Source organism: Mytilus californianus, unplaced genomic scaffold (assembly GCF_021869535.1).
Source record: "Mytilus californianus isolate M0D057914Y unplaced genomic scaffold, xbMytCali1.0.p SCAF_75, whole genome shotgun sequence".
Classification (NCBI taxonomy): Eukaryota; Metazoa; Mollusca; class Bivalvia; order Mytilida; family Mytilidae; genus Mytilus; species Mytilus californianus.
The window spans coordinates 1-138,363 of NW_026262729.1; the positions used below are offsets into that span (position 1 = coordinate 1).

The window sequence follows — 138,363 nt, forward strand, 5'->3', positions numbered from 1 at the left end:
TAAATCTCTCATACTAGTATTATGTATATTTTCAGCAAAAAAGTTACTGTATGATACCATACGAGAGCTAGGACTTCCGGTACAAAAATTCGTTTTAGGTGCTAGAGCATCAGGAGATACTACTGTACACGTACGTGGAGTCCATCTACGGTACAAAGATTTAGGGGGTACTGGTACTCCATACAATCTACATCCGAACGAACGGAAACCAGTTAAACAACTGAAATGGTACATTGTACATAATTGCTTACATTTTAATTTTATCTGTATGACTCAAATATTTTAATTCTTAAATGTAATCATTTGATAATCAAAATACTTAAGGTATACAGTTTTACAGATTATATGTCTAAACCACAAGTTGCATTGCATATAGAATAAGTAGATGTGGTATGGTTGCCAATGACGCAACTATCCACCAGAGTACAAATAAAGTAGGTATAAGCACTTATAGGACACCGTACGACCCTCAACAATGATGAAAACCCATTCCGTATAGTCGGTTATTAAAGGCTTCTCGTAACATTGAAAACAAAAATTAAGAAAGGATTTAGATTTAAGACACTTTATTAGCCTCTAATACTATCAGTGTACCAGAGATTTTATGTGCACATGAAATACGATATTGCATTGATGAGAAATGGAAACATACTATACATATAGTACAAAGATAAAAAAAAACCAAAACATTTACATTAGAAGAATGCATTTGTAACTGGAAAAAAGCTCACGAATAAACGAGACTAAATATTCCTTTTTTTCATCCCTTGAGAGCTATCTGGCGATGTCTTCAGCTTACACATAATTTAATCTACATAATTTTTTTCTTCGCGTAATTCCGAAAAATATTCAAGACTTGAATATTATTCACTTCCACGAAATGTGAAAAATGAATGAAATTGCGACAATAAAAACCAGAAAATAATCATTTCCATTTTATATATGTTTGCATTTTGATACATATTTTGGATAACTTTAAAAACCTTTTTCTTGATATTTGATTTTTGTAATTTGTGCCATAATCCTCCTGTCAATGCATCTTCAAACGCCCCTCTCGAAATCAATAATAGCCCAACTTTTACCCACAGAAAACAAAATGAAATCAAAGTAAACTAAAAATATATTATCAATTATTGACTGTCCCTCTGGTATCTCTCGTCCCTCTTTTATTGGGATTTCGGTACGAGGTTAACATGATCAGCATGGTTGTTAAATCTATTACGTATAATCCTCTACAAAATAAAACTCATCAGTGACGCTCGAACCAAAAAAAGATAAAAGCCTAGGCCAAGTAAAGTACGTGTAAATGTTTTGCTAATACAAAAACAGAAGCTTATTCCTCTTGTATGTTGACCCCGGCTAAATTTTATATCGTTTTTCAAAGATTACATAGATTATAATAATAATGCAATCGCTTTGAATCCAATTAAGATACTATTAAATAATTTGTTCCACAAAAAGGGGTTACGAAGGAGGATGTTGTTTTGACTTAAATCATGTCTAAAAACCGCGGGTCAATAGGTTTATTAATTCACTTTAAAATGTACCAACGAATGTTGGTATGTGCAACATTCAAACAACGCAAGAACAGAAACCCTAAGGGAGCTACCATTTGATGGGGGGAGGGTAGCATTAAACATTGTGTCCTGCATTTTTTTTAGTTGTAATCTCGGTCCTGCCTTTTTATTTTTCACTTTATTCGGTCTTGCCTTTTTTATTGGTTTATCCTACCCCACCCCCCCCCCCCCCCCCCCCCAATAAAAAATCATATGGTAGCTCCCTAACTCATCCACGGTGTTTATTTCACATTAATTTTATCCCATGACATTGACATCACGTTTTATCATGCTCAACATTTGAATATAATAGTAGTTTTAACATAAAATTACAAGATACTGAACTAAATTTCATGCAATATATGCGCAATTCGGAAATAAGATGCACTTGATGCCATACAAGCTAACAAATACATTAACACCGTGAAGATAATTTAAGACTCTACGTTTTTTGTTAGCATCTCTGAAATGTCAACATAAAAATTATATCATGCTTAATTAAAATGCATTGACATCTGGGCAAGTGATTCTTAATCCCCCGTCATAAAAAATATTTCAATGATTACATTTTATTAGTATACAACTTTGAAGACGAAAAAGGTGGGTATTTGTTTAAACAAAAACTGTTGTCATCTAATTTCAGGGAAATGTTTAGGAATTATACCGACGTACTGACGACCCCTGTCCCTGAAGATGCTAAACAATTCTATATTAAAGATGTCGATGGACTAGAAATGTACAAGCAAAGGTAGTATCTAATGTTGTTTTTCTTCATATCAATTAATCAAAATTAATGAGTTTTTGATGGTGTATAATTACTAAAATTTATCATCGGTACAAGGACATCATTCGTAAATATAAATCAACATGCAGACATCTTATACGTTCAGGTATTTCACATCCAATATTTTATGGTAATATTCTATACAAAGCACAAAAATGTCGGCATTCACCTCACAGGCTACCAAACCTTTAAACAGACTTATTCGGAAAGGATATAGTTAACTTACGATACTGTTGTCAGGTCATTAAGGATTGCATATTTTGGTATTAATATTGATTCACTCATAGGGTCTTTGCATTGGAAAGAAACACATTTATTATAAAACCAATTGTTGGAATGATACGGGTTATGTTCTTCTCATATATTTTATGATGGTATGATACTAAACCCCTAACCGGAGGGATTGTACTTGATTTGCATATGATGAAGACATAATCATTCAATCAGTTTAATTGAGGTCTGGAGCGGGCATGTCAGTATCTGCTAGTAGTCCTTTGTTAATTTATGTATCATTGTCATTTTGCTTAGTTTCTTTTGTTACCTATTCTGACATCGGACTCGGACTTCTTTTAAACTGAGTTTTACTGTGCGTAATGCTATGTGTTTCTTTATTCTACATTGGCTAGAGGTATAGGGGGAGGGTTGAGATCTTTTTTTTTTTTTGGCCTGTCCCAAGTCAGGAGCCTCTGGCCTTTGTTAGTCTTGTATGTTTTTTTAATTTTAGTTCATTTATATGTTTTGGAGTTTAATGTGACGTCCATTTTCACTGAACTAGTACACAATTTTATTTAGGGGCCAGCTGAGGACCACCTCCGGGTGCGGGATTTTCTCGCTGCGTTGAAGACCCATTGGTGGCCTTCGGCTGTTTTCTGCTCTTTGGTCGGGTTGTTGTCTCTTTGACATATTCCCCATTTCCATTCTCAATTTTATAAAACAAAAAGTATGGAATAGAATAGTTCAAAAATGTTAAGGATTTCAGCTCTTTTCTGGATTGACCTTCACCAGGAACGGTAATAGATGAATGTGTTACAAATTGTATAGACACCGATCTGTTGTTGACAATAAAAGTCTCTTCAGTAAAGGTCGAGGTCAAAATATTTTAAAAATCCAAACCTTATCAAAACAAACGAAGAGATGATAAATCTAAAATGACAAAGAAAAGTATAGCCAAAGCCGGAAATGAATCAGAGCTTTGCATGAGCGATGTATAAAAAAATTGAAAGAAACATACACACATATGAAAGAACACCAATTAAAAGTAGATATAGGCACTATGTAAAATTACTTCGAAGCAAAAACAACAGAAAGTATCCAAAAGCACATACCAACCAACCTAATAGGTAATAAAACACACCTACCAAAAAAATGATAAACAAGAAAAACAAATTATATAAAAAGAACAACAATGATGGTAAACACCTTAACAAATTCAAACAAATTAAAACACAATTACAGAAAGAAATGCGAAATGCCTACTAGAAATATATTGAAAAAATAATATTCGACATTTAAATACAAGACCTGAAAATCAGAGGTTCAAGAAACAACCTAAAAAACTCTTTTCATAAAAGGCCAGACCAAAAAAACACTGGTATTGCACCTCTTAGAAGTGAAGGGTTGACTATATACAGATTGCTTTAAAAAGCAAATATATTAAACGAACTATTTAAATCAGCATTTACATCTGAGACTAATACAGTAATCCTTGACAAAGGTCCACTAACACACCCAACAACGGACAACATAGACATCAACAGAGAAGGCATCTATAAATTAATAAAAAAATTGTAAATCCTAAAAAAGGAACAGGATCAGATAACATAACTGGAATAGCGCTAAAAGAAATGATTAACACATGCACAGACATACTCACTCTAAATTTTCACAAAATCAATAAAAACAGGAAAAGTACCTCATGATTGGAATCACGCAAACGTAACACCTGTTTTTAAAAAAGAAGAAAAACATCATTCTGGGAACTATGGACCAATCTCATTAACACGTATTTCCTGCAAATTACTAGAGCACATACTTGCAAGCAACATCATGAAACACCTTGAATTAAACAACATACTTGCAACACGGTTTCAGGGCAAATAGATCTTTCGAATCCCAGATAATTTCACTAATTCACCAGCTGTAATCAAATAACGATAAAAACATACAAACCAATCTTATCATCATGGATTTCGCAAATGCCTTTGATAAAGTTCCATATAACCGATAATTATATAAACTTTTTGGCGTATCAGAACAAGCTACAAATTGGATAAAATCTTTTCTCTCAAATTGTACACAAACAGTTATACTAGAAAACCATTCCTCTGAAAAAATACCAGTTACATCAGGGGTCCCTCAGGGCACTGTATTAAGTCCAATACTTTTTTTAATATACATTAAAGACTTACCTGACTTTATACATCACAGTCAAATCAGGTCCTTGCTGACGACAGTATAATTTACCGAAGGATAAAATCAACATCAGATTGCCTAAAACTCCAAGAGGACCTAGAAGGTACAATCAAATGGGAACAAGACTGACTAATACAGTTCCATCCTGAAAAATGCAACATACTCCGAGTGACCTCAAAGAAAACACCTATTCATTTTTATTATAATATGCACGGTTACATTCTTGATTCATTTGAAAATGCAAAATACCTCGGAGTAACAATATCATCAAATTTAAATTGGAACAAACACATTCAGAACGTGACATCTAAAGCAAACAAGACCCTTGCATTCATCAGAAGAAATCTCAACACAAACTCAGGGACCATTAATGACCTAGCTTATCTAGCCCAAGCTAAAACTAGAATACTGCTGCACCGTCTGGGACCCTTACACAACACAGAACATTATCTACATAGAAAAAGTCCAAAGACGTTCAGCAAGATACGTATTTTCTAAATACCAATATACTAAAAGTGTTACAAACATGCTAAACACAGTTCAGTGGCCATCATTACAATAAAGAAGACTTAAAAGCTGATTAAACATATTCCATAGAATCACCAACAACAAAATTGTCATACCATATGATGACATTCTAATTAAAAGCAGAGCAAACACCAGGTCTTACCACGAACAAACATACTGACAAATTTGCAGCAAAGACAGTTAAAATTTTCTTTTTTCTGCCAAACTATAAAAGATTGGAATAAATTACCTGAACAAAGTTTGGAGTCATACTTGTAAAAAGACTATGCATTTATCATATATAAAGTTCCATGACTTCCACCTTTACTGACAGATGGAATCATCGACATTTGACTAATATTGCTAAAGACAAGACCAACAAAATTGTGTCCAAAAAGGCTATGTCATTGCAGAGAAAATAAAATATTAATGCCATTCTTATCCTCTGTTAATCCTCAGTTAGAATGGCAAATGTTTTGGCTAAAGGAAATGTATAGATTTATGGAATTTAAAAAAAAATATGGCCCAAATATATACAGTACGTCACTGTAAGGGGGAAAATAGCGGGCTGAAATAGCACCTCAATGACCGCCAAACACACGTGTGTGATAAATACTATTAATGCTCATTTCACTTTCTCTTTTCTTTTATAGTATCAATTCGTTGTACCATAAATTCCTTAGTTCAGAAGCACAGAATTATATCAGAGACACATCCTCTTTCCTAGATTTAGGCGTAAGTGCATCGGCAGAGGTTATGACATCTCCCCCGTCTCAAAAAGAAGATGAAGTTTCAACAGTGACAACAGGATTTAGTTCTATACCTGAAAAGCTACTTGAAACGTTCCTTCGGGCGAGTCGAAGGTGAGTCAAAAAATGAGGGAGATGATAGAAAAGACAATAGAAGAACCATTAGTAACTTATCACCGACGACACCATGGCCAAATATGAAAACGATGAAGAGACAACAGTCCGCAAATCACCAAACATAAAACTAAAGAATGAGTAGTTATACGAACACAACCAAAAACCTTGGGTGAACTATGGTGCCCCGGAAGGGAAAAAAGATCCTGCTTCACGCATGACACCTGTCCAAATCTTTTATGTAGAAGTTAAGCATAAGTCGCAGTTTTTTACATATTTACTGTATATATCCCACAAGTCTAATTGCGTCAAACTGATATTCTTTCTTAATTCGAGATATAATTCCTCACTGAAGCGTCTCCATATTAACTTTGTGTTAAGGTCTTTAGGAATTCACTAGTGATATTTCTTTATCGATTTTCTAATTAGTTGATTAACCTGATGATATACTATATATTTCCTTCACACATATATATTTATTCATTCAGCTGTAGATAAATTTTTAACATTGCGTTTGTAAAAAATACTAACTGTAAATTAAAAAAAAACCAACAACATAGCATGAATTCAGTACACAATAATGACTGAGAATGTTAAGTGATAACTGCCAGGCATCGACCAACCATAAAAAATGAGTGAATACGGAGATATAATTTTTAATCGAGATAAGAAGCAAAAAGACAAACAATAGCCAAACAAGGTGTTCACAGAAAACTGAACATTGCCCAAAAACGATTTCATTTGAAAGTTCAATGCAGAAATTAGATACTTATTTGTTATATATTTTAACAGGCACAATATCAAGCTAAATCACCATTTGAAAGCAATAAAAAAAATGAGAAATAGTAATTACAACTTGTACTTTGAACCCACGATTACCAGAAATGGACGAACTAGCATTATAAAGGTAAATAATTTTTCTAAACTTAGATATACTATATTAAATATTATTAAGATGAATATGGGATGGTAGTGAAAATTATATAACCAATAGTTATTATAGATAAACTCATGATAGATAGCAGGAATAAACTTTTGTACGCAAGACGCGATGACACTGTCATAGATCAAGTAAAGTTAGCATATGTGATACCATCACTTGAAAGCAAAGGTATATGGTGAAAAATAGTTCGAAAATCATTTCAAAAATATAGTCAAGTCTACAGAGATCACATGTTTTAAGCAAAACCGGTGTTATAAGACCCTTAATTTTAGGTAAGACAAACCTTTTTTCTCTACCTTAAGTGGTATCTTAACACTGATTTCACCGACTTGTCGTTTAGTTTTGTCTCAATCAAGTATTTATCCGTCTTTAGTGTTCTATGTTGTGTTTTGTGTACTGTTTGTCTTTTTGTCGTTTTTGTTTTGTTTTTGTTTTTTGACATGGCATTGTCAGTTTGTTTTTGATTATTAGTTTGAATATCCCTTTGGTATCTTTCACCCCTCTTTTATAAATATTAGATGACAGCTTCTATGTGCTTCTAAATTACTATTTAGAAATACTGAATTTACTTCTATTAAAAAACATATTTTTTTTTTTTTTTTAAAGTATGATTTTGCTGATTCTTAATCAAAATTGATCGTGAAAGATCAGGCAACGGATAATTTTGATCGTGAAAGACAAGGCATGAACAGACGTAACGATCAGTAAACAGCATTTCATTTAAACAATTGATAAATTGGTATTGGTTGAAGCGTTACTAATTGTTTGTAAATTAGTATTGTAAAAATTATTGACACTGACGAAGGCTATTTGTTAAGTCGATATAGTTGTCAATACGATTTTATAACATCATCTTCGTATATTACCATCATATATTAGTGCCGTTGTGCAAATCTTTAAACTTTTTAATTTTGGTTCATTTATATGTTTTGAAGTTTAGTGTGATGTCCATTTTCTCTGAACCAGTATACATTTTTGTATAGGGGCCAGCTAAAGCTCGCCTCCGGGTGAGGATTTTCTCGCTGTATTGAAGACCCATTGGTGGCCTTGGGCTGTTTTCTGCTATTTTGGTCGAGTTGTTGTCTCTTTGACACATTCCCCGTTTCCATTCTCAATTTTATACATATTTTATGTATAAATGTCTAAGAATGTAAATTTAACACGCTAATGAGTGTTACAAAAATAGTTGTTGTATTTTATATATTTCGCTTAACAAATTAGCATCATTAATATTGGATGCTGATAAGAAATTTTTGCAGCTTATCGTTCATGTCCTTTAAATATATTTTTTGCAGCTTATTGTACATTGCGATCAATTGATCAAAACAAATGATAGTGTTAGTTAAACAGTATGAAGTTCAAGAATTATTCCTTTGATTTTTGATAAAACTGTTTCATCTCTCTCAATCAGTCCATCAGGTTCAAGAGTACGTAGTTGATGCATCCAAAATTTCTCTTTCTTTCTCTCTCTGTTTTCTAGGTGTCCCAACTTTGGTTTGCCTCTATTATTTGAATGGTGAAATTTTCAAAAGTATATATCCTGTTCTTAAGAGGTGTTTCGTGATTGGGCAGTTTCTTCCTTTGTTATAAAATTACCGGTGATTATTAAGTCTGATGTTGAATTTAGTTTCTATTTCACCAACATATTGCAGCTTGCAAGTTCGATAAGTAAGAATATAAATATTATTTTCCGTTTAACAATTAGATGTTATATATCTGTTGTATCGCTGCTTTGTTACTGTGCTGGTGAAAGAGTTTTCAGTGTTGGCGACTTTACAACACTTACAATTGCTTCTTCTGTATTGTTTTCCCCACCCGATTTTAGAGGTCTCTTGTTTTTTTATTTAAGATGTAACAAGTATATCTTTGAGATTTTTGGGTCTGCGATACGCAATAACAGGAGGTGATGGAAAAATTTCTCTTATGAAAGAGTCATTTTCAATAAGACGCTAGTGCTTGCGGACAAGGGTAGATGAAATATTTGTCAGATCGGGATGGAAGATGACAACAAACGGATTTCTATTTGAGCGGGTCGTCTTGTCTTTGTATTCCATGAGGATCTATCAAGCCGTAACTGATATCCACACGGATGCCTGATACATAACGATTGCCATTGATTGATTTTACATACAATACTACAAAGTATATAATAAATATGCAAATATAATCAAATATATGTTTTGTTTTTAGAATAAACCTTTTATAAAGAAGTGTGCAAAAAAGGTTATCCTCGCAGTCAATAGATTATCACTTGAAAAGCTTAACTGGAAGGGTTTGTATCAACCTCATATCAGAGAATACATAACCAAAGCAGTAAAAGATGTCAGCGCTGGAAAATTTTTTCTCGCGTACAATTGTCCATGGTGGAGGAGATCCCCGGTTTACTCAGATTATGCTATATCAGATACCCCATTAAAGCAAACTTACGATTTCGGAACATCAAAAGCTAATCCTACAAAGTCTATACTTCTACCCATGTACAATGATGGTGATATACCATACTGGAACGAACTAATTGAAAGGGAACACGGTAATATAAATAGCAGTGATAATGTCTTCTCCGTTGGAAAAGAAATAGTCAAAGTTACAGAGAAATATTTGTCTGCCATATATCGACTGCCACTCACAGACATACCACCTCCAATAAATGGAATTATAAGTTATTGGCAGAATTATCCGTACGGTGGAGCGTGGCAACTATGGATGCCAGGTTATATATGGCCGGACGTTGAAAGACAGATGACAAAGCCGTCAAAAAAAGATGAGATATTTGTTGCTGTAAATGCATTCAGTTCTCGTTCATTGTCATATGACTCTAACTCAGCATTGCAAGTAGTGGAGCTCGTTATGCCATATTTTGGTTTAAAAAGTAAAGAGTAAAACGTTGTGGATTGTACCTTTATTTCTAAAGTCCGTGTGTGTCCTTTCCCTTTCACACCTTTGCATTTTGAAAATAAAACCTGTCTAATATAAGCGTGTCATTATGAAGGGGTTTCAACTGAAATTATACTTCAGAGGTAAATCAAATGCAGTAAATGAGCTAAAACTGTTTAAATTGCACCCAAAATTTTCTTCAGTACTAAAACTGATTAAATTGCACCCAAAATTTTCTTCAGTACTAAAACTGTTTAAATTGCACCCAAAATTTTCTTCGGTACTAAAACATATTAAATTGCACAGTACTAATTGTTAAACGATTTTAACACAAATGTGATCAAATTGCTATTTATTGTAGATTAATTGATTGTTGATAGCTTAACGTCCAGTAGGAAATATTTCATGCATAGGCAGGACTTTTTTTTTTAATTCAACAACAAATTGCACTTCTGCTGTTAACAATGTTCTTCACGAGTCTAGCATTCTAGTGAAGAGTTCCTGTTTATTAATACCAGAAATCCAGCTAGGGTTGTTTTCTGGTAAACATCATTATATTGAATTAATATTAGTTTTAATTACTGTAACAGCTAAATTATAACACAATGAACAAAATGAACAAATATAATTATATCAATAAGACTTATTTATGAAACAGTCTACTATATATCATCTAGTAATTATTTTACGTATTGTTTCCAGAACATTTTTATTTTTCTCCCGTGCATGTGTTATTTTTTTTTTTTAGTAGAATTAGATTTTGAAATGTTGAGTGTGTTTATAACAAAATGGCGGTTGAGATCATTTACTGATTAATCGTACATTCTTCATTGAAAATGTGTAAAACTTAATGATTCGGACGTCTTAAAAATCGTATCGCTAAATTAAATGAAAGAATTATCGAATCTTCTCATTTTGAAAATCTTTACTTCTTCGGAACTATACTAAACACGTTAAGTTGTGTTGGTTCAGATGAACATTCTTTGTAAAAAATCTTCTTTCTATTGTTATGATTCGTCTGAATTACTGCATTAAAAGTGTGAATTGAAAAAAAGATACATTATCTTATTGACCAGGTTTTGCGTTTTTGATAGTATATATAAGAATTTACTAAGAGGAGCAATGAAAAAACATACCGTTTTGTCAAAAAACAACACTATCATCAAAAGAAAAAAAACGTACACAAATTAAACATCAAGGTCGGAACCAGGAATTTTGAAAGGGGGGTGTTATTCCATAAAACGGATTATATTTTTTTTTTTAAACGATTTATGCTAAAAAATTATATAAATCGTGAAAAACATGACATAATTATTTTTTTTGGGCGCCACTGAACATGACACATAAAACCCAGCAAATACAACAGAACTAAATAAATCTAGAATTTAAAATCAGGATTTCCGTAAGACAAGGATGTCGTTGTGGCTACGACAAAAAAAAACACATTCACCGTTATATGTGACACAAATATTCTATAGCAATCAGCATGTAATGACATCCTTAAACTTTTCGAAGAGAAGATTATTTCAACTTTAGAATTTAAGACTGGCCATCTTTCTCCTTTCTTCCTTAGAACTTTTACTATAGCGAGCATGTAAAGGTAACGAATGAATAAACGCCTGATTTTGTTTTTTTGAAACTGAAATTCTAATATCAAATCGTTGATTGATGCATTTATATGTTTATTTTTGTTTAACAATATGTTGGTGATATTTTGAAGAAAAAGAAATGAAAATGAAAGAAGTTGAGGACAGCACACGTTCTTCACCAATAAAAAAGGTCTTTGCCAAATACATCCTGGTTTCTGTATATTTTTGTGGCATGATAACATTATTTATGGCTCACGCAAATAGGTCATAGTCTTAAGTCTACCTGAGTTCGGGTTACTATTGTTCAAATGAATAATAAACAATAAATTGTTCGGTAATCATTTATGATTGCATAATTCAAATCGGTAGTCATATTTTCCTGAAATATTAATTTTATATGCCCTTTCTATAATTATAAGAAGATATGGTATGATTGTCAATGAGACACCTCTCCACCAGAGACCAAAATGACATAGAAGTTAACAACTTTTAATAGGTCACCGTACGGCCTTCATCAATGAGCAAAACCCGTTACTGAAAGCCAGCTAGTATTACAATTTGTAGTTAAGATTTTTAGGTATAACTAGTGGGTGTGCATTGCAAGCCTGTCTTTCTTGAAATCTTGAAATTGTGAACGTCACTTACTTTCGGTCTTATAAATGGAAGACCGGTAAAGTTGAAGCTCATATTTTACAATTTTATCTTGACGAAAAGCATAAATATACATATTTCCTGTACTTATGCCCTTCCGCAGCTGTACTGACAAAGTGATATTTATAACAACTTATGACATAACAAAGTGATTTTAATAACAACTTATGACCTTCAGCAGCTGTACTGAAAAAGTGATATTTATAACAACTTATGACCTTCAGCAACTGTACTGAAAAAGTGATTTTATAACAACTTATGACCTTCAGCAGCTTTACTGAAAAAGTGATTTTAATAACAACTTATGACCTTCAGCAGCTGTACTGAAAATGTGATTTTTTATAACAACCTAAGACCTTCAGCAGCTGTACGGACAAATTTATTTTTATATCAACATTATATCCACTTCATTTGAACCTTTGTGATTAGTTGTCTCATTGGCAATAATACCACATCTCCTTTTTTTATGTATGAGATACACCTATGAGGGCGTGCGCCGGATTTGGTGTATCTAATTTACACCAAGATGTTATTGTCAATGCAGAATGATAGTTTCAATAATTTAGGAGGGGTCTTCCAGCGATTTGACCATATGTTATTGAAAACATGATAAATGCGGGATATCCAATTTCATTTAACGACATCTTGGTGTAAATTATGATACAGAATGTAGTGATATATAAAATGTCAAAGTCCTATAACAACATCGACATGAGCACATCATTAATCCTTCAGTCTCAGTCCAAGCTATTGCATTTTAATTGAAGTATTGGTAAATCTATTATGTTGGATAGGAAAATGTTGTAAAACATTTTCTGCCAGACATATTTAACACAATCAACAGAACTTTGTTATGAGGCAGGTTTAAAAGAATTAGTAGGGTGCCCAGTCAACAAATTTGATCGATTTGGGTTAACGGAATAACACACGTCTATATTTTATATCATTGGAAAGAGGAGAACAAGTCTCGTCGAAATATTGATGTCGTCGTTGTCTACAGTGGTCACGATTTTCTTAAATTTGGGTCGACGGTCAAATCTGAAATTTCAAGGAAAACCTAGAGGCACGTTTAGACAGCTGGCCACCCCTACATATTTGCGTTTATAACAAAATAAATTCGAATAATTCAAAGGATTATAACCATACACTACAAACCAGTAAAAGTCTGAAATGGCCTATATCTGTACTCGACTGTACTGATTTTTACTCGACCAGTCTGAATTGCTCTGACTTTTACTTGACATTACTCGACCCCAGTCTGAACCATACTCGACTGTACTGAATTGTACTTGACCCTTATCTTTGCCATTGAAAATAGTCTGAACTATTACTCGACCAGTCTGAAACAGTCTTAACCCATTCTCGACCTGTACTCGACCTATTTTCCCAGTCTAAACCATACTTAACCAAAGGTCTGAACAATACTCGACCAGTCTGAACCATACTGTACCAAATAACCTCTACTTTTTTTAACTGTTAAAATAAATTTCTTTTTAACTGACATATATAACAACAGCCAACAAAAGCAATGAATTGTTTAACCTTATATTAGAAATAAATCTATTATTATAATTTGGGATATTTTTTTTATATTATATATAATTTATATCAAAAACGGATTAAATTAAAGAAATTAATAAAATTGTTCTTCTGATTAGTGGTGAAGTATAAAGTAATACCTCTGCTTGGGAACAAACTCATTAATAAGATCACACCTGGTCAGAGGTACAATGTATTAAATTCTAAATAACATCTATTCAAAATTGCAACATCCTGTTTAATTTAAATAACAAGGCCTTTCGAATATACTAGATAAGTAATACACGAGTTTAAGAAAATAGGTCTTTCTTTTTACCTGTAAAACACACATGTACTGAGGTAATTAAACCATATTAAAGTGCTTTTTGTACGCCATGTCTTTAATTTGACAAAAAATACTTAAATTTAATTGAAATAAATTTTTACTGTTACTTTGGAACACATTTCCTTTTTTAAAAAGGTTATCAAGGATTGCTATGGAAATTCTATTATCATGATTATATTAAATTCTTGGTTTAACAAAACAAAACAAAGGTCTCATTTTTTTTAAATTTATTAAGTTGCTTTATATTTTACATATATATATAATATAAAAAAATATTCACTGCTTTATTAACTAAACTCAACTGACACCATAAATCTATACTGAAAATAGTCCAGTTACCATAAAATACTTCTGAAACATTCAAAAAATTTTGAATAACATTGAAAATATTAGTCACAATTCATTTTTGAGATTATTAGATCAGCTTGTTTTATTTATATTTTAAAGTTGATATATATAATTATGTAATTGTTGATGAATATTGTGTTGAAGTTATATTATGATTGATTATTGTGAAATTTTAATTTCAATACTATATTGAATACATTTTTAATTTCAAGTTGTTGGTCAAATTTCATTTTTTTTAAAAACATTTCCTAAATTGATAAAATTCAGTTGATATATAGATACAAAGAATAGGTCTAGGTTGGTTAAGACTTGGTCGAGTATGGTTCAGACTAGGTCGAGTATGGTTCAGACTAGGTCGAGCATGGTTCAGACTCATATAAAATGGTTAAGTACTGGTCGAGTACAAGTTCAGACTGTTAAGTATGGTTCAGACTACAGTCGAGTATTATCAAGTAAATTTCAGACCAATTCAGACTGGTCGAGTAAAAATCAGTACAGTCGAGTACAGATATAGGCCATTTCAGACTTTTACTGGTTTGTAGTGATAGTTTCTATATTTAGGACTAATTTGATATTTTTATTGCCAATTATGGTTCGAGATTGACATTTGTACTTATAGGGTGCACATTTACAATTTTCATTCAGCTGTTAAATAACAGTGACCTTGACCTTTTAAAAGTTCCAAAATCGAAATTTTTACATAAGATTCGATATAAGTGATCTTCAGAGATGTTTTTTAGATATTAACATTTATAAGTTGCCCTCCCAAAATGTCATTTTTTCCGTCTTTTAATAGAAGGTGTTCGTCATGATTTTCTAGGTAAATATCCAATTTTCTTTTGGTGAACGTGGAAGCACATCAAATAGTACTTAGTTCCAAAACTGATGAATATTAATGCAGAATTGGTTGAATTAGCAGGTCTGAGTATATATTTGCTTTACAGAAATAAAAAAAAAAGCAAACTGCAAACGGTGAAAAAGGGGGAGGGTTTCTGTTACAAGTTATGAAAACAAAATGAGAATTAGAAACAGCAGGCTTATCACTCCATCGTACACACTTATATCAAGTGTAATGTACATGACTTATCGAACATAAATTGGCCTACAATTGACATGAAGTTAAAGATTATCTACAAAAAGAAAGTTTTGTACAGCATCGATGTATTTTACAAACACTTGTAAACAACATCAATCTAATTAAAATATAGATCTCTGATTTCGTTATCCTCATTTGAGCTTATATATATAAGAGCACACGAGTTTATAAAGATCAGGATTTTAATAAGAGCGAAACAACATAGAAAAATTGCCGAAGCTAGAAGTAGCTATTACGTTTCATTGTCTACTGTTAAGTTGAAAGCCCACCGACTAGGTTTAGGTAAGAGAGCTAATTTCAGATGTTCTTTTTTTAAACCGCATTCGACGCAAGTAGCAGAATGCGAGGAATACATAATACAATCTGATAATGGTGGCGGCAACACCGTTAACTATTTGTATAGCTTTATATTGCAGAGGGCAGAGGAACTGAATGATTCATACTTTGTATATAGATCCATTGTGTTACGAAGTTTCCGTCATATAATCATTATCCTTGACCTCTTATTCATGGTTAAGTGACTGCTAAAAACATGTATAGCTTTTTTGGTCATGTGAAGGTCTAAATTATCATGAGTTCTAGGATAACTATATTTGGTTACTAATATATGGTATCCTTGCAAGGTCTACATGACCGTCAGACTGGCATGATTCACCTGACCTCGACCTAATTTCACGGATCAGTGAACAAGGTTAAGTTTCAGTGGTCAAGTCCGTACAGTCTCAGATAGTAGTGGGTTAAATATATTTGGTGTATGGAATGGTAACAAGGTGTACATGATTTTGTGGCAGAGTTCATCTGACCTTACCTCATTTACATGGAACATAGATAGTGTTAATTTTATGTAAAACTTGTTGTATAATATAAAAATTAGGAGATGTGGACGCAAGCAATTATAGGCAACCGTACGGCCTTCGACAATGTGAAAAACTCATACGGTATAATCGGCTATAAAAAGGCCAGTTATGAAAAAAATGAAAGAATTCATTTGAAAAAAAAACTAACGACCTGATTTATAACATAAGCTAGTTTTTACGATAATGATGTTTATGATTATACTTTTCTCAGACTATTGATGACGTCCTTTCATTAGTTTTCAGTAAGGGAACACCCATTTGATTTCGAAAACAGGGAGGGAATGAGGATTTTGAAAATGAATTACTTGGCCTGATATGAACTGAAATAATTGACTTTGCACAAGACAGGATGAGAATGATCACTTTTCAACATGAAATGCAGGATAGTTGAGGACATGAATGTGTACAAAAGTGAAAATAAATTTTCGCGCCGCCAGCCCCATCCCCTTTCTTCAGAATATAAAATGTTCTACCCTAACGGCGAGTACTATTATATCGGTACTTTGTGTTTTTGTCTTCATGTTAGTTGTTTTTGTGTTTCATGCCGATTTGATAAGTCAAGCCATTTCAAACTGTTTTTCAACAGATTTTTCTTTTGCTGTGTTGTTATACCATTGTACAGGTCAGGGGAGGGTTGAAGGATCACAAACATGTTTAACCCCTCCAAATTCTGTATGTGTCTGTCCAAAATAAGGAGCCTGCAATTCAATGGTTGTCGTTGGTTGATGTCTGTTGTACCTGTTTTTTTTTGTTGCACGAACGGTGGTATATTTTTGTTCCCACCGAGAGGGATTTAAGTCGAAAACATCATACAAGACTTTTGATGAGCCATATTCCGGGTGTGAAACAAAACCGACCGATTTGATTCTTATATTACAATTATAACAAAATATTTATTCAATAAAAAGTTTAAAGTTTTGAAAAACAGACACAAAACAGATTTTGCCGATCAAAGTGACACTCTACAAAGTTAGCTGGCTATTCACAACAAATAAATCAACCACACAACAAGCAAAAAAGAGAAATGTTTTGAGTGATCTCTGTCCTTGTTAATGACCTAATAGTGTAAGCAACAAAATTATTAATGACACGAGATAATCCGTGTTTAATCAATACCAAAATGTTGACTTAATATGTGTTTTTAATTGCTAATTTCTTCAAAACGATTTTTATTTCACGCATGCAATTTGGCACACACACGCACTGTGTCTTATTGCTTAGATCAGAGTAAAAATTATTGTGATGATACACGTAATAATTTTGCTTTCGATGAAAATAGGGTAAATATCGGGTAAAATTTTACTCTTACTAAAATGCTGAAATACTTATATCAAAATCACTTAAATACTTTCCGATTTCGTTATATGATATATTTAATATATAAACTGTATTATAGGTACTGTTTTAACTACCAACAAAGAACGCAATAATTTTATTTTTCATGTTAAAGATTCCCCGTACAAAAAGGTATCTGGTGGTACCCTATAAAAACACGAAATTTAGAAAATCGTGACCACGGGAACCTACGACGACAATCATGATTGTAAAATATAATAATTTTCCTATAATGTGCAAACAAATCAGCCGTGTGTTATCCGTTAACTTAAACTCGTTAACTAGAGGACTTTTTGGACATTGGGCACCCTACTAAATTGCTTAGTTCACAGTTTGCTCATAGGCTATACTTTAATTTTTATTGACATTTGGTTTTAAATTTGTAATTTTTTGCCGCGTGCGGTGGCGAGGAGAACGAGATCCATAGTTTATTATAATGGTATACCTTTTTAGCTCACCTGGCCGAAAGGCGTCTGTCGTCGTCCGTTAACTTTTACAAAAATCTGCTCCTCTGAAACTAAGTGGCCAAATTTAACATAACCTGACCACAATCATCATTAGGGTATCTAGTTTTAAAAATGTGCCCGATGTCCTCGCCTGTCATCCATAATGGCCGACATGGCTAAAAAGGAACATAGGGGTAAAATGCAAGTTTTGCATATTACTTCGAAAACCGCTATATATATAAATAGAGAGATTCTGACAGGGGCAAACACGTTCAGTATATTGAGCTCTACCTATTGTCCATTTACGTCAAAACTGTCAGACGACTTCTTATAGGAGTTATTGCCCTTAAATGACGAATGTTACAACTTTAAATTTGTTTAACCGTTTATCTAAAAAAATTATGATAGATACACAGGAACTTTAAAAAGCAAAAATGATCAGCAAGACAAGACTCTGATCTACAAATAAGTCAACATGAATAGACTCGTCAGACAACTGCTTATTAGAGTTATTGCCCTCTAATCACGATTTTTACCAATTTTTGCGTTATTGCTTAATATCTAAAAAACTATAATAGATAGATAGAACCATTAACAAGCAAAATTGATCAGGACGACAGGATCTACAAATAAGTCAACATAGCTGAATCTTCTGTCGACTACTTATTAAGAGTTATTGCCCTTTAATGACGATTTATACCATTTCTTTCCCCGTTTTTGCCTAATATCTTAAAACTATAGTAGATAGATAGAAACTTTAAAAAGCAAAAATGATCAAAAAGACAAGAGGTACAAATAAGTCAAGTCCTTATTGAAGTCATAACCCTTTGATGACGATTTTCCCCATTTTTACCTATTATCTTGAAAACTGTAATAGATAGATAGAAACTCAAATGATCAGCAAGACAAGATCTTCAAATAAGTCATAAAGACCTAAATCTTCAGTCGACTCTTTATTTGTGTTATTGCGCTTAAATGATAATTTTTAACATTGTTATGCAATTTTTGGCTTTTATCTTGAAAACTATAATAGATAGATAGAAATTTTGTAAAGGAAAAAAAATATCAGCAGGATAAGATCTACAAATATGTCAACATGCCTGAAATTTTCAGTTAACTCTTAACAGAGTTATTCTCCTTTAATGATGATTTTTACTAAAAACAGGCCATTGTTGAAGATGCAGGTGAGCGACACAGGCTCTTTAGTAGAGCCTCTAGTTTTTAATTACAGATTATAACTGTTAATCTGTATGTATCACTGCAATAAAATACCGATTTAAGCAATTAAATAATAATCCGTGAATCAAATTAGTTTTATTGTACTACATTGTATGTTTTTCTAATACTTTTTGTGTTTTTCTGTATAAAATCTATTTTAATGTACAATTATTGCTGAGATCAGAAATAACCTAAAAAGACAATGACCTTATTTTCAGTATATGCAACTCTTATACTTTGATGTGGAGCAGGATCTGCTTACCCTTTCAAAGCACATATGATCATGGGACATCACCGGTATTGATGGGGTCCGTGTTGCTCAGTCTTAATTTATTTATGTTGTGTTTTGTAGAATGGTGATTGTCTTTTGGTCGTTTTTCGTTTTTTTGTCATGGCGGTACTAGTATGTCTTTGACTTATGAATTTGAAATATCCGTCTGATATCTTCTACCTATCTTTGATACTATATTGAGGTGCTTATCCATTGTATCTATAACTTAAACTATTGTGTTGATGTCTTTTCAAGATTAAAGCCTTTTATTAATTAGAAGGTATTGTAAGTGAGTTTGAATAACCACGTTATCATGTTCAACGATGCATTAATAAATCTAAGTTCACAATTAATTGGTTAGAGAAATAGAAATATATCATAACACGTCTGTCTTTAAATTATCAGGCATCTGAATATTATCCGTAATTTACAAAATAAGAAATATTCGAACTTATTTCTTAGTACATGTATATGTGTAACAGCCACTATGTTCCATCAGTTACTTTGTTCCGGCGGAACTTTTCAACGTCTAGTTATTTCGTTCCGATGGAACTTTCCAACTAGTTGTTTTATTCCGAGTGCAGTCGAAAAGTTCCGGAAAAAAGTAGCTAGTTGAAAAGTCCCGGAACAATGTAGCAAACGGAATAAGTTGCATTATCATGCAAATTTAGTATTCATAGTACCATCAAGAGAGGGAAGAATACCCTCCTCCTCATGTGGGTACTTTTAAAAATATCAATTTCAGATTAATGTATAACAATAAATTAGAACTTATTCCGTTATGAAGGCAACATTCTGACCGAATTAAGTACCATAAAAATGAAGAGGGGGAAGAATGAGGATCAGTATATAAGACACTTTTGTTCCCCTTTGAAAAGGTTCAAAGATAATATGTTGCGCTTTTACTTTGCATCAATTCTCCAAATGGATCTTTGTGACTGGTTGATAAGTTCCGTTGGAACTTTTGGGCTAGTTTATTAGTTCCGGTTTTGACTTATTTGCCAAAGAGGAACTTTGTGGCTAGTTGATAAGTTCCTTTTGACTTTTGTAATTAGTATCTTGGTTTCCCTTTGAAATGTTCAAATATAATATGTTGCGCTTTTACTTTGCATCACTTCTCCAAATGGAACTTTGTGACTGGTTGATAAGTTCCGTTGGAACTTTTGGGCTAGTTTGTTAGTTCCGGTTTTGACTAATTTGGCAAAAAGGAACTTTCTAGTCAGTTGATATGTTCCGTTGGAACTTTTCAACTAGTCACTTTGTTCCGGTGGAACTTTTAAACCAGAGGAAGAACAAAGTAACTAGTTAATAAGTTCCTCCGGAACTTTTCGGCTAGTTAGTTCTTTCCGCCCGGAACTTTCCAACGTCGGAACAAAAGAGCATTTACATCTGTAATAAGTATGTTACCAAAATTTCTAGCAAGAAGCCTAATTCTATAGGGACATCATGATTTACTCGCATAGGGATTTGCAAATAAACTTTTGGAAAATATGTAGTAAAACAGATGAAATCTTACTATATCTATAAAACAAAAATGGACAAATTGAATGTAATCATATTCGTTTCAAATATGTGAAATAGCCAATAATAATCGGAAAATAATCGGAAAAACCCGCTATTATTACAAAAATATCCACAATAACATACAAAATAAAAAATAAACGGAAAAACTAAAGAATAGGGACAACAAATAGATTACAGGGATTCGAACCTAAACCGGTAAGTCTCTATCTTTAACTCATTGATCTTAACCATGCTAACCTCGCAGCTACCAACTTATACTATACGATTGTCTATTATGTATATATAAAGATACAAGCTCATTGTGGACCTTGTACAGATGTGTATCACATGTTCATTTATATATATAAAATAGACATATAAATTGCAACCCATTGGTAGCCGAGAGGTTTCGTTATGTGTTGATGTCAGTCACACATAACAGATTTCAAGGAGGGGTTCAAGTCCCAGTAAAGGCATATAAAATTACAAAAATTAAAGGTAAGTTTTTAAATTAATTCCATTAGTGAACAGAAATCAGTAAATGAGCCAATTCAAACTTAATGAAATTAGGCACACAACGGAAACAATTGAATATAATTTGATGAGTCTATTTCAGCGACAGATTTAGGAAGCGTTGATTCAAGAAAAAGAATCCACGGTAAATGAATAGGCTGACGTCACGACAATGGTTTAAGTTATATAGATACAATGGATAAGCGTGGATTCTTGAAAAAGAAACCATGAGCCCGGAGGGCGAATGGTTTGTTTTTCATGAATCTACGCTTATCCATTGCATCTATAACTTAAACTATTGTGTTAATTTCTTTTCAAAATCAAAGCCTTTTCTTAATTAGAAGGTATTGTAAGTGGGTTTAAATAACCATGTTATCGTGTCCAACGATGCATTGATAAATCTCAGAACAAAATACAAATATAGCACTTCTACCTTTTAAGATCTTTATATTATCAGGCATCTGAATATTATCTGTTTTTACAAAATAAGACATATTCGAACTTATTTCTAATAAAATTGAGAATGGAAATGGGGAATGTGTCAAAGAGACAACAACCCGACCAAAGAGCATATATAAAGTATATATAATAAGTATGTTACCGAAATTTCTAGCACTCTAGGCACATCACGATTTTCTTGCATAGGAATTTGCGAACAAACATTTGTAAAATAATGTAGTAGAACAGATGAAATCATACTATATTTATACAACAAAAATTGACAAAACGAATATAATCATTTTTGTTTCAAACATGTGAAATAGCCAATAATAATCCAAAAAATAAACGGTAAAACTCGCTATTATTACAAAAATATCAACTATAACATGCAAAATTAGAAACAAAACAGAATTGGGACAACAGAGATAATACAGGGATTCGAACCTAAACCGACAAATCCCTATCTTTTAAATAACTCATTGATTTTAAACATGCCAACCTCGCGGCTACCAACTTATACTACACGACTGCCCATTGTGTATATATAAAGGTACAACCCATGTGTGTCCGATGTTTATTTATATATATAAAATAAGACATCTAAGTTGTAACCCATTGGTAGCCGAGAGGTTTCGTCGATGTGTTGATGTCAGTCATTCATAACAGATTTCAAGGAAGGGTTCGATTCCCAGTGAAGGCATATACAAATTACAAAAAGTAAAGGTAAGTTTTTAAATTAATTCCATTAGTGAACAGAAATCAGTAAATTAGCCAATTCAAACTTAATGAAATTAGACACACAAAGGAAACAATTGAATATAATTTGGTGAGTCCATTTCAGCGGCAGATTTAGGAAGCGTTGATTCTAGAAAAAGAATCCACGGTAAATGAATAGGCTGACGTCACCACAATGGTTTAAGTTACCCGACTTAGCACATACTTACAACTTCTCGTCCAATCAAATTGCTTATATTTGCCTTCTAATTTTCATAGTACATACTTTTCCTGTGTACTAAGTAACTACGCATGAATGACCACAAGGGTAAGATTTCATTGTATCGTAATCAAGATATTTAATACAAAATTTGCCACTGGCTATTTTGAAATAAAATGCTGTGTTCCAAATTAAATTAAATAGTTTGTAATTAGTTTTCACGTTGATTTTTAAATATCCTGCTATTAAAATCTTTGGATCTAAAAAATGTTTTTGACAATTGCAAATTTTATCATTTAAATAAAGGGTAATACATATGGTTCTTTATACCTTGATTAGAGTACAACGATATCATAAAATTATGATAATGTATCATCCATGCAATTACTTTGTACACAGAAAAGTGTGTACTATGAAACCTTGTGAAGGAAAATTAAAGCAACTTGGTGATAATTTTTTAAACTTTCTTAAGGAAGGTGATCTATTTCGTAATGAATTGATTGATTTATTGATTATTGGTTGCTTAATGTCCAGTGGCAAATATTTCATACATGTTTAGGACGATGTCATGAATTGAAAAACTGTAATTATGTCTGAAGATAATGTGCCACCTATATATATATATATATAAACATATTCTGGTAAATCTTTTAGTTTTTACTTTGAAATAATAAAAAAAAAACCAACAAAAAACACAAAACCTATAATCTCTGATCTATTGGTAGTTGCTTTTTAATGCCTATCTGCTAGACTATATCTATGGGGACAAACTATCTATATGTTTCAAATTTATTATAGCTTTAGTTTTACTGTGAAATTAAAAAATGTTTTCAAAACATGTAAAGCTTCCACTGCAATTTAATTATTGCCTGCTTTTGGTCAATTTATTTGGTCATCTTACCATGTAAGAAGAACATGTTATATAGTAAAACACCGCTTTATATCAGTATACATACTTACACCGGCAGCTACCATCTTTTCATTCTGGAGTGAAGGGCCTTTTGAAATCACATATTTTACAATGATACTAGTGAGTAGATTTACAAAACTTCGTTAATGAGCTCCGTTTTACAAACACCTGTGATACAAGTAGTCAGCCAAAATAAACTATCAATAGACCAATTAAAAGATTACTTGAGTTGTAAATATGTGCTAAATTGGATAGTCTATGGAAAGTTATATACTATGAAATTAAGAGCTCGGGGCAAGCCCCTCGCTCTAAATTTCATAGTATATACCTTTCCATAGACTAACCTAGACTTATCCAGTCGTTATATTCCGACTCACTATCGACCGCGTACATTAACCTCGAGCGGATACTGACCTTAAGAGGGCAAATAATCATTCGAGTTAAGAAAGATAGGTTCATAGGACATATATTGAGCATTTACACTTCCAGCGCTAGTCCAACTGAGGTTCCAACTTTGTTTGGAAATTGTTTTTTTATATCCCCTTTTTATTAAGCTGCTCCTTAATGTTTTATTCATTTGATTTGGTTTTTTTTAGCTTTTGTATGATCTCAAGCGTTGCTGAAGGTTATTCAAGACAATCGTTGATAATGATGAAAGTTATTCAAGACAAGCCTAGCTGATGAAGGCTTTTGAAGACAAGCCTTGCTGATGAAGGTTATTCAAGACAAGCGTTGCTGATGGGTTTTTTAAGACAAGCCTTACTGATGTAGGTTTTTTAAGACAAGCCTTGCTGATGAAGGTTATTCAAGACAAGCCTTGCTGATGAAGGTTATTCAAGACAAGCCTTGGTGTTGAAGGTTATTCAAGACAATCCTTGCTGATGAAGGTTTTTCAAGACAAGCGTTGCTGATGAAGGTTATTCAAGACAAGCCTTGCTGATGAAGGTCATTCAAGAAAATCCTTGGTGTTGAAGGTTATTCAAGATAAGCCTTGCTGATGAAGGTTATTCAAGAAAAGCCTTAATGTTGAAGGTTATTCAAGACAAGCCTTGCTGATGAAGGTTATTCAAGACAAGCGTTGATGATGAAGGTTATTCAAGACAAGCCTTGCTGATGAAGGTTATTCAAGACAAGCGTTGTGCGACGGCTTATTGAAAGCGATATTACTTATTCATATTCAATTATCTCTGCAATCTATTCCCTGTCTCATAGATTTTACCATTTCCACGCACATAAATTGAGTCAATATTATGCAGAGATGCAGAGATGTTATACAAAACCTGTATTTTCATTTTTAACTTGAAAAAAAAGAATCAATAGATAATTTCAGTGTGATACATTCGATTATAAATAAGTATATAGATAACCCGACACAGCCCATTTTCCACCCTTGGAAAATTCGTTTCAGTTTCCGGCAATATGTGCTTAAAAAAGTATATGAAATTTTAAGTCTACTTATTTCAAGTGGTAAACGTTGTGTCTTTCAATATTTTTGTGGGAGTTACTTCCATCGCCGGCAGGCATCATTTCAAATTGCTATCTCTTATTTTAAAATGTGAATATAATAATACCAAACGATTCAGGTTTTTTCACGCTATATTTGATGTAAAATACGGAACAGAAGTATATATTGAAGTAAATGATTGCTTGTGTCTTGACGGCTATCGTTTGTCATTAACAATTCGATCTCGTATTCTCAATTGGAAAAATGTTATCCATCAGAGCATTATCCTTCGTAAACACTCGGTTTTGAGCCTTTCACACCAAGGCCCGTAACTCTGAATAGAGAACAAGATAGTGGGAAATCTTTAAGTTCTTGTTCTGGGGCGCCTGAACGACCACACGTGACAAATAACTCGTCATAATTCGGTCCACCAAAGCAGCAAGATGTTATTCTTTTAGCGGGAAAATCGATGGATTGCAATTGTCCCCCTGAAATAATAACAGACAAACAATCGTTGTACACAGAATTTAAAAAATATCCTATTACACACATGTATATCAACCAGATACTTATTCTTATATTTTAAAGTTCTGGAAGCAAATTCAAACTTTTTATGTCCCGTCTACATTAGAAAGATGGAGGGAGGCCTTGTGTTTTCCGGTTTGTATGCCGTCCGTAGGTTGTCTTTCCACCCAGTATGTTAAAGTCTTGGTTTAAATTAAGTTTTACCAGTGACGTTGTGGTCAAATCGACTCAAAAATATTTATTATTATGCGAGCTTATAATCAAATGCAAATATAAGCAATATACCTAATATTAAAAATACACGGTACCACGTGCTTGCTTTTTACCAATACTACTCCTAGAAGTGTATAGGAGGTAAAATAAATGTTTTTTTCATTCTCAATTTTATTAATTCACCCCAAATTGACATAAACAACACGGTTTCAGCATTGCCTTCTGATTAGGGTATTTAATATTGACTTTCTGGCAAAGGAATATTATCATTCTCGGGTACATTTTGGGCGATACTATTTTTAATTGACAGAGAAGAATAATGTCTTCATCCTAGGAAGCGTATGTACATTATAACTTACCCGTAACAGGATCAAATCTAACAACTTTAGCACCATTGAAACAAGCCACCCATATCTTGTCTTCTGTGTCAATAGTCATTCCGTCAGGAAAACCTAGAGTTCCTATGGCTTTGAAGTCTATGATAACTTTCTCATTATCTAAATAAATATATATAAATGTGCTCATTATACAATGTTCAATAAAAAATATTTAGACATTTCATAACAGCATAATGTGCATATAGGACATCATGCTCCCGCTCGCACTATCATATCAGTTTAAAGTTGATGTGACCACAACTTCATGGTAAACTTCCTTAATAAAATAATCTTGATATGGGACAGACGAACATACGGATGGCTACACAAACCGGAAAGCCCTACTATAATAAGAAATATTAAATGAAAGAGCTTGCTCTATTAGGTAACACTTAAGCCGTCAAATGTTTGATTTAACCCTTTTTATTTTAATTTGACCCTATTTTTTAAAAACGAAAAAATAGGGGATGAAATTTTTTTTTTTTATTCGAGAAAGAAAAATACATATATACTCCATTCATTTAAATAAAAAAGGGAAGGGGGGGGGGGGGTAAACGTCAATAAGACAGCTGTCAAACAAGCACAACATTTTACATGGAGATAAATAATTGACTTACTGAATGTCCCAGTCTCTATATCGTAGTCCATTCCATAAACTTTCCCAGGTATTGAGTCTATGTAATACATCCGTTTATTATCAGAAGACCATACCAGTCCATTAGATATGGCGATTTTGTCCATATGTTTCTTCACTGTACCGTCAGTATATAAACAATATAAAGAGCCATGTCCTGCCTTAGACATTTCTACTCCCATTGTCCCTGTTTAATAGAATAAATATTCCAAGGATTCAAATTAGATGCGCGTAGTGTTTTTATTTCACAAGGAAATCACGTTAATTCATTGCAACCAATGTACTAGTAATAAGATGTTTTATATACATCTCCTTGTGTATTGTGTATTTGTACATTGACTTTCCACAATTTGCTTCGATCATTATAAACAGAGTGGAAAAGTGAAATAAAACAATAAAAAAAACTACCAACTAACAAAAACAAAACGAAACGAAAAAAACACATTTAAAAAAGAAGGTTACCTATTTCCTTGGGCACAACATGTGTTTCAGTCATTAAAAAAGTATGTTATATAATTACCAATCTAGTTGCGCCCAACATGTTTTTTGTCATTAAAAGTATTTTACCAAACTGTTTGCGCACAACACTTGTTTCTGTCATTTAAAAAAGTATTTTACCAAACTCCTTGCGCACAACATGTTGCTACAATTTTAAAAAGATATGTTATAGAATGTTACCAAACACTTTGATCGCAACACGTGTTTATGCCATTAAAAAAAACACTTTACAAAACTTCTTGCGCACAAAATGTTTCTACAAATTAAAAAAAGTATGTTAGCAATCTTATTGCGCACAACATGTATTTTGCCATTAAAAAGTATATTGCCAAACTCCTTGTGCACAACACGAGTTTCTGCTATATAAAAAAAAAAGTATATACCAAACTTCTTTGCGCACAACACGTATATCAGCCATTTTTAAAAACGTATATATCAAACTCCTTGCGCACAAAATGTTTCTACAATTTAAAAAGGTATGTTACCAATCTTATTGCATACATGCATTTTGACATTAAAAGAGTATTTTACTAAACTCCTTGCGCACAACACGCGTTTCTGGCATTTAAAAAAGTTAGTTACCAAACTCCTTGCGCACAAACCGTGATTCTGCCATTTAAAAAGTATGTTACCAATATATGTATGCACAACAAGTGTTCTTGCAACAATCTTCGACAGGTAGCTCAAGTACAATAGTTTTAAAATATAAAAGTTATCAAGTAAGCCTAAATTTAAAGATTAAAAGTATAAAGAGATTAGTGTTTACCTTACTTTGAATACAAAGTATAACAGAGCATGTAGTTTTGTCAAATCAATTGTTTTCATGTAAGAAACACGATTTAAACAGAGAGAATATTTTGAAAAGTTTTAACTGCATTAAAGCCAAAATCGACAAACTTAATCATTACCAGCACATTTCCCAAGATCACACTAATATTTATCTATTTATTCTTACCAAACCATAAACGTCCCCTTGCATCACACTTCGCATCATTCACTTTTGTATTAACATTGTTATCAACTTCCGTGATCAAACTGACGTTCTTTGTATCCCAGTCTAATGATGATATTGTTTTTTCATAACCAATCACATGGCCACCCTTGGCACGTGGAATTATAAACCCTACATATTTTTCTGCAATGTTATAAAAAAAGTAAACAGAAATAAACATCTTTCTAAAAATTCCAATGATTGTTATTTGTTTGGTATTCTTAGACAATATATTACATTCATAAATATTGCTAAGTATGCAATAATGTAAAATATATTTAATCTTACATATTGTTGCTGTCTTGTTGACGTTATGTCACTAATTACATGTGTATTGGCATCTACAACTATTACTGCTATAATAATACAATAACTTATATGGCTTTTATAAATAAGGTACTAAACTCAAAACTACATATCGGTCACATTAAGAGAGAAAAGTTTTGAATATCACGGTACATCTAATTTTGGTATCTTAATCATATATAGTACAAATAACCCATATACTAGTATCATTCATATCATTACAATGCAAGTATGTGATACACAAATAGATATTACATTAATCAATTAAGATAAACATGTCCGACAATCTGGTATAATTTGTTTACCAAGACAATAAAAGAAGAAATGTTCTTACCAATTTCTTTTAACTTGGGTGCATAGCGGAGAGTGGGGTCAGCGGAATACGCTATAATTGTATGTTTACCTATTCCTTTAATATAAGACAAAGAATTTTCAAAATTTCAAAAAAAAGCAAAACCATAATGTGTTGACACTTGTCATTTGTTGAAGACCGCATGTTGACATCCAAATGTCGACCATCTTGGTTTTTGTGTTATACTGGTTTCCTGGTTCATTGACGTATATACACGGCGTCTCCTGTTATTCACTTACCTAACTGAATCGTCTGTACTTCTTTGGTTCTGTAATTCCACGAGAAAACTTTTTGACCTAAATTATCTACAAAATACAATGTTTGTGCTGCTTCGTCCCAATGGGGACCTTCTCCTAATTCTGTGAAGACGTTTTCCAGTAGAACTTCAACTGACATGTTTCGTCATAGATCTACCTGATAATTAAGTAAAAGTATTACACATGTTTCCGAGGAATGGTAAAAATATCACTTAGGAATTTATATCAACTGAAAAACACCTTTTTATCGGATTTCACAAGTTTTCGTTGGTTGCTGTCTGTTATATTTGTTTTTTCGTTTATTGTTTTGTTATACATCAGGTCGTTGGTCTTGTTTCACATGTTGTCATGTCGGGGCCTCTCAAATTCGTAGCTGACTTTACGGTATATGTTATAATAATAGCTGAGGGTCGTATGATGTTCTATAATTGCTTAAATTCACGTTATTATATTTCATTGATATGATTTGCGCTTTCAAAAGCAGTTTGGTGAATTTCGAAAACCAAATCGCCATTTGAGAATAAACTGTCAATTCCAATGTAACTCTAAAGCCAGCTTAAGGAAAGCCGACAAAGTGTCATATTGAATTCATTGTGCGTGATTTTAAGCTCCTTTACAGACCAAGAGGAGAACTTCGAACTATGGATGAATAAACATTGGTTGTTGTGCTAGTGTTCGAGGGTATTAAGGCAACAGTAGCTTACCAATGTTTAAATTTCATTAATCGAGATTGCGTGTGTTCTTAAAGAATAAGAAGACAATGCAAGGTAACAAATACAAATTAAGATAATCGCATAAACTCCAAAAGGAGCTAGACAGGTTAAGCGTCTCCTTTTATGCATGTATCACCGGCCCTGCGCATTCAAATTTTAGACATGGAAATGTCACAATCAATAACATGGCACAATCGGTTAAATTATAGATCAGACGACTCTACTGGTATCTACAGATCTAATGGGGCCTCGAAAACATGATGTCTATAATGTCGAGACATCGACACATTGTATCGGTCAACCAATTCCCGACTGTGACTGTAATCATTATGTAGTGACGATTTCAGTCGTTCTTCTTCATAAATCTGTTTTTGTGTAATTTTTCTACTTCGAATCTTGATTGAAATCAAATTTCTACTCGTATTACGTTTGCATACGGGAAATTTGAAATAATCTTATGACGTGTATTGCTTTCATCGTTTTTTTTTTTTTTGTTGCAAAGAGAATTGATGAGTCAAGCAGATTTTACAATGTGTCCTTATGTTGCGTTGTTACATTTACATCACTATCCCAGGGAAGAATTGAATGCCCATAGATGGTCATAGATTTGTTAAACCTGATTCCCAGTGGTTATCATTTGTCGCTGTCTACTTTATCTGTTTTTTGTTCATGGTTGTATTTTTGATCAGGCTATAGGTTTTGTTTCTGAATTTAAAATCACATTTTGTATTGCCTATACGGTATGGGTTTTGCTTATTGTTGAAGGCATAATCTGACCTGTAATTGTTCGAATCAGTTTAATATCAAAGAGACACAACTTGGAACCTTTACCGGTATAAATACAGTTAGAAAGCGGTCAAAAATAAATTCTCAGGAAGCCACAAAATGATGGGAGAGTAGTCAATTTTTAATATAAGCTCACACTCAAAGGAATTTAAGGTAGATAATAGTCGAAAACCGCCGTTTTATTATTATTTTTTTTTATCAAAAACTTCATGGTGCAAGTGGCACAGTTTTAAGCAGTGGTTACTTTTGCATTGTCTATTTTAACAATTTGCAACTTCAAACCAATACACATAAATAACTCTGACTGGATCCCTGCTCTCGTCGACAGATTTTATGTTTTCTTCTTAGTCATAATCATTGATTTTAAGATGTGTAAATGTAATGAATACACACATTATAAAATGTGAAAATCAGCAGAAAGCTCCGTTTCTGACTGAGACATATTTTTTGTTTAACTTAGTTCTACTGTCATAATTATAATTATTCAGAAATTAGTATTGACAATTCGTCAAATTTTACGTTAAACAGTTCAATTTGAAAGCATCATTTAGTCATCTTTACACATACTTTAACTTACCTTTTGAACTATTCTTGTTTTTAAATGACAGTGCCCTTCACAGGTAGCCTATCTGTAAATTTAATTGTTTAGAAAAAAACAAATCTTTATAATCGTGAAATATCACTTGAAGCGGAAACAAAAAAAAAATATGAATGTGAATGCAATTAACTGTTCAGTTCACATTGATGACTTATGTGTAATAACAGACATCACAGAATGCCTGAACACATAAAAATGTATTATTACAAGTTTTAGCTTTTCAAAAAGCTTACTTAACTTTTTTCAGCCCACCTTCCCGAGGGCCAGTATAAATCTCTTTTTTCAACTTCAATAACCTGTATCTACTGAGACATCATTCATTGCTAGTGTAAAATTTTTCATAATATCTCTTTTCAAAATTAAGGATTTCTGATTGTTCTGTAATTATCTCCCTTTCCTCAATCTTTAATTTATCTTTTTTCGTTTGTCTGCTCTTCTCTAATCCTAGTAAAAATGTAGTGTTCTTTTCCCCTTGTTTTATCCATTTTATCCTGAAACGTTTCTGTGCACCTTTCGCTATAAGACTGTACAGAGATTCTATCTTACATTCTATCAACTTGATTTCATTTTTTTTTCTACTTCACTTAATATTTTGTTATTATTTTTTTCCTGTAATGTTTGAAGGGTATTTTATAAATCCTGAATTTCATTTTTTTTTTTTTTATAGTTAAGCTCTTTTTTCTCCAAAAGTGTATTGTTAATTATCTTACCTCAATTTTTAACAAAACTCATAATTGTGATAAATTTTCAGTGTAATTACTTTTGAGTATAAAATTGTCAATTACATTTTTTATTTTATTTTCATAAGATTTATCAGTAAGTACACTATTGTTTTCTTTTAAAAAAAACCTTTACTTTTACCCTTTACTGTCACTGGACATGGCTGGTCTCATATCTGTAGACTTTATCGTATTTCTCAATTCTCAATATTATTAATATAAAGCTACATCTCTTTATTGAGTGGTGCCAAAACTGTGAAAAATATCTACGGCATATTCTTTACTTACTTTATTTTCTATTTATATAACGACATGGGTTTCTTGGATAAAAAGTGAATCAGTTTTTTGATACTTTAACCATGCATAAAGTCTTTTTCTTTTTTCTTTTTGACCTAGTCCTTGACAATTTAAGGAACACCACATGTGTAAAGCATTATTCATGAACTTTGTATTTTTTGTAGCTTAAAGCGAGTGAATTCAAATCTAAACTTACTCTACTGTATTGTATTTTTGTTTGAACATTTTATTATAATTTGATGTGTACAATCTACTTTGAATAATACACATGTAAAACAAACAGTAAATAATTGTTAGCCTTTGACTCTTAAGATTGTTGTACAATACTGAATACATTGACAAACATATACAAGAACAATAGCATGCATGGTTTAAAAAATATACATTTCGGTTCGGAAATGGTGTACATGTTTTTAATCATCTATTTAAGGATTTTCCCATATCTATTAATACGAGTCGCTTGCTCAAGTAAATTCTAATTCGCTAGATTTTACTAATTCTAATAATGCGCGTATGTTATCATATTTTTTTTAGCTCTATTTATTAGTGACGATTTTGTTTTTATTTTTGCAGGTACAATGTAGATGAGATATCAAGCTTAAATACAGCATGACGTACAAATTTATGTCTATAGAATACGATCGACCGTGTCGTATAGAGATGTTTCGAACGAAGTTGATAGTTGTCACACTTGTGTAATACCGTTTAATATGCTTTGGTGGTAGGATGAATTTACTTGATTTACATGAAGACTAAACTGTTTTAATTGATAAAGCGATATTGAATATTTTTTACTAGAATACAGTCATTTATGAGGATTGATATTGCCGGAATCTGACTAAGAATACTTCCCAGTATCTATACATGTACATGTATATCTGTGAGCATTTGTATTCTACTGCAAACTATTGAAGTCAAAAGCTATGTCGAAAGATTTTACAGTGCTGTGTTATATGTAAATATATATACAAATATACACAAGTCTAAATTGAAAACAACGTTCGAACCTATGATTGCGTTGGATAAAAACCGCAATTTTTATATGTGTGCATGTAAAACAAATTTCTTGGTAGAGGGGTCTAAATACAGCACAAACAACATTTTCCAAAAAGACCAAAAAAGTGAAAAGTATATTTTAACAAATCGCATTTGAGTAACAGGTCGAACAACTGATGTTCTTAAATCCTGCCGACTGCCATTGACGATTGCCAAATAAATTGAGCACGAGATGTAACATGGATCTTAATTATTAATTTAATACCAAACAGAAAACAATAAACTTGCGGAGAAGATGGTATACCGCAAACATGAGGTGCAAAAATTTGTACACCATATCCGGATTTCGACAATTAATGTCAGTGATGTTAGGGATCGAAACGGTATTTGGAAGGCCATATAATTTACCTCAATTTAGGATAGACTCTTGAATTTTAAAGAGTCGAAATAGGATGAACGGATCATATAAACCCGAAGGAAAATATAATACAAGCCCAAACGAAAAAATATAAACAAGTCTAAATTGAAAACAACGTTCAAACCATATAAATATTGACCGTAGTTAAATGTTGTTGAAATGTAGTTTGATTCATGGTATAGAGTTCTGATACAAAATTTATAGTATTCCGCTGCATAAGGTTGGATTTTTGAGATTCTGAGTCCAGTTAATCTGTGCAAAGAAGATACCGTTTTGCGAACTGTTTCTCAGACTATGATAATACATGTATAAAGAAATGTATTTTGCAAATTTGCGGAATATTATATATATCAGATATGTATAGTACAGAAGTATGTGCTTATTATTAAATGTTTTGTCTATTAAAGAAAATTATTCAATTATGTATGTATTTTTTGTTTGATCGCAAAGACCAATTATGTTTCGATTTTTATAAATCTTTGACATAATGTTATAAAAAATAACATTTAGGTTCATTTCTGTTTTACTCTTCTTTCTATTACTCCTTGAAAGTATAAAATCTAATATTCCATCCCAATCATCGCTACATGTATTTGTATTTTTACTTTTTTTTTTTAAATAATTTTTAAATAAAAAACATTATCTTCAAGTGATTATCTGCCTTGGGGAATATGCTTGGCATACATATATGTCTGAATTATAGTAAAACTTTATACAAACAGGTCATTGTAAAAATATAGAGATGATAAAAGAAAAGAAAAAGGAGTTAGCTACATTGTAATCGTTTATACATGTATTCTATTTTTTATCTTTGAGTTTTTGTTTTGCTGGTTTGATTCTCCATATCGAATAGGTCAGTTATGAATAGGTCAGTTGTGGGTGTTGTTGCTGACCTTTTTGCAATTTCTTTCCTGGAGTGGTTACACTAGCTTGTTTCTCAGCTAGGAATTGTTGCATTGAACTTTGTTTTTCATCTTTGTCTAATATCTATGAAATTTACATATACAGGCATTTGGAGAGAGTAAAAATTCTCAGATCGTCAGAATCTATAAACCCTCTATTTATATTAATGAAATTATATAAAAAAATACCGAACTCCAAGGCAAATTCAAAAAGGGTAAAGGGGAAGGGGGAGTCCATAAAAACTGATAAAATAAAACACAATCAATAAACGGAACAAGTGAAAAACAACTGCCATATTCCTGACTTGGTACAGGCATTATCCGCAGAAAATGGTGGGTTAAACCTGGTTTTATAACTAGCTAAACTTCCTACTTGTACGACATTTGTTTATAGTTCCGTTATATTGACAAAATTGGGTGAGTAATCCAAACAGGCATAATAGGTTAATGTGACAATAATAGGGATCTAGCAGTCAACACTGTGTAAACTTACAGCAAAGACATACGACACAGCTGACTCAAATCAAAGCGCGAAAGCGTTGTAAAGGCAGTTTATTACAGGTTGTGTGTATTTTTAGTCCAGTTATATCCTTATATTGCATAGTACAGTGTACTTATCAGAGGTGGCTTTCAGTATTTAAGATTTAGAGTTCTCTAATGATATTGAACAAGTTTTATGAATGTCATATTCTGAGCACTATATGAAGGCGAATGTTCTCACTTGTTTATGAACTAGTGCATTATGTCCAGTTTGTACCTTTTTTATCTATGTTTATAGTCAAATACTGTTTAAAATAGTTAGGCATTTTCTTTTTAGTAATAAGTAAATGTTATCAACTGTATTTTATTCAACTTTGCAAATGTGGTTTGTTACTGGTAAGTATGGACGATAGTTGTTTCATTGGCAATCATAACACATCTCCTTATTTATATAATGATCTAGCTAGATCTATATTCAACGAACTCAGGTACCAAAAAAATGGGAAACCTTTGACTTCTTTTTTTATATAAACTTTTGATTTGGTACCATAGAACTATGTAGAATAAATGTACATTGCAACATGTCAATTCTTTCAATGACAATACTTTTTTTAGAAACTATAACTACAAGCAAAATTATATTTCCAAGTATAAAGTAATTTATGAATGCAGAAAGGAGTTCTTAATTAAGAAATAAACTGATTCGCTGAACGCAGCTGGATACACCGGCAGAGGTCCAACCCTGAACAGTTGGGGCAAAAATGGACACAATATTCAATATTCTGATACAGGTCTGAATTTGGATTGTAATTAAATATTTGACATATTATAGTTTCTGAATAAATGTAGTCAAAGAACTTGAAATCGGTTATATGAATTGAATTTATATTCAATTAAAGATTTCTTGCTGTTGTGCAATACACTGTGCTGTTGCGCAATACTTAATAAATCTGTTGCCAGACTATAAACAAATAAAGTTCAATTTCTTCTCAATGTCATATTTGAAATTTTTGAAAATCAATAGGGAGATTACATCAATAGCTATAAATAATTCACCAAAGTTTCATGCGAACTGCATAAAACATTTTTGAGTTGTCCAAAAACTGGAAAATCACCCCTTTTTTAATGAATAATACCCCACAACTCAGAAATGTAAAATCTAAAATTTATAAAATTCTAAAGGGAGCTTACGGATTGATAATTTAGTCTTTAGATGCAAGATTTTTTTATCAGTTGTTAGTGGCTTTGAACTAGCTGTCAGTAACTGCGAGTACTCTCAGATCTGTACTTAGTGTCTTTTTGTTGTTTGGATGTACATGTACAACTACCCGGTTACGTCCACTTGTATTTGTATTTATCCATCTGATGAGTTAAGCCTCTTTCAACTGATTTTTATAGTACGTTCTTATATTGTACTGTTACACCACTGTCCCAGGTTAGGGGGAGGGTTGGGATCCCGCTAACATGTTTAACCCCGCCACGTTCTGTATGTACATGTATGTGCCTGTCCCAAGTCAGGAGCCTGTAATTCAGTGGTTGTCGTTTGTTTATGTGTTGCATATTTGTTATTCGTTCATTTTTTGTACATAAATTAGGCCGTTAGTTTTCTTGTTTGAATTGTTTTACATTGTCATTTCGGGGCCTTTTATAGCTGACTGTGCAGTATGGGCTTTGCTCATTGTTGAAGGCCGTACTGTGACCTATAGCTGTTAATTTCTGTGTCATTCGGTCTCTTGTGGAGAGTTGTCTCATTGGCAAATAATACCACATCTTCTTTTTTATATTTACATCAACAGATATAAACAATTCACTAAAGTCAAGGTGAGACAACAAAACTTAGTTGTAAGATCTCTGAAATTTTTTACACGGTACGAGTTTTTCTCATTGATGGAGATTGTACAGTGACAGTAACACCTGTAACTACTTAAACCCATTTCTTATGCACTTTGGTTCGATAAACTCACTGAATATCATACCACATCTCCTTATTTTTATATGCATTACAATTTACATGTGCATGTACATTTGTAATTGTAAATATATATATCAGAACAAAATTCATTGCGTCACTTTTATTTATGCATCCTTTGGCACAATACAAGTTCTAAAATTACACAACATAAATCAACTAAATGTTATTTCTGAAAAAATGCTAAATTTTCAGATGAAAGTTTTGTTTCAGTTCCATTCATTGGATTTATTAGAATTTTGTATGTTTTGCCAAGTCCAATAATTCGCTCTATGTGCATGTGTTAATTAGAGACTTTTCTATCCCGTATAAGAGTTTTGGAACTAATTCTGTTACTTTTTTTGAAAAAAGTTAGCAAACAAATCTTGCACATTTAAACCTTTGTCTGCCATCACACTGTCACCTGGATCACATAATTAACTATTCTACATCTTTCAACTATTTCACAGTCACTGGTACAACCAACATTTGCATTAGAGACATAGTTGACTAAACCACCAGGTGTCGAACATACAAGTATTTTCAGTGTTTCTGTTTTTATATGATGAAAAGGTTGCCTGAGCTCTAGGAGCTTTAGGTTTTATCACGGGATATTCTGTGCTGTCAATAATAATCCAAGTTGTAGGAAACTTTAATTTGAAGTTAGATGGTGAAAAATACCTGACTAAACCACTAGATGGCCAAGTGTTAGCCTCACACCACTGTTTAGACATAAAAACAATCCATGTATACACAATATTCTTAACACTAGATTCAATCTAGAATCTAGACAGTTCAAAGTTGGTTGTATAATGCCTCAATTTCATCAAAGTCATAAAAAAACTGATTTTCAACTGACACCCTATCAATTTGAAAATATATGTCTCTCAAACAATGTGCTGCTGGACCAAGTGTGGTCAAAACAAATAAAAATTTAGTATAAAACTCTAAACCGGTATAAAAATGCATGGCTGTGTCACATGTCTTCATTTCAAAATTCTCTGCTGAAAACATAGGCATTGATGGTGTTTGCGTAATTCCATCTGTGAAGCTCAACATTAGCTCGGCAGTTGGTGGTGGACAGTCATAAATCCTTTCTGCAGTATGAATGACTTCTTTACAATCAAAACTTTCCTCTAGATTTCCACTACAATATTAATCAAGTTTAGTTCTTTTGTTTTCACAGGAAACTGCCCTGATTTTTCTTTTTGCGGACGATTCAGTCTCTTGCTTGGTCCAGGAAAATAGGCTAGGAATGGCAGTAGACTTAAGTCTCTGTATGGTGGGTTTGTGCCCTGAAAAAGGTTATAAAACATTAGTTTTTTGATAATTAAATGAACTTCCATTAGCAATGTATACTTTGTACTACCTGGCAAAATATTAACTAGATTTATTCATTACAATCTGGATAAAACTATGTTTGTCTGATTCAATGTATATTATGTAAATCCAAAGGACAAATAATGAGAGACTTGTGCAACAAACGTACATTGTTTGTACCTAAATAACTATAATATAGATGAGAGCATTTCATTGTTTTGTTCCTGTTAACATTGTCATTGATATTTTTTAAGAAAGTCTATGAGGCATAGCTTATGCGTTCCTGTCATTACTACATTAGCATAATTACTGCTAAAATAATTCTCAGTATGATATACCTCTTGTAAGAAATCATTATAATTGTAGCAATCACCAAAAAATCTCAAACAGATCACATTGAATCGTAATCCAAAAAATTCTGACGTCTTGAATTAACCACCCCCTTTTATTCTAAAACGATAATTGCGGTTGTAAACAGTCTTTGGTTTATTCGCATTGCGATTACATATATAACTATATATTTCAAAAAGAAAATAGGGTCTTACCATGAATAGTTTCCTGCACGTAGTCTTTTTCAGTAAAATGTGCCTTGCAAACAACAGCTGATTGAGATGGACTCCACGATTTCATCGTGTTCTCGTCCAATCTGCGTATGGGCCATGGCGTTGATCCAACTTTTCCTTCTTTTTAAGTCATTTGGAAATGCATGTCCTCCTCTTAAATGACATCCAGGTACACAACAACAAGTACTTGGCATCGTTAATTAAAAATGTAACTGAGTGCAGGAACCGGAAGTTGAGGAACAGGGTCGGCTACCACGGCGCCACCTATTCAGGAACGATAATTTGCTACTTTATATAACTGCGAAATAACAATAACGTTAGACGGGTTCACGTGCATAAACAGAAATGCGCTTTAAATTGTATAATATAATTCATGTTCAGTCGACCTTTAATTATTCTATCAACGACTGAAATGATTTATAAACATCTAGATTGCAGATAACACTCGAAATTAACCCGACCTCTTTCCACACGGAATTCAAATAATTCTAGTTTGCCAATCGGTTGACTGCTTATAATGCAAAATACAAATATATAAAAAGTTTTTAAAACTAACAAAACACAATTATCGTTTCTCTATTTCCCAATGTAAATGAAATGAAGCAAAAAGCATTTTATATCACAATAAGGATAGGAGAGAATTCAACATTTCCGGATCTACTTGGAGCCTAATGACCCCCCACGTAGAAAAGTTGGATATCGCGGAAGGAAGGATTAACCCTGCAACCAGAAAGGCATTAAAGCACTGCCTTTAAAAACCAGTGTCTTGCCTACTTTTGCTGTTGTCTATGTTTTCAGTGTGATAGGGGAATGCACATACTAGATACAGTTAATGAAATGGTTTATGAATCTAATAAATGTTTTAAAAACTTCAACTGCAGACTGTATGTAATTTTAACTGGAAGAAAAACTAAGTCAATTTATAAGTAATATACGGAAAAAAAGGAAATAATTTTTTACAACATTTCATTCTAGATACTAGCTTTTGATCATAAACAAGCTTCTGTCCAAAGATGGTACAAATCAAGGATAGTTTAAGAAAGTTATTAAAATTTCAAAAACTTTAACCACAGAGTGAATATTTGTGGACGCCGCCGACGACGACGACGGCGGCGGAATGCAGGATTGCTATGTCTCGCTTTTGCGACAAAAGTCGCAGGCTCGACAAAAAGTTATTGTTACATTGGATACTAATTGCCGGAATGCAGGGTTGGGTAAGGAACTGATTAATTACGAATGTAACAATAATATTCGTGTGTACGGTTACGTTGTATTATTGTTACGCTAAATTTATCAAACTCTAACCTTCTATAGTTTTGTTGCTTAATTCTTTAATAAGTAATTGATAATAATAGTAATAATAATAATAATAATGATTTTATTATTATTATTATTATTATTATTATTATTATTATTATTATTCAACAAAAAGTGATATCATAGAAATGAACTGTATGCAGCAAAAAAAGTCAACACAAAATCTTTCAATTTGTTAAGGGTAAATCATCAATAGATTCCTTATACAAGTGATTTCCATTAAAAAGCGATCTGTTTTTTTAAGCAATTAAAACGTGTTTGCCTATAGTTGTTAAAAAATCAAAGTACTTGCTGTTCAAACTTTAATAAAAACAGACAAGATTTTGAGAATATATGAAAAGTACGGCAATATGTAAATAACAGCAGATGATCACTCTTATTGACAACCTTTCTTATCTGTTATGTTTATTTGTAGTCTTTTTCACTTCATATATAATTGTATAAATGAAAATCAGATCAACATCTAAATATTGATCAACCAAGATAATTTTAATTTCAAACATTATATATTAAAATGTTTAGTTGCTTGAACACTGGCTGAGGGAGCAACAAACATACAATATTACAATAGTAACAGTATTCAGAAACTAATTTTGATGCAAGTTATATATCTCATTCCATTCACCTTATACTTCATATATTATCTTTTAATATTCCTATTAGATTTAGTTAAACTTTTCGCACATGTATTCATCCATCATTATTATATTATGACCATTGTCGATTATCAGTCGTGTAGAAGCTATCAGATGTGATATGATTTGAGTTATTTCTCTAAGAATGTAAATTGTCTATATAAAAAAAAACAAATGCGATGTGGTATGATTGCCAATGAAAAAACTTCAAATGACAAAGATGAAAGCAATCATTGGTCACCATACGACCTTTAACAATGGGGAAAACCCATACCGTGTAGTCAACTATAAATTTTTACACATTCATGTGTTTGACCTTTGTATAAGGGGGCTTGTATATAGGCTTAAGCTAGCTGTCCAATCCATTTCAATTATTTTCTGGTTAAAATATGTTCAAATTAAAAAAGACTTATCACTGGAACTCGAACTCTTTTTGCAATTATTGCAAAGTGAAATGCTGGAGTGTTAAGCACATAAGTATGGCATAATAATGAACAGGAGAACATTACAAAACAAAATTGAGTAAATTAAAGGTGTACCGAAGAAAATAAAAACCCTGTTGATGTAGCCGAATTCATATATACTTTCAACGTATGAGCCTGGTGTTAGAATGTTTATATCATAACAAGGTACCCTCTTGAAATAAATGCAAAAGATAAAGGTTTTTATATATTCTTTGTCAGAGAATCTTGATCGTATTTTGAGATTGCAACAAACGCTTGCTAACATCAAAATTACAAAATGTTTATCTAAATAATTCATTTTAAAGACGAAAGATCATTTTGTCTATTTGATTTGATCGTTTTAGTATTGTATGAAAAAAAATTTGCGCATCTCTACTTCCATCTAAAACAAAATTTTCAAAATCAAGCCCTTTCCATTGAAAATTGTTCTTACCATATCTATTTTCATGTTAAATTAATAAAATTTTCTGACACAAAAATCATTTTTAATTTGTGTATAATTGCAACACAATTAGTATTCCTATGTATAATTATGATAATAATTTGACATTATGGTTTCATGTTCATGGTCCTTCTCTTAACGAAATCACAACCAAATTGTACTGCAGACGAACTTGCAAATGTCAAAATGTACAAAACACTACTTTTCACATTACATAATAAATTTCGCAAAGGTTTGCGTTATAACGCAAACATAGAAATATAACAAAAACTCTCATAAACGGAAGCTGCACCAGTCTATTCTATATTACTTTTGCTAAAGGGTACTATAATTGTATTGCGGTAACTTATTCGAAGTGTTTTGAAAAATCAGAATACTAATATGAATTTTACTTGCAGATCAGGTGCTGCTTTTTTATGATCATGGAATTTATTGTGAAAGATTCTTCAACGTTTTCGGTCTTTATACATCCTTGGCTTTCAAATATTTGGCTTTGAGCGTTCCTGATGAAGGTAAATCCGGAAAAGCGCTTCGAACGCATTAAATTTATAACGTGTTGTTTTCATTCATTTTTTATGCATCGCTTATGTGTGTTCTCTTATTTCTTATCAAAGTATCCACAAGGAAGCAGCTGTTTATTCGATCGTCATTTTTTTATCTTTTTGTAGACATAACGTGCGTCTGCATATGCACAAAATTATAAGCCTGTTATCTTTTGTATCATATGCCTGTACCAAGTCAGGAATATGACAGTTAATTTGATGTGTTTGAGCTTTTGAATTTGCTATTTGATAATGGACTTTCCGTTTTGAATTTTCCTTGGAGTTTGGTATTTTTGTTATTTTACTCATTGTGACTTTTTCTAATATTATGAAAAAGATCTAAGTTTTGGTTAATCTATTAAGTTTCTAAATTGTTGTAGAACAGTCTGCTTTGTAATTTTTGTAAAAACGGTTATTGTTTAGAAGTTGATTTTATCAGATACTGATCATAGTGTTGAATCATTCTGACAGACATATTTATTTTTTCCTATACTTGTCTTTATATTTCAATACAGCATGCGAATTTATATCCGTCCAAACATTTTGAATAAGCAGTTTGTTAAGAGTTGACAGTATTGCTAAGTTTTGTTTACCAACATATATTTTGAAGTTAAACATTCAACAGAACTCTATTGAAGTAAATGTATTGCTATGTCTTTACCACGATTGTTTGTCCCGAACACTTATTCGATTCAATTTTCTCAACTTGAAGCATAGTTTACGCAAAATACAATACACCTGAGAACTATCCTTCGAAAATATTCGGTTTTGAACCTTTCAAACCAAGGCCCGTAACTCTAAATAGAGAACCAGATAGTGGTAAATCTTTAAGTTCTTGTTCTGTTGCTCCTGATCGGCCACACGTTACAAATAACTCATCATAATTCGGTCCACCAAAGCAGCATGATGTTATTCTTTTAGCAGGAAAGTCGATGCATTGCAATTGTTTACCTGAAATAATAACAGGCACAACTCTTTATGACTGGAATAATCTGAATACATTCTATTTTATTTTTTCTTATGCGAAACAAAAAATGTTTTCTGTGTAATATTTTGTGGGAGAATATTAATAAAAATACCGAACTCCAAGGCAGGTTGCTCGTTTTATTTCTTTTGACCATGGTATTGTCGATCATTTCTTTACTTGTGGTTGCTTGTCGCCTATGTATCGTCTATTCGTTTTTAAACTGTGGTTGCCATATATGAATAATTGTCAGGACAACAAAACACATTTATTGCACAGATTTGTCTTACTAAAGTTATTCACTTATGGTGAAACTTTTTTTTCAAGTATCCTCTTTTATATAGATTTATATAGCCAAATTGCACATTCATCACTCTGGGTATAGGATGTATCATAGGCCTGAACAAATATTTTAAATAGTGGAATTTTCAGATCTTAAAGGCCAAACTCCTTTGACTTTGTGTACATGTACACAATTGTGTTTCATTATCTAAAATAGGTATACTGTTTTCAAAATTTTCTGGAAGTCAAAATGTAAATGTGCTACGAAATGGAAAGATGACAATCGAAAAGTTTTAATCATCATGTTTGTCATATATCTAGCGTTAAGTCGTACATCTGTGGAGATCGAGATATGAAGGAGACCTTCTAGTTTCGTTAGTATCCTTAATCTCAAGTTCACTGGGATATATGAGATGCAAGCACGCACTGCAATGCGGATTGTTGAATGAAAGGACATCATCAATATTATTAAAGTGAAATTAAAGAGCTTTGTAAGATGATTTTCCATATTGTCTTTGAGTAGACTTATGACTGCTGCTTCATATGGGTACAACCAAGTCGACCAGTAGTGGTGCATGATAAGTACTCATGGGAATTCTGACTGTCTGTCGGAATATAAATCCACAAAACTAAACACATATGGTTTGGTGCTTGAAATAAATACAACCACATTGCACAATTTTATATTTACCAGTGTCAGGGTCAAATCTAACGACTTTAGCACCATCATAGCAAGCCACCCATATCTTGTCTTCGGTGTCAATAGTCATTCCATCTGGTAAACCTAACGTTCCTAGTGCTTCAAAATCTACTATGACTTTTTCATTGGCTATATGAAACAAAGAAATTTGTGCAATTAACAACTAAAAAGCAAGGACAAGTTAACGTGTTAACATTGACAAGCTAAACAATATTTGTATGAGATGACGAAAAATTCCAACTATGCATAAATGTAAAGAAATATTTTCCGGCCTTTTGGAATAAAACGACATTTAAACGAGCTTCAGACCAGTGATTCTGGACCATTAAATCCCTCAAATCAAAACGTGATACCTGTCGTATTTAAGTCTTCAGTAAAAAAGGAAGGAAAAATTGTATTTTAGACGATGAAGTGGTAGACCTTTGAATCTATATTCATTCAAGTTCAGAAAAACCTTAGAAAACTTGAAATGAATTCCATCTACTCAAGTTCATTTTGAAATTTTATGTTTATACTTTTGATTATTTAATATGAGTAAAAATTGTGTGGCGTAAAGATAAAATAAAGGCGGACGATAACCAGGAGTCAATCAAGACTGGTTGAAGACATCATTGTACAAAAACAATACAACGAGATGATAAACAACAGTCTACAAAACACAACATAAAAAACAAAAAACTATAGACCAAGCAACACGCATCAAGCGAAGGGATCTCAGGTGCTCCGAACTTCAACTTTACCTATTTGAAACCTTGGTATAATAGTTTGATTTAAGAAGAAACCATCTATCAAGGAAGTCATGATAGGAAAGGCAAGTTTTGAAATATTATGTCCACTGGGATATACGATGCCGATTTAGTTATATCTGTGGTATCCTTTATTTTAACTTTGAAAACTAAATAAGGTGACAGTTGTTGATCTCGTATTTTGATAAGGAAGAGACCAATCAAGGTAACAAACGAAGTTGGGGTGGGGTCTCTTTTCCCCTAAAGGGGCGAGTCCAGTATGTCGACAGGGGAAACGTCTCCTGATATTCATGCATCAACCGCGGTGCACAATTGCAAAACAACCCTGCATTTTTCTATAAAAAAACAATAAATCAACAACTTACTAAAGGTTCCTGTTTCTACATCGTAGTCCATTCCATAAACCTTTCCAGGTATTGAGTCTATATAATACATCCTTTTATTATCAGAGGACCATGTCAATCCATTAGATATGGTGACTTTCTCCATATGTTTCTTCACCGTTCCGTCAGTATATAAACAATATAAAGATCCTTGCTCTTTCTCGGGCATTTCTGGTAGTCTATCAGCCCCCATTGTTCCTATTTGATATCAATAATAGACACTTTTCATTATATAGATTCCCATTTCTTTACATCTTTCAATTCATTCATTTGGTTCTGTACGTTTCTGATAAAGGTAACTCATAACATGAACAGCAAATACATGAATATTTAAATGTAAGTAAATTTTCCTCACAGTTCGACAGTACAGACAATAGGCAAGCAATTCAAATATTTTAAAAATCTATCTCTCATGATCAAATATATCTAACTAAGATATCATTAAATAACTGTGAACAAGGGAATTTTCTTGCCACCAGAATAAGATGCAAATCGATCTGTTAAGGCAATACTATACAAAATCACAAAAATGAAGAATTTGTGAATTAAAATAATGAGATGTATTATGATTGTCAACGAGACAATTATCATATATTGTTGACGTTATCAACGTGATGCTTAAATCCACATACGGTCATCGTCACTAACAATGAATTCGTATATATAGGTATGACAGTCACTATACAGTATCACCCTTGGTCCTGCATCCTGTCCATATTTATATTTGTGCAGTGTACAAGGCTATGATTTTTTCAGACTGTCTTTACACTAAATTCATTAAATGTGTTAACAACTAAGGATGCATAAATTCTTGAAAACATGTGGAGCTATATGGCCAAAAGGTGTCTTCATAAGAATAGCCAAATCCACTACAATCAACTTTGTCTGAGGGAGAAATAAACTACATTACTGACGAAGTTCCTGACTACAGGTTACAGTTAATAAATGTTTGATACATGTATATGTTTTATGGACATCTTTAAAATATTCTATTGCACAATGACTATCATGAGCATGATCTAAATGAATTTGAGGTCAAGCAAAATGCAAATGTGAAAGTGCATATTATGTTCTATATACAAATTATGCATTCTTGCAAAACCATATTACACGTAATGATAATCATCAAAACAAACAAGACAATTTTTAACCACAAAAATTTCATTATAGACCAACTAAAGCATTTATTTTTGTAACGTTTCCCATGTCCTCTATAAGTTCATTTCCTTACCAAACCATAAACGTCCCCTGGCATCACATTTCCCATCGTTCATCCTTGTATCAACGGTTTTATCAACCTCCATAATCACACTGACTTTTTTTGAGTTCCAATCTATGACTGATATCGTTTTTCCATAACCAATTACATGGCCACCTTTTGCACGTGGAATTATAAATCCCAGAACTTTTTCTGTAAAGAAATTAGAGATAAAAAGTAAGAAGTCACTTATATAAACAAAACCATAAAAACCTTATCATTTTTCATTCTTTTTTAAAAACTTTTTTACATGTCTGTTCATTCAAAGCAGATTAAGTATCACGAAATGAGATATTCTCGTCTACACATGGAAATAAAATAATGTTTATGCTTGTACACTCAATCCATTTCGTGTTACCGTCCCACTATTCCTTCATTTAAAAACGGAAAGTGAAAGAACAATAATAGAACAATGAAATGAGCGCAAGACTAGGAAAATCCCGAACACCTAAAGGTAAGGTTTTTTTTTAATTTCGAATTAGCTCGATAGAGACTGGATATCTCATCCCTTGTTGTTTAATGCTTAACTAAGTTTTAAAAATATTTGGAACTAATACTTGTATATTGTTTTTGTTTCATTAGAAATTGAAGTTGAATTGTGTTTGTTTTCATATGTTGAGATTGATTCTTACTATACATCTCAATTTAATTGTACATTCTTGATATATTAATCGTACCTAGACTGTTTTATATAACGAATAATTTAGAACCACCTGACACTAAATATGTACCATTGCTCATTGTATAATTTTCTGTGTATCTACCGTTACTTCAGTTATGTATAAGCCCTCCGCTTGTAATTTCCACTATTTTGTACAATGTAGAATGATATCTAATATATCGAATGAGTTTATCTATATCTTTTATTAATATACACATACCCTAAATATTTTGGAATTCAATATTTTTAGTTCTTTTTTTGTGTGTACTTTGTTTATATACTGTAGCAATATATTTTTACATAATATTACTTAGTATTGCTATATACCAGAGAGTGTAATTAAAAATGAATATAGTTAACAAGCTACATCAAGAATAAATGAAACATTTTTACTACGTATCGTGTATATCAAGAAAAAAGAAATGCCACAAACATTACACAGAAAGTTACATTGCGATCAACTTGAATCTAACTTAACAGGAAGTGAATGTACAAGAAAAAATCATCTAAGAGACTAGTATTTTTCCCAGCAAAATTCATGCATACTTACCAAACTGAATCATCTGTACTTCTTTAGTTCTGTAATTCCAAGAGAAAACTTTTTTCCCTAAATTATCTATGAAAAATAGTGTTTGTGTAGCTTCATCCCAATGGGGACCTTCCCCTGTGCCAGTGAAGACATTCTCCAGTAAAACCTCTACAGACATTTTTGGAATAATATTAAATCTAAAATTAAAGTAAATGCTACAATACTGTATAACATGACACAACTGTAAAATGACTCATATTCATTGCTTAGTATATACAGTTCCCACCTGTTTTAACTTATTCCAATGATTGGCATATCTCAATAACTATGCTACATTATATATTTATTTTGTACACTGTCATATATCTCATTGTAAGTACCGATTCTGTGATACTTCGCAAACGGTGATGTCACGATCGAATAAAAGAGGACGGAATTGTGACTACGAGAGATTGAACAAGTACGTTGTCATCTTTGACACAGGTATTCTAAACTATCATCTTAATTCATGTTGGGGTCAGTAAATGACCTCTTCAATTTTACATTTTTAAAATTTGATTTGATAGCTGCTTTGAAAGAACAATAAAAATTATGATAAGAAACACAAACCGCGGAACATCATTTCAACTGCGAGATGTTAAACTCCATATTCAGGCGCTGATGGAATGATGTTACATAGAAATGGAAAGTTCACAATGTGAAAACTGAAATCATCTATTTTGTCGTAAAGTTCAGTTCTCAACTGAACCTCACAGTCAATTTCAAGATACCATAGGTCAAGATATGAAACCGACTTAACTCCTTTGTTTTATGTTCAATCTGATAGATTCAATCAACAAAGTCACCAAACTTTATTTGAATCCTATAGTGCAAGAATACCATCTATAAATCGAAACTCGAAGCTAATGATCAATAGCCACTTCTTTTTTTCTATTTTTCAATCATTCTTTATAAATGTTTTTAACATGTGTTTAAAATGGAAGCTTATAACAGAGTATTAACGTTTATACTGCGCCAAATATAGTTAAAAAGTTATATTTCATATCACGTCACTTTTCTTCACAATTGGGGTTGAAAAATGCGATCTATTGTTGTCTAAATATTTTCCTAACTATAACTGTAGCTATTTAAGGTTTAGTTTAAAAAAAAACACATTCGTTTTGCAATGCCGTCTCATAAAATGTAAATATACAATATTAGGTCAATGTCAGAAAATATCAACTTTTTGTATCCTGTACGAAAGAGGTTTCTAAGTCTTAAACAAAAAAGTTGATATTTTCAGACGTTGAAATTTTGCTAAAAAAGGACGAAGTACCCAGGTCTGGAAAAATGAGAAAAAATCCTCAAATAATTCCACCAAGACAGGTGCACAACATATGTGCAATTTTACTGTGAAGTATTAGGGATTTGGGTTAAAAACTATAGGAGTTGATTACATGAATTGTGTACCCTCATAGATTTTGTGGGGGGAAAAAAAACGTTCCAAGGTCTAAAAAAATGAGAATAAAATTATTTAACCATTACAGAGAGAACTTTTAATTTATGGACTAAGACCGTGTTCACATTTAGCTTAACTGGGTGTGGTATTGGTCTCATCATCACGTAAAATAAACTCTACTACGTTCCCATTGATAAAAAAAATGTTGGAATTTTGTCAAAATCAGGATTTGGTTACATGCCGTCGTTAGTCAATGCAAGAAACCGATTTAATAGTTCAAAACTCAAACTATTGTTTTATTATTAAATAAAGGCGGGATTCAGCTGGCCCCTAAACAATAATGTTTACTAGTTCAGTGAAATGGACGCCACACATAACTCTGAAACATTCAAATGTACCAAAGTTAAAACTCTTACAAATTAACAAAGGCTTAAGGTTGCTTACTTTGGATTGGCGCAAAATTGCGGCAAAGTTAAACATGTTTTGTGAGATCTCAACCCTCCCCTATACATCTATCCAATGCGGAATAAACAAACACACAGCATTACGCACAGTAAAACTCGGTTTAAAAGAAGTTCGATTCCAATGTAAGAATAGGCAACAACAAAACTACGCAAAATGACAGTGATTACCATAGATTAACGAAGGACTAAAATTTACGATAAAAGAGATGATTTTTCATTTCCTATTGTTAAGTATCCTTTATTAGATGGTGGCGTTCTCTTGGTAATAAGCTTCTCGTAAGAGATATAGATATCAAGATCCAGAAAAGGTCATTTGTCATTGTTAGTATTAGCTTATTTAAAGAAAGTTCAACAGGATAAATCTCTTTAGTGTACATAGTGTTCTATTATAAATGATTCCCATGTCCCAAAATATAAGATTTGGATTGAAAAGCATCTCCAAACGAGGTGATAAAGGGACAAAAGACAAAATGTGTTAACAAATTCCTTTACCGCAGATTGTGAAACGTCCCGTCATTCCTTATATTTCTAATCTATATTCTACAAATTTAGGTTATCACCACCTTTATGTCTTGACAATTAGATTTTACAGTATGACTTCGTTTACGTTGCCTTTTCTCTAGATAAGAATAATTTAAGGTTTGGCTAGCCAAAAACCAGGTTCAACCCACCATTTTTTCTTAAAATGTCCTGTACCAAGTCAGGAATAAAGCAGTTGTTATCAAATAGTTCGTTTCTATTTATGTTGGCGTTTGTTTTTGTTGCACTCCTGTTGTTCATTTGTTTTCCTCTTATAGTTGATGTGTTTCCCTCGGTTTTAGTTTGTAACCCGGATTTGTCTTCTCTCAATCGATTTATGACTTTTGAACACCGGTATACTACTGTTGTCTTTATTTAAAAGTGACAAAATACCAATGATGGCCCTTAAGTTCATTTTACCACTGGACCAAGATGTTAAATCACGAACTGACATTTAGTTCTGGTTTCCACCTTTAACTTTCTACCACCTTACAGGTTATTTCCTAATTCATATCGGTTCTGAATATATCATTTACAGCTTAGTGTTCTATTATTTATGATTCCCATGTCCCAATATATAAGATTTAGATTGAAAAGCATCCCCAAACCTCGTTACTTCGATAAAATATCAAAATGCTGCAAGCGCCACATTAACTAATAACAGACCTTGATCTCTTATCAATACCATTGAGAGCCAAAATATCATCGAAAATATCTAAAAGTTTTATCAAATGTTTGTATCAGAAGTTGTTTCGACGTTTCTTTATTGATTTTAGACATAAATTGTGATTCGTACCAGTACAAATGAAAACATAAATAGTTCAATTAAAATCAATGTATTGCATATTTTGATCTCTAATCTACTCGTGTAAACAATTCTCATGTAGATGGGATTAAACCCTGAACAGATGAGAACAACTTTAATATGAGAACAGTGCTCCTTACATTAAACCGCTGAACAGATGAAAACAACTTTAATATGAAAACACTGCTCCTTACATTAAACCGCTGAACAGATGAGAACAACTTTAATATGAAAACACTGCTCCTTACATTAAACCGCTGAACAGATGAGAACAAATTTAATATGAGAACAGTGCTCCTTACATTAAACCGCTGAACAGATGAGAACAAATTTTGATATGAGAACAGTGCTCATTACATTAAACCGCTGAACAGATGAGAACAAATTTTGATATGAGAACAGTGCTCCTTACATTAAACCGCTGAACAGATGAGAACAACTTTTGATTTGAGAACAGTGCTCATTACATTGAACTATAATTGTAAACATGTTTACAGAGCGAAAACATACTTGGTAGCTCTCATCATGATGCAGTCAATGTGGCAATATTGACGAGAGCTAAGCTAGTGATGAAAAAGACATGTAGCCACATAACTGTTTAAAGCAGAAATATGCCACGGTGAAACTGAAGAATTGTGTATTTGGTCCAACCTTAGAAAAAAAATGTCGTGTACTTCAAAGTGATACATAATCGAGGAATATTAAATCCAGTACAGAGTATATATGTTCATGTAGTCTCTTATTCTTAACTGGAACTCTGATATTACAATCAATAGTTGTCCCGGGTGTTAACTTTTCTAGTTTCTAGTTTACTTTATTCACACATTGTAACGTGTAGACAGTTGCAAAGATTAATACTTTTAAACAGTAAAATAAAAGGTCAGAAGAATACTGAAAGACAGAGAGTAAACCACTAAAGCAATTTAAAAATCGTATTAATTTATTTATGCCAAATCAAGAATAATCATCGATTATTTATAATAAAGCGGTGTGGATTTATTAAATATATTTACCTGGTTTTACCCTCAGTTACAATATTCTTGTATTAAAACTAACCATGACCTCACTGGTTATCTGAAAATAAATAATTGGGAATGTTTACAATTGACAAACAAATGATAAAAACAATTTTATCAGAGATTCTGAAATTTTTACTTCACATTTTATACACTAACTGAATTGTATGAATTAGCTGAGACAATAAAATGAAATAATGCTTAACGGAATTTTGTTTGTCATTAGCAACATTAATTATTGCGAGTGCTTCTAGGGACTGCTTACCCTTCCGGAACACGTGAGAGATACTTCGGTTTTGATGAGGGTTTGTGTTGCCAAACCTTTAGTTTTTTGTTTGGTGTTTTGTGGAGCGTTGTTTATAATTTCTACTTCCTTCTATTGGCTATGATGTTGTCTGTTTTTCTAATTTCCTTCTATTGGCCATGATGTTGTCGGTTTTTCTACTTCCTCCTATTGGCTATGATGTTGTCGGATTTTCTACTTCCTTCTATTGGCTTTGATGTTGTCTGTTTTTCTACTTCCTTCTATTGGCCATGATGTTGTCGGTTTTTCTACTTCCTTCTATTGCCATGATGTTGTCGGGTTTTCTACTTCCTTCTATTGGCAATGTTGTTGTCTGTTCAGTTTTCTACTTCTTTCTATTGGCCATGATGTTGTCTGTTTTTCTACTTCCTTCTATTGGCCATTATATAGTCTGTTTTTCTACTTCCTTCTATTGGCCATGATGTTGTCTGTTTTTCTACTTCTTTCTTTTGACCATGCTGTTGTTGTCTGTTTTTCTACTTCCTTCTATTGGCCATGATGTTGTCTGTTTTTCTACTTCCTTCTATTGGCCATGATGTTGTCTGTTTTTCTACTTCTTTCTATTGGCCATGATGTTGTCTGTTTTTCTACTTCCTTCTATTGGCCATTATATAGTCTGTTTTTCTACTTCCTTCTATTGGCCATGATGTTGTCTGTTTTTCTACTTCTTTCTATTGACCATGCTGTTGTTGTCTGTTTTTCTACTTCTTTCTATTGGCTATGATGTTGTCTGTTTTTCTACTTCCTTCTATTGGCCATGATGTTGTCTGTTTTTCTACTTCCTTCTATTGGCCATGATGTTGTCTGTTTTTCTACTTCCTTCTATTGGCCATGATGTTGTCTGTTTTTCTACTTCTTTCTATTGACCATGCTGTTGTTGTCTGTTTTTCTACTTCTTTCTATTGGCTATGATGTTGTCTGTTTTTCTACTTCCTTCTATTGGCCATGATGTTGTCTGTTTTTCTACTTCTTTCTATTGACCATGCTGTTGTTGTCTGTTTTACTACTTCCTTCTATTGGCCATTATATAGTCTGTTTTTCTACTTCCTTCTATTGGCCATGATGTTGTCTGTTTTTCTACTTCTTTCTATTGACCATGCTGTTGTTGTCTGTTTTTCTACTTCTTTCTATTGGCTATGATGTTGTCTGTTTTTCTACTTCCTTCTATTGGCCATGATGTTGTCTGTTTTTCTACTTCCTTCTATTGGCCATGATGTTGTCTGTTTTTCTACTTCCTTCTATTGGCCATGATGTTGTCTGTTTTTCTACTTCCTTCTATTGGCTATGATGTTGTCTGTTTTTCTACTTCTTTCTATTGGCCATGATGTTGTCTGTTTTTCTACTTCTTTCTATTGACCATGCTGTTGTTGTCTGTTTTTCTACTTCTTTCTATTGGCTATGATGTTGTCTGTTTTTCTACTTCCTTCTATTGGCCATGATGTTGTCTGTTTTTCTACTTCCTTCTATTGGCCATGATGTTGTCTGTTTTTCTACTTCCTTCTATTGGCCATGATGTTGTCTGTTTTTCTACTTCCTTCTATTGGCCATTATATAGTCTGTTTTTCTACTTCCTTCTATTGGCCATGATGTTGTCTGTTTTTCTACTTCTTTCTATTGACCATGCTGTTGTTGTCTGCTTTTCTACTTCCTTCTATTGGCCATTATATAGTCTGTTTTTCTACTTCCTTCTATTGGCCATGATGTTGTCTGTTTTTCTACTTCTTTCTATTGACCATGCTGTTGTTGTCTGTTTTTCTACTTCTTTCTATTGGCTATGATGTTGTCTGTTTTTCTACTTCCTTCTATTGGCCATGATGCTGTCTGTTTTTCTACTTCCTTCTATTGGCCATGATGTTGTCTGTTTTTCTACTTCCTTCTATTGGCTATGATGTTGTCTGTTTTTCTACTTCTTTCTATTGGCCATGATGTTGTCTGTTTTTCTACTTCTTTCTATTGACCATGCTGTTGTTGTCTGTTTTTCTACTTCTTTCTATTGGCCATGATGTTGTCTGTTTTTCTACTTCCTTCTATTGGCCATGATGTTGTCTGTTTTTCTACTTCTTTCTATTGACCATGCTGTTGTTGTCTGTTTTTCTACTTCCTTCTATTGGCCATTATACAGTCTGTTTTTCTACTTCCTTCTATTGGCCATGATGTTGTCTGTTTTTCTACTTCTTTCTATTGACCCTGCTGTTGTTGTCTGTTTTTCTACTTCTTTCTATTGGCTATGATGTTGTCTGTTTTTCTACTTCCTTCTATTGGCCATGATGTTGTCTGTTTTTCTACTTCCTTCTATTGGCCATGATGTTGTCTGTTTTTCTACTTCCTTCTATTGGCTATGATGTTGTCTGTTTTTCTACTTCTTTCTATTGGCCATGATGTTGTCTGTTTTTCTACTTCTTTCTATTGACCATGCTGTTGTTGTCTGTTTTTCTACTTCTTTCTATTGGCCATGATGTTGTCTGTTTTTCTACTTCCTTCTATTGGCCATGATGTTGTCTGTTTTTCTACTTCTTTCTATTGACCATGCTGTTGTTGTCTGTTTTTCTACTTCTTTCTATTGGCCATGATGTTGTCTGTTTTTCTACTTCTTTCTATTGACCATGCTGTTGTTGTCTGTTTTTCTACTTCTTTCTATTGGCTATGATGTTGTCTGTTTTTCTACTTCCTTCTATTGGCCATGATGTTGTCTGTTTTTCTACTTCCTTCTATTGGCCATGATGTTGTCTGTTTTTCTACTTCCTTCTATTGCCATGATGTTGTCTGTTTTTCTACTTCCTTCTATTGGCCATGCTGTTGTTGTCTGTTTTTCTACTTCCTTCTATTGGCCATGATGTTGTCTGTTTTTCTACTTCCTTCTATTGGCCATGATGTTGTCTGTTTTTCTACTTCTTTCTATTGGCCATGATGTTGTCTGTTTTTCTACTTCTTTCTATTGGCCATGATGTTGTCTGTTTTTCTACTTCTTTCTATTGGCCATGATGTTGTCTGTTTTTCTACTTCCTTCTATTGGCTATGATGTTGTCTGTTTTTCTACTTCCTTCTATTGGCCATGATGTTGTCTGTTTTTCTACTTCCTTCTATTGGCCATGATGTTGTCGGGTTTTCTACTTCCTTCTATTGCCATGATGTTGTCTGTTTTTCTACTTCCTTCTATTGGCCATGTTGTTGTCTGTTCAGTTTTTTACTTCCTTCTATTGGCCATGTTGTTGTCTGTTTTTCTACTTCCTTCTATTGGCCATGATGTTGTCTGTTTTTCTACTTCTTTCTATTGGCCATGCTGTTGTCTGTTTTTCTACTTCTTTCTATTGGCCATGCTTTTGTCTGTTTTTCTACTTCCTTCTATTGGCCATGTTGTTGTCTGTTTTTCTACTTCCTTCTATTGGCCATGATGTTGTCTGTTTTTCTACTTCTTTCTATTGGCCATGCTGTTGTCTGTTTTTCTACTTCCTTCTATTGGCCATGATGTTGTCTGTTTTTCTACTTCCTTCTATTGGCCATGATGTTGTCTGTTTTTCTACTTCTTTCTTTTGGCCATGATGTTGTCTGTTTTTCTACTTCCTTCTATTGGCCATGATGTTGTCTGTTTTTCTACTTCTTTCTATTGACCATGCTGTTGTCTGTTTTTCTACTTCTTTCTATTGGCCATGATGTTGTCTGTTTTTCTACTTCTTTCTATTGACCATGCTGTTGTCTGTTTTTCTACTTCTTTCTATTGACCATGCTGTTGTCTGTTTTTCTACTTCCTTCTATTGCCATGATGTTGTCTGTTTTTTTACTTCCTTCTATTGGCCATGATGTTGTCTGTTTTTCTACTTCCTTCTATTGGCCATGATGTTGTCGGTTTTTCTACTTCCTTCTGTTGGCCATGATGTTGTCTGTTTTTCTTCGATTTGTGGTTTTTAATTGCCCTTTTGCTATCCTGTTTCTTTTATATGGTTTACTTTTATAAATTTTGACTTGGATGGAGAGTTGTCTCATTGGCACTCATACCACATCTTCTTATATCTATATATTATGTTATTATCATTTATCCATATCTGAAATGAATAATATTTTTTCTTAACATATGACGTAAGGTATAATAGTAGCTTTTGCTTGCAAAGATTCTTCTGAAGCAATTCAAACATATATCAAGTTTTAGCTTCCAAGAAAGCTTACATTATTCTGAACATCGAAAGCTTTTGTTTTGTGGTCAACAGCCTAATCATCTCCGAACAGGATAGTCAACAGATAGTACGTCCAAAACGGGCACATTCAATTAAACATAATTTGATTGGTCCGTGACTAACTCTATTCAATAAAGAATTTAATGATTTGCTACTATAAATAAATTTGTCATCGTGATTATAGGTCGAGTTATCTCGCCTACCACCATCTTGATAGTTCGCAATTATATTATTTCTGTAGAAACAAATTATAATTACTATTAAAAAAAAATAGATGGAATATATATAATATACGCCACAAACAAAACAAAACAATCCAGGGAAAGCATTAAATTGTTTATATTGGCAATTACTAACATAATAGATATTGTAATATCGAACAACTATTAATTAACGTTTTAATAATAGTTTCTATTTTATAGAAAACAATCTTTTTAACTTATGCAAACATAACACCAAAATGACAAAAATGTTGTTAAGATACAAATCATTCATAAAAATGGAGCACATAAAACATGTAAAAGGAAAGCCCCTCACACTGACATAGACTTTCTACTGACCAACAATAACTTAAATCCCAAGTAGTAAATAGGCAAAGCATTTAACTTTTCAAAACGTCTTTATTTGCTTAAAATAGCGAGGATTTTATAAATATAAAAATCCTTGATAAAAGATATAGACGAAAATACCAAAGGGACATTCAAACTCATGAGTCGAAAACAAACTGACAACGCCATGGCAAAATAAAAAGAGATAAAGATCAAAAGACAAATAACAGTATACAAAACACAGCATAGAAAACTAAAGAATGAGCAACACAAACCCCACAAAAAAACCGGGGGTGATTTCAGGTACTACTGAAGGGTAAGCAGACCCTGCTCCACATGTTGCTCCCGTCGTGTTGATCATGTAATTATACTCGGATAAAGTTATGAATAACATATTTTTAAAATATTTCTTTTAAGATCAAAATTATAAAAACTAGAATGTCTTCTCTAATACTTGCAATTAATAGATACAGCTAAAAAAAATTATTGGATCGATTCTATATGTTCATAGAAGGTATGCATATCCAGCGTCCTCCTATTTCATGATCAACACGGACTTCTTTTACAGATGTTATAATTCAATAATTCAATAATTCGGCAAACGAAAAAAAAAAAAAGCTATATAAAAATTACAACGTCGTTACTTAGATAATGCCGTATCTTGTCTACTGAATCTTGGTTTGAACACAGTGAATGTTTAGTGTATATTGACATTACGATGGGGTGCATATTCCCGTGAATTTCATCTAAGTTTCATCTATCTTTCTTTTGGAATTTTATTTTCACTCAATGCACAATGGTTCCCTTTTATGTTTTATAATTTTGTCATTTCTGTAACGACTCTATCCTATCAATACTGTGTAGACATATTTTCTAAGTACAGTTTTTAACATAATTGAGCAAATGAATTCAATTCAATTCAATGTTTTATTAAAGTTTCATCTCTCAAACAAGTAGTATATATATTTGTTTAGGGGCCAGCTGAAGGACGCCTCCGGGTGCGGGAATTTCTCGCTGCATTGAAGACCTGTTGGTGACCTTCTGCTGTTGTCTGTTCTATGGTCGGGTTGTTGTCTCTTTGACACATTCCCCATTTCCATTCTCAATTTTACAATCAATATTTATACATTATAAAACAATACTAAATAAAATGAGAGCCATTCTATACAGAATTATAAGAGACCATTAAAATGCATAGATATAATACACTAAACAATATGAAATAAAATATTATTTACAATGAATGAGGTTCATTATTTGAACATTAAAGAGATCAATGAGTCATCCAAATAACACACAGAAGCTACAAAAATCACCAGAAAATAGTAACAAGACGAAAAGATATTGTCAGTGCAAAGAAATCAAATAAGATTCATCGTTTGTAAGATTTCAAAAAGTAAGTAAAAACATATTTACATCAATTGATACCTGCTAAACATGTTCTTTCTATCTAAGTATAGTGCTTAAACTATCAAAACAAAATAAATTAAGTGCCTTTAGTGGTAAGAGATTCATACGTAAATGGAAGATATTTTGGATTTTTATGAAATTATGCCTGCAACTAGAGCTCGAGGAACTAGTATATAGGAAAATTAATATTCATTATATATTTTTGTTCTATTTTTCGAGATAAATCCGTTTGAAAAATTGGGAAAAATGGTATATAAATCTATAGGTTCCCCGTAAAAATACAGAAAGAGTTGAATAATTACACTTAAAACTAAGATTTCTGGAAAACATTTTATACGATTTTTTTAATAATGATATGTTTTCGCTATCAACAGTTTTTTTTCTGTTATAACTATCAATATTTGTGTTGTATTGATACAACATTCATAGATGTATCCTTTTTGTTTGTGGTGCATATATATGACTGTATCTATGGAAGTAATAGTGGCATATAAATCATAAAAAAAAAATCCTATTTGTCGTATGCTGTTTAATAAAGTCAGGTGATATATTTGGAACCTCCCCTCCCCCTAAAAAAAAATCATGCCCCCGAAGCTCGACCACCTTATTAAAAAAAACACAAGCGTGACCCGGGTAAAATGTAGTCATACGTGGACTTGTTTGGCGGTTCGAGATGTATAGATACACAGCCACGTCCGATTCGGTTTGGACGTTAAATCCGATGCCTTTTGTAGGGGAGTGCTATACGCTCTCTGCACATTAAAGAGCACTTGCGAAACCTCTCTAAGTGACCAGTGGATGACTTGTTGCAATGATAGCATATGTCAGCACTGAGGTTTCGAGTTCGAACCCCGCACTGCACGTTGTAGAAAGCGACAATCAATTCAATTAATTTCAGTTAAAAGACAATATATTATTTAAATGCAATGTACCTTAACACATTTAATTCTTACGTTTAATTAAATTACAGTTGATGATATTATGTTACGAGAAATAATTCAAAACTGATCAATTTTAGGTGAAAAAAGAATAATATTGTTTCTAGGTTCGAACGCATTCTATACTAATATTAATTAACGTACAAATACATGTCTGAATAAAAATCGATAAATTTGACGGAGACATTTAAATCAAGTTGAATGAAATTGATAAAAAACCACATTAAAAATCATATATTCAGCAAAATGTGTGTCAGGAGAAACGAGATATAAATCAGTAGTTCAATTAATTATTCAAACTACTAGTAATCAAAAAGTGTGAAGAATGCTGATGTGAGTACGAAATTTTGAAAAATATATTCTCTTGTATATGTAAGTGTGCTTTTTTAATATTTGAAGCATTCGTTCTCTCTTTGAATTTAAAGTTATTATCGATCTTTCTGTTGAAAATGCAAAGAGCAGTGTTCATCCCTATTTGCTGGTACCCAAAATCTCCTTGTGTTAATACACCTTATAGCTTTTTGTCTGTCATTACTGTACATCACAAAGGTTCCCGTAAAATTTTGACGTCCTAATAGAAAATGTGTGACGCCAAAAAGGAAAAGTGATTATTGCATATCCAGAAATCAACGCCACTTTGCTTATTTGAATATTATACTAAAGAAATCGGATACGGGTCACGGAATTATATTGAAATGATAGGGAATTTAGAAAAAATGTCTGTTTTAACTTTGATTTAAGTGAAAGACAGGTTGCCGGGGCAGAAAATAAATATACACAACAATATACACCATTTAAACGAAATGTAATGACTGGCGTTGAAAAAATCAAGGTTCCTGAGCTATTTTAAAAATCGAAGCGAGAGGCTTTTAACATTGCAGTATAAAATACAGGCTAAAATGGCTGAAACGTCAAATTTGCAAACTTCGTGTTGAAAATTGGCTAACAAGGTCATTAGAAATACAGGTTGCCGGGGTGAAACTTGAAACTTGAATGTCCAAAGAATAAGCAAGTCCAAACCTTGTATGTGTAGTCGTTGAACTCTAGGTTCCCACGTAAAGTTAAAATGCCTCTATTTCAAGAAGAATAAACTCACGAAAACACGAAAAATTCACTAAATTCGCGTTCATTGTTTTGATTTTGACCGCCTGACAACTTTACGGAAATATCAGAGTGATTATAAACAAGGACTCTGTGACGGGCAACTTATAATACCCGTGTTTTAAAGATTTTAATGATATCAAGCCAGTCCAGTTCAAACTATTATCACGTGGTACAATTCTCATTTACATATTATGAATATTAATTAGCAAAAGTACTACTAATTTCTGGCTATGGTATGACGTCAGTAGTTCAAGTGTCGCAGATTCTCGGGTCAAAATAGCGATAAGGTCTATTGTGTTTACTAGTGGATTTTCTATATAAAGTACGCAATACACATAAATACATTATTATATTTGCTTTGTCCAACAATAAATAGTAGAATTTATAGGAAAGATTAACCAGTTATGCAAGTAACTTGTCAAATTAAACAATATGCATATATGTAAGACTATATCGCAGGATATCGTCGAAGATAGAGGCTGTCAATAGTGCCATCAGGTGTCACGGCATTTCTATAGCCATTAGTTCAAAGACTTTTCAGTATTTAAGATGAAGAACACCGATAAGACTACTTACCTTATGATTGATTGATTGTCGTTTGCTCAACGTCCAGTGGCAACTATTTGATGTATGTTCAGGAAGAAAAAAATAACAATACATTCAATAGATAAGTCCTGTAATAGTGGCCGACCAGGCGGGTTGAAGGATTTAAAAATTGGACTGCCGCAGGAAAGTGAGGGTTCGAATAGAAATCTAGTCTTGCAACAGACCACTTTCGGACCCCTCAAACAGTTGTTGCAAGGGTTCTTAACGTGCAAAGAGCTTGACACTCTCTGTACACGAGGCATCTGATTTCACATCCCCATTCTGACTGGACGTGGCAGTGTATTTATACATCCAACCAAACGGACTGCCATCTGTTGGCTAGGGTTTTACTGCTGGTCAGAAGAAGACCAAAAAGTATCCATATTTGTATTCCCCAGTCATCCTTGGGTGTTCTAACCAAATATCATGGTTATTTTCAGTATATCTTAGAAACGTTGCCTCATATAAATCTTCTGTTTTATTGGTATAAACTTTCTTATAGCTCTTAATAGCTCTAGCTGTTTCTATTATTTGTTTCCGTGCATTTAAGTATGAGATTGATACACCCACGATACATTCGTTACAGTACATGTATCAAAAACTTAATCTTTTTAACTTGTTAGTTGCTATGCATATGTGTATGCCGTCTGTTTAAGCACGAATTATTCTTGATTTTCTGAAATCATGCCATACATTACATAAAATCATATAATAGACACTATTTTCTCACACAGTACACTAATTCTTAAGATAATAAATATACGTGTATCTTGTACGTGTAAATAAACACATTGTTATAAATGCCTGTTGTGTGCATATTGTGCAAACAACGAGATAGCATCTGTTGTTAATTCACCCTCCATTCCCCCTATATCAATTACCCACGCTATAGATAGAACTGTGTTTCTGACAGTCGCTCAATTGACGAAGTAATTAAATGAAAACAGGAATTAATTCATTAACTTTCTGAAGTGTGAATCTAGTTAATTTACTTAAGCATGACTGCTGATTTTGAATTCAAAGACACGGAGAAGACACCAATGGCGCCAACTGTTTCCATAGAGCAGATCACCATAGTTCGACCGATAAAGGTAAGAATTATCTCGTTTAGTTTTATTAAGCAGGAATAGTTTAGTTTTATTAAGCAGGAATAAGATGTTGTTTTAACAGAGATAGAAAAAAAATATTTTGCTAAGTTCTTTTCCATCTACATACTGGCACATCTTTTGTAATGTCAGTGACCACCTGTTAAACGCTGATTTCTTTTCTTATTTCAAAACATATCGAGAATGAAACAGTTGGTATTAATGGCAGATCTTCGATAGTCACTGTTAAATTATTAACATTTCTATTCTCAGAAAGATTTAGGGAACGACCATTTAAATTCAAGGGGTTATGGTTTTTTCCTAAACAATATTCTGATCCCCAATTTGATGAAAAAAATATTGTGGTCAAGCAGATGACAAAAAAAATTATTCTGAATCCAGATTTTCCCCATACCTTATAGTGTTAAATTTTTTAAAAAGTAATTTGATTAATAGCGTCGAAAAACTAAAAAAAAAATCTAACTCAGACAAAATACCATAACCCCCCTTGAAGTAAAATAGTTGCTCTCTTAGAAATCAAAAAATTTGTATAGATACTTGTCTGTTGTTGCAGACACTGTATGTTGACCTCTGGGTGTCTTTTGGGTTTGTGTCGTTAAGTCAATGACTTATTTGGCATATTCCGCCCATTTATTTATACAAAAAGAGAAAGAATTACCAAATTGTGATTTTAAGTTATGGATTTACTCCTTGTATCTTCAGATCTTCAGTCTTCTTGTTCTGGTAACATTTTTCAAACATCCCTGTAAGAAATTTGGTCTGTTATTTTACAGTTTTGCCGACTTTTTAACGTGAATTGCTGAATATCATATTGTATGTATTTTTTACATTCTCCTTTGTGTTAAAAATAGGAAAAAATATTGCATGTGCTTCAAAACAAATATGAAACGAGAAGATAATGTAACAGTTACGGAATAACACGTGTATATATTTGCCCATCATTAGGTAATCTTTATCATCACTTTAATAAATTTCATACAACGATCAACACATGAAAGTATCATCTAAGTGTGCTTGTGTTTGATTTGGATATATTCCAGAGTCTGCAGGAGTAATTAACTACAAAGTAATTCCTGTCATTTATTATTATAATTCATTGTCGGTTTATCCATAAATTTTTCTGTATTTTGATAAGTATATTGTTATTTTTTTATGTAAATAATATGGAAGACCGTTAACGCATGCATGGTTTTAGCCAGAAATTCCCAAAATACAAAACATATGGCAGAGATACATGTAAATGGTTATTTAAGACGATTTAGATATGTGAGGGTACCGTATCACAGACACTCTTAATATTGTTTTTCATATATACCTTCATATAACAAAGGTATAGAAGAGAGAAAAATTCAGAGAAAAGTGCCTGTGTACCCTATGTGGAACAGAAAATCTTCGGGTCTTTGGCATGATATGCGATTTCGTGTGTGTTTGTGCGTTTTGTTTATCATATTTATATATGTTTATTTTAAAATCTTAAATCTGTGTGTTCTGCTATGTTTTAGGATTTATATTCCTTTTATTTACCTTGTCTGTTTTTCGCTTAGTTCTGTTCGTTCTTTCAATTTTCGTATGCTTTAACTTATCTTCTAATGTAAAGGTCAGTATCTCCTCTACTTTGTATGTTGAGGTTTATTTTGGTCATTCGAAAAATGTCTTTAACTGCTGACATTAATAAATCCATCAATGAAAGTTACCGCAATGAAAATGTACCAATGTACAGAAAATGAACATCAGTCTCTTCCACAATTTAAGGAGAGATATATAACAACGGCGGTATAAAAAGATAATACTCTACGCGTGGAATTGAAAGGCCCATGTCGTTTCTTCATTATTGATGGTCAGCTACTGAAAACCAGGTTTTGATATTTAACCATCAACATGATAAAATTGAGCTTTAATTCCTTAACTAAACGGTCTACACAACTGAAACACAAACGCTAAAGTTGGTCGGATTTTTAACAAGGACAAAAAAGATCCTTTAAAACTTCCTTAGAGTAATTATGATTTGTTGAAAGTTAGGTTTCTATAAATTTCATTTTATATTTGAGGTACTAAGTATGCTTAATTGGTTGCCCTGAGTTTATTTATGAACTGTCATCAAATTGGATCTTCAGTCTAATCTTCATCAGATGTTTGGCCGAAAGATTTGTAATACAGAGGTTTCTTTAAACTGTGTTTTATATTTCAGGTAGTTGTTTTTTTGTGTGCAGTCGTGGATTTACTTATAAACTGTCTGTAAACTTGAAATTCAGTCTAATTTCAATTAGTTATTTCGCCGAAGGATTTTTACAACTGAGGTTTCTATAAACTTTGATTTACATTTCAGGTAGTTGCCCTTTTATGTGCAGTCATGGGTTTATTTATGAACTGTCTGTCAGTAGGATCTACGTCCTGGTTTCAAACAGATTTTGGAAGAGACGGGTTGTGGCAGACATGTGTATTTATTGAGGAAGATGCAATAGAGTGTCGGACTGTTAAAACCTCAGGTATTTTCGTCGAGATTAAAGAAATTTTTAGCCATTTTTACAAGTTTTAACATCCAATATATTGTGTAGTAAGAATAACTTGTTGTCAATGGAGAAATACAGATTGTATTGTAGAAAGTATTAATATGTTTCATAAAGGTTATTTCTCTTATTTCAATATATCCAAAGTGTTGGCGCTTTGTTATCTATTGCTTGTCGGTTTCACAGACAGACATGAGTATAAATCTTGATAGTCATATTCAAAAGGAATCCAACAGGTTATTTTTTTTACAACGGCATTGACTATATTTACTATATATGTTACTTTTCGCTAAGTCTCTGGTATACGTTTTAATGAAAGCGTTGTACTGCTAGATGAATTTTGTGTGAAAGGGGTGGTTTTCCTAAGAGAATCGCATCATATTGAAATCGATAAACTATATGACCGACATAGTTTCATATATAAAAGATTTGTTTGTAAGTAAGTATGTTTATACATAACCGTTAGACTTGGGGAGACTGCAATCAACATAGCAGAACAACTGTTGTAAAGTATTAACCAAAACTATCAACAGTTTCAATACCAGACGGATAACAATCTCAATACTCCTGATACTTGTACCTGAAGTGCAAACTAAAATGCTTATATACTGCTTTGATAAATAATTGAAATTTCAGATAAAATGTGCTAATAAAAATTCCAACATGTTCCTTTTGTACTACCAAGTCTAGAGCCAGCTTTTTAAGAGCTGCATCTATACAAAATTGTATTTAAATTTGTTTGATACAATATAATATGACCTTCTTAAATTTGTATTGAATACATTTTTTTTCAAATAAGTGGGATTTTTTTTTATAGTTTTTTTTTAGAATTCCAAGCCTGTTGTGTTGACTTTTTCTTGAAATGTAACGTCTGGTATCAATAAAGATTGCGACTTAAATCAACAAAATATAAAATAAAACAACTCAGCACAAAGTACTTAAATGAAACAAAATTTTAACAAAAAAATCATAGTCATTTTTTTTTCAATTACAGCGCACAACAACTTCTTGAAATGAAAATAAAATTGATCTAAATTAAATACTAACAAAGAAGAGACAATGCTAACAGAACAAAAAAATTAAAGTAGAAGAAAATAGTTCACAAAATTATTTCAACAATACAATTTTTTAAGGTAATTTAATACATATTTATCCAAATATTATTGCCACTTTGACGCTTTTCAATTTTTTTCTTTAACTCTGGATATATTTTGCAATATATTTTTCAGATTGGTTAGAAGCTTCGCGTGTTTTATTTGTGATTGGGATGGTGATATGCTTCCTGTCTATATTTTTAACATCTTTTGGACTAACTACAGATTTATTTCATCGAAAAGAGAAATATTACATCGCTGGTATGACATTTATGGTACTTGCAGGTAGGCTTTATGTTACAATCACTCGGTATGACATGTATGGTTCTTGCAGGTAGGCTTTATGTTACAATTACTCGGAATGATATGTATGGTTCTTGCAGGTAGGCTTTATGTTACAATTAATCAGTATGACATGTATGGTTCTTACAGGTAGGCGTAATGTGACAATTACTCGGTATGACATGTATGGTTCTTACAGGTAGGCTTTATGATACAATTACTCGGGATGACATGTATGGTTCTTGCAGGTAGGCGGTATGTTACAATTACTCGGTATGACATGTATGGTTCTTACAGGTAGGCTTTATGTTACAATTACTCGGTATGACGTGTATGGTTCTTACGGGATGCGTTATGTTACAATTACTCGGTATGACATGTATGGTTCTTGCAGGTAGGCTTTATGTTGCAATTACTCGGTATGACATGTATGGTTCTTACAGGTAGGCTTTATGTTACAATTACTCGGTATGACGTGTATGGTTCTTACGGGATGCGTTATTTATCAATTACTCGGTATGACATGTATGGTTCTTGCAGGTAGGCTTTATGTTACAATTACTCGGTATGACATGTATGGTTCTTACAGGTAGGCTTTATGTTACAATTACTCTGTATGACGTGTATGGTTCTTACGGGATGCGTTATTTATCAATTACTCGGTATGACATGTATGGTTCTTGCAGGTAGGCTTTATGTTACAATTACTCGGTATGACATGTATGGTTCTTACAGGTAGGCGTTATGTGACAATTACTCGGTATGACATGTATGGTTCTTACAGGTAGGCTTTATGATACAATTACTCGGAATGATATGTATGGTTCTTGCAGGTAGGCGTTATGTTACAATTATTCGGTATGACATGTATGGTTCTTACAGTTAGGCTTTATGTTACAATTACCCGGTATGACATGTATGGTTCTTGCAGGTAGGCTTAATGTTACAATTACTCGGTATGACATGGATGTTACTTGCAGGTAGGCTTTATGTTACAATTACTCGGTATGACATGGATGTTACTTGCAGGTAGGCTTTATGCTACAATTATTCGGTATGACATGTATGGTTCTTACAGGTAGGCTTTATGTTACAATTACTCGGTATGACATGTATGGTTCTTACAGGTAGGCTTTATGTTACAATTACTCGGAATGACATGTATGGTTCTTGCAGGTAGGCTTTATGTTATGATTACTCAGTATGACATGTATGGTTCTAACTGGTAGGCTTTATGTTACAATTACTTGGTATGACATGTATGGTTCTAACTGGTAGGCTTTATGTTACAATTACTTGGTATGACATGTATGGTTCTAACTGGTAGGCTTTATGTGACAATTACTCCGTATGGCATGTATGGTTCTTGCAGGAATTCATTATGTTACAATTAAACGATGAAATGCACGAAGTATCATTTGTAAAAAATGTTCTTTGACTCTTCCATTTTATAATAATTATGCTGTTATTGTGAAATCATTAAGTATAGAGTTTCTCTTGGTTTTTGGACTCCCCCAGATGTCAATACATGTCTTTTTCAATTGTCTTGTAAGAAACAGTTTATTGGCGACAGACTTTTTTGTAGTCTCTGTTGTATTTTTATCACAGCTATTCTAGACTCGGGACTATTTAGAGTTAGTTACATGGTGTAGACACTTGACAACAATTGACGAACGTATCTTGACCTCTAGATTTTTTTTTTCGTGTTGTTGGGTTTCTGTCTCATTGACGCATTTCATCATCTCTTTTTATTTATATGGTAGACGCCATTTTATTTCTATAAACATGATACATGGCTATTATCGAGGAAGTTATGTCGGATTCGTTTGAGCCTACTTTAAATTTTTAACGCACATTGTATACTGACTTGAGAAATTTAACTCGATATAGAATAATATTAACCAAAGAAATTGACAACGAAAACTTTAAAGAAATCGAAACTTACCATTTAAAATTGTTTATACTTGAAAGAAAGCTTAGCCTAGTAACATGATATTATGCAGATTTAAATTTTATTTCAGCTATATCAGAAATGATTTGTTTAATTATACATCCAGTCAAATATAACGAGGAATTGGAAAAGGCAGGTATACACCTTTCCTGGGGTATGGGCTGGTCATATGGACTAGGATGGATAGCTGCTATATTAATGACTGTTGGTGCTGTTATCCTGTACATCGACAAAAATGCAGATGAATTGATTTATCGTGAGAAAACATCTTATAATGATTCAATAGAAGAAGCGTACGACCCTTGAATCCTCTGATAGACTGGTTAAAGTTATTGATACTGGTAATTGTTATGATCTCTGCTTTATCATGTCTTAATAATTGCAATATATTTACTGTAGATATACCTTCGAAAAATTGTAAAGCATTTTAGATCAGCATACGAACAATCTGATTTTATTTAGTGTTACAATTCCTGCACTTAAATACTTACAAATGTTCTGTGTAAATTTTAAACATATGAAAGTTGTTGAAAAACACGAATTTACGTTCGAAACAAACTCTATGAAACTACGATATGTTTAAAAGATAAAACTCTATTTTGTGCAAAGAGTATTGTCTATTGAACGGATGATTTGTATACTTGAAATGCTGTGTTCAATTATCTTTATGTGTAAGAGGAAATACTTCTGATTTTCAACCTCTTTGTAAAAATCGTTTTGAAAGTTAAGCATTTTAATTTGTGATACTGCACATGTACATGTTGCTAACTGATGATGTATTACGTATGCATTTGAGTGTCTGCAAGTTTTTTTTCACGAAATATGTTTTCGATAAACGTTTTACTTTAAACAGTATTTATTATTGAAAAACAATAAAGTAGTACAATTTTACACAGCAGTCAAATATGCATGGGTTTCGGAAACAAGTTTGGAAAAACTTTTATAAATCCGTCTCCCGAAACGTTTTACACAAATGGCTATTTGGTTCTGAAGAAAAAAAAGACATATCACAACGACCTTTTTATTATACGACCGCAAAAATTGAAAATTTTTTGGTCGTATATTGGTATGACGTTGGCGTCGTCGTCGTCGTCGTCGTCGTCGTCGTCGTCGTCCGGCGTCGTCCGAAGACACATTGGTTTTCGCACTCTAACTTTAGTTTAAGTGAATGGATCTCTATGAAATTTTACCATAAGGTTCAATACCACAAAAGGAAGGTTGGCATTGATTTTGGGGGTTATGGTACCAACAGTTAAGGAATTAGGGGCCAAAAAGGGGCCAAAAATAAGCATTTTTGTAACTTCCAGACATAACTTGTGTGTTAGTATATGGATCTCTCTGACATTGTACCACAAGGTTCCATATCACACAGGGAATGCTGGGATTAATTTTGGGGGTAATTGCCTCAAAATATTAGGAATAGGGGCCAAAAAAGGGACAACTTTCTAGTTTCCAGACAATAACTTGTGTTCAAGTGTATGGATCTCTCTGAAATTGTACTGCAAGGTACCATACCACAAAGGGAAAGCTGGGATTGAGTTTGGGGGTGATGAATCATAAGGGGGTTCAAAAAATTTGGGGGGGGATTTTTTTTTTTTTCCTTTTTTTTTTCTTTTAAAATTTTCCATTTTAAGTTGGTTATTTCTGTTTTATATTTAAAAGCAAATAATAACGATATGGTAGGAGATACACACCAAACAGGATGTGTAAATTATTATAAAATAAGTATTGTGCAATAGCAAGAAATTTTCAATTGCACAGTATTGCACAATAGCAAGAAATCTTCAATTGCACAGTATTGCGCAATAGCAAGAAATCTTCAATTGCACAGTATTGTGCAATAGCAAGAAATATCCAATAGCACAATATTGCGCAATAGCAAGAAATTGTCAATTGTACAGTATTGCGCAATAGCAAGAAATATTCAATTGCACAGTATTGTACAAAAGAAGATACTTCGTATAAATTGCTTATTTCTTGACCAATTTCAATGGGGTTTTATTCTTGAATTCTTGGGGTTCTTTAATATGCTGATTCTAACCGTGTATTAAGTTTTTGGATTTTGGGCCCCGTTTTTAAATTGGTCCACATTGAGGTCCAAAGGGTCCAAAATTAAACTTTGTTTGATTTCATCAAAAATTGAATTATTGGGGTTCTTTGATATGCCGAATCTAATTGTGTATTTAGATTCTTAATTTTTGGTTCTGTTTTCAAATTGGTCTACATTAAGGTCCAAAGGGTCCAAAATTAAACTTAGTTTGATTTTAACAAAAATTGAATTCTTAGGATTCTTTGATATGCTGAATCTAAACATGTATTTAGATTTTTGATTATGGGCCCAGTTTTCAAGTTGGTCCAAATCGGGGTCCAAAATTAAACTTTGTTTGATTTCAAAAAAAATTGAATATATGGGGTTCTTTGATATGCTGAATCTAACCATGTATTTAGATTTTTGATTTTTGGGCCCCATTATCATCTTAGTCCACATTGAGGTCAAAAGGGTCCAAAATTAAACTTTGTTTGATTTCATCAAAAATTGAATTCTTGGGGTTCTTTGATATGCTGAATCTAACCATGTATTTAGATTTTGGATATTGGACCATAATAGTTGAATGTCCAATTTAAAATTTTTAAGTTCTTAGACCACATTCATTCTGTGTCAGAAACCTATGCTGTGTCAAATATTTAATCACACTCCAAATTCAGAGCTGTATCAAGCTTGAATGTTGTGTCCATACTTGCCCCAACTGTTCAGGGTTCGACCTCTGCGGTCGTATCAAGCTGCGCCCTGCGGAGCATTTTATTTGTATTGTTTTACAGTCTTTCATTTTTTTAAGAAATATATTAATGTTATCGCGGTTACTGTGAATTAATTTAATTACCGTGGATACAAATTACAGTTGATTGAAATCGTCATTGGTAGTAATTTTTGTCAACGTATATGTGTTCTGTCTGACAGAATTACTTCTGGAAACTTTGTTATATGTTATAAACAATGTTTTAATGTCTGTTCCTATGGAAATAATACTCTGTACCCTTTATTCCGTTAGGAACAAATACTGCTATATTTTTTCCTGGCGAGAACATTTCTACCATTTAGAACTTTTATTAAGGAACTTCTATTCCATGACAACTTTTATTAAGGAACTTTTATTCCATGACAACTTTTATTAAGGAACTTCTATTCTATGACAACTTTTATTATTATTCATTCCTATTCACAATAGCAGAGATAATTTAAAAATATATTTTTTTCTTTGCAATCTTTTATAAGTGCAATTCGAAGCGTATCTCTGGAATTATCTCTTGTTCGTGTGAAGAAAACGTCAATAAGACAGCAACCCATCTTGAACGCAAATAATAAAAACTGAAGAAGAACAACGCATGAATAAAATATATGGGGAGGTTTTTTATTAAGTGGACATCATAGCAACATTCATGTCATAAAGTTTCTAACCGAATTAAATCATGTATCAATAAAGCATAGCACAGCGATTCTGGCTTACGTGAACCATTTGAATCTCGTTACAGTTATATGTGATATGTTGATTTTCTTGTCGGTTGAAATATGTCATTCCATTAGTATGCATTATTTGTCTTAATTTGAGTGAATCCTTGTATTTTCCGACGTTCCATCCAATCTACACCTTACAATTGAGGAGTTTGAGTATATCTGTAATACGATTATTGTTCCTTTAATGCATTTGTTTGTTTTGTCGATTTTTTATCCATTTGTTACATTTATATTTTTATATAAACACATTTGTATATAATGTTGTTGAAATATACAAAATAATAAATTCCTACCAAATTATTTGTTCAATTTTAATTATTTTTTATGGAGGATCATACACGCACGACGATGCAAATTATGTAGAATTTAATTCTTAAAAAATCCATAAACACAAGAGAAAAAACAGAAACTGTATCATTGATTGATTGATTGATTGATTGATTGATATTTAACGCCACTTTCAGAACTATTTTGCTATTTCGTGGCGGTCAGTTTTTATTGGCGGAGGAAGTCGTAGTAACTGTAGAGAACCACCGACCTTCGGTAAAAAACTGACAATCCTATTCAATCAAGATTAGAGTCTAGCTCACCTGCCACGTGCGGGATTCGAACTCACAACCTCAGTGTTGATAGGCTAGTGATACAGTAGTTCGACTACTTTTATTTTAGCCACACGGCCACCGAGGCCCCTCAGAAACTGTATCAGAAACAGAGAATATACTTTGATACGTGTGAACTGAATCTATGAAAAGAATAAAAGAATCATATTCTACTCTTATGCTAATCAGATTATAAAAAACGGATTCTAGGAGATTCTACATGGAGAATACAAAATTGGTAGATATGGTATTATTGTCAATGAGATTTTTTGTTTTGTTTGCCGTATATTTTTTTTGGCCTTATGACATCAGTCTGTATAAATATGAGAACTAACGATGAATAATTGTACTTCATCACAAATCATCGCAAACCAGATAAATGAAATGTTGTAAAAGGTTTGAAAGGAATGAACAATACACTAATGTTGACAGTGATACATTTTGCTTTCTAATTCAGCCAGGTTGAAGTATAACGAGTGTACCCATAAGTTGAAAAACATGCGGCAATATGCCACAAAATATGAGACATGTATAATGAATATTTCATCCAAATAATCATACGGGGTGTTAAAAACATTAGGGGGAGGGTTGAGCGCTCATACACATGTTTAACTGGGCATATTATTTAGGTACATGTCTCAAGTCAGGAGCCTGTAGTACATTGGTTGTCGTTGGTGTTTGATTTCCGTAAATTGTTTTGTTATAAATTAGTCCATTAGTTTTCTCATTCGAATTGTTTTTCACATTTTTCATGTCGGGGGTCGGAGTCTATTATAGCCGACTATACGGTATAAGTGTTTACATTTTTGAAAGCCGTATGGTGGTCTATAATTGCTTACTACCACTTCATTTTAACTCTGGTGGATAGTTGTCTCATTGGCAATCATACCAAATCTTCTCATTTTTATATTAAGTAATGACAGCAATTGTCAGAGAGATCCATATTCTTGTAAGTAAGAGTGTAGCTCTAGTCAAACAAAAAGTCCGAACAAGAATCACAGACAAAAACTACATGGAAGATTAAAATCGTTTTTTTTTTTAATCTAGGCATGTGCACTGAATGTTGCGATTTTTTACGTCATGGGATATTTGACAAAGACAAAAAAAAACATTTTGTAACATCAATATTACTGGAAACGAGATAAAATTTAACTCGGCTTTATTGAAGTGAATTATAGCACAAAATATATCAAGTGTATAAGAAAAACCAAAAGCAAAGAAATGAAATTTCAAGATATTAATAATTAGGATATAGAACATGCCGTCGACTTTTGTCCTGCGATTGTTACTTCGTAATAAGAAACCGCTCCTTGAAAACTGCTGCATAAAAGCAAGCACCTCTTGTCCTTTTCATAGAATACCCCCGTTGGGCAATCAAGTCCATCGGTTTTACTTAATAATACCTTACTCTGTTTTCCATCTGGTGATATCGCAACGACGTTGTTAGACCAACGACCGGTAACGTAGATGTGTCCCTCTTCGTCATACGTGATAGCTCGAGGGTTACGTAGATTTTCATCTTTAAATTTCCAAAGCGGTTTCCCGTCACGATCACAGCAATGAATAGTATGCGTATTCCATTCGGAATAAACAATTTGATCGTTACATACTGCAACGTACCACACATTCGAAACACTCAGCGATAAAGATACTTCAACGTTTCCTTCAAGATCTATGAATTTTATGCCGTCTCGATGAGAAACTACCACTAGTTTCCCATCAGAAAAATCAATTCCATAACACTGACTTTCGACATCAAACCGTTGAATAGTCAATCCACTTGCCACATCGATGATAAGTATGGCATGTTCCAAAGGCACAGTCACGGCAACTCTTTGTCTTCCGAGTACAGTCAAATCCCAAGGCTGATTCGGAAGTGGTATGTCACGATTATGACCACCATCTTCATGGCAGACGATTAAACGCTTGTCGCTACAATCAACGAAAATAAATTTACCGTTTGGTAACACTGTGCAACTGGTTATATAATTATCGCGTTTTCCTTTTTTGATCGAAATGCTTCTCTTTAGTGTCAGAAGACATGTTGGTTTACGGACACCAAACACTGTTACCGTAGCACCCTCGTTTTGATTTCTGCTATTGTTGCTCTGACGGCTTCTAGCAGATATGATTCTTACTGGATTCTTTTTTACTATTATGTCCCCAAACGACTTTACTTCATTATACAAGGATGAAAAAGCTGGATTGAATTTAAGTTCCATATCGCGTTGTTTTAATCGTTCATCCTCATACAAATTGTGTAGCGATTTTTCCTCTTTTTCAAGTTTTGCTTCCATTTCGCACGTGGCTAGAAATGTCTTTGAATCTGATCCGAAATTCTTTATATTGCTAACATACTTGTTTATATGTTTTATACTCTTTTCAATTGTTACAAATTCTAACATGACGTCATCTAATTCGCCAATCTGTTTTTCTTCGGCTATGGTTAAGTTTACAAGAGTGTCATGTTCAATTTTATCCAGAAATTGATTGATAGTTTTTCTTGCGTTTACTATCTCTTTCTGGATTTTTTGTCTTTGTTGTTCAATATTTTTTATATTCTCTTTACGATTATCACGAATTGAATGTATATCGGAAGCCAGTTGTTTGCTTCTTTTTTCTAATTCGGTTAACATTCTTGGTGTTTTTAGTTGCGTTAAGTTTTCATCGATAAAAAGTGTATTGTTACACTTAGAGTGTTTAGATGCAAGACAGCCAGTGCAACACGCACAATTATGAATAACGCAGTAATGATCAAATTTCTTTCCATGAAGACCACAAAATTCCTTCATATTTGTAACAAAATTGAGTAACTTATGGTATTCTTCTATCGGAAGCACCTCGTGTTTCTTTGTACTGCCTACAGATCTATGATGAACTTTACAATCGGAACATAACCCTTGTTTACAAAGAGTACACCAAAGTTCAGCTGGCTGTTCCCGCATTGGACAGTACCCGCAGTTTGTAGCAACGAGTGTACGAGGCGTTTTTCTTCCTCTTCTTGATGTCATTGTCAGAGCGGTACTGTGAAATTTAATAGAAACAATGTACTTTTTAAACAAGAACTTCAGTGTAAATAACTAAAAATCATTCTACCAATTAAACAAAGAAATTCAATACGCACCTTTTCATTAAGAATATTTAATGGAATTAAATATCTGTACAATATATATTTAATTTCTTTCTTTTTCATTAATATTTAGAAAAAAATCCATGTTGAATTAATATTTCTTTAATAAATTTTTTTTTTAATTGAAATAAAGTTTTATGAAACATTTTACACAAAACAAATTTTTACACAAAACAAATTCTTACCTTCATGAAACTTTGTGTAGACTAGAATATATTTTGTTCATTGTTTCTTTAGCAAAAGAATCATTCATGGTTCGGTAACGTATTTTGTGATATGCTATTTCTTACGGAACGTCAGCCTTACGAATTTAAACCTATTAGTTTTAAGGTTTCATTCATTAACACAAAAAAATGAATGTCATATGTACTAATTTTGTTAGTTATTCAATGCACATTGCTCGTTTCGAATTTCAGATAGGAAAAGAATATCATTATTTAATTGGCTTAAACATTTAATATTGTTTTTACCTTATGGGTTTTTCTGGATTCGTAATAAGTAATGAAAACGACAACCCTTTACATATCTGATTCAATCTAGTATTAACTGTCCTGATAATGTTTGGGTTAGGAAATGGCAGGACATAGGTACAAACTTTTGAAATACTTCATATATTTTGTCATCCCGTGGCCTTTTGTAGTATATATACTATACGGTATTGGTTTTGTTTATTGTTGAAGGTCGCACGGTGATATGTAGTGGTTCACATCCTTGTCCTTTGGTCTTTGATACATGTTTTGTTGTGTAATTTACAATAATCATGCCTCATCTCCTTATTTGTACAAAGTGACGTCGTAAATTCCATAAAATAAAATATGTGTTTTGGCTGTTATTTCTGAAGAAGTATACCGATGAGCTAGACCAAACTGATGTGTCATTTTTATAATAACACACAATAGGCTTATTAGTTTTTACACCATTTTGGAATACATATTGTACATAGTGATAAAAGTTACTGCTCCTGCATGTAATCTCAGGGGAAAATGTCATATGCATTTTGATTTCTTTAGATGAAAATATGTGTGAAATAATTAGTTTACAGGAAAGTATTTAAATATTCATAAAAAAAAAGTAATAAGGTTTTCAAATAAGCTTACAGCACAAAATTTTTATGTATGTATATTTCGAATTGGTTTTTGAAATGTTGCTTGTACGAACAAACCGTCTGTCCTTCCACAGCAAATTGAAATAAGGAACAGAAAAAAAATACTATAGAGACTTGCAACATAGTATGCAGGTGCTATCTAAATTAGTCGTATCATCTGCTTCAATGTAAATGTCATATGACGTTTTTGTTAAATTCTGAAAGTTTGCATGAGGGAAATAGACCTTTCACAAGCCGCTTTTTAAATTAAGCAAGAATCCAATTAACTGTTGTCACCAATTTTGTTCATGATGATCTATTGAATTTAAACACAGATACAAATATTTGAAATAACAGTTCAATATAATTACTCTAAAGCAATACTCTGCCTTCTTCAAACGAAATACAACACAAATGCATTGTGTCATTATACTTTATCAGTGTTATTGCTTTTGTAGGAAAAGCATGATGGTAGAAATTGGCTTTACCGCAAAAAAGGATGTGACACTACTGAGTTTCGGTTTTTTTTTTTATGAGTATTTAAAAACTTTCCTTTAAACTAATTATTTCACACATGTTTTCATCTAAAGAAATCAAAATGCACATCGCATGTCTCCCTGTAGATTACATGCCAGGAGCAGGAACTTTTATTACTATACACGATATATATTCCAAAATGGGGTAAAAACTAATAAGCCTATTTTGTGTTGTTATAAAAATGGCACATCAGTTTGGTCTAGCTCAGCGGTATACTTCTTCAGAAAAACAGCCAAAACACAAATTTTATTTTATGGAATTTACGACGTCACTTTGTACAAATAAGGAGATGAGGCATGATTATTGTAAATTACACAACAAAACATGTACCAAAGACCAAAGGACAAGGATGTGAACCACTACATATCACCGTGCGACCTTCAACAATAAACAAAACCAATGCCGTATAGTATATATACTACAAAAGGCCACGGGATGACAACATATATGAAGTATTTCAAAAGTGAAAACAAATAGCCTGATTTAAACAATAACATTGAATAAAAACAATTGAATAAAAGACAATTACATCATATATACAGCAAACAAACGATATCCACTAGACAATGGTTATTTGCTTGGGACATGTACAAAAAGAAAACGACGAGAATATGATGAAACTTCTACTTTATGCAAATATAAACCATTTGTAGCATGACTGTTTAAGATTTGCCAATAAGTTTAATCATTATTCAAAAACAACTGTACATTTTAAAAACGAGTGGGTTATATTTTGAATATAGAAAAGTTGTCCAAGGTTTGCATCTCTGAAAACAACTAATCAGGTTATTCACAGTTAAAATCGTATTTACCAATGGATAGTTACCCAGGGTGCTAAAATCTTCTTTTGTTTAAAAGTCTTGGTAACTTTTCAGTTCATATATATATTCAAATAAGCTAATAACATATAACACATATAATTAAGTTATTTTATTCCTTTACTTCAAAGTGACCAACTAAATGTATATGCATTTGCCCAAAAATTATCCTTTTGGAGAACTGTTCGGTGATGAAGAAATAGGATCTCCTCTTGTTCGAACATCTCTAAACGGACATTTAAATTTCGGTCCAAGATCTATCCTAAATCCAGCGGCAAGTGCAGCCAGAGTTCTACCAGGAGCATCTTCCTCATCTTTTGGGACTTCAGATGGATCAGCCCCTTGTATTGATCCCCTAGCAAATGCCGATAATTGTTTACCATCTTTCTGTCTTGACTTTGGGATGGGGACGGGGAAATTTTCCTGTACTTCCCTTGAAATACATATATCTTGAGGACTACAGTAGAGTTCTGTTGTGTTAAGACAAACGGGACAGTCTGGTGCCGGGGCAAAATGAATCATATTAGCAACTGATTCAGAATAACCTTGCACATTTCTGAATTGTGGAATAAATCCATACCGCGGTTCAAATTTCATCAAATTTTGAGGTCTGTGTTCAATCTTTCCCTTGATAGGGTAATCCCATGCAGGATCTTGCTGGTACAATGATATCATTTGCTCTCGAAATCGCTCCCACAACATATCAATAAATGAATGATACACAAAGTAGATCGGATCATATGCTGCTATATTCATCCGCGAGAAAGTACCATCCACCCAGACATGCACGCCTAGCGCGTGACCTTCAAGACTATATCGTGGATCATCAAGAGGCTCAGTTATTTCAGAATGGTTAGTTTTAGACATAATTAATTCTATTGATTGTTTTGATAAAAGTGTTCCATCGGCCCCAACATTCCGGAAAATAAGCGAACCACTAGGTGTCCTGAAATCTTTAAAAGGGCCAGTTGTTAGTTCGCCGAATCCATTTCCGAAGTATTTCGGACTCCAAACGTTAGATCTAGTAGGATCACGCATATGGAAATCAAGTGAACAGTCCCAGTAGGGAACAGGAACTCCAATTGCGGCTTCAAATCTGAAATATATAATTTCAAAAATAAGATATCAAAGGCGTAGATCTTTAAAATAAATTCGCGGAAAACCGTTTATGGCAATATTTGACGAGTACAGTGAAAATTTATGATTCATTGTAATTTTCTATAACATTGATTGCTACGGATTTTATTTTTTCATTTTTAAAGATTGACTCCATGGCGAGAACGATTTGAAAAACATATATTGATATTTTACAAAAAAAAAAGTATAATGATTTGATCTCTTGATTTCGAAAATAACATATTTCATGAATGAATCAAATAAATGTAATCAGATGTTCACAGATCATTAAATTCCACCAATTACTAACTAATGAGTATACATAAAATGACATTTTTTTCTAAAATATGTCAAATATAACCGTAGTTTCTTGTCACGTCATCCTTGACAATACAAAATACTCTTCTGCACTGAATTGATGTATTAATTTATTCGTTTAGATACAAAATGAATATAAGTTTTAAAAGATTAAACATTTTTACTCTGTGTATTTTTGTTTTATATTTGATGAGTATTTTTTACAATATATTCTATGCTCCTGCCTACGCCTTTGTAAGAACCAAATCCCTGTAAACTTTAACATATATTTAAGTTGTGTAGTTTAGAGCTTGTCATACGGTTCTGGGCCTTTTTTGTTGTTGAGATATATAGATCTGTTTTTGACTATTATAATAATTTATGCTGTATCATAGAGATTATCCACACACCTTCCAACTCATATCCTAAAAACAACAAACAAAACAGAAATAACAACAAGAACATCAACGAATATTAAGAATAACCGAAGTCACAGCGTAGTTATTTGTTTATTACATGTAACTACTTTCATGTGACCCAGAGTTTTTTTTTATATGTAAAACGAAACAAGATTTATTGCAATATGCAAGGCATTTATAGAACTAAATCAAACCATTAAACAATTATATTTTTACACGAAATATGTTAAGAGGGATATAAAAAAGTCATAAAGATCAGTATTTTGTTTAGGCTTTGACGTTTATGTAAAAGTTTAGGCGGCATTTTACCATGGATGAAAAAACATTCAAGTCAAACCATCTAAATCATCTGTTTATCTTCAATTGAATCAGGAATTTTAGATTTTTGACAGAATAAAATGTGAAAATTCAATCAGAAAACTTTCTCGTTTAATTTTATTCACAAATTCTCTAAATCAAAGTCTAATATATCAAAAGAACTTTGTCAAATGAACAATCACACTGAACTCTCAAAACCATATACAACTTGTGTAAATACAAGCATGAAGGTCTACAATAGCTAAAGGAAATCTAGAAACTTTAACCAGATACGTTTATATCTTAGGCACGTGGTATGAGGTCTTATAAAGATTTCTGTTGTTAACTCCTCTGCATCTCGTAACTTTATAAATTTCATTGTACTAAACAATCCGTATCATCTGTTGATACCAATAAATTGTACAATGTTTAAGTTAGGTAAGAGTCCAAAATTTTGGTCAAAAATGAATTCAAGTTTGTAAACAGTTTTTTTTTTTTTTACGATAAGCTTCCCTCTAAATATTTATTGGTTACTTTTGTAATATTCGTTAACTTTGCTCTCTCATGGACAAATATTCCACATATCATTAAAGCAATAACTAAAGACACATGCTCTCACATTTTAGATTGATTTTTCATTTCTTTGTTAAGAAACCTTTTTCTATAATCAACACCCTACACATTAATTAAATTGTCGGTCAATTTTATTCCTAGGGAAAAACCAAGATGTGTAACTTACAAGAGTAGATAAATGCGTTGCCATGCTAAATAAGCTGGGCCACCATAAACAGATTCTAGAGCTTTTCCTGAATGAAGCGATGCTAAAACGGCATAGTCACTAATTCCATTCCTGACACTCTGAAAAGATACAAATATCAACAAATGGAAATGTACTAAGAGGAATGAGTACTAGTAAAACGTGGTTTATATCATACGAATACAGTATTACATTCTTATTAATAATTATATGACACGGAAAAGGAAGTATTTATAACAATGTATGTCTCATAACAGGAACGAGTTGTATGGAATTTTAACTTGTGCATTGTTTTTCTTTTTAACTTGTGCATTGTTTTTCATTTTAACTTGTGCATTGTTTTTCTTTTAAACTTGTGCAATATTTTCCTTGCATTCTGCTGCACTTTTTAAATGATTCATTTTCGGTAAGAAAAGAATAAACATTAAGGAAAATGTTTCGAAACATGATCAAAATATGTTTTCAATACTTAACTGATGCGATCGACTATATATCAGTCTACATGTAAATTTAACATGCGTTCATATTTTCTAGACAGCTAATTCTTTTATGATGACTTAGTTTTCAGTTACGAAGTTACATTGATATATTTTTTAATATGTTGCACACGACAGTCAACACGACGAATAAATCATTACAAATGAAATCCTTATTTGCAGTTGTCGGTGCTTTTAAAAATAAGGAGATGTGGTACTAGTATGATTGCCAAAGAGACAACTATCCACCAAAGTTCAGATAAAGTGAATGTAAGCAATTATAGGCAACCGTACGGCCTTCAACAATGAGAAAAACACATACCGTATAGTCGGCTATAAAAGTCCCTGACATGAAAAATATGAAACAATACAATTGAGAAAACTATCTGCCTAATTTATACCAAAACAATTTACGAAAAACAAATATGACAGACACGAACCAAAGGCAACCACTGAACTACAGGCTCCTGAATCGGGACAGTCACATTAATAATGTGGCGGGGTTAAACATGTATGTGAGCGCTCAACCCTTTATGTCCGCTTTGTCATAAAGCTCATCAGGTATTCAGGTTTTATAAAATCGTTTCTATATAAGGTAAATACAGATAAGCGCTTTGGACGTACCAAATTTACAAAGTGTTCCTTATCATTGAATAAAAAGGGAGTATACTTATATCGATACTGATTTTATAAGTAAATTAGTCAAAGAAAGGCGAAAGATATCAAAGGGACATTCAAACTCAAAATCGAAAAAAAACTGACAACGCCATGGCAAAAAAAAAGAAAAAGACCAAAAGACAAACAACAGTACACAAAACACAACAAAAAAATAGAAGACTGAGCAAAATGAACTCCACCAAAATCCGGTGGTGATCTCAGGAGCTCCGGAAAGGTAAGCAGATCCTGCTCCACATGTGGCACCCGTCAGGCTGCTCATGTAAGTACAAAACCAGTGATAAGTCTTATTCGCTAGGTGATATTCGGTCACGAATTGTCAGGTCAAACGAAGAAACTAATGAAACTGTGTATAACAAAGGATTACAAAAGATAACAGGCTCCGTGTTGAAGACCATACTTTGACTTATAATGGTTTACTTTTATAAATTTTGACTTGGATGGAGAGTTGTCTCATTGGCACTCATACCACATCTTCTTATATCTATATATGTACTTACAGTAAAATGAGCCAGTCGTTTAGACAGGATAACAGGTATATGTACTTACAGTAAAATGAGCAAGTCGTTTAGACAAGATAACAGGTATATATGTACTTCGTACATTTTTTGTACATAAAATTAGGCCGTTAGTTTTCTCGTTTGAATTGTTTTACATTGTCATTTCAGGGCCTTTTATAGCTGACTGTGTGGTATGAGCTTTGCTCATTGTTGAAGGCCGTACGGTAACCTATAGTTGTTAATTTCTGAGTCATTTGGTCTCTTGTGGAGAGTTGTCTCATTGGCAATCATACCACATCTTCTTTTTTATATTTACAGTAAAATGAGCAAGTCGTTTAGACAAGATAACAGGTATATGTACTTACAGTAAAATGAGCAAGTCGTTTAGACAACATAACAGGTATATGTACTTACAGTAAAATTAGCAAGTCGTTTTGTTCTGTTGGCAAATCTTTCCCATACCATTTTATAATTAGGCGTCCTTACTTCGTGTCGGAGTTTATCTGGTGTTACTGTTGTTACATTGGGTTGTTGTATTGTTTGTCTTTTACTTCGGTGAGTTCGATAGCTGCTTTCTCCAATTCGTTTTCTGAGTAACGAATTTAAGTAATTGACTGTACTTTTATCTGATCTTAAGGGTGACTTTGTGCCACGTAAAAATGTTTTAATACAACTGCTTTGCATTTTTCGAGAATGTTGTTCCCCAATGATTCCTGCATTTGACCAGAGGTCTAAACAGTCTAAAATGTCACCTGATAATGCATTTGAACAATACAGATTCACCATGAATAAAGTCAAAGTCAGCAACATATAAAATGTTTGTTTCATCTGAAAGTAAATATAGGTAAAAGTACAACTTGAAATATAAATTAAACTTGAAGGAAAAACTTGATAAATTTGTACTGATATAAAGCCAGCATCACATTGTTAAGGATTACTTTTTACAATAGCAAAATTTTAAAACTTTGTATATATTAGGATTGGGACACGTACTCGAAATGATCTTTCCTGAAAATAGGCAATACATTGGTAAGACTAAACAATCATAGGTAAGACTAACACAATCTGTCGTATTATCCAACAGGTTGTTTTATTATAGATGTGGTATGATTGCCAATAAGACAACTCTTCATCAAATGACGTATAAGTAAGCAACTATAGGTTACCGTACGACCTTTAACAATGAGCAAAACCCATACTGTACACTAAGCATAGTTTATTTTTAACGAAACTTCAACATCCTCCGAATTCATCAAGTCAGTTTTGATATAACTTAGGTTATACTGATATATTGGTTTTCATCTTGCGCAGAACAATTAATCTTTTACTTGCTTTTTTCAAAGTTTTACCTTTTCAGCAGAAATATTCATTGACATGATATGTCTAATTTATTTTGGTATCCCTTACCCCAAAGTTTGACTGGGTTTTGACAATAGACCTGTTATAAACAGGATTTTCCGTCTTACTGTAAGATCCACACCAAAGGAAGAGTCCGCTTAATTGTGTGAGCTATAAAAATAAGCAGACAAGTGATTACCAAGCTCTATACAGTTTAAGAAACCTTTTGATAACTCTTTGAAAGGTTCGTTTGTGATTTGTAAGGCCAATATTTACCCCTACCAACCTAGCCCCCTCTTTGCAATTGTAGTCCAAATATCTAGCCCATTGACCCTCTTTGGAGAACCCATGTAATGGATTTTTCAAGATCTTCGTCTGAGGGATGCTTCAAACATTTCCCGCTGGACTTAAAAGTAAACAACAACAAATCTATCGTGCCTACTTTACTGTTAAGTGTTGAACCGTCACTGTTAATGATCTGTCAAAAAGTAGCTGTGTTGGACTTATTTACTTAATATAGACTGTGTTTACCTATGAGTAACCCTTTTAACATACATAGATACATTGTTCACAATTGACGCTTTGACAGATCATATTTATAATTGCTTTTACACGTTCATATATCTTACTTTACAAGCCGATATGAAGAGAGATATTTTCGAGAATGCTACTGATTCAGACTTGGAGTACAGAATTATATAATAAAGGCTTACCTTAAATAAATTCAGGAACCATAGTTTGCTATCAAATCCGTTAATAGATACATCTTTTCCTCATATATCTGTCACGGATTGGTTTGTATGAAATGATTTAATGGTATTTATTAATAACAATTATACATTTGTATATTAATTTGACAGTTTGTGAATTTAATTATCTTACAATTGGATGATATGTTATTGATGTGCCAAGTCATCTGCGGGACTCAATATCTTCCCTCGGTTTTAAGTTTTATTATTACAGTCGCCCAGGTACCATCGGGTGACAGTATTCATGGGACGAGTTTACCTCCCAAAATGTCATAACATATGACGGGCATCTTTTATGAGCAACTTTTTGAACTGATTATGATGAAAGTGACAAGCGCAGTAAATAAAAGTTAACAAAAACTTATATTTGAACTTAATTAAGCAAACAAATAAAAGTATTGTAATTAAATTTGCAATTCAAATCAATATAATTACAAATATGTTAAATGTTTAGATAAATCATTACAATTATCTTTTATTTTATTTTTTTTTAAAAAGGTGCACATGCACCTGCTTTCAACCGTAAATACTTAATTTTTTCCCAAATACAATGCTAATGCTTAAGAGTAGACAGGCACGGTTATATTACCATTATAGAAAGTAAGTATTGTAGCATACTTTTGGTACACAAAATGGTGATTTTCTTCTTCTTCCTTTTTTTTGGGATAATCGACTTTATGAGCAATAAAGTTTTGTTTATTTTTTTTTCTTCTGAAGATTCCATTACTTTTAATGTGTTCACTATTTATGCTACCGCCACTTGCATGATTGATCATGTCACATTAGTCAAAACACTTGCATATTGATGTACATGTGAAAGGTCAGGAATATGTTTTGTCTATAGCTATATTCACAATTATTGTAGGTATGTTCAGATCCCATGTGATACTATGCAGATTTGTTTGGCAACTTTCAAGTAGCGCGGAATCTCGCGGCGCAAGACAATACGATAAACCCAGAGAAATCTGAATCTCGATATAGTATAGTGGTAATTAATTTTGGCGATCAATTCAGATGTTAGAAAATCTAATTCGAGCATAAAATATTGTATTTGTTTCCACTCTTTTCCAAGTTTGAAGAAGTTTTTTGGCATTTTAAGCACATACTTAAATGAGACACAAACCTAATGCTGCGTTCACACGTAATTCGAATTCGATTCGCATTAACTAATTCGAATTAGTTTAATTCGCATTCGAATTATTTTAATTCGCATTCAAAACGTTTAACGTCCAAACATAAATTCTAATTCGAATTGCAATGCGCGTCAAATTCGCTTTACTGTCATAACGACGTTAACTTTTAATTCGTATTAACAAAAACGCATTTCAAATGCGAATTGGACAATGCGATTAAGCCAATTCGAATCTCTTTGACACATTCCCCGTATCATTCTCAATTTTATTAGAAAATAGATTATGTCCCCTTTGTAATATAGAGGTGGAAAATGAATTCCATTTTGCAATAATATGTACACAACTCAATAACTCTAGAATGAAGATGTTTAATGAAATTTCTCATATTGTTTCTAGTTTTATTTCAATGAGTAATGGGGAAAATTTGATTTTATTTTCTCTTGTGAAGAATATAACATTTTGATAATTATTGTTAATAGCATAAGTGAGATGTATAATTACAGAAACAATATAGCAATTGTGTATGAACCGTTGATTTACATGCATACCTTTTTTTCTTTGATATAACCTTATCTATGAATGAATAATATAGAGTTAAGCAGCATTTCCTCTAAATAAAATAATCTTAAGCTAATTTAAAGGGGAGGCATGTCGTCTAACATTTTAATATTTTTTGTAAATGCTACATATTTGTATTGTTTATTGTTTATTTGTGTTTGTATTTAGTAGCAATCCGATTGTTTGGATTTTAAAAAATAAAATATCTTATCTTATCATCTTAGAAGAAGAAACAAAACGAGCATTTTTCTGTGCGTACTTTGCAAATCTTAATATCTGTGCAATTAATCAATGAGAGTTAAGAATACCCATCTGCATTCCTAAATTTTTTAAAGACACAGTAAATGGGACACGGAAATGTCATTTTCTTTTCCTTAATAGATTAGGATTTTGATTGCAAGTTTGGTTATTGATTTAGAAGAAGGGTGTGTGATTTAGAAGATGTAAGATTTGCCACTTCAGTAAAAGAAAACCAAGAAATAACATGAATACTTCTAAATATAAATATGTATAAAAAAATTAATTTAATTAATGCAGGGAATTACAATTGTTGTGGCGGAATTCAAACTTGTAAAAAGTATTTTTACAACGATGTCATTCAATCTCTTGACAATTATTCGATTAAAAGTACATAATTATCTAATTATGCGTTTGCACTTTAATATGCATTAGAAAAGCAACACATTTCCGTACATAGAAAAAGGTTTCTCAGTACAGTTGTCTGTGATAATGTTATGAACAGATTTCTATAGGGAGCAGGCATGTTATTAAACATACGTGCACTATTAAATGATAAGAAGACAAACTTACACTTTACTCACTTCACTGATAATTAAGGACGTTAATGGTCTAAGTTTTGGATCGCTATTCAAGAATTATTTAAGCGCGGCATTAAATCATCCTTCGAAGTATCAAGCACTGCAAGTTTTTTTTAGGCATATAAATATATTTCTGTTGCAAGGCTAATTTTTTTATCATATATATCCAATTTTGCGATATACTAAACGCTTTATTTTTTTCCCAATTTTGACATATTCGCGAACGATATTTACCTTTATTTTACGAAAAATAATTAAACAGATCGCAAAAACAAATTGATATATCCTTGTCGTTCCTATAGGAATCAAAACTTAATATTTTGGAGTAAAGTTTCAGAATCAGTCCTCACGGCTGTTATAAAGTTATAAAAATATAACCTGCAAGGTTAACTGGGGAAAAGAAATATGGTCACTACAGGTCTTCTTCCGACCGGCAGTAAAATCCTTGCCAAAGTGGGGCGTCAGTTTGGTTGTACGGGATGTACAAGTACGCAGCCATGTTCGGTCAGAATGGGGACGTTAAATCCGATGCCTCGTGTAGAGGGAGTGCCACGCTCTATGCACGTTAAGAACCCTTGCAACAACTCTTAGGTGGTCTGTTGCAAGGCTAAATTTCTGTCCCTATCCAATTTACCCTCCTTTTTCAGTGGCAGTTTAAATTTCCTCGACCTTCATCCCAAACGGCCTCTATTACAGGACCTGCCTATTGTATTCATTGTAAATTTGTACTCGTCCCGAACATGCATGAAATATTTGCCACTGGACGTTAAGCAACCAACAATCAATCAATCAATTAACATATAAGGGTTAGATTCGCTGTGATACATAATTGTGACGGATGAAATAGACGACATAAATGAATATACAAAAACGTGTAAGAAATAAGGGTGGTAAATGCTGAAAAGGTATATATCATCTGCTGAGTGGGATGACACGAGCCGGGGTGCTCTTTTACCAAACCCAGCTTTTTAAAAAAAATTCCACTTATCTTCTTCCTTTTTTCAGATCCAACTTTTTAACCTCACATTCCCACTTATTTTACCCTCTATATACCACAAACCAAACGCTTGTCACCCTCCCCCTTTCCCTCAGCTCCTTTATCTGCTGACCACAGCTAGGAAAATGTTTTCTTTCCTTTTTATGAAGGGAATGAAATCGTCCCGATCAAAATTAAGTTCAGACGAAATATATTTATATGCTATGTGAAGTAAACGAGGATAGATACCACTCGACTTGCTATTTTATATAGTTTAGTTGATTAGGATTTCTAGGCGCTAGACACACTGCAGGCGAAGTTGACTGCCTTGATGTCTTAAAAGCATAATTTTGCTCGAATCTCGATGAGGGAAGTACATAAATTTACTACCGCAAATTGTCAAATTTAACAGTTCTAAGTGGGATACCGCAGCGAGATCGAGAAGAGAAAACTTTTAAATTAACCAACTACAACCTGGTGTTTACAATGAAAAAGACGGAAATAAATATTAACAAGACCAAATAACACTTTACTTATAAGAGGATTAATGATCTTAGTCTGTGCAATAATTCAAGAATTATTTAAGCGGGACGTAAAGTCATTATTCCAAAATGCACTGCAAGTTTTCTGATTTTTTTTGTTGCAAAAATAACATCTTTAAAGGTCATAATTCGAATATTTCAACTTTTCTTTATAGATATGCATGGAAATGCTGATCAAAAACATATAAACAGGGTGCATATGTACTACAGTGTTAGTTAATTTCTAAATGGTATCATAGTCTAGTTGATATTGACTGCGTGGAAGAGTACTGCATTGGAAATACCTTAAATTCTAAATATTCAAATTATGAACGATAAACGAACATATTAATATAAGTACATTACTTTGCTATCAGCCATCTTTAGTCTAATTTGTGCCGATTTATATTAGTGATTTTTTAACTTTTTGTGTTTGTTTTTTCTCGTTTGACACATTAGCTACGATTTTATATCGCCTTTATTCTACGAAAATAAATAAACCGATCGCACCATTTAATGTACCAACGCTTTCACTATATCTTAATTCTGTTTTGATTCGAGCGCCACTAATGAGTTCCAGCTAGACGAAACGCGCGTCTGGCGTAAAAATCATGAAACTTAGTATCGTTGATGATTATTTAGTGAGATTTACCCCACTTCTTATTTTTTCATATGTAAATTTACCTTTTTCGTTATGTTGCAAAACATTAAATGGAACCCTTTGCCTTTTGTGAAAGCTTTCTTTTTTTCGTCAAAACTTATGATATAGAGTTTTTTTTATTTAGCGGCGTTTTGCATTTGCGCCGATCTGCATTTCACTCGCGCCGATTTTTTCTTTCACTTGTGCCGATTATTTCTTTCATTTGCGCCAATTGTTTTACAGGTAAATTACAGGTGAAAACTATTTTTATTTATCATTATAAACCTCTTCCGCTAGCCAGTTATATATATGTTATGAATTATCAATTAAAACATGCATATAACTGTTGCCCCTGCCCACAATTGGGAGGTGGAAGTCGGATTTCGAGCAAAACTAGTCAATTTAAGGTTAAAAGCATTCTGTTTACATCCACTTAAATAACTGAGTACAGCAATAAAATATCAAATGATATAAAAATCTATTTACAGTCTTTAGAATATCAAAGGACAATAAAACCTCTTTACGCGATGAAAAAAGCACAGCACTAAAATGCAAAAAGGAGCAAATGGAACTTGAATTTATAAAATCGGCGCAAATGTCATACGCCCCTATTTAGTTGGATAATATTAGTTTCTTGTAAAATCCATGCAATTATTATAAGTCAGCTTTTTCGTTGCCAACCATACTGGCGACTGACACTAGGAAGGGAATTTTGTAATCATCCATTAGACGACAAATGCCACATGTATAGCAGGGTTTGGTCCCCTTTCGGAGTACTTGAGATCATCCCCGGTTTTTGGTGGGGTTCGTGATGTTCAGCCTTTGGTTTTCTATGTTGTGTTTTGTATACTGTTGTTTGTCTTTTGATCGTTTTTCGTTTCTTGCCAAAGTGTTGTCAGTTTGTCTTCGACTTATGAGTTTAAATGTGTCCCTTTTGGTATCTTTCGCCTCGCTTTTAGAAGGTTCGTTAGAACAAACTGTTGTCAGATAATTGTGGTTTGTCTATATGAATAGCTGTTCTAGTTCAAAACTCATTCTTTTTTTTCACCAATATAAGATTCTTTACAATTTGAACTATTAAGATAATGTATGGCGTTATTTTTTTACAAAACTTGATTTGTTTTACTTTTTACTATTCAATAACCAATGATAGGTTTACATGTTGTAATGTAATGTAATATTATATAATTTAATTGTGAATTTCTCTTTCCTGAGTGTTCTTGCGTTTATTTGTACTGTATACATGTCATGTAATGTTGTCATTTTAGCGGTATTTTTAACATTGCCATATAAGCGGGAGGTTTGGCTAGCCATAAAACCAGGTTCAACCCACCATCTTTTCTTGAAATGTCCTGTATCAAGTCAGGAATATGGCAGTTGTTATCAAATAGTCCGTTTCTATGTATGTTGGCGTTTGTTTTTGTAGCAGTTCAGTGTTTCTGTTGTTCCGTTGTTTTTCTCTTATAGTTGATGCGTTTCCTTCAGTTTTGGTTTGTGACCCGGATTTATTTCGCTTAATCGATTTATGACTATTGAACAGCGGTATACTACTGTTGCCTTTTTATATATATACTTATAGCGGATCTTTAAAATGCTTCTGGAGACAATTTAATGTCAAATTTCGAAGACGCTAAATTCTGTTTGTATTTTCGCGGCTCTTTCATACTGTCCATAATACAGAATATGTAAAACTTGTCTTTATGATGATGGTTTCCTGGAAATACACAAAAAAAAATCAAAGGCTTAGGATGGGTCGTAATAACCAATTCCAAAGCTTGCAGTTAGTATGAATAAGTCTGAAACCGTCTATGGAGACTGCAGGTGAGATGGGTGAACGAAAACTGAACGAGATATCTACAACTGACCCGTGTTTGATAGCAGTGAAGCTATTTCGTCTAAACCGTTTCCATTTATTCCTATTTCTTGGCAGATCCGTAGAATATTATCCAATGTTTTGTGTTGACAAAGTAAAAGTATTTCGCGTGTTGTTTTCACAGGATTATTTCTGTTTTGCTGTAGAATTTTGTTGTATTCCACAACATCCAGTCCTAGCTCAAGCGCCAAATACAAACTCCTTGTCAACAACCTAACAGCCAACTGATTCAGCAAAAGAGGGGATAAAGTAACCTCCCGTAACCTGTCAATCTTATCTGAAAAAGAAAAAAAACTGTAAAAAATACTGCAAGATAAAATTTCAATGAATGATAAATATGAATATATATATAGTAAAGCTAAAGATTACAATGAAGTATTTTTTTACATAGGCAACAATGGTAGCCTTTTTGGGTTAATTCTGCGTTTTCACTATTAAACATCCATTGAATAAACTGTAAAATTCTGAACTTTGAACATTTTTGGGTGTGAATAAAACTGCAAAACACATATGGTGCCGTAGCTTTTTTGATAGAAAAATTGTATTTTTTAAGGGTAATCTATGGTTCCGCAATTTTCGAAATAGTATGAATGAAGAACACAGTCATTTTGCTTAATTTTGCACGTCACAAATAGTTTCCTCTAAGTTTTTCGATATCTTTACACCAATAGCCAACATTCATTTCTCACTATTTCAATTTTCTTTTCTCAGCAGAAAAAGACAGCAGAAAAGAAATTTACTTCTAACTATTATCTTGGATGTAAATAAATAGGTGGCGCCCGTCATCTTTATTTACTTCCTTTTAACCTAAAGGATCCTTTTATTATAGTAATTGGTGTTCAGGAAAGGCATCGTAAATTTGCAGATATAGCATTGATTGATTGATTGATTGATTGGTGTTTAACGCCACTTTCAACACTATTGTTCTATTTCATGGCGGTCAGTTTTTATTGAATCTATATAGCATTGATAGGGTAAATATCCGACTGAGAATAATTTTATGTAATAAGTGGTGTTAATCCTGTAAAATTAATGTGTACTATTATGTCTGATGGAAAATGTCGGTCGTAAAATTTTCGTACACTAAGGCGATCTTTTAATTGAAGCATCGTTGATTTTTTTTATCAGATTTTCATCTGCTATATAGTTGCTGTTGTAATTTTTCCACTTTAAAGATATGAGTTACTACAATTACACACCCCTGTTCCTGCTTCAACTGATAACGAAGTGTAAGGAAAAAATCTTCAATCACTTTGACAAGCGTTAAAACGTTTATTATCATACTACCATGTGGGATACGATTTAGTGCCAAGTATAAATGAAAACATGAAATATTTTCACTAAATGCATTTGCTGTAAAGAAAACAACAAGCTGGTGTCTGTGGGTGATATATTATTTACACGAGATGATTCTTTGAACCAGTATCCACTTTACCTTTACGTTTAATGTATAATTTCATATAAATTCAGTAAGAGAAAACAAAAATACCGAACTCCAAAGTAAATCCAAAAAGGGAAGTCCATAAAACTTGACAAAATCAAATGTTAGACTATATCAACCAACGGAACGAAATAAATACTTCTGTAATATCCTGACTTGGTACAGGCATTTCCGAGGGAAATGGTGGGTTCAACCTGGTTTTAAAGCCAGCTTAACCTCTCACTTGTATTATAGTTGTTTACGGTGCCATTATATTGATAAAAGCAACCATAACAGATATAATTGATTAATGTGACAATAATTGGATCCAGCAGTCAAAACTTTGGAAACATACATGCACCTGTCCTAAGTCAGAAATCTGATGTTCAGTAGTTGTCGTTTGTTGATGTGGTTCATAAGTGTTTCTCGTTTCTCGTTTTTTTATATAGATTAGACCGTTGGTTTTCCCGTTTGAATGGTTTTACACTATAGTAATTTGTGGGGCCCTTTATGACTTGCTGTTCGATGTGAGCCAAGGCTCCGTGTTGAAGACCGTACTTTGACCTATAATGGTTTACTTTTATAAATTTTGACTTGGATGGAGAGTTGTCTCATTGGCACTCATACCACATCTTCTTATATCTATGTAAAATTCTTAAAAGTACAGAAATACATATGGAAAAATCCTCAATATTTGGCCTCAGTACGCTATAATGTACATCTAGCAGTAACAAGAACAACAATACATGTGAATGCTTATAACCGACTTTATGTTAACAGGGATTAAGTTCAAAAGTTGAGAACATCATGCGGATGATCCCGTTAGTAATTTTTCTAAAACGCTCATCGGTTTAAATGGAAAGGTGATTGATTGCCTTGTGAACAGGTAAGACGGCTTTGAAGAATTAGCTCTACTCTCCATGTTCTATTTCAGTGGGTGACCATGTTGGTCAGTCGAACCCACTTAGTTTTAAATACAATTTTTCCCCAATTTTCACAAAACATATTATGCACAACTAATGTGAAGTACAACTATACAAAATGTTGTTCAAATTATACTCATACATTGAGATTTTGCATTCACAAAAAGTATTTTTCAAAATGTTTGATTGTTTAACAAAAACATAAGTTTTCACCAAAAGTACTTATTATATTTTCACATATAATATGTAAATTGTTAAAAAGAATATAAGCAAAAAATGCTAGTCTAACTCTTCCTAACTTGAGTTTCCAATAATCTTTCTGGTTTGATTGGCCCTTCAACGATTTCATTGGGTTTTGAATTTTCAAAGATTTTGGGCTTGAGCAAAATGAATTTTGTGCAGTAAAATTAGTAAGTTAATGTTACATAGTAAAAGAGGAATTCTACATTATTTATCGCGATTGAATATCATTTTCATCATTATTGTTCCAGACAAAAACCTTCAGATACTAAAACTGTACAAAACGCGAAACAATGTATGTTTAAAATTAAGAAAAAGTTTTTACCGCAAATGTTTCCAATAGTCACAAAAAAAATCTCATTTACATGTGGAGCACAACCGCATAAAATATGTTCCAGTCCGATTCATTTGTTTGGAAAAAAAATAGTTCTCAAAATCTGTGTGTTATTTTACAAACTTTTTCTTAAACAGATTTTTCAATTTTTACATGAAAATATGAAGATCAACATATTTTGCGCAACAACTGTCCAACTTTTCTTCTGGAAATTGCATTCTCAGAAATTATGAACTGACAGACGTACGCACAAAGTGAGGTATACGACCCTCGAGTAGGTCTCTTATTAACTTGATTCGTTTTTCTTACAGAAATCATTTTTACTTGAAGTTGTTGCAGCAAATACCAAATTTTAGTGCTTTGAATATTGAATTGAACATCGACCTCACGCAATTGAGACAAGCGCCAGTGGGGACCACCGGTGCGTTAATATATACCATTAAATAGCAAACGAATTAATTTTCATCAGTTTCTGTAATAAATTTTAAATCAATCATTATGTTTACATCTATTTTATGATTGGTCTTGGGTCGAAGATTAAGCAGTTTCACTCTATTAGTTAACATTAAACACCAATCTAACAGGTGTATAAAAGGTGTTTTAAGTCCATAATAATATACATACACATTATCTCATATAAATGTTTTGTAATTTCAAATAACCTCATTGGTTAAAAACGGACCAATGAAATAGTGGATTGAAAGAATTATAGTAGTAGTATATCAAATTTCATTCTAATCACAGGAAAAATAATCAAACGATGTTATAAATCAACACGTTTTAAGTTTTATTCAATGAATATGTCATTTGTATATCTGACTGAATTAGATTTAATTTGTTCGTAATATTGTGTGTATAATTAATTGTGGTATCCAATAAATGTACAGATTGATTGATAAATCGTCCAAAAACAAAACAGAAAATTCACACAAAATATGTAACAAACGTGCTTAAAAGTGATTGCATGTAAATATAAAGAAAACCAAAACGAAACTTTGTCGGCTTTTCACAATGAAAACTAATTAATTGTGTTCTCTTGCCTAGACTTCAAATTATAAATTTAAGTTACAAAGTGTAATAATTATACAAGTTGTCTATCAAACGTCATGTGTTCGAGTCTATCAGTCATTAAAATTTATCTTTGCTTTTCGTCTTCCTATTTATATGATTTTAGGCAAAACTGCAAAAAATTCAAATACTCTCCGGTTTTGGTAACTCTTGAATATTCATTATTTTTATTCGTGTGTACAAAAGAAATAATCTGGAAAGGATTCAAGATTATAATAATTTTTCAAAATTTCATCCATTTGTTTTTGAATCTTTTGATATATTCAATAAGAAATATGATTCACTTTATTCATCCTAATGTTCTTGCTTCATGCACATCGTTTTTTAAACATCCAATTGCGAGATTACTTTTGTTCAACGCTGAATACCACCCTAAATTGTTTTACGTGTATATACATAGAACCAATAATCATGATAATACGCATATTGATAAGTTCTTTCAAACTTACTGTTTTATGCGATCACGGACCTTACTACATAATTCGTATAAATTCTTTGTTAGAAATATAATTAAATTTTACCTGACTTACATATCCCATGGTCACTGTTAGTATCTCTGTGTATCTGAAAGACAAATGAACAAAATGAAAGTAAATATTATAATTTCTTATTTAAAAGTTAACAAAATCGATGTTTTGAAAATGGAAAATTTGTGCAACCAGAATGCTATTTGTATCAACATTTATTTTTTGACTAGCTACCAGAAATTGTAATAAATTTTGAACCAATTTTGAAATACATTAACTTTGATCATGAAAATTTCTAAATTTTGCACATGAAACAGTAAATAATGCATGTGTTGTTACCTGGAAAACACGTCTTAACATAAAATTAATTAATTATTTTTTTTATGTTTTTATAGTTTCAAATGACTTGAAACAAGCAACTGGATTTTATTTGATAGAAATGCATTGAATTATTTGATCTATAGATTAAATGATTGTTGGTGTTCACTTGAACAACATGAAAGGTATCACTAGTGGAACATGATCTGTTTACCCTTAAGAAGCGGTTGAGCTCAACTTGGTGGGGTTCGTGTTGTTGAGTCTTTAGTATTCTGTGAAGTGTTTTGTTGACTGCATGTTATTTGTCATTTTTTCTTCTCTTTGGCCGTGGTATATTTTGTTTGATTGTTCCCTTGGTATCTTCTACGTCTTTTTTTACACCCTTGCAGCACATATTATATCGAGGCGAGGATCAAGAAATCAATAATGAAAAATGAAACTGAACTGAAAGGAAGGAAATGGAACCCGAAATGGTAACGAACTTTGACTGCAAAGGGAAGTATGTAAGAGTTAGATAGGGTCCAACAAATTTAGTCCTAAAAAGGCCCATAAGAGCCTGTTTGTTATGAATGATGTTTCGTGTTAGGAACCTGAAACTCTCCAATTACTAACTAACGATTTTATTTGGATTATTCTTAGTTTTAGTTTTTAGTTTGTTTGATTTATACGGTGTATTTTGTTTGATTGTTGTTTAAGAACTCGTTAAAAATTCCCCTACCTTGCATTAAATTGGTTTTTATTCTTTACAATTGATCAGGTGTTTTATGAAGTGAAGAATTCGTACAGAATCCTCCTTTTTTTTCATGAAGTTCATATCTGTTCCTTACAATTGATACATTTTTGCAGGAAATCGTTAAAGAGTTTCACTACCTTGCATAACATTTCATTTTTTCGTAATAATTGATCAATCTTTTAGGAAGAATTCGTAATGGAGTTTCCTCATCATCATTATATATATATATGTTCTTTAATAATGACCAATCTTTTTGGAAGAATTCGTTTAGGAGTTTCCTTACCGAACACAGAATGTGTTTTTGTTCATCACAATTGATCAGTTTTTTTTTGGTTTTACTTACCATGCACAGAATGTGTTTTTGTGCACCACAATTGATCAGTTTTTTTTGGTTTTACTTACCATGCACAGAATGTGTTTTTGTTCACCACAATTGATCAGTTTTTTCTGCAGATCCTTCATTGTTAATTGTTTTGCCGTATTTCTCCAACCGATTAAGGTTAATAGTAACTGAGTATCTATATTTGAACTGGTATGCACTATAACCTCTGCTGTCAGTGAATTCAAAATTCTTCGTCTAGAACTAGGTGACATTCTTCTTATCATTCTGCTGAGATCTGAATCGGTGGCAGTTTCTGTCAAAGACTGAGCATTCAAGCCTACGGCGAAAAACAAAAGAAAACATTTATTCGTTCCATTATTCATTCGATGATAAGGTTTGATAAATTATCTTTACAAATGTTAAGGTAATAGTGGTATAATAGAGTTATTGGTAGCGCATCCTTCCGCATCTACTAATATGGACATTTTTAAATCCATGCATTATTAGAATTATAAACCATTGACTCGATTTTAGAACAGCTAAACAATTTCTTTTGTCATGATGACTTTGTGCATGTTCTTCTGTCGATATTTTTATTAGAATAATTTTTGGTCATTTCTATTGTAAACATTTAATGTAGTTCTCTATATATAGATATGTATTTAAAAATTAAAAGACATTCCATTCCGGAGTCTGTCGCAAACAATTAATACACATTTTACATTCCTCGGTACATATTGCCATTGTGCTTCTTATTTTATTTTTATTAGACCTATTTTAAAGGTTTTCTATAGCAAACATTCATTTAACAATATTTTGAACACTGACTTCTATTAGGACAGCTATATACAAGTAAGGAGATGTGGTATGATTGCCAATGAGACAACTATTCACCAAAGTTCAAATGAAGTGGATGTAAGCAATTTTGGGCAACTGTACGGCCTTTAACAATGAGAAAACCCCTAACCATCCCCATCAACATCTCCTCCTTAATCTCGCACATGGTCTTTTAATGGCCTAAATATTATTACATCGTCAAAAGAAAGACCAATAGGTGATAATCTAGGCAACATTTTACAAATCTACAACAAAACCTGACTACGTTTAAACCTAAAGATGAGAATATATGTTTTGAAATGCAACATGGCTTTCCCAACAATGCAAAATTAAACATACCTTCACATGAAGTGTTGCACTTGTCTACATCTATCATTGAACATGTCTGTTGAATATACAACATGAACTGTATTGAGTCATTATATATTGTCTATGTTCGTAGATCCGTGTATACCATACTTTTGCAGTATTAAAATTAAACTATTGATTTTTTACTTGAGAGGGACTGCTGCTTACAAGAAAGTTATTGAATACAGATTTCTCAAAAATAGAGTAAGTCATCTCTTCGAAAGTTTGTCGGACTTAATCATAAATTGATTCACCGTTATAGAATATCTCATATAATCACAGCTGTGTTCCCCTCACTGAATGCAACGTATCAAAGGATTGTAACTTACCATGAGCAACGTGACGGGTGACAATAGTGAAACAGAAACAGTTTACCAGTTGCTTTTGGTTGAGTTAGTTTTGCTTAATATTTTCTATGTAATGTTTATGACTGTTCGTTTGTTTGTCTTTTCGACTTATGAGTTTGAATGTCTCTTTGGTATCTTTCGACTCTCTTTTAAGACTCCATCAGATGAGCATTTAAGTTTAAAATTCATATTTTTACGTGATGTGTTATTGCCCAAATATTTGATATTTTGACTCGGATTTACTTGAAACACGATTTTTTTTTTAATTTAATTTATAAATTTGCTTCAAGTTATTTTTAATATGGCAAGATTGTGAACTACAATTGACATACATGATTTCAAAATACAAAGATGAATAGTAATGGTTGTGCTTTTTTGTTATTTTACTTTTTATTTTTATATAGCATATTTTTGGTAAAGCTTACAAGATTTCCCATGTGTTTTATATTCATTTTGAAAGATGACGATATGATTTGAAGAATCAATATAAAGAAATTTAACAAAGAAAAGAATAAAGAAACAGCTAACGTTGGGAATATTTAACAAGTTACTAGTACCTGGCGTGTAAGGTTCCATACACTGAGTATTTCTTGTGGATCCACAAACGTCCCATGTATTCTACATGTATACGAATCGATTTGCTCCAGTTTTGTCGAGGCAACAAAACAGGGAGGTGTGAGATTACAAGTTTCAAATTCCACGCACAGTTCTTCTTTTTTCAATTGATTCTTATTTGTAAATACGTTTATTATTTGTTTTAATGTGTATACCGTTAGTTCGTGAATGCTACTGCAGATTTCAGCTTTTGAAGAACTTTGAGTTGGTTTATCAGAAGTATTTCTAGTTACGTGTAAAATTATCATGTCGGCATCATTGATAATACTTAAGCAATATAATGTGTCTATGGTAAATGCAACGAAATTCTTAAATACAATCGGCTTGCCATGAATTCGTTTGAAAGGAAATACATCAAACAGTGCACACGATAACTGTTTGAAAATTAACGAAATTTGAATGCAATTTCTTAGTCTATATGCAACGCATGCACTTTGATCAAATTTTCTAAACTGCAACGCAAGTCCATCGGGTGCCATCTCTTTCATATATGATGATAGAAACAATTCGGTGTGATGCGAACTTGACTGCAGTCTACATGAGTTGGTTGATGCTAAATAGAGTAAACATGTTATATGAAATAGCGAATCATTTGCTGAGATGTAACACTTGGTGATACTTTTATCGACATAACCTTCACTCACAATCTTCAGTTTATCATGAAGAGGCGCACATTCGTATTTATCATTACCTAACATTATTGACACATGATTGAAAAATATAACTAATTGATAAAGAATAGAAACGTCTACACAAATGTTGTTTAGAGTGTCATCTGATGGTAGACTAAGTATATTTCCGTTTCGAGTTTGATATTTTAAGAATTTTTCTACATCTAGCTTTGTTGGCACTGTAATATGCTTGGCTTGATTGACGCAGAGTTCTACTGCATCTCTATGGTTGATGATCCCAGCACTACTCTTCCTGGTTGAAATAATAACATCTTGTAAGGAAAGCCATGTTGCTGGCACAGGTGCCCTCGCCTCAATAGTTTTGCATGCTATAGAGGAAATATGTTGAGTGAGTTTGACAATTTTATCAGTATATAAATCCTCAAATGTGAACTCTAGCTCATTGTCAATAATAACGTAATCACACATGTCTGTGTTATCTACAATGTCTGTAATCGTCTTCAGCAATCCAGAACCATCTTTAGTTGCCTCCTAAATACGATACATGAAATCAATTTTCAATTGTTTTTAATTTTGGGTTACGTAATGTAATTCTAAACTGAATTTATATCATATAAGAATTAAAGAAGATTGTGGGCACCACAACGACACAAATAATCATTAAACATCGATAAGTAAACATAAAGTCAGTGTGCATATAATAGATTGTGGTGTGAAGTCTCCGAAAAAAGAAATTCAGAGCTTAAATGAAAGAAATGTATGAATAAAGCATTGTAGAAATATAGTATACCAATATCAGTTCAATGGTAAGTCCAGAAAATAAGAGTAAGCATTTGAATCGAGCTTTTATGTACCGTTCCTTGCAAAAATGAAAATAAATACTAATCATGAGAAGGAATTAGTAAAATAAAATGTTATCTCCTTTACAATACGTTTCTTATTTTTTAACTTGTTTTTTGTCGAAAACCATTTAGAAACAAATGCAGAGTGAGTATATCAAATAAGATAATTTTACTGCAACCAAAGACCTATGAAATTGTTATTCTCCTATAGATCTTTTTGTGTACAGGCTGTTCTTTCAACATAAACATCGTTGTAAACTTGACACAAATAAACCAATTAACTCTTTCTTACCTTTAATGTTAAAATTGCAAAATTGTACTTTCAGCCAAATGTCAAATGAAATGATTCAGCCGAAGCTGTATAACAGAATAAATATACGCCAACATACACATTCCCTCGATTGTGTAACATCTATCTCACTACATATATACAACTCGAAACTATACCTCTTCATTCGATCCGCAATTCAGAACAACAAAAACCATTTTAGAAAACATGTCGTCAGTTAAATCTTCATTCCGTCCAGTAATTGTATCCATCAAGTATTTTATATAATCTGTAATTTGAAAAAAGGTATTTCTTAATACCTAAAAAAATTAATACTTTTTTTTTTCATTCCTTATTAGCAGACGCTTCCACTCTTAAAGTCTATTTTTTCTTGTATAGATTGAATAAGAAAATGAAAACAACACTTTATTAATTTTATGAGTCCAAAGCGCTTTTCTGGATTTACCTTCATCAGGAACGCTCAAAGCCGAATATTTGAAAGCCAAGGATGTACAAGAACCGAAACAGTCGAAGGGCTATATTACTAAAAAAGGAACAAAAAAATAGCCAAATTCATCTAAGGTCAACTTTGTCAGAGGGAGTTGAAACCATAGTTTCTAATAATTTCGAAATTTATTAACGGACAATTTTAGAAATGTTTGTTGTAAATCATGTCAGTACCGAAGTACCGAAGTGCTGGCTACTGGGCTAATGATACCCTCGAGGAATGATAGTCCACCAGTAGAGCCAGTGCTGTAAAAAATGAAAACAACAAGTTTTAAATTTTATGCTTCCGAGGCTTTTCTAGATTTACCTTCATCAGGAACGCTCACAGCCGAATATTTGAAAGCCAAGGATGTACAAGAACCGAAACAGTTGAAGAGCTATATTACCAAAAAGAACCTAAACAAAATAGCCAAATCCATCTAAGGTCAACTTTGCCTAAGGGAGTTGAAACCTTAGTTTCTAATAATTTCGAAATTTATTAACGGGCAATTTTAGAAAGGATTGTTATATATCATGTCAGTACCGAAATACTGACTACTGAGCTGATGATACCCTCGGGGACTGATAGTCCACCAGCAGAGGTATCGACCCAGTGCTGTAAAAAATGAAAACAACACGTTATGAATAATAACCGTACACTATCTGTATGTTAAAAATTAATCCTAATTCTAGCATTATCGTACTCTTCTATCCCGTTTCGTGTCTTGTGCAATTTAAATCTGACATCGCATATTGCAACGCTTAAAACTATTCAAACATTTTTTTTCCTATAAATGTTATTTTAAAATTGAAAATAAGGCACATAAATATGAGGGAGAATCTGCATTATCCATAACCCCCTCTCTCAATTAATTGATGGTGGTAATGAACGTTTTATGTCATAGCATAGCATTTAGAGAATCAGACAAGCAAAATTACAATCTTTACAAAGCATGTGGAGATTTTTGTAGGTTTTTTTATGTTTATATTTGTCTACAAAAGACTCATCAGTGACGCTCGAATCAAAAAAGTAAAAAGAAAAAGGCCAAACAAAGTACGGAAAAACTCTGTGAATTAAAAGCCACAGTTGATTGGAGATGATTTGAAATGCGATTAGATACAAAAATCCACATGTTCAACTTATAGTCTCCAATCATTTATACTAGAGACAGTGTAGATGTTAGTTAACTACTCCATATATGGAACAAAAAAGCAAAAGAAAGGCCCTGTTATGCCAAAACAATCTAATTTATAAAGATATACAATATTTTGTTAAAATTTACAAACTAGATTTTGAAAATAACCCTAAAGTTTCATTAGAATCTATAATTCTCTATCATGAAGTATTTTCTGTGCAACACTCACCTCTATTTGTCACAGGAGTGTTGATTTCAGACAAAACAGAACAAAATCTATCGATATCGATATCTAAATCTAGAACAACAATATATATTGCACTTGACGTAAACAAAAACTTATGGGCTGCTGCGAATTCAAATTTTGTTGATAGTGAGCACAGAGAAATTGATGCTAGATTACTATTATCTGTATTCATTGTTCGCTTTACATGTTCGAATGTTTCATAAACCTGCTTTCTGTTTTTCACTAATGCCACTTTAGGATCTAGATTTACGGTTTCTGACATTTCTCCATGTATTATCGTATCCATTTTCTGTTGTATTGTTTGTGCCGCTTTTGCAAATTTTTTCTTAGTATTTGATACGAACTGCTTAAATTTTACTTGAGCGCCATCACTAGGAACACGTTCAGCTGCATCGAAAGAATTGACGCTATCACCTGATGGCATGGAGATATCCATATTACCCAGTGACACGACGCTCCTTTCAGATTTAAGGGAATATAAACTAGTTGATGTTGTAGACCTTTGCAACAGTAAATTACTACTACTACTGTTATGCAGACCATTTAAATGAGGACTAAGACTGAATGGTTTTAGCTGCAGTTCTGGAGCATAGACAGTGTTACTTCTAAACAGATAAGACTGTTTATTTGCTTTGAGGCATTTCTCGTTCTCTGCTTCTGTTTTGAAATCATGTGTGTTGACATAGTGTCGGACGACCTCTCCCATCTGTCTGTGAACTAATTCCGCATCTGAAACTGAGAATAGTATTGTGAATCATTATAAAAATAATTATTTATTTCAAAGTAGTGACTATTAAATTGTTTATTTCATTTTGTATTTTATAACATGTCCCTTGTTTCTATATATTATTTATATAAACCTTTAATATCAAGTTTACACAATATTACTGAATTCGGTTTTATACGTCTTTACTATTTTTTTTTAACTTACACTTTAATTTTGATTTGAGTTTTTAATTGTGCACAACAAGGCATAAAATAAACGTTTTTATCCTTACGGACACCACATGTGATCACATACCACTAGACAGTTGTCTGATGCTACTACCCCGTTCAACATAAGCACAGAAAAAAATAAGGCGAATTCTATGCATGGATATTTTTTCTTTAACTTTGTACTCATGTAAGAACTGAATTTCCGGGTAAAACATGTGTATTCAAAAACAGTAGTTTACCAATGTTCCAATCTGGTAAATCGACTAAAAAGTGATAAATCAAGGTAACAAATAAAAAGCGGGGGTATCACATGAACTCCAAAAGAGTGAGACCGGTGTATTGACAGTGTAAGCATCTCCTGTTATGCATGCATTACCCGACATGCGAATTCAAACTCAGTCAAAATGTCACATAAACTTGTGCAAAAATGGTCAGTCATATCAAGTGATATAGAAATTAATTTTAAATACTTTTTTCGTGTGTTATCCATTCTCCACTTTCAATATTCATTTCACACATTCCATTATAGATATTTATTCCGTTTTCAATGTCTACATCTTTATCAGAGTAAGTTGACTGACGAATGAGAGCACGCATAACAACCATAGCAGAACGGTCATTTAATCCAATCACCCGTACGCTTACATCAGATGGACGGTATTCGCTTTTTTCGAGGCAGATTCGAAATTCTTCTGGTGTTAAAGTAAACATTTTCTCTGTAGATAAAATAATAAGTATACACAAAATGAAGTTTGTTTTATAGTTTACTTATTTATACATGTATATATAGTGTCAGATTTCAAACATTTTATCTTTATTCTTTTGTTGCTCTTTTTTTTGGGGGGGGGGGGGGGGGGGGGGGAGGGGGGTTCCATTAGATTTGACGTTTCAACGACAACTCAAACTACTTAACCTGCTTATATGAAATTATGTCGCCCTACACTCTTATATCGATTTCTGTTCGTGTATGACCTTTCCATGGCTATGATATCATTACAGGTTACAAGAGCGCAATTATTTGTTTACATTTTACCGGCAAGTTTTTTTACCCCAAGATGGTACTCAGAATAGAATCCTATACGGCTTCTGATTGGATGATGCAGGATTGGAATTACATTTAATCGAAAGCCTATCCAATTAGGTTTAAAAATTGCAGAAAATCATATTCACATTTTACGAAGTATAGAAAATATCCTCCATTTCTGCACGATCCTATATATTTTTTTGGTTGTAATGCAACACTGGCATTTCTAGTAACAGGAACTGCAATTCGTTTTTCCTAAGTTTGTATAGTCTTCGAGAAAAAAAATACGGAACACCAGTGGTACCCTATGGAAAATGCATTACGAATAATTGCGCTCTTGTAACCTACACATGCATTTCATATTAAGGAAGCAAAAAATGAAAGTTAAACACAGAGGAAATGTCCAAAAGTTATTCCATACATCTAGAAAGTCAAAGACAATTTTATTTTTTTTCAATTCTGAAACATATATATTTCAAGCAAAGGATCGCGGAAAATATGCATTGTTACTTTGTACAACAATATTTTACATGCACATATGTGTCGTGGTCAATTTCGTCGAAGAGTTGATGGTCAATACTTAAATCAGTTGAATAATGTTTCATTTTGATAAATGTTGACATTTTATACGATATATGGGATGGATAAGTTTATCAAAATATTCAGTTACCATAATGCAAGCTTTGGTGTAAAATAAACTGCATATGTCAGTAGAATGATTTCATGAGACTTGTTAGCTTTAGCATGGATGTAAAGCTATACATATCTATAAGTTATTAGTTAGAATATCAACTAGAGCACACGCAATTTTATTAAGAGATTGTATTTATGATCACTCATTTTATGTCTGGTATATTTTACATGTTATATGAAGATATGTGAATATTAATGATGTGAACATTAAACAAACTTTTAGATTTAATAACTAGTGGATAAGGATAGAGAAATATTATAGCTGGTTCCCTATTTTGATGGGCTAATGTCATATGAGTATGGATTTTACGATCCCGGACCCATAATCCGAACTTGCACAATAGCTATTACACATAATATAACATAAAGATCAATCACTATACAAACACTACCATGCTAACGATTATTACTGTTACGATATAATTCATTATTCTTTTTGAAGTCATTTAATATCTTGCAACCATAGGATCATCAAATCCATCCCCTACTTTTCATTTTTGCGAATCTTCTTGGTTTTTTTAATGTCTATATTTGTTTACGAATATCCTGTCATTTTTGCACTCAAGATGTACTTAAGAGGTTAAATCTTACATACCATTTACTTGTTTTGTAGCTGAATATGATGTAAAAACAAGTAAACAATTATAATGTCGAAACCGCACAATTAGATATGTGGTTTGGTCTTTGTTTACGAAATAACTATTTACACAAGCCATTCTCATTTACAAACATAGGAAGATATGTTATGTCTTCTTATGTTAAACATTCACAATATAATCCTGTATTAAAGAAATTTGCCTGGATGAGTAGGTATTCTTCATGTTACTTTGGTTCTTAGAGTTTCAAAAATTTGTGAATGAATGCATGAAACTGCTGTAGGCATCAAAATTTTGAACACGCTTATATTGATTGCGGGGGAAATACAGTTTTTATTCTTTCGGCTACCTAGAAAAAAGACACTCCAAATGATAAAGACACCGAACAATACACATTTGACTTAATATTGCAATAGTATATTTTAAGCTGTTGCACAACAAAGTGCTAATGACAAGACCTCGAAATAAGGTAAATCAGTTTTGTAGTTTTTGCAGTTTTTTGTATCAAATGTAAGAAGTTTAACGCTTACAGCAAACATGTAGGACAGAAGTAGAAGATACTGATATTTGACAGACTATCAACAGGTGCGAGACGATATTTGTTAAAATATGTATATATATATACTGAAAAACCTTCATGTATTCAATATTTGTACATATATATATTTTAAAAAACCATCGTCTCGAACCTGAGACTAGTGAGAATATCGTCTTGGGAATATCTAATGGTGGCTAATGATTTTGTAACACTTTTATATTTCGAATTCAATTGGCAACTTGACCTTATGATACCTTCTGCTCAAAAGAATAAAAGGAACAAGCCGCTTTCATATCAAAACAAAACAAAGCTTTGCAGTTTGCAATGTGAGTCTCTATGTGTTTAATTATGTTAAAGAATTTTGTTTTTTTATTTCACACAAAAGTTATGAGGTCATGAACAAACGAAACAAAACATATACAAACCTTGCTTCCGTAGGGCCTGTATGATAAAAAAAACTCGGGCTTTACCAAATGAATACATGCATACACATAATTGATTCATTTTAGATGGTAGTCTTGTTTTTCCTATTATACCTGTGCAAAAACCATTCATAACAATTTCACAAATATAATTATCATTTTTCGCACTCTTCTTATACTTTCACAATGTTAAAATCAAATAAAATCACATCCCTTTTTGTTTATATCACTACTTACATCATGTTGTAATTTTAGCAGAATACTATAGCTGTTATTTAAAAGAATGCAATAGTCATATATGTTACCTTTATCCCATCAGCATCGCTCAGTAGTTCAACAATTCTTTCCAACTGTCTGCATTTTTCTTCTTTTTTCAGTTTTTTCGTTTTGCATAATGATTCAATAGCTACATCCAAGGCTGTCTTTTTAAACTGTATTCATAAAATTCATTAAATAAAAATATATTAAAAAAAGATATATACCTTTTTCCCATATGTCAAATTTCCTTCATCATGTATACTCAATGCAAAATAGTATCAGAGCAAAATACACATAACTTATTCGGACAAAGTGCATTTTAGCCTTATTAGATCGGTAAAGGGATTCAATTAGCAATTCTTATTAAAGAAGGTGATTGGTAATGTTACAATTGGGACAACTATCTACCCGAGACCAAATGACGTAGATGTTAGCAACAACAGGTCATCGTACGACCATCAGCAAAGAGCAAAACCCATATCGCACAACAATAGATAATAGGCATCGACTTGTACAAAACTACTTACGAAACTGTGACACTAGGTATGAATGATCTTATCGATTTGATGTTTTATTGAAACTAATAATGATCAATTATTACTTGGTTATAGGAATATATATGTCACAGATAAACACGGTTGAAGCCACATTCTTTCTTTGTTTATGATTTATCTACAAATGCGACTTATAGCCAAATCTTTACTTTCTATCATAAGCAACACGACAGATGCAACAAGTGAGGCAGGAACTGCATACCCTTCTGTTGCATCTGCCTTCGCGAAAAGATTTTTTTTTTTTTTTTTTTTTATTTCATTTTTGATATTTTCTATTTTTCTATCCGTTATTGTAGGAAAAAACTATATGCAGTTTCATTTTAAGATACTGTATTTGTGAATAAGTCTTTTAAAATTGTCATGAACTGATAAATGATAAATGGTAATGTTCATAGCAATGCACTATTGTAAGATGTTTTAATACCGATTTGACTTATCGTCTATGATAATTCGTTTGCAGTTGAAAATATCTGTCCTTCTTGGACTGATGATTTTATTGCCCCTTGGTAATTCATCACTTTTTTATCATCATTCTAGAAAGATGCTTAATAATTTGATATCAGTCTCCATCATTTTCATCTGACAGAAATATTATAAATTATACTTACATTGTGAAAGTTGTACACAAATATGATTATTTTAATCTTGACTGTTTATCGGATTAAACATACTGAGTAAACTTTATTGTGTGATTTTAAAAGACAGAGTTGTATCTTTTGCATAATTTTCATATTGGATGTTTCTACCCAATTATTTTTGAAATAAAGGATGCCAAAGATAATGCTTGGTATGTTTCTTGTCGTGGCTTACACCTGTATATAGGCAGTGAGGATCGGTTTGACAACTTTAATTTTCATATATCAATACAAGTATTCCTACAGCACCTAAATATGGAGTTTTGTGAATCTGTCAATTGATACCATATTTCAGCGATTGTGTGCTTCATATCAGGATTCTTTGAAAAGGTGATTGGTACTTAAAAGAAGCTACTGTGACACTACTTATGAATGAGGTTATTAATTTGACGTTTTATTGAAATTAATAATGTTCAATAATTTCTTGGTTATCGGAATATATATGTCACAGATAGACACGGATATATTCCTTTTGTTGAAGCCACCATTCTTTCTTTGTTAATGATTTATCTACAAATGCGACTTATAGCCAAATCTTTACTTTCTATCATAAGCAACACGACAGATGCAACAAGTGAGGCAGGAACTGCATACCCTTCTGTTGCATCTGCCTTCGCGAAAAGAAATTTTAATGGAGATCAGTTGCTTTTACTTTCGTTTTTTTTCGTTTTTTATTTTTTTATTTTTCTATCCGTTATTGTAGGAAGAAACTATATGCATTTTCATTTTAAGATAATGTATTCGTGAATAAGACTTATAAAATTTTCATGAACTAATAATTGATAAATTGTAATGTTCATTAGATAACCAAGGAAGCAACGCACAATTATGAGATGCTTTAATACCGATTTGACTTATCCTCTATGATAATTTGTTTGCAGTCGAAAATGTCTGTCCTTTTTGGACTGATGATTGTATTGCCTTTTGGTAATTCGTCACTTTTTTATCATTATTCTAGAAAGATGTTTAATAATTTAATAGCAGTTTCCATTAACTTTATCTGACAGAAATATAATGAATTAGACTTGCATTGTGAAAGTTGTACACAAATATAATTAATTTAATCTTATTTGTTTGTCGACTTAAACATACTGGGTTAACTTCATTGTGTGATTTTAGAAGGCAGAGTTGTATCTTTTGCATAAAGTTACCGATTCGTCATTGACAGATAGCTTTCGTACTCGTTTAGTTTTTCAGTTAGAACAAAAAGAGGGAGGGGCGCAAAGGGGCAATCAAAAACAATGTCGTAAAAAGCAGGGCCAAAATGAAAAACATTGCATAAAAATCTAGATTGTGCAACACAAAACAGGTGCTCCGGAAGGGAAGCAGTTCCTGTTCCACTCGTGGAAACCGTTGTGTTACTCGTGGAAACAAATAAAAATTGGATGGTAAGTTGCATTCGGTGATTTCACAATTTAGTAAAGGAGGATGTGAACAAGACTACATATGTTGTTCTTTGGCCATACACATATTAAACGCCGTTTATTTCACTTAACATTATAAAACATACCAAACAAATGTACATACCTTACTGTGTACAGTATAGTCGCCACCAACCATAACAAGTCTACGTACACAGTCATAGTGACCATATTTACTAGTTATGTATATTGGTGTTTCATCATTCTATGAAAAATATACACTAGAAATATAGATTCTCCGTTTCAGAAATATAATGCATTATGTGTTATATTTTTGGTGTACTCTGCGATCACATTTTGTATTTTTTTTAACAATGTGTTTAAATTGAACATTGGATCGTTATATCATTGATGCGTCAAACAAATAAGGATCATATCAGTATTTTTATAAAATGTAATTAGTTAAATTTCAATAATTGAATACGTTTGATTCGAAATAGAAGTATGATAGCATCATATTTTAAATAAGAAAATAAGATGTTAAGTTTGTAAAAAATCAAATTTCACGTTGAAGTAATGATTGAACAAGAAGTTAAATATTATTTTCATTAAAAAAAAAGTTTTAAAAAGTTGTCCACCGTTTCTAAGAAAGGATTACTCACTTTATTTCTGTGATTTACGTCTGCTCCAAGTTCTATCAAACGACACATGATATCAAAGCAACCTTTGTAGGAAGCATGAATTAATGCTGTCTCGCCATCCTGTAACATCAAGGTATTGTAAAACATTATCGTGGTTTTGTCAATACAATTGTTAGATGACTACCGTTGTACAGTATCAAATGACCATTCCTTTTTTCAATATATTTATTTATGTTACATTTGGAAAACACAGATTTCAGAAATTCTGTAAATTAACTAAAATGTAGTATTTAACTGTCTATACAAATTCAATATTCAATTCTGTTCTGTCTGTTTCAGTTGTGGTAGCATGCTAATGGATTTGACCAAACTTCTAACTATATATTCATGATATACCAGATAGAAAATTTAAAACTTACTTTGTAGTGGTGGGATTCAATCGTATGATCCAATACTGTGTATTATCACAATACAAATCAAGATTCATTTATTTATCTCTAATTTTAATTAAAACTTTTATTAATTCGAATACGTGTATAATTTTCACTGATATATAAGAAATAATGACAAAATAGTGGTGATATTTTTAACAACTGCATTTTATACTAAATGCTAATGAATTCAGTAACATTAATGATAATTGACTAAATTCCTTTTAAATATAAAGACGGAATGTGAAGAACACGTAAGAATTAAACTTTTATAGTTTTACATCCTTGTTTTCATTCTCCGTTGCAAAGACTTGCAATTCTCCAGTTTTCAAGAATGCAGTGCATTTCTTAATGAAGTATATAATTAATTCAAAATCGTCAGTAGATTGTTCTATGTTAAACCAAATAAGATGGAAAATTAAAATATTTGAGTTTCTTTTTGTTCAGTGCCTTCTGGATGGACGAACATCTAACTGTACGTGTTATACATTTGGGTTCTGCCAATTTTTTAAGGACGTACGGTGAAGTACATGTATAGTTGCTTCAATCCACGTCATCTGAATTCCGGGGGATAGGTGTCTCATTGGCAATTATATCATATCTCTTTATTTTATGATATAGGTCTTTATATAGACTTACAACATCAGCTCTATCTACAGAAGCACCTTGACAAACCAAACTTTCAAAAGAATCCAAGTTACCATACTGTGTGGCTTTTATTAGACTTGTTCTTCTGTACTGTGTTAGAGAAAATGTTTATATTTATCATATAATTCGATAAAAATGGCCAATCGATAAATCCAGGTGCACCTTTATCTGTTGTAATCGTTACAATTCCTATCAAAAATACACTTATGAACGTACAATGAAAGAAATAAAACATGGAAACTGTAATGAAATGCAGTTTATGTGTGAACCTCATTCTTTCCAAAACGGAATATGCCTATATTAAAACATTATTTATTTTTGGCTTGTCCCAAAATAATAGCTTGTAAGTCGTCTGAACAAATTATTGCATCTTTTCAAGATGAGTAGATTAAGCAATGAAAATAAATCTTATTCTACATTAAAAATAACCGTCTATCAATGATGTTATTCATTTATGATTGATTCTGCATTTGGATAAAGGGACAGTCATAAAATGATGTTCTTACTAGGTCAGACTTGTCAACTGTGGCTCCTTCCTTCAAATAAAACTTCAGCTTCTCAGTATCGTTTTTGTCAGCAGCCCATAGCAGACACTGTGAAAAACACAAATATATACATTGTATTGCTTGTTGTTGTGTAAGGAGTAAATTAGAAGTTTGTATAGTTATTTGGCATTTTGGCATACAATTGATACATGGCAAAGAGAATATTTGTGTGGAATTGAAATTGCGATGGTCAAAATCTTATTGTTGTTGATCATTGTTGTCTTAAATCCATTTTAATGTTCAAGATAATATACAATAATGTAATAATTGGTTGAAATTTTGGTTTTAGTGGAATAATGCTCGGAAGTAGTCGTTTGACGACTTTTCAATCATATGTGCAGATAACGTATAAGTGATCATTTTAGCTGTTCAAAGATTTTGTTTATCTATTATAATTTATAATCAAATGTACTAGATCTAGATGAAAACAATTATCATTTAAGGGCTGTAACGCTTATCAGGTATCGACTGACGATTTCCGTCAATTTGACTTATTTGTAGATTTTAACTTGCTAATCCTTTTCTCTCTTTTTTCTAAAGTGCTTTTCAAAAATAGACTTTGCGCTATCTTAAGCCATGGTGGCCATTTTGGTTTGCAGGCGGGATCATTGTAATTTTTTTTAAACTTAATACCTTAAGGTTGATTGTGATTGATTTTTTTTTTCGCGATTGGCATAGAAGTTTAGAAAATACGAACAGAATTGAAGATTTAAATAAATGTTAACGGACGACGAACGATTACAGACGCCAAATGATGACAATAGCTCTTTGGGATTGTTTGGTTTTTTGCATAAACGACTGGTACAATCATTTTGTCATGCATCTACACAAAACTTATAAGACTGGTATCTTTAATGAGTTTTACACGTGCCTTATTGCCGGCTATTGGTATTGCAGATGCAATCGATAACACAGATCCGACAAATAGTTTTCAGTAGTTGTAGAAGGTTACTTCTGTTCGCATTTTCAACTGTTTATAACACCTCTACGTTATGTTTGTGTTGTTGTTCAACGGTATGGTAATGCTATATGTCAAATGTCTTTCAAATATTAGCTTTGACTTTATCGACTAACATTAATGTATGAGGTTGTGCAACCACTCGTTTTCAATAAAACTTTGTCAATGATGATATAACTCTTAGAAACTACTGTTTGATCGTCACATTTAAAGTTCGTAGAATCTATATAATTTTCAAACTGAAGATTTACCAATTTATAAAACCAAATAGACTGCAGATATATATTGTCTATCGTAACTATATTAGTCCCAAAAAGAAGAAATACATTAAATAAAACCAATAAATGAAAAAAATATTTAGAATATAAAACAGCATTTCTTAGGTCTCGTGTTTTCTACTAATAAAGTTGAACTCTTCTATATTCTGGTCTTCGTTACCCTTTACTCAATTTTGAAATGATATTTTAAAGAAGGATATTAATAAGATAATATTAAATTTTTTGTAAACTTCTGTTAGTTCAGAATACTCATACTCGTTATTCATAGGAAATTTATAAATTAAGTAAAAAAACAAAATAGGGAATAATATCAATAAAGGCAACAGTAGTACATCGCTGTTCAGTAGTCATAATTCGATTAAGCAAAAACATATCCGGGTAACAAATTAAAACAAAGGGAAACTCATCAACTATAAGAAGATAACAACGGAAGAACAGAAACATTGAACTACAACAAAAGCAAACGCCAACATACATAGAAACGGACTGTAGATAACAACTGCCATATTCCTGACTAGGTACATGACTTTGAATTATAAAGTATGTTTACAATATGAAAATAAGATCGTATGATTGCCAATGAGACAACTAGCCACCAAAGTTCAAATGAAGTGGATGTTACAAGTATGGTTCTCGATTGCCTTTTTCCCCAAAATCTACCGTAAGTGTTTGCCTAGTCTGCTGAATACGATCATTAATCCATGTTGACCGACCAAATTCAGTTGTGTATACAATAGTTAGAAGTAATCAAATAACAGAAATGAGATCGTACAGGGCCTAGTGGCTTTTTTATGAAACCACAATGTGACGATCCAATACTAGTAGTAGTTTTTAAGAAACATAACTGACTATACGATATGGGATTTTCTCATTTTAAATGCCATATACTGTGGCCCTTTGTTGGTTAAATCTGCGTCATTTCGTGGATAGTTATTTCATTGGCAATCAAACTTAATCCCCTAATTTTTATACCATTGACCAGTAAACGTTCAAATTGATTCATTCATTATTTTGACAATATGTGAAATCATAGCTCCAAATTTGAAATAAAGTCAATTAAATATGCAGAACGTCAGAAAATGTGAATACGACTACCTTCAAGTTCTACAGAAAAACATTCGTCAGATCTGTTTTACCGATGGCAGTACCGAAAGTCGGTAATACGGTGTGCATTTTATTTTTAAAAAATACGTCAATTTATACTCATTGACGTCATCAGAACCAAAACGATTTTTTCTGAATTTTTGACACTTAAAAAATACGCTGAATACTAATAGCTGTCACATAGCCAGATAGTCATACACCCCATGTGAATTTGTTATATAATCACCCATGTGAATTTGTTATATAATAAATGTCGTACAGCCTGTATACATGTATGTTATTGTTAAACATTAAATCTTATTTGACATCAGCTGATCTAAAATTGTTTAACTTGATATCTTGGCTAATGTCCAAACCACCCACATGGTAAAAACTGTCATGTTAGATTTGTATCTTTAGAAAACGTCGAAGATGGCAAACAGCTATTAGGTCTGGGTTCATAAACTAAAAAAAAATCAATAGGATCAGTAGAATTAGTAGATGAAAATAAACACTTTATACATTTTGTGCCTCCGAAGCGCTTTTCTGGATTTACCTTCATTAGAAACCCAAACATTTGAAAAAAAGGGTGTATAAATACATGAACACTCACGCAATATGACCAAATGGGACCTAAAAGAGTCTGCCGTAAATATTTGTAAGCCTGGTATCTTTGATGAGTTATTTTTTTTAACTATTAGGTAGCAATACACATTTAGGAAAAAAAACTTAAAATTGACACTCATAATTTTTAACCACGCGCTTTCCCTTCCTTTCTACCAAATAAGGCTTAATATTTGTGTTATGCATGTATATATTTATGGAAAGAGCATCTTCTATAGATTTGATTTCCAATAGTTATAATGGTGAAATATAATCTCTTTTTGGTGTAACCATGGCAACAATCTGCATTTATTTGATACAAAATGTTGCAAAAAGGGGGGTGAAAATGTCACAAAAGTCTCCAAAATTTGGTTCAAAGGAGAATTTCAATCCATTAGAGTGATACATTTGTACCTTTCCTGAAACCATAGACATTTATCTATCAAGAGGTAAAAAAAAAATCATATGCATTTCTGCTCGTTTTTCCATAAAATTGAATTGAAAAGATCGAGGGTCAAATCTGTGATGAAAAACATGCACTACAATAATTTCTGGACCTATGAGCTGTACGGATGTGAAAATACGGACTGTCAAACAGAAAAATGGCTTATAAAACATGCAAAAAACAATCTAGATGTTCATATAAACCCACTTGGAAGGCTATATTATTCTTCAACTATCTAAAAATCAATTTTATTGTACAAAAACTTTCATATTTAAAAAATTCACCATGGCCAAAATGAGAAACTAAACTTCTAACTGTGTATTGCTACCTTACTCAAGAATTCAAAATCTCTGAAAGACCTTTTAAACATCCTTATTTGCGATTGGATAGGCAATAGTAACGAAAATGGTAAATAATACCTCTAATGCTATTGCATGAATACTACAGCAAGTCAGCTGTGTAAGTAGCACATTGAAGAAGAAATTATACAAGCAAACGATCTTCATTTTGTCTTCGACTCTAATGAATTATTAAATAGACAGAACAATATCATTTGTCACAGGATAAAGGATGTGATACGGATTTATTACTTGCAAAAAAGGCAAAAAAAATCAATGAATTCAAGGGTTGCGATAAAATATTGTTCTGGTCGTACGAAGATTAAAGGCAGGTTTAAGCAAAGGAAATAGCAAACTACATTATTGCAGAACCGCATTTAAAGAATGCGTGATTCTTCCGTTCTATCTAATGAGAATTGGAAGTTGTGCTATCTACCCTTGAAACTTTTCGTTTTATTTTTTTCATTTTTTTTACTGAATCTTTTTTATTCTAATTATAACAGAGCTCAATTTTAAATGGGGAAGACTTCCTATTGTCGAACTTAATCAAAACTGTCAATTGACCATCTGATCAAATTGAAAGTTACACTGCCTTTTGGCACCATATACGATTTGCTAAACTTTATAGTCTTCATGTATCAGTTGGATACATATATATATAGTTTCAACCACTGCAAAATGTGTGATACGATATTTCTCCTCTCAAGACATTTCAATTTCCATATTCAAAGCATGAGGCTTGCCAAGCAATTTAACTGTCACAAGTGGACATAAATCGTATTGCAAGAGATTTGGTGGTAGAATCTGTTTTTCGAATTATTTTAGAGAATATGCAGATATGTAGACAAACATTATCTTTCTTTTTACCTTCAAAAGATGTGTTCTTTCTATGTGACGTCATTATGCATGGTTGATTTTTTTGTAACGTCACAATAAGAAAATTCAGAGGAAGGCAAGAAAATTTGATGTCATAATTGATTTTTGACCAGTGAACCACACACTGATTATAAGAAAAATTATCATTTAATCGGAAAACGTTGAAATCGACTGAGAATTAGAGAAAATATTTTACCAAGTGATCAGTTCAGTAAAATGATATAACCTGAATCTTTTTTATCGATCCTACTTAAAAGGTATGATACTTCATGAGGTTAAGTCACAGTTACTTTTTAGTGAGAGTGTCATGAAGTCAGCTTGACAAAATATAAGTGTTAAATACATACATCAACAAAGTAAGAAAATCAAGATAAATTCAACAAAAATATCTTTATCATTACAAAGAAACTACAGACCAAATCTAATTTTGATTTTTTACCATTTCATAGTAATTGATGTACTGTGTATTCAACCTTACAAAATTCTATGTACTTTTCAAAAACAAATATAATATTCAGTTTACACCAACCTCATTAAGTTGCTTCTGTTTTCTTGCCGCAGTGGACATTTCTTCATTCCTTGATCCTTTAAAAATTTTGTCATAAAAATGTACTGATTTCAATCCATCTATATACCTTGGAGTTCAATATTCAAATGCAGGTCAGATATGCTTCTTCTATAGTTAGGACATTTAATAAGATGTCGCAGTTAAGATAGGTACTTCTCACATGGACTTTATCAATTCTAAATGATCAATTTAATACACATTTAACTATGGAAAACATTTAAACAGATTACATTATTTACAACACAGATTGTTTGATAACATTAATTAGATGTTCATTTAAAAAAAGCTCAGTTTTTTAAACTTGATAACACTTATGACAATATTTAAAATCCAAATTATAATAGATGTGATCAGGTCATCATGTCTTGCTTAATTATCTGTGAAGTACGAGTCTATGGTTATCCTGACATTGTACTCTGCCAAAATCATGTAAAAATGACCTATTTATAAAATCACTTTAAAATTACATTTGAATAAATAAAGTACTACTGTTTCAGCAAGACAAGAATATCAGCCAGGCATCCGGTGATTAAGTTAAAGTATTCACTTTCAATAAAATTATAAAGATATACATGTATTCAATAAAATTTCATCTAGATTAACTCACTCAACAGACTTTTAAAAATAACAAAAATACCGAGCTTCAAGTAAATCCAAAAAGGAAAGTTCCTTATCAAATGGCAAAATCAAAAGCTCAAACACATCAAACGAATAAAAAACAACTGTCATAATATTCCTGACTTGGTACAGGCATTTCTTTATGTAGAAAATGGTGGATTAAACCTGGTTTTATAGCCAGCTAACTCTCCCACTTGGATGACAGTTTTTTAAAGTTCAGTTATATGGGAACTTTGAAAAAACCGAAAATCAGTACTAATGTCAAAGACAAATAGAATATACAATTTGTACATTATATTCAACAATTACAGGGGCGAGTAAAACGAAAACCGAACTTCAAGGCAAATTTAAAAAGGAGAAGTCTATAAAAACTGACAAAATCAAACGCTATGAAACAAGTGAAAAACAACTGCCATATTCCTAATTTGGTACAAGCATTTTCCGAAGAAAATTATGGTTAAACCTGTTTTATAGCTAGCTAAAACTCTCACTTGTATGACAGTCGCATAGAATTCCATTATATTAACAACAATGTGTGAGCAAAACAAAAAACATTCTAGGTAAAAATGTCAAAAATTGGGGTACAGCAAATGTATATATATGGTCAAAGTACTGAATGATGAAACTCTAAATAAGGACACTAATGTTGGCATGTTTCCTATCTTCTTTTTTAACCTTTTGTTTCGTCTTATACATCTTAACCCAGTTCCTTCTTAAAAAAATGTTTCATCAAACACCATGTACTATGATCCCTATCCCGTTCATCTTCACTGTCAGATAATTGTTTTCCCTTCTTTGTGATGTGCATGTGTTTAACTTTTACCTTATTGCAATTCATGTCTAAAATAATATTTTTATATTAGCTATGATTTGTGATGTATATCATTTCCTAGTATTGATGTAGACATCTTTACTATAATTTCAACATTTCACGATTTCACTACGATTTCATTTCTGTGTAATTATTGTGATTATAAACGGGAATGTTTTCAAACAATGCATATACATTAACTTTGAACATTTTGTTTATTTTCCATCTGAGTTTCAAGCAAATCTTGTTGATATTGATAGATACACAAGCGGATAGTTAGGCTGATTTCTATTTATGTCTTAAAGATAAACCTGGTCTTAAGTTGAATCAAAAATACTAGAATAAAGTTGTTATAGGATTGACCAAAATGAACATTTTTTTTCAAATATGATAGTTATGCTCAACTGAAATTGAAGCACATGGAATCAGCATGTATGATATGTTATTTTGTAGAGGCGGAAGGACCTGTTACGGGACGTTGGGGTTGGGACTTTATTTTTGCGAAAATTCAAGCTTTACACTTATCAGGACTTATCTGGATTCAAGAGAGAATACTGTATTTTTTCAGGAATTCAGTTTTAAGCATTTATTTTCCGAGATGACACTCGCTCCTACATCCCCCCTTTCCTCCCTCATACTAGTATAATAATGTTTGAAGTAAGTACCAATAACACCCCACATTATACCTCCTCTGAATTAAAACTGACAAGATAATGATTTTGGCATATATAATTAGTTATCATAAATATGGAAATACATTGCATACTGCAAAATTAAAAGACATCAAAGTTTGAAAAAAAAATTTCCCAAGCTATTTTGCAATTAAAATCAACTTGAAAAAATACCTCCTCGAAAGGCTCTTGTAATTTTTAACAATCAGAATAGTAAGGGACAAGAAAACCAAGAAAAAAACCAAGACACAAAAAAATCGCTGTGGTCATCCACTTTAACATAGGCAATTTTTCAAATATAGCATTTCAACTTGGAATGGCAAAGCACATAATACACACATGTTTTATCTTAAACCTAGATTTGTTGTTGTTAACTATAAACTAAATCTACTTATCATTTACAAAACACAATGTACAAGCATATAGTTTCATAAAACACATCAACATGGTCAAACTCAGCTAAATTTTTTATAATTCAACCGAACATAAAACCCATCTCTTTTTCTTGTTCCTACAAGTAAGAAACTTTTAGTAGAATAGAAAAACAAAGGATAATTTTATGTGGTATCCATTCATGACACAAAATCAGTACATGCACAGCAAAAAACACACAAAAAGCAAAGGAACAGCGCTTTTATTAGTAGGACCATTTCTGTATTGATGTACATTTAGTTGCTTTAATAGTATTTTCTTTGACGAAGTAAAGTGTTAACTGCATTTTGGAAGTATTCATGTGAAGCAGCAATTTCTGGATATTCAATTGCAACGCATTTCTTGATAACACCCTTAACTTTTGGACAGAGTTCCTTTTTTATTTTATTACCTTTTCTACCTTCATTCCACTTGTATTCAAATCTAATATTGCCTTTAAATAGTTTAGGTTTCATTAAACATATCAATTTTAAGGCTAACTAGCCAGTTGTTCATGTTTGCTGTTGAATTTCCAGTAGTTCTGCTGTAGAAACCATGCTTTCATCTGGTGAAATGAATTCTGCAGATAATAAGGCAGAATTGGGAGCTATATTTGCATTTACTTCATATTTGCGATAAGATGACTTGAATTACGTGAACGTGGTTTAGTTGGTTGTGAAAATGACATATCTGAAGCTTGTAATTAACTGTTAACATTTTGTCTTGATGTACTCCCATTGGAAGCATACGTAGCTACAAAAGAATTTGAAGAATTTGTCGAAGATTTATCTTCTTCAGCGTTAACTGTCTTAATTTTTGTAGGTTTGGTAACAATAATAACATCACTGTAATCTACATTTAGTTACATTTTCTGTCTTTAATTTCTAAATTTAAGTATCTACCCCTTTCTCGTGTTTCTATATTCAGGTTATGATCACCAAGTCTAAATTTGGCAAATAACTGTCTTTGCTCCTCTGAGCCGATAGTTAAATAAGGTTCTACAACTGTCTTTGCTCCTCTGAGCCGATAGTTAAATAAGGTTCTACAACTGTCTTTGCTCCTCTGAGCCGATAGTTAAATAAGGTTCTACAACTGTCTTTGCTCCTCTGAGCCGATAGTTAAATAAGGTTCTACAACTGTCTTTGCTCCTCTGAGCCGATAGTTAAATAAGGTTCTACAACTGTCTTTGCTCCTCTGAGCCGATAGTTAAATAAGGTTCTAATTCATATGAATATTTAAATTTTCTGTATGTTCTTAATTGTTTCCAGCTGAGTAGATTTATACTGGTGCTTTTTAGGAAATTATTTATGGTGTTCGCATGTGCTCTGTTTTAGTGTTTACTTAGTAAAACTAAAATATTGTGTCCTAACTTGTATATACATGTATCCATGAAGGACGTAATTTCGTTTCAAAATCGAATAGAGCACGTCCAAGCCAAAAATGTGTTTTTTTTTTTTTATTTCTTATATATATATATCAACGGGACATAATATCTTTTCCAATCTTCAATATATAAAATTGAGAATGGAAATGGGGAATATTTCAAAGAGACAACAACCCGACCAAAGAGCAGAAAACAGCTGAAGGCCACCAATGGGTCTTCAACACAGCGAGAAAATCCCGCACTCGCAATGAATTCATGTGGTGTAACTGAAGTTTTAATCTCATTGTTTCCTTATCCAATTATCAATGTAGCAATATTATAATTATACTCGTAAAAAGCAAAAGTAATCAGCAAAACCAGCTCATTAAATAAGTAAGAGTGACCAAAATGATAAGTGTCGTTACTGGAGTTGTTGTCCTAAACAAATGACGATTTTTTTTAACAAACTTTGATCTTACGATCTACAAATAGATCAATAGGAATCAATTCCATAGCATTTTTTTTTTCATTTCAGGCAAAAATGACTAGCAAAACAGATTTTCCCCCACACAGATACATTTCAACAAACGTATTCTCAGATGGGCGACACAAGCTTATTGGAGCCTCTTGTACAATATTTGTTTCCTCTTTTTTGGATTTGTTTTGTTAATCACATTGTTTAAATGCTATAATCCAAGTATTTGCAACAACAATTTCAGGCTGGTATCCAGTTGAAATTAAACAGAAGAAATTATAATATTTTATTTCCAAAAGAAATACAGCTTATAGGCATATAACAAAATATACATCAAATGTCAATACACACATACATATATATATATACAGCAATAAATAGCGAATATTATCGATATACAATTGTTTTAATAAAAGTAGCGGAGCATGACACACAAAATTTATGAATTACGAAGTTTTTCGGAAGCAAACAAATATTTCCCTAAATTATTTAGTTCTTTTACATTTTGTACTGATAATAACTGAACAAGTTTTAAAGCTGAAGGATTTCTCCTATAGTATTGTTTTATATATCATTTACGTATATCTTCATATTTCTTACATATTAAAATAAAATGACACTCATCTTCAATTAATCTATCGTTACACATTATACAATATCTTTCATTCCTGTTTACATTATAAAAGCGACCTGTTTCAATCTGTAAACAATGTGCATGTATTCTATATTTACAAATTAATGGTTTGAATACATAATTAACGGCTGTTCTTGAAAAAAAACAACTGTAAACCATGTACGTGTATCGTATATATATTTGTAAAAAATACATTTAAATTATACTTCAAAAAACGATATTGCTTTATTTACAAAGTGATCAGTAATTCGTTGTTTAAACTAAATGAGAAATTTATCTACATAAAATGTGCCTTGGTTGAACCAAATTTAATTAAAACCATGTATATATAGCATATCTCCTATTTTACAAGCCCAATTCAGTCTATTGTGTGGCTTTCTACAAATAGATTCTAACATGGTATCATAACATGTTTTTGATATAACATCATCTGTATTTAATAGTTTAAACCAGTATTTCATTATTCTACAATATCTTTCTATATACATAGGAAATCTTCCTAATTCAAAGTAAACCATATAATTTCCTGTAGATTTCTTAACTTTCAAAGTTCGTTTTAAATTTTGAATGCACCTTTTTAATATCTTCTCCTTTGTGAGCTCCCCACACATCACAACCATAGTTTAAAATACATGACACGCATGTGTCAAACAACATCAATACAGTTTCATAATGATAATAATCATTTTTTTTTATTTTACTATAAAATTGAGAATGGAAATGGGGAATGTGTCAAAGAGACAACAACCCGACCAAAGAGCAGAAAACAGCCGAAGGCCACCAATGGGTCTTCAACACAGCGAGACGGGCTTCAGCTGCCCTCAACAAAAATGTGTACTAGTTCAATGAAAATGGACGTACTAAACACTGCTTTTCGGCCTTGATTTGACAACATCTTTTGCAAAAAGTGCCATTAAAATCAAATAACATTCCTAAGTAAATAAACTGATCACTTATTTCAATCTTATCTCCATTCAAAAACCATATTTCTTCTGGTTTAACTAAGCCTCTATTTCTAAGAATTACAACTTTTGTTTATATGTATGGAAATGGAACTCTTTATAAGAGAATTAGTTAAAAATGGCCAACGTCCACTTCTTCTGAACTTTGGTGGTTAGTTGTTTCATTGGCAATCATACCACATCTCCTTATTTTTATACAAGTTGGCATATTTGACTTGTTTACATTTGTTTGTTTGGGCTTTGAAAGTGTAATGTAGGTGAATCATTAAGGATATTGTGCAGCTCTTATACGTGTTTATACTTAAATTATGATGTGGAGCTTCGAGATATTTGTAAACTTTTTAATTAAAGACAAATTATCACAAAACTGTCAATTATGTTAGGTCCAAATACATGTGGGTCTTTAATGCGCATAAGCACAAATTCCGCCGACAAAAATTCCACAGAAAGATAAAAGATTGATCTTTTTAAAGTATAAATTTGCAACTCTGCCCAGTAAGAGTTTTTTGGAAAAAAATCCTAATAATGGACAATAATCTCACCGAAAAGAGAAAGTTGGTATGCTTTTTAGCTCACCTGGCCCAAAGGACCAAGTGAGCTTTTCTCATCACTTGGCGTCCGTCGTCCGTCGTCCGTCGTCGTCGTCCGTTAACTTTTACAAAAATCTTCTCCTCTGAAACTACTAGGCCAAATTTAACCAAACTTGGCCACAATCATCATTAGGGTATCTAGTTTAAAAAATGTGTCCGATGATCCCGCCTGCCAACCAACATGGCCGACATGGCTAAAAATAGAACATAGGGGTAAAATGCAGTTTTTGGCTTATATCTCTGAAACCAAAGCATTTAGAGCAAATCTGACATGGGGTAAAATTGTTTATCAGGTCAAGATCTATCTGCCCTGACATTTTCAGATGAATCGGACAACCCGTTCTTGGGTTGCTGCCCCTGAATTGGTAATTTTAAGGAAATTTTGCCGTTTTTGGTTATTATCTTGAATATTATTATAGATAGAGATAAACTGTAAACAGCAATAATGTTCAGCAAAGTAAGATCTACAAATAAGTCAACCTGACCAAAATGGTCAGTTGACCCCTTAAGTAGTTATTGCCCTTTATAGTCAATTTTTAACCATTTTTCGTAAATTTTTGTAATCTTTTACAAAAATCTTCTCCTCTGAAACTACTAAAACAAATTTAACCAAACTTGTCCACAATCATCATTAGGGTATCTAGTTTAAAAAATGTGTCCGATGACCCCGCCCGCGAACCAAGATGGACGACATGGCTAAAAAATAGTACATAGGGTAAAATGCAGTTTTTGGCTCATATCTCTAAAACCAAAGCATTTAGAGCAAATCTGATGGGGATAAAATTGTTCATTAGGTCAAGATCTATCTGCCCTGAAATTTTCAGACCAATCAGGCAACACGTTGTTGGGTTGCTGCCCCTGAATTGGTAATTTTAAGAAAATTTTGCAGCTTTTGGTTATTATCTTGAATATTATTATAGATAGAGATAAACTGTAAACAGCAATAATGTACAGCAAAGTTAGATCTACAAATAAGTCAAATGACCAAAATTGTCAATTGACCCCTTAAGGAGTTATTGCCCTTTATAGTCAATTTTTTACAATTTTCATAAATTTTGTAAATTTTTGTAAATTTTTACAAAATATTTTCCACTGTAATTACCGGGCCAAGTTCATTATAGATAGGGATAATAGTAAGGAGCAAGAATGTTCAGTAAAGTAAGATCTACAAACACATCACCATCACCAAAACACAATTTTGTCATGAATCCATCTGTGTCCTTTGTTTGATATGCACATAGACCAAGGTGAGCGACACAGGCTCTTTAGAGCCTCTAGTTTATATTCAGGCGTGTTTGAGTTGACTGTTTAGTTTTGAAAACGTATAAAACAATGATATAAGAAAGGTCGGACACACTGTTCACGACACTACATTTTTACTGAAAAAGAGAGGCGAAAGATACAAAAGGGACATTCAAACTCATAAGTCGATAATAAACTGACAACGCCGTGGCTAAAAAAGAAAAAGACCAACAGACAAACAATAGTACACACAACACAACATAGAAAACTAAAGACTGAGCAACACGAACCCCACCAAAAACTGATTTGTTGTAAAATATTGTATATACATATTGTTAAATGTTTACAATAAGGGAAATTTACATTGTAATGTAAATTTAATTCTGACAAGGCTATATGTTGATATAGCAAGATCTAGTGAAAAGTTACGTTGCACATTGGTAGTTTATTTTTTAGAGCATAAATATAAACCAAAACTTTTAAGATGATAATTTCTTTATTTCATTTATACATTTGAAGATGTTTTTAGTACTGGTCGTTGGTCTCAGGAAATTATGCCATGCACAGAATGAAACTCTGAACAATCTTGAAAAATGTCTTCCAGATTACTGCTTAAATTGTTATACTGTTACATTTTGTAATACTAAAAATAAATACAGGTATACATTTGATAGCTTTTGCAAGTGGTGTAGTTCATTTAGTATAAAGCTTTAACCGGCAACAGATTATGATGAATAGCTTTTGCATGTGGTGTAATTCATTCAATACAAAGCCATTACCGACAACAGATTACGATGAATAGCTTTTGCAAGTGGTGTAACTCATTCAATACAAAGCCTTCGCCGACAACAGATTATGATGAATAGCTTTTGCAAGTGGTGTAATTCCCTCAATACAAATCCTTTACCGACAACAGGTTATGAAGAATAGCCTTTGCGAGTGGTGTAATTCATTCAATACAAAGCCTTTACCGACAACAGACTATGGTGAATAGCTTTTGCAAGTGGTGTAATTCACTCAATACAAAGCTTTTACCGACAACAGACTAGAATGAATAGCTTTTGAAAGTGGTGTAATTCATTCAATACAAAGCCTTTATAACCGACAACAGATTATGATGAATAGCTTTTGCAAGTGATGTAATTCATTTAATACAAAGCCTTTACCGACATCATACTATGATGTTTCATTATATTTCATTCATTTATGTAAAAATTATAAATCTTCTACAAAGATAGAAGCATATTATGCCATTCAATGAACACACAAATTAGCTGGATATTTAAAGCCTTGGAATTCTTTTCTTTGTACTTCAATAAAACAAGGTATACTCAAAATGCAATAGGTCATCACACTGTAAACAAGAAGGAACCAATAACTCCTCATATTATGCATCAACAATTGAAGTGGTTTAAAATATGGCAACAGAAATAGTACTTTAAACCATAGAAAAATGCATGTATATTTCTCGTTACTTATGTTTGTAGGATTTGAGGAAGTAGTTATTTCAAAAGACAAAGGTTTCTTATCGTCGAGTTGCAAGTTCCGAGTTAAGAAAGTCGAGTTGCGAGTTACGAAGGTCGAGTTGCGAGTTACAAAGGTCGAGTTGCGAGTTGCGAGTTACGAAGGTCGAGTTGCTAGTTACAAATTTCTCTAATTTCTTAAGAATTATATATATAAACGGTCGTATATATAAACGGTCGTGTCGTTTAATTTTTGAAACCGAATTTTCAGGTTTGCTTCGCATTTAATAAACAAAGCATACATGTACCCGAACTTAGTTATACACTGCATGAGGAAGGGTCCCGGTATTTTGATTGCAGGATTTGAAAGAGTTATGTGATACTTATTTATAAGAGTCTATATGTTGCAAAGTCATGCACGCTTGAATTCCTTTCATGAGAGCGACATTGTTCTTTTCTAAAATAAAACAGGATATATTAAATGTAGATATAAGACAAAATGTATACCTTACTGAACAAATCAAGCATAAGAAAATAAATCATGTAGACAAATGAAATATACTTGCAAATCATCGACATCTCACAGAATATGGCACTGTGTTAGGCCTAAAGTAAATACTTATCAAAGGTACCAGGCTTATAATATTTTCTACGCCAGACGCGCGTTTCGTCTATACAAGACTCATCAGTGTCGTTTTAATAAAGGATATTCATTAGCATACCAAGTGCTAACTCTTCGTCTTTCGCAAAGGCTTAGGGTGCATGATATAGGCACAATTGCACATTTAACTTAGGAAAATATCTCATGAATTAGTTAGAAATGTGATATGTTATGTGCTTTATGTGATAAATTAAATAATTTTGAACTTTGTTAACTTTGTGATTCAACCCCAAGCGGAGAGTGCATATATATATATACCAAATAGTTAATAATCGAGTTGTTCAATGTAGGTATATCTGAATACTACAACGCAAAAATAAGCATTCTATAGATGTCTTTCTATGGCATTATGGTAACTTCCTGGCATAGATCATAATTTTTTTTAATTTGGAAAGACGTTATTCTACAATAAGCTATACCGCTGTTACAAAAAATAAAAGGAACAGTTTTAAGGAATGTTATGGCGTGTGTTTTTACGGTATGAGCACGGAAGCCTTGTCTGTCACAAGTTATTTTTTTACCTGCATGCAGCCTTGATACAAATGTTGTAGTTTCAGATATCAGCAGGGTATTGTGCATTTTGCTAAAACAAATGTGCCTACTTTTCATTTTAATATCATGCATAGCCTGTCACGAGAGCACCTAAAAAAGGTTTTACCCTGGTAAGTATGGCATCAAGTTGTATTTTCATTACTTAATTGATAGGGAGTGCTGCTGGGGATCAGTCTGTTACTCCACCCTTTTCATATATTTTAGATTTTAAAAATGTATACCTTTTCATGTATTGCGTAGGTAAAAATGTTACCTTTTACCATATTGTTTGGGTTTCATGTGGTGTGTAATGTAAAAGTGGAATACCAAAGTGCCAAAAGAGAGAAAATTAGTTGATAAAACACAGCCGGAACACCAAGAAAGATGGCAGATGAAGAAGTTATGGGTACTTTATTGTCCTAATCATATATTTCTACATTTGTATGTTATAGGGAATTTGTAAAATTAGCGATTTTGTAAACTCCCTGAATTTCATGAGATATGTAAAATCACTGATATCATTTCTAATACAATCATGACATATTTAATTTTAACAAAATCCGTAGCAAATCAGTGATTTCATAAAATTACTATAAGAAGGTACAAAATGATGAGAACTGCTGTAGTTTGCCTACACAACTTTGTACATTCTAGACCAGAGGTAGGTTTTTGGTGTGTAATACTCTAAAACAAAATTAAAACAAAGCACAACGTACGATATGTGACTGGACAGAACTTGCGTAAATATTTCATAGCCTCAAGACATTCAAATACATGTAATGATTTTAATCAGATACTACATGTATTAACCACCTGCTTCAATGTCAACCGAAAGGCACGGTGTTGCAGTGTTGGTTATCACAAAAGGCAATGTTCCCTTATCAGATAGTTAACATAGACACATTTGTTTTTATCATTATATAATTTAATGTTGGTTGGTATGTCCATTCCTTCCAGCATTCTGTTCTTGACATTTTTATTTGCAAGGTGTCAAATTATCAGGGATCTGAATGTTGCCATATGTTACATAAATACTTTCACCGTGCCCACAAACAATCATTTTGAGTTATGTCTGTTAGCTACTGGCAGTGGAAGATATGTATAAAAAGGGGGGTGGTAGATTATCTCAAAGTATTTCTGACTTCAGAATTGTAAAGACCACACCGAAAATGAAGGGAGCCTTTAACTCTGCTGTCTGTATTCTAAGTGTTTGCTGTTTATTTCTTCTGGATGGAGCCACTGCACGTAGTTGCGATGAAGGTATATATCAAATGATATGTCAAGTATATTCAACTATGTATAGGGAAAACTGCATTTATTCAATATAGTCAGAAATTAATCCTTTCAAGTTGATGAAGCAAAATTATCGTTACCCTGTACCTTTGAGGAAAGAGAATATACTTATTTATTTTTTAGAAAATTTGGAAATTTTGATAGGTTCTTTGCTTTTAGATTTTTTACAACATGGATATGACAGTCATGAGAGTAGAACCCGTTTTTTATTACTTTAATTGCATGTTTGATTATGGAATATTTTGAAAAGATTAAACAAACATTTTAATACATATAAATTTATGATAAATTTTGGATCATTTTAATGTGGCTTTAGGATGTATCCAGGATCTTTTGTTATCTTTTTTACAAAATTAAGAATAATTTTGCTATACATTTTGGCAGATTTAGTGCCATTTCAATATATCTTGATGCATTATAAACCACTTTGATTTGAAAATGATTTTTTTTTTCAATACTTTAATCACGCAAACTAAACTATGGTCATCAGAATTCAGGATAATACGGCTAAGTTCGTCATCAACTTTTCTAATTCAATAAAAACTTCAGGATTACAAGTAATGGTGGAACAAATTGATTTGCCTTTATAATCAAAAAGGAGTCATTTTGGTATGTGTGTATGATGAAAATAATACAGAGACATACTGATTGGGTTTACAACTGTCGAAGAAAGACGTCAAATTATTTGTTACGGAGTTTTTTTTTAAATTTGTAAAAACAATATTAATAGTATGTGGCGTAACCGCCCTTAAGATTAAACAAACATATTTTTTTATTTATTTCCATATACATATATATCAATATATGGTTGTCTTTCCATCATTTAAGGTAGTACCTAACACTACAGGGAGATAACTCTGTAAAAATCAGCTAAACGTTTTAATTACGTTGTATTGTTAAGGAAATATTAAGCTTCTCAATGATCAAAATATGGGTTTGTCAAACTGCTATATAACCAACGAAATTTTTCTGATAAAGTGGTTGGTTCAAATTTTTTGAAATTTTTATATTTTTGTCAAAGGGTCAAAGTAAACATTTTGTCAAAATTTTATGAAAATTAAACGAGCCAAATTGATATAAGTCAAGGTGTTGGGTACCACCTTAATTTCTAGTTGTGTCAATAATAAGTGCTCTTGTAATGGTTTGTAAAATTTCCGTTTTTTGTCACTTTAACATTCAATTTGGTTTTAGAATTTTTCATCACATTTCATTGGTTTCGGAGTTTTTCGTCACATTAACATTGGTTTTAGAATTTTTCATCACATTAGCATTGGTTTCAGAGTTTTTCGTTGCATACACATTGGTTTCAGTGTTTTCATCACAAAAGCATTGATTTCAGTGTTTTTCGTTAGTATTATTCTGAATCTTTTACATATTTTTGAAGGCTACAACAGACAATTTTTTTAAAACAACAAGTTTGTCATACTTTTGTGTCGTCAAAACTGGAATAAGGACTTTTTACCTTTGATTTTGTTTTGAGTTTCGATGAATGCTTTGGACATTTTAATATAAGAAGCAAAGAGATTGAATAAATTGCTTTTTCAAATCATGAATTATTTCATTTTTCATATGTTTTGAATAAGCATTTTCTTGTGTTTTATCTAGTGGTCAGAGTTTTGTTGAACTGTTTTTAAAAGGAAGATAATAAACTTTTCACATGGTCCCATTTGAGATGATAATATCATAATCAAATATAATTCAGCATAGCCCTTTAAACGCATTCCAATCTTTCAGAAACACATTGTCTACATGAGTTGAAACAGTTTCATAAAAACTCAGAGCTGGGTATGGTTGGAGGAAGAAAGCCGGTTTGTGATAGCGAGGGAAACTACGCCCCAAAGCAGTGCTCAGGGTCTCAGTAAGTGCGGTAATACAAACGAGTTGAATATGATAGATTTTTTTATTGAAACAGAATATAATAGATTTTTTTATTGAAACAATATCAATAGAACCTTGAAGGGAAGATGCATGATAGTACATCAGTGATTGAATACAATTGTACATACTTACATTTAGAAGGGGGACATACTAACATTTAGAAGGGGCTTTCAACAAACGTTGTTCTTAACTGTTTAAATTTTAGCAAAACTTTGATTATGCCCCTTTGCACAGAAACTTAATCTATATACGAGATGTGCGGTTCACTTTAAATTAAACAGCAACGCTACCCACATAACCAAAAGACATCTAAAAAGCAACAAACAATCACCAAAAATACATATAATTGTGGTATACTTTGTCCCAGATGTACCTGATTAGACATACTTATTGTCTACACTTAAATGGCAATTGTGTGACTTTGATGACTTCTGTGACCTTTATCTTCATAGTTCTCAAATCTGGATTAGGATAGGAGAGATATTATATTATATTACATTGGCAAACAATCGTTCAAAATGTATAAGATTAAGAAACCCATAAAGTTAAAGACAACAATTCAAATACTAGAGAACGGATGCTATACAATTAAAGTATACAATTTGAAATCTTGTAAAAACCTAACAAAAACAATGAAAAAAAAGAGTTAAATCACATAAAAACTGATTATATGAACGGAATTGAATCCCCTGTTTCTTGATCGGGAAACACTTTACATGTAAAATAATGTTTATCCAGAACTGCTGCGCCAAAGTTTATAACAAAACAGAAAAATATGTCAGTTATTTTTTGTTTGATTATAGAATGTATTTATATATGTTTAAGTTAGATAAAAAATACATGTATGTGCTTTTTCGTATTAATGTTATTGTCAATTTCAGATGTTATTGTGTAAAGGAGGACGGTAAAAAAATTCAAGGTTTTAGTGTTAACCGTTGGGAAGCCGAACAACAGACATGCAGTAAGTATACTATCATCTGTATTGAACACTGATTGCGTTGTATGTCTACTTAGATACACTTAGTGCGTTCTTTCTATATTTCAGAAGCCTTATGCATACCATCCTTATGTGTTATCTGATAGCGGCACCGGTCGTATATAATTGTAAATCATAGCTTATAAGCACTGAAGGTTACATTCATTTTGCGGCTGGAACTAAAAATAAAGCTTGCATTATTTTAAGAATTGGAAGGTAATGCCACTAATTGGAGTCTCATATAATCGTGTAGTTGGATAGAAAAAAAATTAGGTTCAACTACAATTAAGTACAAAGAAAGATAACTCAAATTTTAATATTAATTAACTTTAACAATGTCATCAATAATATTCATGCCCCGTGCACAATTTAAGTCATTTTCTTGACATGTAGGGTTATACACATACACATCATTTTAAAACTTTATATCTGAGTATATATTTCATTGATAAATATCTTGAAATGTTCATAAATAGGATGTATAGAATGTTGTGCTCAATGCATTTTTTTTATCCCAAAAGCAGTGATTCAGTCGCTAGCCAGCCACACATAGACTTTGGTTGAATGAATGCGATCTTTAAAATTACCCCAATAAAAATATTCGTTTTCTTATACTTAAAACGTATTGATAAAAAAAACCCATTTAATTCAGATCTATATCAATTTAATTGCAGAATGCGCACGTTCTCAAGCTGAGTATCAGGAATCTGGTATGGTTGGGAAAGCGTTCCGTTGTACAGCCGATGGAAGCTATGACGAGATTCAGTGTACAGGGTCACAGTGTTACTGTGCTGACGAAGAAGGACAACAAGTCGGAAGTGACAGTGTTCATATTATTTCTCTAGACAAACTTAATTGTTAATTATCTGAAGTTCACTTTTTTCTGTTTTGTACTATCATGTAAACTGAAATTTAAGAAATATAACTTGATCTTAAATGAGATTTGTTTTCATAAAAATAAAGTTTGTTATACTGTTTCCAAAAATGTGATTAAAATTATTTCGCCGATCTTGTTTTTAAAAAGGTTAACACTGCCGAAGGCCTATTTTGCCGAAATATTTGTCTTTCTCTGCGATATAACTTCGGTTTTTTTTTAAATATATACTAATACCCGAATACATCTTTTATCACTATAGTACAATCGTTTCACAAATCTTTGTACTTGTATATTACATCTAAATGTCTAACGCGGCACTTGTAAGATCAAAAGCTGGTCGGATTGGAGTCAGAATACATATATTCACATATTTTCAAGCTTGAAGTTTCTAATTCACTTTCAGACAGACATAAAACACTCTCAGGAAATTTGGAATTACCATGTAAGATAATGAATGCTCTTTGTGGTAAATAATTAAATAAAAATTTTCCCTGAAAAATCATGTGCTAATTTAACCAAACTGAAACCTATATTAGTGTGTATGATGGTATGGTAACATAGATTATTATTATTTTCACTTCTCCTCAAAATAGGGACCACAGACAAAAAGAACCAATCAAATTGTCCTTTCGGCTAAATACTGAGCTCTGGTTCACAGCGAATCAAAACTGTCTCCAAATACCAAATTACCTTAAACCACAGCGTCGTCGTCTCCGCCAAATGTGATACCATCGGATAACTCATCACGAAATACATTCTTTCATAAGCCATACGACAGGTGTCCCGTGTGGAGTAGTTAATGTTTTGCCTTTCGGGGACACCTTGGTTCCACCTCGGTTTTTGGTTTGTAAAATGTTGATAAGTCTAGTTGTCTCGCCTGCGACTTCTGTCGCAGAAAGCGAGACTTAGGGTTAGTGATCCGGCGGCGGCGACGTTAGCTATTGACTTAAAAGCTTAGTATTTCAGAAGGTAGAAGACCTGGATGCTTCATACTTTGTATATAGATGCCTTATCTTATGAACTTTCCGTCTGTCATATGACCAATGGCCTTGACCTCATTTTCATGGTTCAATGACTACTTAAAAAAAAGTTTGTTATGTTTATTTCTCACTTATTATAAGTAATAGGATAACTATATTTGGTATGTGCGTACCTTGCAAGGTCCTCATGCCTGTCAGACAGTTTTCACTTGACCTTGACCTCATTTCATGGATCAGTGAACAAAGTTAAGTTTTCATGGTCAAGTCCATATCACAGATACTATAAGCAATAGGTCTTTTATATATTTGGTATATGGAATGACTGGCAGGTGTCATCTCACCATGACCTCATTTTCATGGTTCAGTGGTCAAAGTTAACTTTTTGTGTTTTGGTCCATTTCGCAGATACTATAAGTATTCAGTCAATTATATTTTGGTGTATGGAATGGTTGTAAGGTGTACATGTCTGTCTGACAGTAATCATCTAACCTTGACCTCATTTTCATGGTTCATTGGTCAATGCTATTTTTTCTTGTTTGGTTTGTTTTTCAGATACTATAAGAAATAGTTGAACTATATTTGGTTTATGGAATGATTGTAAGGTGTAAATAAATGTCTGGTATGTTTCATCTGACCATGACCACATTGGTCAAAGTTGAATTTCTCTGAATTGTTCTGTTTTTTAAATACTTTTCAAATAACTAACAACTCTTTAAAACTGCACTTTTTCATATTGATGTAAAAATGTTTTGACGTTTTATACAGACAATTCAAACTTTATGTAATCAATTTCCCATCTACTGCATAATGAGTTTCGTGTAAAAAAAAAAGTAAAAAGAGTTATATTTGTCAGCATGTTATTCCTAACTTAACTTGATTGATTTGGGTATGATTAACCCATTTTTTAGAAAGAAGTTACATATTCCAAAACTGCGTCTTTTGCCTCTTTTACAAAAGTATCTTTGACAGCTACATGTATAAAATAAAGAATGGAAACGGGGAATGTGTCAAAGAGACAACAACACAGCCAAAATATACAAGTCAACCCAAGGCCATCAATGGGTCTTCAACACAGCGAGAAATCACACACCCAGAGGCATCCCCAAGCAGGCCCCGAAACACAATGTACACTAGATCAAGAAAATGCATTCTATGCTCCGATACATATAGATGAACCAAAATTAAAAAATATACAAGACCAACAAAGGCTAGAGGTTCCTGACTAAGGACAGACGCAAAAATGCGACTGGGTTAACAGGTTTTATGAGCGCTCAGCCTTCCCCCTTCACCTCTAGCCAATGTAGACATATATACTAGTGACTTAATTAAACGTCCACAATTTTGAGTGACACTGCCAAAGAATAAATTTTGGGGTCCCTAACAAATATTGCCTCTGCAGCTGCCCCAAAGAGCCCACTCTTAACGAAATCTGCAGAAGGGGTCTTTTACATAATATGTACTATAGTTTAGTTGCTATCTCCCTTTACGTTTAATATGACGGTGCTAGCTATGAAATTTAATAATAATTAAACTACAAGCCATCCGCTGTATATCAAAAGGCTATCTGTTTCTTCAGAAAATACTTTGCGTAGTGATTATGTAAGCAATCCATTCATTTGTTTTACACGAGACTCAGGTGAAGTCCAAACAACAAAAAGAATCAACAATACTGTATACAATTCTATAAGCAATCATCATTCAAAAATGTTAAAGAGGTACACCAAAAAATTAAAATAGTTTTCCCCATTTTCACGCAACTCGACTTTCGTAACTCGCAACTCGACCTTCGTAACTCGTAACTTGACCTTCGTAATTCGCAACTCGACCCTCGTAACTCGCAACTCGATGTTTGTAACTCGCAACTCGACCTTCTTAACTCGCAACTCGACCTTCGCAACTCGCAACTCGACTTTTGTAACTCGCAACTCGACCTTCGTAACTCGCAACTCGACCTTTGTTACTCGCAACTCGACTTTCGTAACTCGCAACTCGATACTCGACAACAAGTGAATCTCTAAAAAGACAGTCTGAGGATGTTTCATTTTAATCTTTGTATATGTCGTTATTCATTGAAAAAAAGCAAAACGGACAAACGAAGAGAAGGAACTCATATTTATATTTCCAGAACTTATTAGGTAACATGTTCCGTTATAGATACACCTGAACCAAACGAACATTAAAAAGGATTCAAAAGAATTCTAATTTAGAGCAGTAGTATTTCGTATGCCTTTATCGTATACAAGTGTCAGAGAATTGTTGTTAGATGCATGGAATATTTTGGATACGAAAAATCAAAAGTTGGTTTGCACAGTTTAAGAGCAGGTGGAGCAACAGCTGTGGCAGCCGCTGGTATTAAAGATTGAATATTAAAGAAACATGGTAGATTGGCTTCAGATACCACAAAATTAAAGACGGAATTGATCGTAAAACATTTCTGAAAAACTTCTCGTTTCTAATAATCTTGGTTAGTATTTAAATACCCTTTTTCTTATCTACTTTGTAATTTTTAATAGTGTGCTACTCACTAGGAGAGCTCATTCCTATAGTATACATGTTTTGAAATTTTATTTTTAATTTGATGTAAATTGAATACTTTGTTGATTTATTGTGCTTAGCAAGATATTTATTTAATTTAATTTCACTTTGATGTATATCTTTTAACTTAAGATGTTGCTGACTTGATAGAAAGAAGAGTCCTACCAGCTCTTATTTCCTTTAAGGAAGATCAGGGTACGACAAGAAATTATACTTGCAGGTTTGGTGGAATACTACCTTTTCCATCCAAACACTCTCCAACACAAACTGGAGGTTGTTTTTCAAGGTGATGAGGCTACTGTGGACTCAGACGGTGTAACTAGGGAGATTTTCTCCTGGTTTTTTTATCAATGTTGATTTAGTTTTTTTTGACAATACCATAAAGTTTTTTCAGTGGATCATCGATACTTGTTCCATGGTACCTTTCAAATAATAGGGAAGATTATCTTCCATGCCTTTATACTCTGCAATTATTTACTAACATCAGCTCTATCACAAATCCTATATATTTTAGCTGGAACTGGATGCGTTTCCGATGAACTCCTTATGTCATCATTCCTGTTACATGTTAATAAAACAGAGAGCAATTTGATAAATCACTCCATGACTGTAACCACATTCAACACAATACAAGACAAACTATTCAACTTAATATATTCGTATGGTGGGAGTGAGCTTCGAACACCCTATACCTTTAAAAGAGTTATGACAGAAATAGCCAGACCAACTCTGATCGCTATTCCTCTCTATCCGATATCTTGCTCTAAGAAAGGGTGTGAACTTCTATCCATTGCTCTTGCAAGGTGCATCAGAGACTGTTAATTCATAACTCTTTGAGGAATACCGGTCATCACCTGATAAGATAATTAGCAAAATTGAATACAACCATTTGGAGGATCCAATTCTAGATTTACTTGAGGAAAGTGCCAAAAGTTATTCTGATTTCGATTTGCAACTGACTCTTAATCAAAGGCTTTTGATTCTGTTAATACTTGTGTGCAAAAAACATTTAAATAGTGTGATGCAATTTATGCATAGAAAGAATAGTTGAATTATCATGTTTGAACTGTTAAATAGAAATAAGTGTAATATATCATGTTTCAAAATGGAAATAAGTGTAATTTATCATGTTTCAAATGTTAAATAGAAATAAGTGTAATATGTCATGTTTCAAATGTTAAATGGAAATACGTGTAATTTATCGTGTTTCAAATGTTAAATGGAAATAAGTATAATATATCATGTTTCAAAATGGAAATAAGTGTAATTTATCATGTTTCAAATGTTAAATGGAAATAAGTGTAGATTATCATGTTTCAAATGTTAAATGGAAATAATTTATCATGTTTCAAATGTTAAATGGAAATAAGTGTAAGTTATCATGTCTAAAATGTTAAATGGAAATAAGTGTAGTTTATCATGTTTCAAATGTTAAATGGAAATAAGTGTAGTTTATCATGTTTCAAATGTTAAATGGAAATAAGTGGAATATATCATGTTTCAAAATGGAAATAAGTGAAAATTATCATGTTTCAAATGTTAAATGCAAATAAGTGTAATATATCATGTTTCAAAATGGAAATAAGTGTAATTTATCATGCTTCAAATGTTAGATGGAAATAAGTGTAAGTTATTATGTGTCAAATGTTAAATGGAAATAAGTGTTATATATCATGTTTTAAATGTTAAACGGAACAGTGAAGTAAAAATTTATTTATGCCTTATTGTTGTAAAAATTAACATAACAGAATCAGTATTATAAATTATTATTTAATACAAGTTACTCTGGACCTTACCCAATAAGGACATTGTACACTGAATACAAATGAAAGGAGGTAAAGGGTATTTACATAAAAACGCAACACAAAAACCAATTAGAAACAATATGCATAAATCAACTTGATGTCCAACATAACTAAGTAACCTTAGATTAAGGGATCGATTCCTTAGCTTAGTTTGTAAATTTTCCGATAGAGTTCTATTCCCATAAGAAGTCTGTGCTCTCTTGTCGTGTTGTACATGCATAGCAGAAAACGCTTATCTTGTGGACATCTACATGCAATCTCACTTAATTTGGAGATAAGTGGCCAAAAGTTGGATTTTTGTCTCTCTTGTTTTATATCTTCAAAACAATGTTT

General features: G+C 32.3%; 8 protein-coding genes across 9 annotated transcripts; 3 read left to right on the plus strand and 5 right to left on the minus strand.

Moving 5' to 3' along the window:
- Positions 1 to 35: 35 nt before the first annotated feature.
- On the plus strand, positions 36 to 9,952 carry LOC127710388 (L-amino-acid oxidase-like; the record flags this gene model as incomplete). Its single annotated transcript, XM_052216219.1, is given in 5 exon segments — positions 36 to 228; positions 2,200 to 2,304; positions 5,913 to 6,122; positions 6,915 to 7,029; positions 9,256 to 9,952. Coding segments are annotated over 5 exon segments (1,313 nt in total), but the record flags the coding sequence as incomplete, so codon positions are not given.
- A 15,563-nt stretch (positions 9,953 to 25,515) lies between these two features.
- LOC127710385 (regucalcin-like) lies at positions 25,516 to 29,661 on the minus strand. Its single transcript, XM_052216216.1, has 5 exons — positions 29,495 to 29,661; positions 28,562 to 28,741; positions 27,092 to 27,295; positions 26,457 to 26,594; positions 25,516 to 25,847 (listed from the first exon to the last, which is right to left on the minus strand). The coding sequence occupies exons 1-5, from the start codon at positions 29,649 to 29,651 to the stop codon at positions 25,642 to 25,644; spliced, it is 885 nt and encodes a 294-aa protein (XP_052072176.1). The 5' UTR covers positions 29,652 to 29,661; the 3' UTR covers positions 25,516 to 25,641.
- Positions 29,662 to 43,111: 13,450 nt separating this feature from the next.
- LOC127710380 (regucalcin-like) lies at positions 43,112 to 56,990 on the minus strand. Its single transcript, XM_052216210.1, has 7 exons — positions 56,883 to 56,990; positions 52,415 to 52,475; positions 48,197 to 48,372; positions 46,959 to 47,138; positions 45,710 to 45,925; positions 44,590 to 44,727; positions 43,112 to 43,603 (listed from the first exon to the last, which is right to left on the minus strand). The coding sequence occupies exons 3-7, from the start codon at positions 48,351 to 48,353 to the stop codon at positions 43,398 to 43,400; spliced, it is 897 nt and encodes a 298-aa protein (XP_052072170.1). The 5' UTR covers positions 48,354 to 48,372; positions 52,415 to 52,475; positions 56,883 to 56,990; the 3' UTR covers positions 43,112 to 43,397.
- Positions 56,991 to 62,293: 5,303 nt separating this feature from the next.
- On the plus strand, positions 62,294 to 69,435 carry LOC127710381 (peripheral myelin protein 22-like). The gene is made up of 4 exons (XM_052216211.1): positions 62,294 to 62,566; positions 64,908 to 65,067; positions 66,318 to 66,467; positions 68,486 to 69,435. The coding sequence occupies exons 1-4, from the start codon at positions 62,474 to 62,476 to the stop codon at positions 68,719 to 68,721; spliced, it is 639 nt and encodes a 212-aa protein (XP_052072171.1). The 5' UTR covers positions 62,294 to 62,473; the 3' UTR covers positions 68,722 to 69,435.
- A 4,235-nt stretch (positions 69,436 to 73,670) lies between these two features.
- On the minus strand, positions 73,671 to 75,903 carry LOC127710390 (uncharacterized). Its single transcript, XM_052216220.1, has 2 exons — positions 75,844 to 75,903; positions 73,671 to 75,552 (listed from the first exon to the last, which is right to left on the minus strand). Exon 2 carries the CDS (start codon positions 75,537 to 75,539, stop codon positions 73,773 to 73,775), a length of 1,767 nt encoding a protein of 588 aa, XP_052072180.1. The 5' UTR covers positions 75,540 to 75,552; positions 75,844 to 75,903; the 3' UTR covers positions 73,671 to 73,772.
- A 2,284-nt stretch (positions 75,904 to 78,187) lies between these two features.
- On the minus strand, positions 78,188 to 85,074 carry LOC127710368 (tyrosinase-like protein 2). The gene is made up of 4 exons (XM_052216157.1): positions 84,686 to 85,074; positions 83,049 to 83,462; positions 80,966 to 81,084; positions 78,188 to 79,193 (listed from the first exon to the last, which is right to left on the minus strand). The coding sequence occupies exons 2-4, from the start codon at positions 83,460 to 83,462 to the stop codon at positions 78,263 to 78,265; spliced, it is 1,464 nt and encodes a 487-aa protein (XP_052072117.1). The 5' UTR covers positions 84,686 to 85,074; the 3' UTR covers positions 78,188 to 78,262.
- A 5,838-nt stretch (positions 85,075 to 90,912) lies between these two features.
- On the minus strand, positions 90,913 to 117,414 carry LOC127710383 (uncharacterized). Of its 2 annotated transcripts, none has more exons than XM_052216214.1 (15): positions 117,216 to 117,414; positions 112,067 to 112,153; positions 111,552 to 111,650; positions 110,503 to 110,601; positions 110,007 to 110,105; positions 107,338 to 107,463; positions 107,036 to 107,051; positions 104,230 to 104,475; positions 102,806 to 103,558; positions 101,134 to 101,243; positions 99,155 to 100,375; positions 98,242 to 98,287; positions 97,146 to 97,402; positions 95,756 to 95,789; positions 90,913 to 91,517 (listed from the first exon to the last, which is right to left on the minus strand). In XM_052216214.1, exons 1-15 carry the CDS (start codon positions 117,252 to 117,254, stop codon positions 91,222 to 91,224), a joined length of 3,528 nt encoding a protein of 1,175 aa, XP_052072174.1. In that variant the 5' UTR covers positions 117,255 to 117,414; the 3' UTR covers positions 90,913 to 91,221. The 2 variants fall into 2 exon arrangements, with proteins under 2 accessions (XP_052072174.1, XP_052072173.1); XM_052216213.1 differs by having other exon boundaries at positions 95,747 to 95,789.
- An 11,344-nt stretch (positions 117,415 to 128,758) lies between these two features.
- LOC127710392 (equistatin-like) lies at positions 128,759 to 132,841 on the plus strand. The gene is made up of 4 exons (XM_052216224.1): positions 128,759 to 128,946; positions 130,714 to 130,837; positions 131,739 to 131,818; positions 132,508 to 132,841. The coding sequence occupies exons 1-4, from the start codon at positions 128,784 to 128,786 to the stop codon at positions 132,693 to 132,695; spliced, it is 555 nt and encodes a 184-aa protein (XP_052072184.1). The 5' UTR covers positions 128,759 to 128,783; the 3' UTR covers positions 132,696 to 132,841.
- The last annotated feature ends 5,522 nt before the right edge of the window (positions 132,842 to 138,363 follow it).

Coding starts and splice junctions, on each gene's coding strand:
- LOC127710380 (XM_052216210.1), bottom strand. CDS start 48,353: ATGTCTGTAGAGGTTTTACTGGAGAATGTCTTCACTGGCACAGGGGAA. Junction 44,728..45,709: donor TGTAGAAACAGGAACCTTTA/GTAAGTTGTTGA, acceptor TGTTTCATATAG/CCAATGAAAAAGTCATAGTA. Junction 43,604..44,589: donor TAGATTTGACCCTGACACTG/GTAAATATAAAA, acceptor TTATTATTTCAG/GTAAACAATTGCAATGCATC.
- LOC127710385 (XM_052216216.1), bottom strand. CDS start 29,651: ATGTCAGTTGAAGTTCTACTGGAAAACGTCTTCACAGAATTAGGAGAA. Junction 27,296..28,561: donor AAGGGGACGTTTATGGTTTG/GTAAGAATAAAT, acceptor TCTATTAAACAG/GGACAATGGGAGTAGAAATG. Junction 26,595..27,091: donor TATAGAGACTGGGACATTCA/GTAAGTCAATTA, acceptor ATATTTATTTAG/ATAATGAGAAAGTTATCATA.
- LOC127710381 (XM_052216211.1), top strand. CDS start 62,474: ATGACTGCTGATTTTGAATTCAAAGACACGGAGAAGACACCAATGGCG. Junction 65,068..66,317: donor TCGGACTGTTAAAACCTCAG/GTATTTTCGTCG, acceptor TATATTTTTCAG/ATTGGTTAGAAGCTTCGCGT. Junction 66,468..68,485: donor GACATTTATGGTACTTGCAG/GTAGGCTTTATG, acceptor ATTTTATTTCAG/CTATATCAGAAATGATTTGT.
- LOC127710390 (XM_052216220.1), bottom strand. CDS start 75,539: ATGACATCAAGAAGAGGAAGAAAAACGCCTCGTACACTCGTTGCTACA.
- LOC127710368 (XM_052216157.1), bottom strand. CDS start 83,462: ATGAAACAAACATTTTATATGTTGCTGACTTTGACTTTATTCATGGTG. Junction 81,085..83,048: donor AACGACTTGCTAATTTTACT/GTAAGTACATAT, acceptor GTATCTTTTCAG/AGTGTCAGGAATGGAATTAG. Junction 79,194..80,965: donor CAACGCATTTATCTACTCTT/GTAAGTTACACA, acceptor TATATATTTCAG/ATTTGAAGCCGCAATTGGAG.
- LOC127710383 (XM_052216213.1), bottom strand. CDS start 117,254: ATGTCCACTGCGGCAAGAAAACAGAAGCAACTTAATGAG. Junction 97,403..98,241: donor GTGCAACACTTCATGTGAAG/GTATGTTTAATT, acceptor TTTTCGCCGTAG/GCTTGAATGCTCAGTCTTTG. Junction 91,518..95,746: donor CCATGGGATATGTAAGTCAG/GTAAAATTTAAT, acceptor TTTCTTTTTCAG/ATAAGATTGACAGGTTACGG.
- LOC127710392 (XM_052216224.1), top strand. CDS start 128,784: ATGTATAAAAAGGGGGGTGGTAGATTATCTCAAAGTATTTCTGACTTC. Junction 130,838..131,738: donor AAGCAGTGCTCAGGGTCTCA/GTAAGTGCGGTA, acceptor TGTCAATTTCAG/ATGTTATTGTGTAAAGGAGG. Junction 131,819..132,507: donor AGCCGAACAACAGACATGCA/GTAAGTATACTA, acceptor ATTTAATTGCAG/AATGCGCACGTTCTCAAGCT.